The following is a 144,179-nucleotide window of genomic DNA, read 5'->3' on the forward strand; positions in this document are numbered from 1 at the left end:
ACCCCAAACTTGGCACACATGTAGCCCCACTTTTCCTCTACAAGTGTGCAAAGTTTGTGGGGGACCTACAGCCGGGGAGCACCGATTTTTCAAAGCTGGGCACCCCTTCCATAGACTCCCATGTTAAATGGTCATTTCTCTGGGGACTTTGGGGACACTGCCCCTGGACACGGAACTTGGCACACATGTAGCCCCATTTTTCCTCTACAAGTGTGCAAAGTTTGTTGTCTAGGGGACCTAAGCCTGGGGAGCACTGATTTTTCAAAGACAGGCACCCCTTCCATAGACTCCCATGTTAAACGTCAGTCTAGTCATGGACATAGTGAGGCATGGACACAGTGAGGCATGGGCACAGTGAGGCATGGACACAGTGAGGCATGGACACAGTGAGGCAGGCACAGTGAGACCTGGTAACTTGAAAGCTTTTCTGGATTTGGCAGAAGAATTTAGTCTACCAATCCACCACTAATACTTACAGTGCTCTGACTATGCTTAATAATGTTGCTCTGATAAGACCAAAGGATTCTCGCTCTCCCTTATAGATTGTCTAATCCAAAATACACAGCTAAATACACAGTTTGATTTGTATTCTGGCAGTGGCCAATGGTACTCTGAGAGACCCCAGTCCAAGAAAGAGGTACATATTTGTAGGGGTCAATGGACTGTTTTGTATTCCAATTTTTGTATTCAAATTTTACAGATACAAATATAAAATCAGCATTTGCCTTTTTCATGAAAAGTGATTTTACATTAACAAGTCATTGAAGGTTACATGGCTGTTAAGCCATACACTTACTGTAACCCTCCTCTTGTGTTAGGGTCAGAACCGACCCGTTTTCAGGTTTTGAATGTCTATAAGTATCACATGAATTTGTTTATTGCATCAAGATTTTTTTACTTTGTCAGGAACCTCTATTTAAACAATGTAATAGAAAAATAATCCTTTTCACTAAATTATAAAATACTGTGGTGAAAATTAAGACGTTTATGGTGTTAGGGTCAATTCTGACCCAGTTATAATATAGGATTATAGGACACTAATAAGTGCCAAAACTGAAATCATAAACACTCTCTCTGCTTAGTCACTGACAGCCAATCACCTCTCAACCCTGTGAGCTGTAGTTAGGGAGGGGCCTATCTCTTTGCCTGCTTCTCTAAATAAAGTAAAGAAACATAGGACCAATTTATAATATTCTATTGAGGTTTATTTTACCATTTTTAAAATTTGAAAATGAGAGGTATGCTATCAAAAGAAAGGTCTAAGGGGTCACACCAAAAATATTAAAACCAATCTTTTCAAGGATAAAGAAGCCTAAGGCCCCGTACACACGTCCGAGAAACTCGACGGGCAAAACACATCGTTTTGCTCGTCAAGTTCCTTGTAAAAGCCGCCGAGGATCTCGGCGATCAAAGGTTCCTCACTGGCTAACGAGGAAATAGAGAACATGTTCTCTATTTGGCCCGACGAGATCCTCGTCGGTTTCCTTGGCCAAAAGTGTACACACGACCGGGTTTCTCGGCAGAATACGGCTCCGATCGAGTTTCTGGCTGAATTCTGCCGAGAAACTTGGTCGTGTGTACGGGGCCTAACAAGGTAACCAAGATGTAAAAAACAAATTGGATGATAAATAATTGTTCAGAGGGTATTTTATGGCTGATTTAAGACACGGGTCAAAACCGACCTGTTAACATCATGGATAGTAACAGAAAGCTAACATAAGAGGAGGGTTAAGTCTTAATAGAGCATTATTCACCCATTAGGGTTGAATCTAAACTGAACTTACAACCAACTAACTTAAAGGAACACTAAAGGTTCGTTTTTTATTAGATCAATTGATTGCTGTAAGCTAGAGCATTTAAATATCACTTACCTCATTTCCTGTCTCTCGTCTTCTTGCTTTCCACCAGCATCTGAGCCGTTTTGCATGGTGGAAAGCAGAATGTGCTCACCCCCTCCCTATGACTACAGCCCTACGTGAAGATGCTCTCTTATCCCTCACAGGCACGGAGGCTAAGCCTAATGGGAACTGTAGTTCCCATTAGGCCATGATGTAGCAAGAATGAATGCGCACCGCAAACCAGGAAGTCAGTGAGAATAATGATTCAGGAGTGACGGAGGTGAATAAAACGGCTCGATTTCAACAGGTATCAAACTAGTTATAATGCAAAACATTACTTTTTACTTTATCAGCTACTGTCAGACTTTAATTTAAGAGGAAAATATTTTTGTCTTTACAACCCCTTCAACTTCCACGCAGTCACAAGGACCAAACATGGTTCAAGGATCCATTTAAGGGCAAATCCAGATAGAAAGAGAAAAGAGGGAGAAACAGGGATAGCAAAATGAAGAATAAAGGGAAGGGAAAGAGGGTGCACTCCAGTCCCGGAGGAAGACCCCCCGGAGCCGATCGCATCTCATTATGTAGTTGTGAGATAGTTGATCCAGGGGTCCCATATTTTATTGAACCATGTAACCTTATCATTTAGAACTATCCATTATTCATGATAATTTAGCTTTCAGCAGGTAAAAAGGGATCGTAGGGGATCTCCAAGATTTGGCTATAGATATTCTTGCAGCGACAAAAATTAAAGCTACAGTATGAGTCTTTTCATTTGTTTTGATGTCACCTCCACTGGGTCAATGGACTGTTTTAATATTGGGGGTACCAGCAGACCTAAAGTCAAGTTTTGGTTATAGGTTAATTTTAACAGTATTGATGGCATGGCACCGTGTGGATCATGCTTCTGTAAAGATAAATTTTTTTCTTATTCTATTTTTATTTTTTATAATCATGTTCTAGTGTAATATGTGGTAAAATATACGATATCAGACAACTAGACTGCCGGTCCCTATAATTACTTTTTAATATGTCAGTGCACCCAAATCCCTCACAATCTTGTCATCGGTCAGTAAAAATTTGGGGTTTTGGAATTTCTTGTGTTTGGAAATACTGTATGATTGGATTTAACTCCCCCAGAGTAGATCAGAAAGATGACAGACAGATGTTTTTGTTTGTTTTTTTCATTCATATATATTATTAGTGCTGGGAACGCAGCAAGTTTAGCACCAAAAGACCCGTCTAAAGGTCACCCTTGCGACTATGGCTTCTACCCTTGATGGATTGTCATAGCCTTCTCAGAATGAAAAGCAAGACTCCTGATAAGGTGACTCATTGGAGGATATCTATTACACAACGCACAGATGTTTGTTTGTTTTTATTGCTGTCTTTATTTTGCTGAGCCTGGGAACAATTCGGCTACTTATGGTAACCATCGAGTCATTGATACAAAGCTATGAGAATGAACTGCAGCCACTGAACAGGCTAAAGGGAAATACTAAAGATATTTTTAAAATTAAGCGAACGAATAGGTGCAAAGGTCATGGGGGGAACATCTTCATCTAAATACATCAGTAACCAAGAATCTACTCAAACCAGGGGCGGACTGACCATTCAGGCATTCGGGCACTGCCCGAGGGCCCCATGCCACTAGGGGGCCCCATCAGGGTTGCCAGCCTTAGTAAAACCAGGGACAGTATCTAAAAAGCTGTGTTTTATAGCCTTTTCAGTACCTTTGTATTGTGTGTATGTGTATTCTGTGTGTATGCATACTGTGTGTGTATATTGTGTGTGTGTATACTGTGTATGTATACTGTATGTGTGTGTATGTATACTGTGTGGCCCCATAATCTATTGCCTGGGGGCCCCATAATCTCCTATTGCCCGGGGGCCCCATAATCTCCTATTGCCCGGGGGCCCCATTAGTTGTCAGTCCGTCCCTGACTCAAACTATGTATCTGGGGTGGTTCAACTAGTTTTTAATCTGAACTCCAGACAAACAGTTTAATGTACAATTGAAATACATACATGAGAACTTTTTATCTTCCATGGGATTTGTAATATTGTCCATCCACCCAATATTTACACAGCCCTGCCAGATAATACAGTCAGGTTTGTTACTTTTTTTACTTTTGCAGTTAAATTGGAATTTTGGAATACAACTATATGATCCCAAAACTGTCCCCACCCCCTCTAATACCTATACTAACTACCCTATAGAAGAAATATGCCTATACTTACCTATTCTCAAGCTGTTCCGGTCCTGTCACATGATCTTCTCTGTGTCAGCCAAAGCCAGCTGCAGGGGAGAGCATAGAGCACTTTAACAATGGCTGGAATGCCTGAGGGGTGATGTCACCCATAGGCTTACTATGGGCCATGTGTTGTTGGCACTTCTTCTTCTACCTTGAAGCCAACACTAGTTGACAAAGGGGAGCCAATTCTATGACTGGACCATAGCCACCTGAGAATCCTTCTACAAGATAGTTAGTATAGGTGTTAGAAGGGGGTGAGAGAAGTTTTAAGTTTAGACAGTTTTACCCCAGAATTCTACTTTAAGCAACAAAGCTAGTCAACTTCATTGCCCCAGAGGTAGTAGTGGAAGGACAGTGAACACAGATTTTCACAGGTTATCAAAATGCAGATAAATTCATTACTTGAGCCCAACTGGCCTGTGTCCGTAGCTTACCACAAAGACTGGGACCCCTTAGGACAAAACATTCACCAGATGAAGCTGACTGATGGTCCGTCGCGCCTACACACCATCGATTAAAAAAACTATCGTGTCAGAACGCGGTGACGTAAAACACAACGACGTGCTGAAAAAAACAAAGTTAAATGCTTCCAAGCATGCGTCGACTTGTTTCTGAGCATGCGTGGATTTTTAACCGATGGTTGTGCCTACTAACGATCGTTTTTTTCCCATCGGTTAGGAATCCATCCTTTAAATTTAAAGCAAGTTGGCTTTTTTTTAAACCAATGGTTAAATAACCTCTTTGGCCCACACACGATCGGTTTTAATCGATGACAACGGTCCATCAGACCGTTGTCCTCTGGTTAACCTATCGTGTGTACGAGGCCTAACTGTGCAGCCTTTATTGTTTAACTTGTTAAAGCATGCAGTAATGAAGACAGACAAACATTTTATGGGGCAAACACTGTCCCCCTTCTTAAAGTGGATGTAAACCCTCCATACACACAGTGCAGTGAACAGCCTCAGATGATACACAGGGATGAACCAAATCTCCCTACATAATTTTTACATGTATATCTGCTGTCTTCACATTTATATACTGTTTAGAAAGTTCAGATCGTGTTAGGAAATGTTCTCTTCCTGGTTAACACAGAGTGTGATGTCTGGGCATACAGCCAAGATAGCTAACATTGCTGATTGGAGGAAAGGCACACACCCCCTCTCACCATAGGCAGAGACTCTCAGAGGTGTTTTATAACAGGGCCAGCTCCCTGTTAATCTATTTATAGCAACCTCCCCCGACAGATATGTCAGGCTGCTTTTATCTGATGTGTCTGAGAATTTGTCAGGAGTTATCAGGCTGATAACATAGGAACGGTTCAGGAGAGAGCTACGAGACTCAGGCCTCGTACACACGACCGAGTTTCTCGGCAAAAACCAGCAAGACACTTGCTGGGATTTTTTTTTGCAGAGGAAACCGGTCGTGTGTACATTTTTCGACGAGGAAACTGTTGAGTATCCCGTCAAGCCAAAAAGAGAGCATGTCATCTTTTTCCTCAACGGGAATGGAGAAACTTGCCTTGTCGAGTTCCTCGACAGCCTAACAAGGAACTCGACGAGGAAAACGATGTGTTTCGCCTGTCGAGTTCCTAGGTCGTGTGTACGAGGCTTAATGCTGCGTACACACAGTCAGAATTTCTGATGAAAAATTCCGACGGACTTAGAAAGAGAACATGTTCTCTTTTTTTCTGATGGAAGAAATCTCTATCGGAAATTCTGTTCGTCTGTATGTTATTCCAACGGTGAAAAAAACATGCATGCTCAGAAACAATTTGACGCATGCTCGGAAGCATTGAACTTCATTGAGACACTTCCCTCTCAATCACCATAGCTCTGTTTCCACCGTTTGGCATCACCCCATTCCCATCCACAGTCCCTTTATAAATTCAGAACTTACCAGACCTAAGAAGGTCAGTATATAGACCTTTGGTTTATATACTGACCTTCTGCTTCATTTCATCGATACTTGTTTTGTTATAAGTTATAGAAAATTATTTTCAACAAGTAAGTTATGGCAATTTACAATTACATTTTCTCTCTTCAATTCTTCTATACTGGTTGCAGTGTGAATGTACAATTTATATTTACAGTGTTCTGTGATGATAAAGCTGACCTATATCTAGCTAATAGAGCCGTGACATGACAATGACCTGTATGAATATGTACTGTTTATAACATAAATTCTGACAATTTCTACTGATATAGCTGGGAATAAAAACAAATATATAGTTAGAGTTTTACTTTAGGCAGGATGTGATGTCCCCAATCAACAGCTTCTACATGTAACCTTATGTGTTCTGAGAATGCTGTTATGCAAACTGAAAGCTGATCCCACAGGACTCGATGAGAATATGTGAATTACCGGCTGGGAAGAGCAGTGGCGCTGCGGCAGCAGTTACAGGATGTGTCATATGCTGCAGATTTAGACCAGTTATGAAGAACAACTTCCTTTTTGTTGACACATGGGAAGTCATTTGTCATGACACAGGCAAGTCTGGAAGCACCGATGTTTATGTGAGCCGGGGGAAATGAGCACTTGTCCACTCCGGGTAGGAACGTTTCATGAGCTTAATTTGGGAAATGATAAATAAAGCAATGATCCAGGTCTGGATTATACCTGCGTTTTGTCTTCCGATCCCGTTTAATCACAATGTTTGCTTGTGCAATCTCTGTCATATCCTCACTTGGTAGCTTTCTCATGCGTCGCTGCCAAATACAGACAACCGCTGACACTGAACCAGCAGGCAATCAGTTACAACTCGTATAGGTTAAAGGGACAGCATAGTGTCATTTTCAGTTAAATGGATAGTTCACCTTTACCACAAAACTGCCTATGCAGATAAGGGGCATCTGTAGAGAAAAACAAACTATGTAGCTCTAACTAAAGTTGAATAAAGCCCTTGCTATCATGGGCGTCCGCTGAAATTTTTTCAGGGGCGGGGGGGCGCTTCCGCAGCGGCAATACTTATTTAACCCTTTCTTCAAATGCTAGCAGGGGTTAAAAGCACCCTGCTATCGGCCAAAAAGCGCAGCTAAAATTATGGTAAAGCGGCGCTTTACCGATAACGCAGCCAGCTGGCAGTGTGAAATAGCTCTTGAGATAATTCAGCTTCACTCCATGCCCATATGAATATAGCCTAGAGAATGTACAGAACCCCCTTCAGCACAGATGGACCCCACTTCAGCACAGACCCCTCCTTCAGCACAGACCCCTCCATTCAGCACAGAACCCCCATTCTGCACAGACCCCTCCATTCAGCACAAATGGACCCCCCCTTCAGCACAGCCCCCCCATTAAGCACAGACCACCCCTTCAACACAGATGGACCCCCATTCAGCACAAACATCCCCTTCAGCACAGACGGACCCCCCCATCCCATTCAGTACCTCAGATCAGCCATCAGCACGGCATGGGCACAGCAGGTTCCCCTGTGTACACATAAACACTGGAGGGGGAGGTGGCTTCACTCTGCTGGCTGTGTCTGTGTGAAATCCGGGCCGGGACTGCTCAGACAGCCCACAGCCGCGAGACTCTTCAACACCTTCTCGATCTTCCAGGGGGGGGTCAATTGCCCCCCCTTGCCCTATGGAGCGGACGCCCATGCTTGCTATAGGTGTAGGCCATTTAAATTAGGAAAGGAGTCACCGCTCCAGGTGGATCTTGTAGGCAATTAGGAACCTCTCAGAAAACCAAGGTGCAGACAATGCACAAGGCAAATGAAGAAGATTCGAGAAAATGGACAGCCGCACTCCAGATGAACTTCGGAAAGTTGTCTTTATTTGATAAAAGTAGGCGTACACAGCAAGACACAGCCACAGAATGGGACAGCCGACATGTTTCTCACTACATTAGTGCTTAATCGTGGCTCGATTACTAATTACTACTAATGTAGTGCGAAACATGTCGGCTGTCCCATTCTGTGGCTGTGTCTTGCTGTGTATGCCTACTTTTATCAAATAAAGACAACTTTCCGAAGTTCATCTGGAGTGCGGCTGTCCATTTTCTCTCGAATCTTCTTCATTTGCCATTTAAATTAGGGTGACCAGACATCCCCAGTTTCAGGGGACAGTCACCTGATTGAGGAGACTGTCCCCCGAAACCAAGTCTGTCCCCGGTTTTGTCCTCAGATTGGATTTAATAGGGGGCAGGGGCAATTTCAAAGACAGTCAGTGCAGAATTAAAATAAAAAAATTAGAATTACACACCCCCGCTCCGCCGTGCCTACTAGCATAGGGGGGTTGTATTTCACCCATTATCTGTACCCCTTTCTGATGATCATGTGCTGGTCGGAGCGGAGGGAATATTTCTTCAGTTTCGGGCACATGCCCATTTAGCTCCGTTTGCGGCAGGTTGGCTCGGCTGGGTCGAAATAATATAACATGATTTCGCCATGATTTTGCCCTGTGGACACTAGGGGCACGCGCGCTGCCAGAGCACCCGGTGGGTGCCCGATGACCACTGGTCACCCGCAGGTAAACACACAGCTCCCGGTTCTTTTGGGGGGGGGGGGGGGAATTACTGATCATATGTTCATACAAAATATGAACAGTGATCTTTCATTTCCCCTAGTCAGTCCCATCACCCCTTCAGTTAGAACACACTTTAGGGAACATAATTAACCCCTTGATCGCCCCCTGGTGTTTACCCCTTCACTGCCAGTGACATTTTTACAGTAATCAGTGCATTTTTATAGCACTGATCGCTGTAAAAATGCCAATGGTTCAAAAAATAAGTCAAAAGTGTCCGATATGTCTGTCATAATATCGCAGTGCTGATAAAAATCACAGATCACCGCAATTACTAGTAAAAAAAAAAAAAAATAATCCTATAGAACTATCCCCTATTTTGTAGGCACTAAAACTTTTGCGCAAACCAATCAATATACGCTTATTGCGATTTTTTTACCAAAAATATGTAGAAGAATACGTATCGGCCTAAACTTTTAAATAATTTTGGGATATTTATTATAGCAAAAAGTTAAAGATATTGGGGGTTATTTACGAAAGGCAAATTCACTTTGCACTTGAAAGTGCAGTCGCTGTAAATCTGAGGGATAGATCTGAAATGAGGGGAAGCTCTGCTGATTTTATCATCCAATCATGTGCAAGCTAAAATGCTGTTTTTTATTTTCCTTGCATGTCCCCCTCAGATCTATAGCGACTGCACTCCCAAGTGCACTTTCAAGTGGATTTTCCTTTAGTAAATAACTCCCATTGTGTTTTTTTTTTCAAAATTGGTGATCAAATACCACCAAAAGAAAGCTCTATTTGTGGGTAAAAAATGATGCAATTTTTTTTTCGCTGCTGTGTTACACGACAGCGCAATTGTCAGTTAAAGCGATGCAGCGCCAAATTGTAAAAAGTGCTCTGGTCAGGAAGGGGGTAAATCCTTCCGGGGCTGAAGCGGTTAAATGTGGAGTGGGACCTCAATTGTTTTACTAATAACAGTTGAGGATTTCCCCCCAAAAATACCTTAAGGTTCCACCCATAAAGTACATTAAGTTTCTCTTCATGATTATAGATTTGAAAACTGACATTTTTTTTATTTATTTTTAACATTTTCTATTTTTATAATTTTTTTATTCAGTAGTAAAGTAGTTGTATTTGTATGTATATTTATTCAGTTAAATATAGTGTTGGTATCTTGGTAAACATTTCGTGCTCTGTGTGATATTCTGATGTAAGATCACTAGAGGGAGCCTGGATGTAGGTCTTGATTAGGAAACTAAGAGAAATATCTTTAGCGTTTTTAAACTATTTTGTTTTTTAATCATTTGACTTTTGGAACGTTTTACCCCCTTCAAGACCAGGCTATTTTTTGCTTTGCATCACTGCATTAAGTTAACTAAAAAGTGTGTGGTCATGCACAAATGAAAACAATATAATTTTTCCCCCACAATTAGAGCTTTCTTTTGGTGGTATTTGATCACCACTGGGGTTTTAATTTTTTTGCGCTATAAACAAAGAATGACCAACATTTAAAAAAAATTAAAAAATAATATTTGTATCTTTCTGCTATAAAACATATCCAATTCAAACATGTAAAAAATCGAATTTCTTCATAAATTTAGGCCAATGTGTATTCTACATATTTTTGGTAAAAAAATTGTAGTAGTGGGTCACGATAATGGAAAGCACGTTTTTCTTTAATCATAAAAAAAAAAAATGAATCAGGAGATATCAATTAACAGTTGAAGACAAAACTTGTCTTAAATAAAACAAGCAATTCACCTGGGGACACTATGGGATCTATTTATACAAAATAGAGGACTCCGCTATCTATAGGGAGGTGGGGGGTGATACTGCTAATCTAAACATTTGTTGACCCTAGAATGGAGCTCAGCTTACAGTGCCGGGCTTGTCTCAGAGTGCCAGGATGTAGGCCGAGGTCACCCCCCTCCGGCCAATGAAGAGACCTGAAGACCGAAACTCAGAAGAAGATGCTGACGCCAGGACAGGAAGGTTGGACAGGTAAGTATCAGGGGCGGACTGACCATTCCGGCAATTGGGCACTGCCCGAGGGCCCCATGCCACTATGGGGCCATATCAGGGTTGCCAGCCTCAGTAAAACAAGGGACAGCATAAAAAAAAATCTGTGTTTTTTAAAAATAATCACAAGATTATAGCTGCCCCGCCTCTCCAGTACCTTTCCGGTGTGTATATGTGTATTCTGTGTGTATGTATACTGTGTGTATATATTGTGTGTCTGTGTGTGTATACTGTGTATGTATACTGTATGTGTATACTGTGTGGCCCCATAATCTATTGCCTGGGGGCCCCATAATCTCCTATTGCCCTGGGGCCCCATAATCTCCTATTGCCCAGGGGCCCCATGAGTTGTCAGTCCGCCCCTGGTAAGTATGGATACTTTAGTTCTGCTTAAATGCAGGGGAAAAAATGTTTACGCTTTACAACCACTTTAAAAATTAGTCTTTGTGTGAAATCAGAGTTTTTCAGTGATGAAAAAAAAAAAAGGAACTTTGTATATTTTCAGCCTTTATGTGTTCATGTAAAAATATTTGTATTTCATTGGGGCCCTCGACACTCTGCAGCTATTTTTATTCCTCTCTGCAAGCCGCCTAATTAGCTGCACAGCTCTGGTCTTACAACGCCATCTGCTGGCTGCAAAGATATTAACATGCAGACTAGAAATTTGCTGAGTAACTGCAGTCCAATGCTTTTCATAGTAAAGGCCCCATTTACACCTAAGCATTATTTTGGCTTAGCCATTTCAATACCGGGCATTTTCACCCCCTTCCTGCCCAGGCCAATTTCCAGCTTTCAGCGCTGTCAAGCTTTGAATGACAATTGCGCGGTGATACAACGATGTACCGCAATGAAATGTTGATAATTTTTTTCCCACAAATAGAGCTTTCTTTTGGTGGTATTTGATCACCTCTGCGGTTTTTATTTTTTTTGCGCTATAAACCAAAAAAGACTGTAAATTTTGAAAAAAACACAATGGGCCAGATTCACAGAATAAATACGCCGGAGTATCTACTGATACTCCGGCGTATTTTCAAATTTGCCGCGTCGTATCTTTATTTGTAATTCACAAACAAGATACGACGGCATTTGGCTAAGATCCGACAGGCGTACGTCTTCGTACGCCTTCGGATCTTAGGCTGCAATACTTCGGCCGCCGCTGGGTGGAGTTCGCGTCGTTTTCCAGCGTCGGGTATGCAAATTAGCTTTTACGGCGATCCAGGAAGCTACTCGTCGTTTTTTCCCGTCGCAAAGTTAAGCCATCTTTTTCATGGCTTAACTTTACACCAGCCATGTTAAAGTATGGCCGTCGTTCCCACGTCGAATTTTAATTATTTTTTTTTCAACGTAAAACGGCGCCGTAATTTCGCGCAAAGCACGTTGGGAAATTTACTAACGGAGCATGCGCAGAACGTTCGGCGCGGGAGCGCGCCTAATTTAAATGGTACACGCCCCATTTGAATTAGGCGGGCTTGCGCCGGATGTCTTTACGTTACTCCGCCGCAAGTTTATACTCAAGTGCTTTGTGAATCAAGCACTTACGAGAAAAACTTGCGGCGGTGTAACGTAAAGACGATACGTTACGCAACCGCATTTGTACCTGAATCTGGCCCAATATTTTTTACTTTTTGCTATCATAAATATCCCAATTAAAAAAAAACAAAAAAACTTTTTTTTCCATCAGTTTCACATATATATACTTCTACATATTTCTGGTAAAAAAAATCGCAATAAGCTTATATTGATTGGTTTGCGCAAAAGTTATAGCACCTACAAAAAAGGAGATAGATTTATGACTTTTTTTTGTCTAAGATTTTTGTCTTTTTTTTGTCTACGATTTTTGTCAGGACTGCAAAATTGCGGCGGACAGATCAGACAGTTATGACACTATTTTGGGACCATTCACATTTATACAGCGAACAGTGCTATAAAAATGCACTGATTACTGTGTAAATGTGACTGGCAGGGAAGGGGTTAACACTAGGGGGTCATCAAGGGGTGAAATGTGTTACCTAGGGAGTGATTCTAACTGTGTGGGGAGGGGACTGACTGGGGGAGGTGACCGATCGGTGTCCCTATGTACAAGGAAGACACGATCGGTCTCCTCTCCCCTGACAGGATGTGGATTTGTGTGTTTACACACACAGATCCACGTCCCTGCTCTGTGACCGGCAATCGCGGGTGCCTGGCGGAGATCGCGGCTACTAGACACGCGCATATTGTGTGGAACTGCGTAGTGAGCACCTTGTCTCTGTCTTCCATGTGTTATTTGTTACTTCTGTTTATCCCCCAAAAAATTGTCCCACCTTCATTGGTTTCAGTGTAACTTATCTTGGGTACCAATCAACTGACCCCACCCACACATGGGCACATGGACTTTTTTTCACCTAGTGACACAACCAACACAGGGACTTTTTGTAACTGAAATGACACCATTGATGCAGGGACATTTTTTCCTTAAACAGATGCAAGGGCACCCCAGATATCCCCCCAGCACTCTGACCCCTCTACACCCTAGATATCCCCCCCAGCACTGTAACCATATACCATAAGATATCCCTTGTATTGTGACCCCACTACATCCCTGATACCCCCTACACTGTGGCCTCTCTACATCCCTTCCTTCGAGTCCCGAACATTCAAGATGCATGGTGCGGGGTCAGAGCATCACTGGCGCTCCAGCCCTGCTCCTCCCTGCTGGCTGTGAAATAATGTGTATCATTCTGCACAGCACGGCGCACCGCTGCCAGCCTGCCTCCCCTGTGTATCTATCACTCTCAGTGCCATCATGGGGCCCCCAATTTCGGGGCAGCATGGGCTCAAGGACCAGCTGCTTTGGGGAAAGTGCAAAGGGTCCTCCCCTGGATCTCCTCAGCTTGGCTCGGCTTCTTCCACTCAGGCAAGACAGCCTAGGAGCACCTCAGGATTAGTAGGCCCTAGACAGGCTTCTGGGCCTACTTGCAGAGCTTGCAGAACCCTGGAAGGCCATGAAGTAAAGACTGACTAGAGCACATGGCGTCTGCTCCATAAATACCCTCTCCCAGAATGCACAGCGGCCAGGAACCTCCTACTGGGCTGTTTCTGGAAAAATAATATTCATTACAGCTCAGCTTGTTGTAATTATCATACTGGCCTGTGGTACCAGTGATACATACTGGCAACAGTGAGAAATGCACAACTAGCCAAGTTCAAGACAGAAACCAAATAAACTATATAGAATCAATCAGCCAAAAACTAAATTTACATTATAGCCCCATTTCGTTTGGAACAGGGGGCTACACAGGTTCTTGAGATGTGCACAAGTAGCAGCTTTACCAATAAGGTAAGGCACATGTGGGTCATATCAGATTATGATTTTTGCTTGAAGTCCTTCTGTAAAACAATGATGAATGAAGTACCCCAACACAATGTATTAAAGAAATAAGGACTGTAGGTCTCTAGAGGTCATTGAACTACAGGGAACACCACAGTTCTGACTAAAGCTTTGGCAATGTAAAATGATCAATGATGCTGCATGAGTACATGAGCAAAGTGTACACAAGCATTAGTTACCTGTGGCTGGTGAGTCAGCAGAATGTTTAAACTAGCGGAAATCCAAACTTCCTTTTATGCAACTCACATGACACAAGGCACAAAAATGCTTTGATCATTTAAATGCATCATTCCCCTCCCCAGAAGTCCATATCTTTCCTTTCATGACACTCCCTTCAGCTGCCAGAAATGAAAAAAATACGCAAAACTTTGGGCATGGGGGAGCATGTGACAGCATTGATGCTTGGTGATTTGTCTTGTACTCACATGGGCACAGGAGAGAGTCCTTATGCCGCGTACACACGATCGGTCAAACTGATGAGAACGGTCCGATGGACCGTTTTCATCGGACCAAACCGATCGTGTGTGGGCCCCATCGGTTATTTATCCATAGGTTAAAAAAAATCAATCTTGTTTTAAAAAATTTACGCATGCTCAGAATCAAGTCGATGCATGCTTGGAAGCATTGAATTTCTTTTTTTTAGCACGTCGTTGTGTTTTACGTCACCGCGTTCTGACACGATCGTTTTTTTAACCGATGGTGTGTAGGCACGACTGACCATCAGTCAGCTTCATCGGTTAACCGATGAAAACGGTTCATCAGACCGTTCTCATCGGATGGACCGATCGTGTGTACAGGTCTTTAGCCTTGTGTACGTTTTTACTATAATGAGTTGGAGCTCCATTGCTGGGGAGAGTGGATTTAAAGCAGGGTAGCCTAACTTTTTGAAGAGCGAAGGCCAAATGACTTGGTAATCGGTCACGGGCCACACTGAGTTGAGCAGCTGTATAATAGGTCCGTGTCCACTCCACATATGCTGAGAGGACACGGACACAGCCTGCTCTACTCTATGGGTCCTCCAATCCACCCAGACAGAAGGGGATGAATCCCCTTCTGTTTATTTAGCTGCACGTTGCCATAGATTTCTATTATATCTATTATATCATGCAGGTGAAGAGCACTTTCCGAAAGCGCACCAAACATACAGGTAATAACATAAGTCTACGGATCAGTGCAGGTAACCCGCAGGCACACTGCACTGCACCTGTGAATCAGTTTGAAAGCAGCCCAGTAACCACTGCAGAACAGATATGCCCATACATACACTGTGATTTCAGTAATAAATGTACCTTTAATAACTGTCTTCCATTCAGGTATCGTCAGCTGTTCCTGTCCCAAGTGGAAGGTGCATTTGGTATCACTCCACCTCTGACAGGAGCCTGGCGCTGTACAGGAAACATCGGATTATGCAGCTCTACTCCGCAGCCACTTGCTTCCTCTACCGCCATCCCAGAACAGGAGGTCGCGGGCCACATCAGAGGGCTCCGTGGGCCACTGGTTGGGCACCCCTGATTTAAAGTGTATCTCTATGCAAAACCTTTTATTTTAGCTGGGGCTGATAACCTAAGAGTTCTCACTTGGGGTCTAAGGGTTCCCACTCGTCCCACCCTTACTCCCGCTTGCTCGTTACTCAATGATCAATCCAGGGTATTTGTGTTTTTGTATTTTATTTTGGAACTTAAATGGGAGAAGGGATTAGTGGGATACTTCTACTGGAACTATTCACAATGTATAAGGACAACTCTCACTTGGCCTCACCAGATTATTTGTGGAAGTAGTTCCACTGCGTTAACCATACAGCCAACGGTATAGGGGAATTAAGTCTTCTTGCTCTCACTAGCAGCAGATTTGATGCACTACATTATCTTCAGGATACTCTCTAGCATCCCCTTTACTGACACCTGTCCACTGACTCTTCTATCCGAAGGGATGGCCCTCACTTGATAGGCCCCAAAGACACAGATCTGTACTCACAGTAGGCAGAATCAGATCCTTGTTGGTCTCTCACTTCCAGTCAGCTCGGCAGGACCTCTGGGTTCAGTTTCTCTTTTTCTCTCTCTAGGCCCCCGAGTCGACCACCCAGGGCCATACGACAGCCTCCGCGGAGGAGAAGACAGCCGTCCCTCTCCCTCCTGGACTCCATTCTCCAACTAACTTCGAGCACATGTGCTCTGGGCTTTTATACAGTATCCCAGCATGCAATGCAGTACTTTTCCTCTGCCAATTGTTAGGACTGTATTAAAGCCTGTGCATTCACTTGTCAGGTCCCCTCCAACTATCCAATATGCCTCCCTATTGGACCAGTGGGGGGCAGTCAAACAAGGTGAACTGCACCTGAGCACAATGAGCAGACCTAACCAATAGATCCTGCTCCCTGGTAGGCAGAGAGCACTCTAAGTTTTACCTGACCATCTTCCTGGTAAGCAGAAAGATTAAAACTATACTCTCTCTTCTAGCACCTACCTAGGAGGATGCTACATAGACGCTATAACTTTCAAACTAAACAATTAATATACACTTATTGTGACTTTTTACTAAAGACCTAGCAGAATAGGTTTGCCCTAAATTTATGAAGACATTTTATTTTATTTTTAATTTATATAGCAAAATAAAAAACCCAGTGGTGATCGAATGCCACCAAAAGAAAGCTCTGTTTGTGTGAAAATAATTCTATAAATGTAATTTGCATACAGTGTTGCATAACTGAGAGATTACCAGTTAAAGCAGCTCGGTGCTGAATAGCAAAAGATGGCCTGATCATTAAAGCGGAGTTCCAGGCCATTTTTAGTTTATTAAAAGTCAGCAGCTACAAATGTATAGCTGCTGACTTTTAAAAAAAAGCCACTCACCTGTCCCCATGGTCAGCGATGCGCCTGCATAGGGGCCCGCTCCTCTCCCCCTCCTCTCCGCTGCACCATCATTAGAACTGTGGGCACCCCGGCCGCGACAGCTTGTGGCTTTACGGCCGGGTGCACAATGCGCATGTGCGAGTTGTGCTGTGATCTCAGAGTGGACAGGCGATCTTCTGGGACCTGTCACTTGTCCCAAAAGATTGCCCAGAGGGAGGGGCCACCTAGGGGGAAGGAGGAGTCGTCTAGGCGGCCAGTAGGCGGAAGGAGGAAGTAGGACAGGAAGTCCCCTTCAAAACGGAGTACTTAAAGCGGAAGTTCCACTTTTGGGTGTAACTCCGCTTTAAGGGCAAGTGGTTAAGCATTAGTCTGTTAACACAACACTAGACAGCATGAAAATTGATGGCCGCATGGCAGTGTTCCTGAGGTCATGAAGTCTCTTAGGAAATGGTGCCCGGGTGCATTGAATGGAAGGCTACTGTCTTAATATCAGGTCTCATTTCATTATCAGTCTGATAAGTATTTAAAAGCAAGCAGTGTTTATGCGATGTCTCACAAAGCTGTAAAGTCATCATTGATTCTGAAGCTTGGCATCCACCATGTAGCAGGCCTGGAATGTCGCCTGGCCTTTATCAATTTGATAGCGGATTATAAAACTACTATTGTACTAGAATTAAGTTGTTGGACAATAATCAGGAGCTCATGATTGTACGAGAAGTACTGCGGCTCCTGACACTGACTCGTGTTACTCACTCATCTTATCAATAATAAACACGCTAAGTGCCATAAACCCATAAAACTGTAACTGGTAGTGAAAGGTTAGAAACAGGTGAGTTGCAGTAATTAGACTTGATACTGATAGACTTTAAAAAAAAATGTTCTCTTATCTTTCAAAATAAAGACTTCTGAGTCCTTTAACACTAAGGCCATTGGCTGGGATATTAAATTGGCCAAACCTAATTGTGACACTTTTATAAGATTGATTGATCCATGACCAGAAGAGGGCCACCATGATTCATGAGGGTTTTCCAGCAGAGACCCCATGGTAAAGTTCAGTCTGTCATGTAAGCATGAGTAATGTTGCATTTAAACATTCAAACCATAGTTGTTCTTTTGCGTCATGTTAGCATAGTTGCATAAAAGGAAGGGTGGATTTTCACAGGTCTAACTGTTCTGCTAATGACTCATCAACCACTGGTAACTAACGCTTGTGTACACTTTGCTCACGTAACATTGGGTCATTGACCCTATTACAAGTGTTTAGTCAGCATTGTGGTGTTCCCTGTAGTTCCCTGACCTCTGAGGACCTATAGTCTTAATATTATTTTACTTGTCATATTGCAGTGTGGAACGAATTATTGTTTTAAAGGAGAAGTCCAAGCAAAAAATCGAAATCCGAGGATCTCAATTATATGCCCCATATATACACTATGCCATACCTGTTACACCTGCAAGTATCCCTTATTTGCACCATTCAACACCCTTCACTTAGTATAAGCGTTGTCACACTGTAGTGAAGATGGCTGTGAAACTTATAAAAAAAAGTGTGGAAACTTTTTTTTAGGACCCTCGAATATACAGTATATACACAGTGGTGATCAAATACCACCAAAAGAAAGCTCTATTTGTGGGAAAAAAAAGGACGTCAATTTTGTTTGGGAACCACGTCGCACATCCTCGTAAATTGTCATTCAAAGCGTGACAGTGCTGAAGGCTGAAATTTCGCCTGGGCAGGAAGGGGGTATATGTGCCCAATGAGCAAGTGGTTAAATATCACTAAATATGTTCCACTTTATCTGTTACAGTGCCTGCTTCAAAACACAAATCATAGGATAACATTTCTGTTTGCTTAACATGGAAGTAAACAGCTAAATATACAGATGAAAAACATATACCGTATATACTCGAGTATAAGCCGACCCGAATATATGCTGAGGCACCTAATTATACCACACAAATCTGGGAAAACTTATTGACTCAGGTATAAGCCTAGGGTGGGAAATGCAGCAGCTACTGTAAGTGGAAAAGAAGGTCAACAATGCCCATCTGCAGACTCACTGTGCCCATTTGCAGCCTCACTGTGCCCATCTGCAGCCTCACTTTGCCAATTTTCAGCATCACTGTGCCCATCTGCAGCCTCACTGTGCCCATTTTCAGCCTCACTGTGCCCATTTGCAGCCTCCAGTGCCTATTTACAGCTTCACTCTGCCCATATGCAGCCTCGCTGTGCCCATCTGCAGCCTCACTGTGCCCATTTGCAGCCTCACTGTGTCCATCTGCAGCTTCACTGTGCCCATTTGCAGCTTCACTGTGCCCATTTGCAGCCTCACTGTGCCCATTTGCAGCTTCCAGTGCCTATTTACAGCTTCACTGTGCCCATTTGCAGCCTCACTGTGTCCATCTGCAGCTTCACTGTGCCCATTTGCAGCTTCACTGTGCCCATTTGCAGCCTCACTGTGCCCATTTGCAGCCTCACTGTGTCCATCTGCAGCCTCACTGTGCCAATTTGCAGCCTCACTGTGCCTCACTTTGTCCATCTGCAGCCTCACTGTGCCCTCACTCATTTACCTTTGATCTCCCGCTGTGTCATGCTGCAGTCGGCGACCGTCCATTGTAACAAAGCCCCGCCTCCTCCTCATCCGTGATAGACTGAACACTGATACAATTCTGGGATCAGTGTTCTGTCTATCACGGACAAGGAGGAGGTGGGGCTTTGTTACAATGGATGGCCGCCGATGCAGCATGACACAGCAGGATACTCGAGTAGAAGCTGAGGAGGGCTTTTTCAGCATCAAAAAATGTGTTGGAAAAGTCGGCTTATACTCGAGTATATATAGTATCTGATATAAAGAAAGGATAAATAATTTCATGTTTTCTGAACTATTAGAAGATTTTAAAGTCCTTTTATTCCCTGCCCCTTCCGGCTCTCTTGCTGAAGTTAAAACGGAACTAAACTCTCTCAATCAACAATAACTAAACAGCATCAGTTCTTCTAGGTACACTTGCACACAGTGTTTAACCACTTGAGATCCGCGCTATAGACAAAATACGTCCGCAGCGCGGCTCTCAAGTGCCAAGTGGCCGTTTAAACACGGCCTTTTATGTGCATTACCCGCGCGCGCCACTGGGTGGCGTGCGGCGGGTAAAAACTGTCCCGGCGCATCGCCGAAGACCCGATGCGTGTACCTGGCGGCCGCGATGTCCGCCGGGTACACGCGATCGTCGGTGACACGGCAGGTGACAGCAGGGACGTGAAGCTCTGTGTGTAAACACAGAGCTCCACGTCCTGTCAGAGGAGAGGAGACCGATCTGTGTCTCTTGTACATAGAGACACAGCATCGGTCACCTCCCCCAGTCACCCCCCTCCCCCCACACAGTTATAACACACCCAGGCTACACAGTTAACCCCTTCCTCACCCCCTAGTGTTAACCCCTTCACTGCCAGTCACATTTATACAGTAATTCGTGCATTTTTATAGCACTGATCGCTGTATAAATGTGAATGGCGCCAAATTTGTGTCAAAAGTGTCCGATACGTCCGCCGCAATATCCCAGTCCCAATAAAAATCGCAGATCGCCGCCATTACTAGTAAAAAAAAAAATAATAAAAAAAATCATAATTCTGTTCCCCATTTTGTAGGCGCTATAACTTTTGCGCAAACCAGTCGCTTATTGCGATTTTTTTTTTTTTTTTTACAAAAATACGTCGAAAAATACGTATCGGCCTTAACTGAGAAAAAAAAGAGTTTTTTTTAAAAAAAATTGGGATATTTATTATAGCAACAAGTAAAAAAATATATATATTTTTTTTAAATTGTCGCTCTTTTTTTGTTTATAGCGCAAAAAATAAAAACCGCAGAGGTGATCAAATACCACCAAAAGAAAGCTCTATTTGTGGGGAAAAAAGGACGCCAATTTTGTTTGGGAGCCACGTCGCACGACCGCGCAATTGTCAGTTAAAGCGACGCAGTGCCGGACGCTGAGATTTCGCCTGGGAACGAAGGGGGTTTATGTGCCCAGTAAGCAAGTGGTTAAAGGAACTTGGCAGGTAAATCGTTCCAAACATCTTGGAGACATACCCACAGATCTTCTGTGGATGTCGGCTGCCTCAAATCCTTCTGTCTCTTCATGTAACCCCAGACAGACTCCATGATGTTGAAATCGAGGATCTGTGTGGGCCAAACCATCACATCTGGGAATCCTTGTTCTATTTTATAATGAAAATAGTTCTTAATAACATTGGCTGTATGTTTGGTGTTGTTGTACTGCTGCAGAATAAATTTGCCAATCACATGCCTCCCTGATGGTATGGCATGATAGATAAGTATCTGGCTGTATTTCTCAGCATTGAGGACACCATTGATCCTGACCAAATCTCCAACTCCATTTGCAGAAATGCAGCCCCAGACTTGCAAGGAACCTCCACCAGGCTTTACTGTTGCCTGCAGACACTCATTATTATATCTTTCTCCAGCACTTTGCCAACAAACTGCCTCCTGCTACAGCCAAATATTTCACATTTTGACTCATCAGTCTAGAGCACCTGCTGCCATTTTTCTGTATATTTTTTTTGTGCATTTCGTGCATTTGTGCGAGTCACTTAGCCTTCTTTCCATGTCGGAGTTATGGCTTTTTGTCCACAATTCTTCCATGAAGTTGACTTCTGGCCAGACATCTCTGGACAGTAGGTGGGTGTACCTGGGTTTCACTGGTTTTCGACAGTTCTGTGTTGATGGCACTGCTGGACAATCATCTGATGTCGAAGGGAATTTAGCATGATGTGTCTTTCATCTTCTGCATTAAGTCTCCTTGTCTGCCCACTGTGTCTATGGTCCTCAATGTTGCCCATATATGTGTGCTTCTTCAAATGAGCTTGAACAGCACATCTTGAAATCCCAGTCTACTGTGACATATTTTCCTGTGAGAGACCTTTCTAAAGCAGTATAACTACCTTGTGTCTTGTTGCTGTTCTCAGTCCTGCCATGCCTTATGACCTGTGATATGAAACTGTCTTCCACAACCTCACCTTAGTAGCACAGTTTGGCTGTTCCACACCCAGTTTTAAGCCTCCCACACAGCTGCTTCTGTTTCAGTTAAAGTGGAACTTCACCCAAAAGCAAAAGTTAAGCTTCTCCTCCTCCTCCCCCTCCCCCATATTTGAACTTTTTTTGTTTTGTTTTTTGAGGGGGGCAGGTAACTGATTTTGACATGTTTTGACATGTTCGGTCCCACTCCCATGTTCGGTCTGATCTCTGCGGCGATCCAAGCAGAAGTTCATTTCCCCACACAGTCTCACATCACATGGACTCTCGCTGTTGTCAATCACAGTCAGTGAGTCAATCAGGAGATGGAGGGGCGGGTTGGAAGCGTGCCTGCTTGGGTGCAGGAAGGAGAAGCCAGGAGTGCCGGCATGGGAACTAAGCAGAGGAGGATCCGGGCTGCTCTGTGCAAAATTACTGCACAGCGCAGGTAAGTATAACATGTTTGTCATTTAAAAAAAAGAAAAAAAACCAAGGCTTTAATATCGTTTTGAGAACCCCTGCACTATTTATTTATTTATTACTATTTGTTTATGAAGCATTTATGAAGAGCACATATACCACCAGTCGGTGCATAAACAGGATATGTTGTTTATCACACATTAAAGTTCATCAGTGCTGTGGGTTAAACAAGACCTGAGTTTATAGCTGTTCCCCAAAAAAAGGCAAGCAGAGGGAAAATGAATAGTCACCAGCATTGTCTGTAGGCTTCCTGCACCTGATATTTTACCCATTACAGTGTTTCTATGTTGAGGTGGATATTTTGGTGGAGGAACAAGACTTTGCTTCCTCGTGTCAGAGCTGGTCCGTTAATGATAGTTGGGGGAATAATTAAGCAGAAGTAGGAGAGGTGGAGGAAGCACACATATACAAAAGAATGAATGAAGCAGAAGCAGGGATGATCATGCACTGCAGGTCCTCAGGTGCAGCTTCCTCACCAGCAAGGACAACAGTGAGCAGCATGGTAAAAACATCACTAAATATCACAAAACATCTTGTGAGACAAGCAGTCAGATGCAGTGACTTAGATCTCAATCTGCAGATGTACAGCTATGAGGCTTAAAGTGTTACTAAACCCACAACAGTAAAATCTGTCTGTATATGCAGAATAGCACGCTTGTTATACTTGCTGTGGAACTTAAGGGGTTAATCTGTGTAAAAAGGCTCTTTGATCCTGTATGGACAGATCCTCCCCTCCTGCAGGGTCTCTCTTGGCAAGGCCAGATATGAAAGAGTCAGAGTAGTAAGGCTGCACATGTTCAGTTTGGTCTCTATTGCTGGAGAGAACATTTCCTGATTGATTAGAGCTATTCAGGTCTCCTCCTACCTGAACACTCAGCACTTGGGCAGACCCTGCAGTTTATCATGTGATTGTGGTATACAGATCAGCCAAAAAGGTATATAGTGGCGGTATTTTAATGTAAAAAGAATAAGCTGTGGGCACTGCGGGGTGGATGAACTATTTTCATATTACTGGGTTTAGTAACACTTAAGGGCACAAGAAGTGCAATGCTATTTTTTTCACGAGGAATCATGCATATGACAAACAACCTTGTCATGGTACAGCCCGGCACCTGGGCAAATTTCATTCAGTTTTATTTTTTACTGGCCTTGCCTTGAAATTGAGGGCATTGTCTTTTATGTTCTGACATGGATTCTTTATGAGGTTACCTAAGTTCTGTCCGACAGTAACCTGCCATCATTTCTAGAGCAAATATGTGATGTCTCATTGGTGATAAATGCATGTAAGAATTTGATGCAGTAATTGAGAAAATCTTTGTAAATAAATAAACCAGACATGAGGAGCCATGTGACTGGAGAGGTGCTGGTGGTACCTGTATGTTCCTGACATTTATGATCAGAGCCCAGTTTACAGCCCGGCAGTGGAGGGTGAATGACATACTTAGATAAGACAGCTGCTCCCCGCTACTTTAATAGGAAGGTAAACTGCTTATGTTTGGGGAAATTAAAGTTTGTTATCCATATTTTATGACACCCTGAGTTTCCCCAATACTCCCTCCCTACCATGGTATTATTAATTTTATATTGCATTATACAGGATAGCCACTTCCTTGACAGCTACTAAGAAAAGGATAAGCTGTACTTCTCTCTGTACGCTCAGATGTCAGAACAACACCAGCTAACAAATCCAAGCAATAAAAAAATGGATACAGAATGCTATGCTAAAGTCTCTTTTTTCTTTATTTTTTTTTATGAAAGAGTGGAAAGAGCTAAACAGATCAGTAGTGAAAGTCTAAAATGTATACTAGCTAAATGCATGCTGTACCCTAAAGCAGTGGTCATCAACCCTGTCCTCGGGGCCCACTAACAGGCCAGGTTTTCAAGATAACTGAAATACATCACAGGAGAGAACAGGGGCGGACTGACCATTGAGGCACTCGGGCACTGCCCGAGGGCCCCATGCCACTAGGGGGCCCCATCAGGGTTGCCAGGCTCAGTAAAACCAGGGACAGTATGTAAAAATCTGTGTTTTTTTTACATCTGTCCGAAAACTGACATGCTTTTGATGTGAAAATCCCAAGATTTTAGCTGCCCCGCCTCTGCACTGCCTCCTGGCATGGTGGCCATCTGTAAGCCCAGGGGCCCCATAATCTTCTATTGCCTGGGGGCCCCATGAGTTGTCAGTCCACCCCTGGGTGATATCATTTGCTGCTCAGTGATTGCAGTATTCTAGTCTGCATCTCCCCAAGGTAATACATAAAATCTGGCCCGTTAGTGGGCCCTGAGGACAGGGTTGATGACCACTGCCCTAAAGTACTTACCTTTTGACTTTCTACTGAAATATAGCAATGTATTTCCTGTGCCTAGACACCTGTGTGCCCACATCACTAAAGCTGTATATACCTGTTGCCGCTGACTTCTAGTCTTGTGAGAAGATTTGGTGATGTCACTACTTGGTTGCTCACTTTTCTTCTTGCTGGAAAGGAAATTGTACCTAAGGATCTGCACTGCATGTATCTCCATGCTTCTGCTTTGGTCCTTCTGTGGACCTGTTCTTGAATCCATCTCTCCTGCTGACTATTTAACATTCCCCACTATTTATTAGAGTAAAAAATGTGCAGCTCTAATATGGGCAAGTGAAGACCCGTCTCTAACAAGGGGCTGTGCCCACACAGGGATACGGTGTAGAACAAGACATGGTAAGTTAGTAAAAAGTAAATGATCAGCTTCAGAGACCACAGGCTATGCAGGTGACTAGTCCTTTGTCCCCTGCCTGCATTTTTAGGCACAGCTTTCATAGTTTAGTTGCTCTTTAGCAAGAGAAAAATCTCTGCACAGTAAATTACATACAGTAGATAAGAGGAAACATCTACATGATTTCACTAAGCTACAATTTTTTTTAAAACTTTAGGTCACTTATCATCCTAAGAGCCTAAGAGTTTTAACAAAAATTGCAACAGCCAGAGATGGGGCACACTTCAATAGAGGTAACTTTTTTTATTGTGGCCATAATTCATATTTCAATATTAATGACCCAGTAAGCGCTTTTTAGGCACTTTCAGAGCACTGGCAAATCATTGCAATGGGCAAGGCATTTTAGGAGCGCTAAATACTGTGCTCCCAACCTGTCCCAAAGATGCTGCTTGCAGGACTTTTCGGAACGTCCGCAGTCGCACCGCCCCAGTGTGAAAAGTCACACTTGAATGAATGGGAGGTGGTTTTTAGACACTTAGCAGAGGCTATTTCCAGCACTAAAGCATGGGAAAACTGCCCCAGTGTGAAGGGTCTAAACAGTACTACTTGATACAAATAAATGATTGATGCCAAAAATATGTTGGGCACCTCAGGCCAGTTTAGAGACAACCATGTGGCTCTCGTGGTACTCTCTGGAGCCCAAGAGATGGAAGGCAAACAAAAATAACATTGCAGAAACCTGCAGCGAGATTCAAAAGGCAGCCTTCAACTACTAAACAGACAAACATCTGGACCCTTCTATAAGGAACTCTATGTTTCTCAGGACAGCTCTCAGGTCGGTGGCATGCAGGATGTTACCAATTTTACAACTGGTACAATATGACAGTGGGTAGTAATTGTCAGAAAGACTAACCTAGGCACGTAGGAAGAATTATCAGGTGCGGCACATGACATGATCGAGCTGCAGAAAAGTACACAGGCTTGGCGGCACTATGACAAATTGATGTCTTTCAGAAAAGGGCACTTAAATCGTTTTTTTGCACATCAGCCAACTCTAATCTGTATTCATCGCTACCCAAGATACAGTTGTGATGTATCTGTGTTTAGTAGACAACCAGAATAAACACTGACTAGTTGTTGTTGTGTTTTTATATTGATTTACTAGAATTGGAAATATTAACCAGGACATTTTCTTAGGAAGAGCTTACAAAAATAGAGAGTCTGCAATGAAAATATGCAGAAATAAGAAAAATATATTTCTTAAAGTGTATCTAATCCCAGCAACAAAAAAAGTAATATATTCAGATTACCAGTTCTTAGATGTAGTTGTTGCATTAGTTTGTCCATCGAAACTGCATGCAAACTCATTCTGTGAGAATGGGGAAAACGGAACGTTCACACATTTTATTCTTTACAGTTCGAGAATTCAGAATGTGTGAATGGGAGAAATACCACATTATAGCCGTTAGATGGCACTTTTATAAGAAATTAGCATGCTTCTCACCTCCATCTAGGGGCAATAATGTGGTATTTCTGCTCCAGATGACGTCAGATATGACAAAATGTGCAGGGAGGAGCATGCTGTGATGTCACCACAATGTTGCTGGAAGTTGTCAGCAAACCATTTTGAGTGTTTATGGAAAAAAGTTTTAACTTATTACATGTGAATGCAATAAAAGTACTTTTATATGGTTTACACTATGAGGAGTTTCCTTTTTTATCTCTGACATATCGCCGTTTGGACGGATTTTCGAGTGAGGTTGCACCTTACTTGTATATGCCTGAGATGACCAGAATACCATACCTATATTGATCACCAAACATATGAAGATGCATATGATGCCACATGCCATGTTTCTTGTATGACTATCGGTATGGATGGTCAAATGTTTCTGGCAAGTCTTGCATGCTGTCACTAGGTGGAGGATTTGATCAACACTCCCTCTGTCATTTAGTGATTGGAGTCACTTATTCACTTGTCTACTGATCACCATTGGACTACACTTTTATTATTTTTATTTTTTGGTGATCATGGGATTTTCATGTATATCATTATTTTTATTTTTTTATATATATATATTCATTTTGACATTATCACTTATTGTATATAGTTGTACTTGTATATTAGAGCAGCATTTTTAGATTTATTGCAGTATTTCTGCATTCCCACTTTCAAACTGTAGAGAATATAGCCTTAGACCAAATCATTTTACCCTTTTTGCACAAACCAAATTTACATGCAGTTTCAATGGACAAACATATATGCAATGTGTTTTTATTATTATTATAAATACAATAAGATCTTGGATTGCGAGGATATTTTTTCCGGAAACAAGCTTGTAATCCAAACCACTTGTATATCAAAGCGAATTTCCCCATAAGAAATAATGGAAACTCAAATGATTCGTTCCACAACCATTTATTCATAAATCTTTCAGTTTATAGTCCACATAAAAAGATTATAGCAATGTGATACTGTGTTTCCCCGAAAATAAGCCTGGGTCTTATATTATTTTGGCAACAAAAAACACAGTAAGGCTTATTTTCGGGGTAGGTCTTACCATGTAATGTGCTGTCTTCTCTCCCTGCCTGACAGCAATCCCCGGTGTGAACTGAGTTAAAATGCTTGTAAAATCCTATAATATCACAGTATTATATGATGTACAATGTGTGCTTCTGTAATATAATTGTGCCAAATACCTTCGTTATAGCCACCATCACCCCCTGCCTCCAATCACCCCCTGCCTCCAATCTCCATGCGCAGTTCCAAGCCGAACCGATCTCGGCTATTTTTACTGGCACATTTACGCAACCACGAACATTTACGAACGGGGGGAAAAAGTGCCCGTTTTTACGAACTGTCCGTAAAAATACAGACAGTTGGCAACACTGGTGTGTGATTATTTTAAAACCAAAAAAGGAATTGTGGGAAAAATACTTCCATGGTATATTTAACAGACCAGAATATAGCAAATAAGAGAAGTGCATTGTTAGGAATAGCATACACCTTAGAGATAAGTCATTCTTTTTTTCTGCATTGAAACAAATAACCCTGAGAAAAAAAAAAAGTTCAAATAAATAAAGTTATCTTGAGCAGTTGATCTGTGACAAAACACAGATAAGGCAAGAAAATAAATAAATGTGCAAAAGCACCCCCCCCCCCAAAAAAAAAATGCACCCTCCCCCAGAAACATCAAAGCCTGGATCCAGCAATAAAATATTAAATACAACAGTAGAAAAATTAAGTACACGGTTCCCACGGCTGCATGGTATCTTCACATCTATAATTCACACGTCCAAACCCTTTTGAACATCCGGCACTGGAGTCATCTGAACTGTCAACATTGCGCAGTTTAGGCTACAGCCATCAATGTTCAGCACACAACCAAAATAACATCACAGCAGGATAACTCACAACATTGGCAGCCAGGGTTCATGGTGGTTTCAAAAAACCGAGCTAACAGTATGGTGTGGACAGTTTTAATAGTGGTCCTTCTTCTTGAAGTTTATGGCATGACAAGGTCATTAACCACTTCAGATTGTAACAAACTTAGCGGCGGCAAAGAGGACTAGAAAACAATAAGTGTCAAAAACGTTGTTTAACATATCCATGACAATCGCCGGGTTAGTGATATGTGTGATTGAGACCATCTACAATTGTGTCAGCATTCCCGCAAGTAAATGTGATTGGGAACAGGTGTGAGTAACCTGTAGGAAAGGGAGTCCCAGAAAGATTTTTCAGGATCTCCCTATTATTAGGCTTGAGAAAAATTTGGAGCTTTAATTTTCTCAAAATGAAAATTATTTGGTGAAAAATGGGAGATTTTGATGACTTTTTTTGCTATTTTGGAGTCAATTTTGGGAATGCATTTGGCTCCTTAGATTTACTGAAGATTTTTTACCTATCCTGGACCCATTTGGGCTCTTTATTAGGCTCCATTCACACTATGTACGACTCCAAAGTTGCGCTGACTTTTGAGTGCAACTATGATGTAACTTTGGATGGGTGCAACTTGGATACGACTTTGGCTTTGACCAGGGATAATGGACAACTGTTGCACAACTTTTTCTTTGTATAAGAGCCCATTCGCACTGCCAGCGCCTGAAAAACGCTGGTAAAGCACCGCTAAATCTAGCAGGGCTTTCCCGACGTTTTTCGGGCGCTTTTAACCCCTGCTAGCGGAGCTTTGCAGGCGCTTCCCACTGATTTTAATGGGAAGGGGGCATTTTAGGAGTGGATGTATTCACTGCTCCTAAGCGCTGCAAAAAAGCTGCTTGCATGACTTTTTTGACTCCCTGCCAGCGCAGGACCCCAGTGTGAAAGCACTCGGGCTTTCACACTGGAATTGCAGATGAGGCTTTTTTCAGGTGCTGTTTTTAGTGCTAAAGTGCCTGAAAAACACCTCCAGTGTGAAAGGGGTCTAACATTCAGGTAGGACTTTTATGCAACTTCTGAGGGTTAACACTGAAGTCTACGGCCCTCAAGTTGCATGAAAGTAGAAACAAAGTAGTGCATGAAATACTTTGAAGTCGCTGCAACTTTAGGGCACGCATACAGTATTTGAGTATTTGAACACCCTGCTATTTTGCAAGTTCTCCCACTTGGAAATCATGGAGGGGTCTGAAATTGTCATCGTAGGTGCATGTCCACTGTGAGAGACATAATCAAAAAAAAAATTCCAGAAATCACAATTTATGATTTTTTAACTATGTATTTGTATGATACAGCTGCAAATAAGTATTTGAACATCTGTCTATCAGCTAGAATTCTGACCCTCAAAGACCTGTTAGTCTGCCTTTAAAATGTCCACCTCCACTCCATTTATTATCCTAAATTAGATGCACCTGTTTGAGGTCATTAGCTGCATAAAGACACCTGTCCACCCCATACAATCAGTAAGAATCCAACTACTAACATGGCCAGACCAAAGAGCTGTCCAAAGACACTAGAGACAAAATTGTAGACCTCCACAAGGCTGGAAAGGGCTACGGGGAAATTGCCAAGCAGCTTGGTGAAAAAAGGTCCACTGTTGGAGCAATCATTAGAAATGGAAGAAGCTAAACATGACTGTCAATCTCCCTCGGACTGGGGCTCCATGCAAAATCTCACCTCGTGGGGTCTCAATGATCCTAAGAAAGGTGAGAAAATCAGCCCAGGACTACACGGGAGGGAGCTGGTCAATGACCTGAAAAGAGCTGGGACCACCGTTTCCAAGGTTACTGTTGGTAATACACTAAGACGTCATGGTTTGAAATCATGCATGGCACGGAAGGTTCCCCTGCTTAAACCAGCACATGTCAAGGCCCGTCTTAAGTTTGCCAATGACCATTTGGATGATCCAGAGGAGTCATGGGAGAAAGTCATGTGGTCAGATGAGACCAAAATAGAACTTTTTGGTCATAATTCCACTAACCGTGTTTGGAGGAAGAAGAATGATGAGTACCATCCCAAGAACACCATCCCTACTGTGAAGCATGGGGGTGGTAGCATCATGCTTTGGGGGTGTTTTTCTGCACATGGGACAGGGCGACTGCACTGTATTAAGGAGAGGATGACCGGGGCCATGTATTGCGAGATTTTTGGGCAACAACCTCCTTCCCTCAGTTAGAGCTTTGAAGATGGGTCGAGGCTGGGTCTTCCAACATGACAATGACCCGAAGCACACAGCCAGGATAACCAAGGAGTGGCTCTGTAAGAAGCATATCAAGGTTCTGGCGTGGCCAAGCCAGTCTCCAGACCTAAACCCAATAGAGAATCTTTGGAGGGAGCTCAAACTCCGTGTTTCTCAGCGACAGCCCAGAAACCTGACTGATCTAGAGAAGATCTGCGTGGAGGAGTGGGCCAAAATCCCTCCTCCAGTGTGTGCAAACCTGGTGAAAAACTACAAGAAACGTTTGACCTCTGTAATTGCAAACAAAGGATACTGTACCAAATATTAACATTTTCTCAGGTGTTCAAATACTTATTTGCAGCTGTATCATACAAATAAATAGTTAAAAAAATCATACATTGTGATTTCTGGATTTTTTTTTTTTGATTATGTCTCTCACAGTGGACATGCACCTACGATAACAATTTCAGACCCCTCCATGATTTCCAAGTGGGAGAACTTGCAAAATAGCAGGGTGTTCAAATACTTATTTTCATCACTGTATATGAATGGTTATCATTGGAAAACATGAGGAACGACGAAGTTATGCAACTTTGATGTCCAGAGTTGCATGACAAGTTGCACAAATGTGAATGGAGCATTAGCCTCATTCACATGACAAAACATGACATACATTTTTATTTGCGTACAGTGTTACGCGATGCCTCAATTGCCAGTTAAATTAGCACAGTGCTGAATAGCAAAAAAATGGCCTGGTCATTAAAGTGGTAAAACCTTCTGGAGTGCAAGCTGTTAATAGAAGAGACTGATCCCATTAGGGGAACCTCATAGAAATAAGGGCATGGCAGAAAGAAACATTGCCATAATAGGCTTTTAAAAGCACATTTACCAAGTTGCTGTAATCAAAGAAGCAGATAAATCAAGAAAAGGTATGAGATGTGGCCAAAATGTGTGTGATGTATTATAATAATCTTGGCAACCAACGCTATTGTGTGGCTGCATGGAGAAAAAAAAAATCAAACCAGCCACAAACACAAACTCTGTACACATATATTTGCATTTAATGTTTGTATTATATATATATATTATATATATATATATATATATATTATATATATACCGTGTATGTATGTATATATATATATATATATATATATATATATATACGTTATATTTATTTTGGTTGCACCAGGTAAACCTATTATTATTTATTCTTATGATCAGTATATAGAAAAAGGATACACATGTACTCCTGCTGAAAGCAAGAAAGAATAAAAAATGCGCTTAGTGTGGAAACACTTCTTTTATACGGGAATATGTTATTGTTAAAATAAATAACTTACTAGACTCTGCAGTGCACTCCTTCAAATTTGCCACAAGGTGGAGCTATTTGTCATCTATGGGATCTCTAAGAGGTTTTGCCTATCACTGTGTGTTTAGTGTACTCCCTGTATGGGAATCAAGGTGAGGTTGATTTACTAAAGGCAAAATGGTTGTGCAGTTGCTCCAGTGCTTAGTAAAGGAGGTAAGGCTTCACTTTGCAAAAAATACCCAATCACATGCAAGGGAAATAAAAAAAAAAAAAATGAATATTTGCTTGCACATGATTGGATAATAAAAGTTTTTTTGCACTTGTAGTGCAGAGTGATTGCCTTTTTGTAACTGTAAAAGTCTTAACAACTTTGTGTAAAAAATACATTTTAATTTTCTTATTTTCTTTCCTGCATTTTCCAAAAACTTGTGGCAAACAATTACTTTTACAAAAACCTTACTATGCCTTTCAGAAAAAAACTGGAGTGTTTGCTTTCCAATATGAGGTCATTTTGTGAGCGTTTCCACTGTCCTGGTGCTCCAGGACATCCAAAAATGTGATAGGTAGTCAGGAAATTAGATGTGTCATTTATGCTCGTTGAAAGGTCAAAAATGTTTCAAGAAATTAGTGGCAGTCAGTACATCAAGATTGATACATTTTGAAATATATAATCCATAGTTTGGAACTCTATAACTTTCACATAGACTAAATAATATACAATGATTTGGGTTATTTTTACCAAAGAAATGTAGCAGAATATATTCTGGCCTAGATTTATGAAGAAAGTTTTTTTAATTGCAACATTCTATAACAGAAACTAAGAAAAACATGTTTTATTTTTTAAATCATAATTTTTTTCGATTATAAAGCAAAATGTTTTTTTTTTTAAAATAGGGGTAATTACATTACTACCAAAATAAAGCCCTATCTGTCTCAAAAATGATAACAATTATTTTGGGTATAGTGTAATTGAGTAATGAGTAATTGTCATTCAATAGTGACTTTGCTGAAATCTCAAAATTGGCCTGGGGTAGGAAGAGGGTGAAAAATCTGTATTTGCGGTGGTTAATCTAGACTGTGGACTTCACATATTCTATCTACCTGTCGACTTAGTATCAGGAAATGTACTGTTTAGTGCAGGCATTTCAAAGTCCGGCCCGCGGACCAATCGCGGCCCGCGTTACGGTTTTGAACGGCCCGCCTGGTTGGTCTGGACATATATATCTTTTGTGGCCCCCAACGATCTCCCAGCACGGAGGTCACAAAAGATATATAACTTGATATCACTAAATGGTGCATCGCGGGCTGATCCTGCCTGCCGCTAACATAATTTATTAAATGGGAGGCGCGGCAGGTCTCTCCCTAAATCATTGCATCACTCCCCTCTTCCTCCCCACACCTCCTTATTCACACAAGCCTGGAAGCCCTGCAGGTCCGGACAAAGGGCAGGATCTTTCAAGTTACAAAGCAGGTGATGGTTGCTAGACAGTGGGGCGGGTCCCAGCAACCAATCACCCACCTTTAACTTGAAAAGTCCCTGTCCCCTTTGTCTGGACCTGCCTTGCGTGCTTCCCGGCTTGTGTGATTAAGGTAGGGCAGTGTGGGAGGGGGAGTGCGTGTGGGATGAAAGGGACAGTCTGACTCCAATATCGAGGGAGGACTGTAATGGGGAGGGAGTCTGTAATGGGGAGGGAGGTCTGAGATGTAGTGGGGTCTATGAAGTGGGCTCTGTAATGGGGGGGAGATCTGTGATGGACTGGGGATTTGGGATGGATTGGAATTCTGTGATGGACTGGGGATGGACTGGGGATCTGTGATGGACTGGGGAATTCTGTGATGGACTGGGGATGGACTGGGGAATTCTGTGATGGCCTGGGGATGGACTGGGGATCTGTGATGGACTTGGGAATTCTGTGATGGACTGGGGAATTCTGTGATGGACTGGGGATCTGTTATGGACTGGGGATCTGTGATGGACTGGGGATCTGTCATAGACTGGGGATGGACTGGATCTGTTATAGACTGGGGATGGACTGGGGATCTGTCATAGACTGGGGATCTGTGAAGGACTGGGGTCTGTGATGGACTGGGGTTCTGTGATGATGGGGTTCTGTGATGGACTGGGGTCTGTGATGGACTGGGGATCTGTGATGGACTGGGGAATTCTTGTGATGGACTGGGGATTCTGTGATGGACTGGGGATCTGTGATGGACTGGGGATCTGGGGGATCTGTGATGAACTGGGGATCTGTGATGGACTGGGGATCTGTTATAGACTGGGGATGGACTGGGGATCTGTCATAGACTGGGGATGGACTGGGGATCTGTGAAGGACTGGGGTTCTGTGATGGACTGGGGTTCTGTGATGTACTGGGGTTCTGTGATGGACTGGGGTTCTGTGATGGACTGGGGTTCTGTGATGGACTGGGGAATTCTGTGATGGACTGGGGATCTGTTATGGACTGGGGAATTCTGTGATGGACTGGGGATCTGTGATGGACTGGGGATCTGTGATGGACTGGGGATCTGTGATGAACTGGGGATCTGTGATGGACTGGGGATCTGTTATAGACTGGGGATGGACTGGGGATCTGTCATGGACTGGGGATCTGTGAAGGACTGGGGTTCTGTGATGGACTGGGGTTCTGTGATGTACTGGGGTTCTGTGATGTACTGGGGTTCTGTGATGGACTGGGGTTCTGTGATGGACTGGGGTTCTGTGATGGACTGGGTAATTCTGTGATGGATCTGGGGATCTGTTATGGACAGATCCCCATGAATGACTCAAAGAGGACTCTCTCCGATCTCTCCTAGCAAGAGATGACAACTTTGGCTGATGCTTTGCAGAGTGGGTGGGTGCATCCTGTACAATAAACAGGCGTGGATAGAAAATCAATGAAATAATATATTATAGTTTTGATTTAGATTTTTAGATTTTTATCAAATTTATTTTAGGTAAATTTCTTTGGAGTAAAAGATAGTTTAAAGATAGTTTTCTATTTTTGATATATTAATATTTTAGTTTATTCAGCATGAATGGAGCTTAGTTATGTAGCATGAGGCTGTATATTTTGCAATATTTAAATTTTTGGTAAACTCATCTAATGAATCGAAGTTCTGCAAGTTGAGATAAACATTGCACTGCATTGATGCATCTCACAATGCCACCGTAACCATGAGATTCAAGTTCAGGAATATTCCTTTATCCCATTGCTTTTCAAATCTATGTACACTACTAACTGTATGATTGAATCGTTCAGATATCGCTGTTTTACTAACCTAACAGCTTATTATTCAAAATAGCAAACCTTCATTTTGTTGCAAATATTAAAGATTCTAAATAACCAGCAAGAATAATTCCTTACATTTAAAGAGCACCTGTCATTTCAGATCCATCATGGCAGCGCCTGTTAGCGGGCATCCACTCAGCTGCTGCTGCCACCACGTCCCTCACCTTGTTGTGTCACTGCCGCATCACCAGCCGTCCTATTAAAGTGAATGAGACCTGTCGGAGAGTCAACAGGAAGGAGCGCTGTGGGACAGAGAAGACAGTTTCTCTTTAAAAATTATGATTTAAATTGAGTTGATTTTTTTTAGCCTTTTTACTAGTGATATAAATAATGATTTAAATAGTGATTTAAATCAAATTGAATACACATTGTTAAAATAAAAAATTCCCAACAAATAATTTTTAATATTGTAAAACATATTTATAAACTGTTTGTAAAAAAAGGTAAACTGTTATAGCTTTTATTGACACGTCTACTTTCAAAGAATAAAAGCATTAAAAGTTATTAGTTAAAATTTGTTAGTATATAAAAATTAGAAAATATCTTCCTGATAATAGGCAATAAAGAAAGGCACCAAACATTTGTTTTCTTCCTGAATCTTTTGACATAATATTTTATTACCAGATGGAAAGTAGCGATATAATGTATAGTATATGTCTAGTATAGCTTATATCAAAGAACAACACATAGAAATATGTACATTTATATGCTTTGGTATGGAAAAACGACTCCAAATCTAAATGCAAAATTTGCTTCTTACACATGAACACATACACTATTTATATACATGCATTGCAAAGAAACGATTACAGAAACAAAAAACAAAAAGAAAACACTCAATGCCGTTTTCAAGCCCATCAAGGGAAGAATAATGGCTGTCCTGCTTTCTTTGTAAAACCTTTGTGCCCTCCTTGGGTGCCAACTTGCTACACAACCACCGACTATAAACACACTTGTGTGCCGAACCTTTATTAGAAGGCTTCGGTCTTTCTCCACTGTCAATCTTTGATCATGATGGTGGGAAAATATCTAACAAAGTGCACATGAATCAGACAGTTCAAAAATGAAGCCTTGTTAGTGTAACATTTGAGTATTCAAGCTTTCTAGAGCCTGCATTATAGCTCCACAAAAGGTATCACACAAATGTAGCATTCCCCAGGATCAACATGGCTTTTTATTACAATGCATATCCCACCAAAAGCTTTTGTAAATTCTTTAAAAAAAAATAAAAAAATCTAACTTCGGGGGAGGTCATCTTTATGCTGTAGCTTGAGGAGTAAAGCAGAGCTTGATTCAAATCCTTAACCAGCTGGAGGATCTAACCCTTTTTTATTGCCAGACCTTTTTGTTTTTCTACAATTCAGGTGGCCTAATACTTTTTTTTTTTCACTTTCTGACGAGTCACTGCCTAACTTACTGCTCGGAGCTGTGCCCTCTAGTGGCTACAATCTAACATATAATCATTAAAATAATGGCATAACAAGTAAGTAAAACCGTAAGACCCGGTTCACACTGGGGCGACACAACAGGCGGCTCAGCCGCCTGACGTGTCGCGTCCCATTCAATGCAATGGGAACCGTTCTAATAGGAGCGACGCAAGTCGCTCCGACTTAGAAAAAGGTTCCTGTACGACTTCGGGGGCGGCTCGGGGTGACCTGCATTGACTTCTATACAGAAGTCATTTTGCAAATCGCCTCTGAAGTCGTCCTCAGGACGACTTGCAGAGTCGCCCCCGAAGTCGTGCCGCTCCTATGTGAACTGACTCTAAATAACCACAAATATAATTTAAGCCTTCTTGCTATGAATCACTGTTTATGTAATGTTCTGATCCTAGTGTAAAATTATTGTTATTGTGTAAAATGGCTAATTTATGCATACCGTGTATGTCAATATTTCAAATAAAATCAGTGTGGCGCAACACCTGTGCACATAATAAATAAATAGTCCGAAGTCCCATCACAGTGTGTGTGTTACCACACACATCCAATACTCTCCATAAATTACGTGATAAACCAATGTATAGATAAATAATACAAAAATTTTTAATTAATAGAAATTTTCGGGGAAAATATTCCTATAGCTCCAAACACCCTGTGTCTCCACTGTTCATACAAAGTGCAAATCCATCACCAGGTGAAGGGCCTGCTCACCTCCATACAATAATATTATACCCCAGGCAGACCTCTCCAGTTATCAATAGTCAGCAAAAGGCTTCTATCCCCTCGCCTCAGCTCCTAGGCCTACTGAGGAAGCCCAATCGTGGGGTGCAACGCGTCTAGGAGGGAGGAGCTGAGCTTGTGACGTCACACTGGAGTCACGCCGCTAGAGGTGGTGAGCCAGATGGTGATATTGCTGTCATAAGCACTTTATATTTTATACTTTTGTAAGTGTATTTTAATGTGGGGTTTTAATAAAGAGTTATACAGAGTACACTATTAGCCAGATTCAGAAAGTGTCAGAACCTGTACTCACCGAGACCGAGATGCTGAGGGCGGCTCACCTTTGCGACCCTGTGCAGACCACTCCCTGGAGTTGGGACAGAGGAGGGACGGCACAAGGAGGCACCGGCGCCGGGAGCTGGCAGGAAGACTTGGTGCAGCTGACAGTAGCAGGGCAGGTGCAGAAGACTGGAAACAAGCGTTGGTCAGGCAGGAACTGGTAGGTGAGTCTGGTAGGGTCCACAGGAGATGAGGGCAAATCCGAGTCACAAGCCGAGGGTCAAGGGCAGGAGAGTTCAGAGGGAGTCCATGAGAGCAAGCCAAGGTCAAGGGGCAGGAGACAACAGCAATCCAGGTAACGTTAGCCAAAGGGTCAGAGGTTCCAGGTGAGAGGAGAGTCGTCAGGAATTCCGGGTCAAAACAGGCAGGTACGGCAACAGGTAAACACATAGGAGCTGAAGACAAACCAGCAACCTGTTCAGGGAAGGCTGCTGGTTTAAATAGGAACGTCCGGCCTCTGATTGGCCCCAGGGTTGCCGCATACGTGCACGTGCGCGCTTCCACGCACACGGCGCGCTGCCGTACCGCACATGCGTGCGCGCAAACCACGCACAGGCATGCGCCGAAATGTCATTCTACTGGGCATGTGCGGGAATCTGTCAGAGATGGAGCTAGTACCCTGACAGTGCCCCCCCCAAGGGGCGGACTCCGGACGCCCAAACTGGTCATTAACTCCGGGTGTTCCAGGTGAAAGGCCCGAATCAGGCGAGGGGCATGGAGATTCCGGGAAGGCTCCCAAGAGTTATCTTCAGGGGGATATCCCTTCCACTTTATAAGGTATTGCAACTGCCTTCCTCTTTTCCTGCAGCTCAAGATAGCCTCCACCTCAAATTCTTTTTCACCCTCAATCTCCACTGGTGGAGGTGGCAGTTCTTCTCTACCGTTGAAGGGGTCAGACACAACGGGCTTAAGCAGAGAGGCGTGAAACACAGGGTGGATCTTGTAGGACCTGGGTAAAGCCAACTCAAAAGCTACTGGGTTGATTTCTCGCCTGATCTCAAATGGCCCGATGAACCTTGGACCCAGCTTCCGAGAGGGAATAGGTAACTTGAGGTTGATGGCGGATAGCCAGACCTTCTCACCCACTTTGAAGACAGGGCAATCCTTCCTCCCCTTGTCATGGAACCTCTTATAGTCCTGCTGAGCTTGCTGCATGCTTTCCTGTAACTTCTGAAAGTTTTGCTGGATGCAGGTCACACGTTCCTGGACCGCTGGCACAGATGTTTCCGGGATCGAGTCCGGCAAAAAGGAAGGGTGGAAACCGAAGTTAGCCCAGAACGGGGTTTGGTTTGTGGAAGAATGTATAGAATTATTGTAAGCGAACTCGGCTGTAGATAACAAGGAGGACCAATCGTCTTGGGAGACTGAGCAAAAGCATCGTAGATACTGTTCTAGCGTTTGATTAGTGCGCTCTGTCTGGCCATTACTTTGAGGGTGATAGGCCGAGGACAGACAGATCTTCACTTCCAAAGCTCTGCAAAGTTCCTTCCAAAATTTGGATGTGAATTGAGTACCTCTGTCAGATACTATGCTTTTGGGCACTCCATGGAGCTTGATAATCTCTTTAAAAAAGATTTTGGCTGTGTCTGCCGCGGAGGGCGTACCCACCATGGGCAAAAAATGCGCCATCTTGGACAGACGGTCCACCACGACTAGGATCGTGGTAAACCCGGCTGAAGGAGGCAAATCGACAATAAAGTCCATGGAGATGTCAATCCAGGGCCGTTCTGGGATAGGAAGGGGTTTCAGCAGCCCCCAGGTCTTCGTGTTTGGCCCCTTACTCCGCTGGCAGCGAATGCAGGAAGAGACATAATCCTTGCAGTCGGACCTCCATTTAGGCCACCAGAAGGAGCGAGAGATCAGTTCGGAAGTTTTACGGGTACCAAAATGGCCAGCCAATTTACGATCATGGAAGGTGCTGAGGATTAACTGTCTTGCCTCTGTTGGAACAAAAATCTTCCCACGAGACCACAGCAGGTCGTCCTTTTTCTCCAAGGAGGAAACCTCATGATCAGGGCACCGTTGGCATGCGGTCTTTAGAGCAGTCAACAAATCTGTTTGAGGGAGAAGCAAAAAATTTTGAGGTGACAGGATCGTGCTGGGCTCGGAAGTATCGGGCGTCTCTGGAAACATCCTGGAGAGGGCATCAGCTTTTCCATTTTTTGCGCCAGGACGATAGGTAATATGGAAATTGAAGCGAGCAAAAAAAAGAGCCCAACGGGCTTGTCTGGGCCTAAGGCGTTTTGCAGACCGTAAGTATTCCAGGTTCCTGTGGTCAGTGAAAATGATAATGGGATGCGCTGCCCCCTCCAGCAGGTACCTCCACTCCTCCAGTGCAAATTTTATGGCCAGTAGTTCTCTATCGCCTACGTCGTAATTGCGCTCAGGAGGACTTAGTTTCCGAGAGGCGTAGGCTACTGGGTGAAGAAGCGACTTCGGTCCCTGTCTCTGGGAAAGAATAGCGCCTGTAGCAGATTCCGAGGCGTCCACTTCTAGAACAAAAGGTAACGTAGAATCCGGATGACAAAGTACAGGTGCCGAGGTAAAGGCCGTTTTGAGTTTGATAAAGGCCTCCTGAGCCTCTTGTGGCCACTGGAAGCGGTGCCCCTGGCGGGTCAACTTGGTGATGGGAGAAACAATTGATGAAAAACCGATGATGAATCGTCTATAAAAATTGGCGAAGCCAATGAAGCGCTGAACGCCCTTTTTGTCTGTTGGAGGTGCCCACTCCTGAATAGCACTGATTTTCTGGGGATCCATGGCTACCCCATGCACAGAAATGATAAATCCTAAAAATTGCACTGATGTCTTTTCGAACTCGCATTTTTCTGATTTGAGATAAAGCCGGTGTTGTCTCAAGATGGTGAGAACCTGCCTGACATGTTGCCGATGTAATTCTTTTGTGGCTGAAAAGATGAGAATATCGTCCAAGTAGACTACGAGGAAGTCATCTAAAAATTGTCGAAAAATGTCATTGACTAGATGCTGGAAGGTGGCGGGCGCATTACAGAGCCCAAAGGGCATGACCAGATACTCGAAGTGCCCGAATCTGGACCTGAACGCAGTCTTCCACTCATCTCCTGCCCTTATTCGGACCAAATTGTAGGCGCCCCGGAGGTCCAATTTAGAAAAAACCTGAGCTGATCGGATCCTTTGAAAGAGCTCGGGGATTAGAGGCAGCGGGTACCGGTTCTTGATGGTAATTTTGTTTAACTCCCTATAATCAATGCAGGGTCTAAGCGATCCATCTTTTTTCTCGACAAAGAAGATCCCCGCCCCCGCTGGCGAGGAGGAGGGACGGATGAACTTCTTACTTAAATTTTCTTCAATATAGACCTTGAGGGTCTTCAACTCAGTCTCTGACAAGGGGAATATGCGCCCAAAGGGAATTTCAGATCCGGGCAAGAGGTCAATGGGGCAGTCATATGACCGATGTGGTGGGAGACAATCGGCTTGTTTTTTGTCAAAGACATCCTTGAAGTCTAGGTAGGCTGGAGGAACATGCTGTAGGTCTTCAGGTGGAGTAGCTAGCGTGGAGCAGGCGACTGGAGCGGGTGCGAGACAGTGCTGGGAACAGTAGGTGGAAGGGAAGCTGACTTCTTTCTTGAGCCAATCAATGCAGGGCAGATGAACTTGTAGCCAAGGGAGACCCAGAATGATAGGGAACATGGGGGACGGGATCAAGTCCAAACAGAGGAGTCCAAGAAGCAGCTGCAGGCCCCGGAATCAATTATCGCCGGCAGACGTGTTGCCCCTTCCGGGAGCTGTAGGGAAAGAAAGAGGATAACATAAGTCTGAGGCAAACTGGTAACAGGGAAATTGATAGCAGATGGAGGTTTCGACTTACAAGGCCTTACTGGGCAAGTGCGCAAAAAGTGTCCGGCGGCTCCGCAGTACAGACAGAGGTTAGATTGACGCCTCCGGAGTCTTTCTTCTGGAGTCAGAGGGGCCCGTACTATACCAAGCTGCATCGGCTCTGGGTCGGGTAATGAGGTGTTTGGTGGAGCTGGGTGAGGCGGAGGTACTGGAGCATATCTTGGTGGAACCCAGTTAGGCCGGTTGGACTGGAACCTCTCCGAACGACGTTCTCGAAGGCGCCTATCCAGCTGAGTGGCGGTTTGGATTAAATCCTCCAGAGAGGCAGGGGGTGCCGACCTTGCAAGCTCATCCTTTAGGTTCTCAGAGAGGCCCTGGCGGTATTGGTACCTGAGGGCCAACTCATTCCAGCCTGTGTCAGCAGACCACTTTCTAAATTCGGCGGTGTAGTCTTCCACCGGCCGTCTCCCTTGATTTAAGCTGTGTAGAGTACCCTCTGCGGTGGCTGCACGTAGGGGGTCGTCGTATAATTTCCCCATGTGGGTGAAGAAGGTGTCCATAGAGTCAAGTATTGGACTGCGTTGTTCCATTAAGGAGTGTGCCCATGCTTGAGGCTCCTCAGAAAGGAGAGAGATTACGAATCCAACCTTAACAGCTTCGGTCGCAAAAGTTCTAGGTTGCAAGGCCAGGTAAAGGGAACAGGCATTCTTGAAAGCCCGATATTTCCGGCGGTCGCCTGAGAATCGCTCGGGCATGGAGACCCGGGGTTCGGGATTACTCCCCATCATGGCAGGGCTTGCAGGAGCTTGGGCAGCAGAAGGTCCGGGTGAAGAGGCTAGGGCCGCAGTGGATGGACCTGGGGAACCGGCCAGTTGTTGGAGGCGGCCATCAATCTGGAGGTAGCCTTCCTGAAGCTTCTGGACTGCCTCTGTTAAGGCGGAGACCTGTTGGCACAGCGTCTCAAAGGGTGAGCGCGCCCTGTCGGTCTCAGACATCTGGCTGGTTTGTACTGTCAGAACCTGTACTCACCGAGACCGAGATGCTGAGGGCGGCTCACCTTTGCGACCCTGTGCAGACCACTCCCTGGAGTTGGGACAGAGGAGGGACGGCACAAGGAGGCACCGGCGCCGGGAGCTGGCAGGAAGACTTGGTGCAGCTGACAGTAGCAGGGCAGGTGCAGAAGACTGGAAACAAGCGTTGGTCAGGCAGGAACTGGTAGGTGAGTCTGGTAGGGTCCACAGGAGATGAGGGCAAATCCGAGTCACAAGCCGAGGGTCAAGGGCAGGAGAGTTCAGAGGGAGTCCATGAGAGCAAGCCAAGGTCAAGGGGCAGGAGACAACAGCAATCCAGGTAACGTTAGCCAAAGGGTCAGAGGTTCCAGGTGAGAGGAGAGTCGTCAGGAATTCCGGGTCAAAACAGGCAGGTACGGCAACAGGTAAACACATAGGAGCTGAAGACAAACCAGCAACCTGTTCAGGGAAGGCTGCTGGTTTAAATAGGAATGTCCGGCCTCTGATTGGCCCCAGGGTTGCCGCATACGTGCACGTGCGCGCTTCCACGCACACGGCGCGCTGCCGTACCGCGCAAACCACGCACAGGCATGCGCCGAAATGTCATTCTACTGGGCATGTGCGGGAATCTGTCAGAGATGGAGCTAGTACCCTGACAGAAAGACTGGCTTAACTTTGAGACGGCGTAGCATATCGCATATACGCTACGCCGCCGTAAGTCAGAGAGGCAAGTGCTGTATTCACAAAGCACTTGCCTCCTAAGTTACGGCGGCGTAGCATAAATGGGCCGGCGTAAGGGCGTCTAATTCAAATAAGGAACAGGGGGGCGTGTTTTATGTTAATGACTCGTGACCCACGACTCGCATGCGCTGTCCGTGGACATATCCCAGTGTGAACGTAAATTACGTCCAGCCCCATTCACGGACGACTTACGCAAACGGCGTAAAAATTTAAAAATTTGACGCGGGAACGACGTCCATACTTAACATTGGCTAGTCCAGCTTTTTGTTGGACTAACTTTACGCCTGAAAACGCCTTACGTAAATGGCGTATCTTTACTGCGACGGGCAAGCGTACGTTAGTGAATAGGCATATCTCGCTGATTTACATATTCTAGGCGTAAATCATCGTTCACGCCCCTAGCGGCCGGCCTAAGTAGAAAGCTAAGCCTGCGCCGTCATATCTTGGCTACATTTAAGTGTATCTCATTTTGAGAATACACTTAAAGATACGACGGCTTAGATTCAGAGTTACGACACCTGTCGGATCTTAGGGATATCTATGCGTAACTGATTCTATGAATCAGTCGCATAGATAGAAACAGGGATACGACGGCGTATCAGGAGAAACGCCGTCGTATCCCTTTTGTGAATCTGGCCCACTGTACCTGCATGGTGTATTTTGGAGTTTCTCAAGTGGTAAATCTAAGATTTAAACAATTGGCAAGCAATCATTGACTGCTGTCTTAACTGATCACATGTGCAGCACCATGGCAACTACAGATCAAACAGAGGATAAGATGGCAGCTTCCTTGGTAGTAAAAGATAGGAGGGTTACTAGTGATTTTGTTGCTGGTCACAGGATCACTTCAAAATATAGAGGAAATACTCACCAGTTGCTCTTATTGGCCAGATGAGCAGGACTTCGCTCATGTGCTGATGGAAGCGCTGTGGAACGTCACTCACCAGGAACAATGCAACACCTTCACTTATCTGGCCAGTAAGAAAGCAATGCATAGAAATGTGAGTTCTTTGCCCTGTATGGCGATCCTGTCAAGATCAAATGTGCCATGATCTTAAGCCTCGGTTTATATATATGCGCTGTCGTGAACCTTGTGTGCTTGGCCATGGCAGCCAGTTCATTTGAATGGTCTGACGTGTCTGTGTTTCCCACAAAAAAAAATTCATGCACCTTTTTTAAAATGCGGCCCGCAGGATAATCTCATAGACATTTTGACCATGCAATTTCCCTGCGGTCCCGGCATCTGCAAATGCGCTGCGTTTTTACATGCATGGGGATGCCATTCAAAATTAATGGCAGCCTCACACGTTTTCTCACAGCAGTGCGTTTTCACTGTGGACGGTTGTGGTTGCGTGAATCGCAGCAATTCCCAAACCCGCCGCCAATTACAAAGATGTGAACTTTGCCTAAGAGTACTTACCTACTACGAGGTAGTTTTGCCTATTCAATGAATACAGTATTTGCACAAAATAGATACATTGTGGGGGAGATTTACTAAAGCTGGTGCAATCAGAATCTGGTGTAGCTGTGCATGGTAACCAATTAGGGCCAGATTCAGGTAGATCGGCGCATCTTTCTGCCGGCGTAGTGCATCTCATATAGGTGTACGGTGGACGGTGGGCGTGATCCATTTAAATGAACCGTGACCACATGCAAATGATGGGCCGAACGAACGGCGCATGCGCTGTCCCGTAGACGCTTCCCAGTGCGCATGCTCAGAATCACGTCGAAACGAATGCCTAAGATACGTCGAATCACTGAACGTAACCTACGCCCAGCCCTATTCACGTAGTCCTACGTAAACAACGTAAAATACGACGGCTGTTCCATGGTCCATACTTTTGCATGGGATGCGCCTCCTTTAGGTGGAATAACTTTACTTACGCCTTACGTAAACGGCGTATATTTCTGCGACGGCCGCAAGTACGTTCGTGAATTGGCGTATCTCACTCATTTGCATATGGGAATCGAATTTCCCATATGCCTCCAGCGTAAATATGCGCCCAAGATACGCCGGCGTAGGCAAGTTACGTCGGTCGGAAGAAGCCTATTTTCAGGCGTATCTAGTTCTGTGGGTACGGCGCACAGATACGACGGTGCTTAGTTACACTTACGCGGCGTATATCGAGATACGTCGGCGTAAGTGCTTTGTGAATCCGGGCCTTAGTGTCTAGGTTGCAGCCTAGATTCATACTGCTGCGGGAATGAAATCGTGCGAGTTTATCAGTTCTAGTAAATCTCTTCCAGTGTCACAATATATGCACCATCAGTAGCAGTTTTGTAAGTTTGCAAATGACCCCAATTGCCCTAAGATTTATGAGCAGCATACCTCAGACTTCCCTTTTATGACTGATAGAACGGCAAACATCATTTTCTGATAAGCTTAGGACAGAATTTCTTCCAAAAAAGGTTTAAATGGGGCTTCTAGACAATAAGGAAATAATGACAATGAGTCAAGTCTAGGGATGAACAATGCTAGCCAGATGAATTTCATAAGTAATAGTATAGAAATTAAACACTATTGATATCATTTAGAAATGTGCTTGTAATTGTATATAACCAATGACAGACGTATTTATAAAGAAGTGAATGTAATTTTTACCAAACATTCACTGGTTATTTAAAACTCACCTGCACTGATGATTGTTCAGTTATTGTCAGATTCACTCCTTTATAAACATACCTCTAGTGTATAGGGGATTACGGTAAATTAATTACATTAATAGCTAATAAAAATATAGAACAGACCGTTTGTTATACATTTTATAAGTGCTGTTTGATGAAACAATCAAACATTTAAAGGAGAATAAAAAACTACAAGTGCAAGTAAACCCACCGATTTAACTGTTTACTAAAATAAGTGTTTTTTGCCCCAAACCCACCCTTTTTTAGAAGCCGAATTGAACCTCTGGGTCTAATCACATGCTTAACACCCCCCCCCCCCATTGGAATACATGGTCCGGTGCCCTGTATGTAGATGTTGGGGCTGGATGGGGCGCCGGCGCCCGTGAGCCTCTAATGAACGAGCCACCACTGCTCAAACGGCTGGTGACATAGTTAATCGCACATGCAGCAACAATGCAGCACCAGCATCAGGTAGCAGCATGTATACTAAGGCCCGGATTCAGATACAATTTACGGCGGCGTATCTCCAGATACGCCGCCGTAATTTAAAAACGTCGCCTTCGTATCCTTACGCCGATTCTCAAAGGCCGATACGCTTAAAAAATAGGCTTCCTCCGCCAACGTAACTTGCATACGCCGGTGTATAATTGTGTGCAATTTTACGCTGGCCGCTAGGGGCGCTTCCGTAGATTTCCGCATAGAATATGCAAATTACCTAGATATGCCGATTCAGAAACGTACGTAAAGTTACCCCTGCTATATGAGGCGTACGCAATGTTAAGTATGGACGTCGGGCCAGCGTCAAATTTTACGTAGATTACGTCGTTTGCGTAAGTCGTTCGTGAATAGGGCTGTGCGTAATTTACGTTCACGTCGAAAGCATTGACTATTGCGGCGTAATTTGGAGCATGCGCACTGGGATATGTTCACGGACGACGCATGCGCCGTTCGTTAGAAACGTCAATTACGTGGGGCCACACATAATTTAAATAAAACACGCCCACATCTTCAATATTTGAATTAGGCGGGCTTACGCCAGCCCTTATACGCTACGCCGCCGTAACTTCGGGCGCAGAATCTTTCTGAATACCATACGCGGCTCACAAAGTTACGGCGGCGTAGCGTATAGGAGATACGCTACGCCCGCATAAAGATACACATTTGTATCTGAATCTGGGCCCAGGTGTTTATACACTATATTACCAAAAGTATTGGGACACCAGACTTTACACGCACATGAACATTAATGGCATCCCAGTTTTCGCCCGTAGGGTTCAATATTGCGTTGACCCACCCTGCTATAACAGCTTTAACTCTTCTGGGAAGGCTGTCCACAATATTTAGGAGTTTGTCTATGGGAATGTTTGACTATTCTTCCAGAAGCGCATTTGTGAGGTCAGGCACTGATGTTGGACAAGAAAGCCTGGCTCATAGTCTCTGCTCTAATTCATCCCAAAGGTGTTCTATCGGGTTGAGGCCAGGACTCTGTACAGACCAGTCAAGTTCCTTCACCCCAAACTCGCTCATACATGCTTTATGGACCTTGCTTTGTGCACTGGTGTGTAGTCATGTTGGAACAGGTAGGGGCCATCCCCAAAACTGTTGTCCCAAAGTTGGGAGCATGAAATTGTCCAAAATATTGTGGTATGCTGACGCCTTAAGAGTTCCCTTCACTGGAGCCAAACCCAACCCCTGAAAAACAACCCCACACCATAATCCACCCTCCAGTAAATGATTTGTACCAGTGCACAAAGAAAGGTCCAAAACCTTGTGGACAGCCTTCCCAGAAGAGTTGAAGCTTTTAGTGTATGTGTGTGTGTATATACACACACACACATACAGTACGTGGCACCCCAATGACACTGATGATAAGGTATTCTTGTAAGGTAAGGCCTATTGTAGCACTGCCTTTACAGCAAAAACTCCTGGCCATGCCCAGCTCCTCCTGCACATGTACACTGTTCTGTTCAACCACTCTAAATTACCGTACACACGATCGAAAATTCCGACAATTGTCAGATGGACGTGTTTTGTCGGATAATCCGACCGTCTGTATGCTCCATCAGATAATTGTTGAAAATCTCCGACAAATGTTGGATGGCCATGCTCTCAAATTGTCTGACAACAAATGTGTTCCATCTGATTTTCTGATTGTGTGTACACAAATCCATTGGACTAAAATCCAAAGTACAAACACGCATGCTCCGAACCAATGCTAAACATCAGACATTAGCAGAAGTTGCCCAAAGGGTGGCGCTAAAGAGCTGAAAAAACACGTAGTTTTGTGAATGTTGGCTGAAAAAGTTTTACCGTGTGTATGCAGAACAAGTTCACGGCCAACGCCCTTCGGACAAAATTCCACGGATTTGTCCGATCGTGTGTAAAAAGGCTTTATGGTTAAACCGGCTTTCCTGGATGGCTATGAACGGAGAAAACCGCACTCATGGCCAGTAGATACTGGATGCTGAGGACAGCCTCTACCTCAAGTGATGGTCCTATAGAATTCTATGTGAAGCTACCGCACTGGAGTAATGTGCTTGTGGGAGGAGGGAGGGTGGGCTAAAAAATATAGGCCCAGATTCACTAAAGAGATACGACGGCGTATCTCCTGATACGCCGTCGTATCTCTTTTTTAGGGTCTTCTTAACTATGCGACTGATTCATAGAATCAGTTGCGCATAGTTAGCCCTAAGATCCGACAGGTGTAATTGTTTTACACTGTCAGATATTAGGATGCAATACCGCGGCCGCCGCTGGGGGGAGTTTGCGTCGTAAACCAGCGTCGGGTATGCAAATAAGGAGTTACGGCGATCCACAACGGTTTTTCGCGTTCGCTACGTCGCTGCTAGTCTAGTTTCCCGTCGCAAAGTTAGTCGTCGTTTTAGGTGCCCTAACTTTACACAGCACACGTATGTGCTGTATAAAGTATGGCCGTCGTTCCCGCGTCAAAATGTAAAAATGTTTCCTTCTTGCGTAAGACGTCCGGGAATACGGAAGTACGCTACGCACGTCGCCGTTCGAAAAAATGACGTCACTTCACACAAAGCACGGCGGGAAATTCAAAAGGGAGCATGCGCAGTAGGTCCAGGGCGGGAGCGCGCCTAATTTAAATGGCACACGCCCCTTTGAATTATGTGGGCTTACGCCGGAGGCCGCCGGCGGAAGTTATCTCGCAAGTGCTTTGTGAATCAGGCACTTGCGATGAAAACTTGCGGCGGTGTAACGTATCTACGATACGTTACGCCGCCGCGATTCTACGTGAATCTGGGCCATAAGTACCAATATTTTTTTTTAATTATTTTAATAAATAATTGACTGAATTTATATTTTTATATTTATACAGAGTTCAGTTTCAAAATAGAAATACCATTGTAGTTCAGACTTATCTTTGTTTATATATGATTCGTTATAACTTCTGAAGATGCCACTTTGCTGGAAGTGCTTTTTAATAGGTTTTAAAATACCAGACTTAGATTAACCTATGTTCCAAAATCTGAACCTTGGCGTGCCTGTTTAGGAAATGATGATTGCTAACGGTGAATTTCCTTGTGTATATGGGTTTGGAAACTGCCTCAGAAATAGTAAGTGCTAATTATCCGCAATTAGCAAGCAGCTGTTTATTGCAAAGAGTGTAATGGAGGTGTCTAAGAAGAGGAGACATTTCTCACATTATTTCCTAGTGGTGAGTGTGCAGTACATACCAATGCTTTTTTTTTATGAGAAACAGGCACATTCATGGTGTTTGAACAAATCTTTGTAAGGATGTAGAATATTTTTCTTGATGGTGACAATGAAAATAAATGTATATGTCCCTTTATATATTGCAGTGCATCTTGGGTGGTCTATTTGATGCCGGTGTTATCTGATTTGCATTGAAAAGACTAAACATGAATTAAGAACCTGTCTTGGTGAGAATATTAAAAATATTTACGTAAATAATAAAAAGTGTTTCTTAGGGTGCTTTCACGCGGGCGATCTGCTGATCCCCACTGAGCAGGCGGATGAGAGGTCTGTCTCCGCTCACTGTGCAGAGACGGACCTGTCAGAGCCCCGCTCTCCTCTATGGAGCAAGAGCCACATAAGCCGATACCTCCTCTGTAGTACCGGCTCCTGTCCCATGAGGAGTGATACCAACTGCACTCCACCTCTTATCCCAGCTAGCGGTCTCCAGAGTGGCGCCAGCAGCAGAAAATAGGAGATCTTCAGGTCAGTGTGAAGCAATACACCGGGCATAATAATATAGTACTACTTTCCCACTGATGTGCTGTGGTTTACCCACACCACAGGTGTAGTGCAGTGTACCTGCGGGTTTGCTGCGCTTAGCCATAGACTTCTATTTTATCCTGCAGGTTTGGTGCACTTTCTGAAAGTGTACCACACCTGTGTAGCACCTGCCAAGCATGACCCATTCAAGCGAATGAGGCCAATCTGCAAATGCCATGCAGCCTTGTGCAGTACAGCAAACAAGGGGTTAAAGCAGGCAACGTTGTGTTGCTTTCTTACCACCTTGTTTAACCCTTTGGACCCCGCAGAAGCATGCAGTTGTGGGGCACTTGCAGAGTGGCCCTATTTACTTGAATGGGTCATGATTGGCAGGGGGTAGCACACACCAAAAGCAACAGGGGCTTAATTACTGCTGTTGCATGTGTACACCTTTGGCGGTTGCCTCAGCATCTAAAGCAGGTAGGGATAGGAGGCAGAAAAACTGCAACTTTACCACCTCCAACTTTACATGTGAATGAGCCCTAAGGGTGCCGCTCCTGAATGCAACTAAGGCCTCGAACACACGACCGGTTTCCTCGGCAGAATCCATCAAGAAACTTGGTGGGAGAGCTTTTTTGCCGAGGAAACCGGGCCTGTGTACATTTTTCATCGAGGAAACTGTCGAGGAACTCGACGAGCAAAAAAGAGAACAAGTTCTCTTTTTCCTCGACGGGAGTCTCAATTTGCTCATCGAGTTCCTCGTCGGGCTGGTTTTCGACGAGAAACTCGAGCGTGTGTATGCTAAGGAACCCGCGCTTGCTCAGAATAAAGTATGAGACGGGAGTAAAAGTTGCATTTGTAATGGAGATAACACATTTTTCAAGCTGTAACTGACTGTAAAGTGCAAATCGTCTCTTATCAAACTTTTACTTAACACGCAAACTCATTAGCAAAAGCAGCCCCAAGAGTTGTGCAAGTGGAATCGAACTTCCCCCGCAGTTGTATGTGTTGTAATTCACCGCGTTTGAGAACGAGGAGATTTTGTCTTGACTGTGTCCTCGACAAGCCTAACAAGGAACTCGACGAGGAAAACGATGTGTTTCGCCCGACGAGTTCCTCGGTCGTGTGTACGAGGCCTTAAGGTTCATTCACAAGTACAGAAGGCACTTCTGCTCCTCTGAAAAGCAAAGTATGTTTAAAAGGTGGCAAGGTGACGATATGTTGCCTCCTTACCACCTGGTTTAAATCCATGATTGGTGTACAATGCACGTGATTGCTACATGGTAGTACGGCAATTAGAGGTTTAAATCAGTGAGGAGACGAAACTGTGCCCAGTGATCTTTGACTTCTCCCATGTTGTTCAGGTGGATCTCCACCTCTTTAAGGTTGCCTAACTCTGATATAAGGAATACAAATGATTAAATGTGACAAACATCTAAACAAAATTGGCAATCATGACTATAGCAAGGGAACAGATAGGCAATTGTGGCATTATGGGTGAGAAATGGGCAAACGATATGTGGGCGACAAGTGTTTAAAACGTACAGTGCCTTGAAAAAGTATTCATACCCCTTAAAAAAATTCATATTTTGTCATGTTACAACAAAAAACAGAAATGTATTTATTGGGATTTTATGTGATGGACCAACACAAAGTGACACATAATTGTGAAGTGGAAGGAAAATGATTAACGGTTTTCAATTTTTTTGTACAAATAAATCTGTGAAAAGTGTTGTGCGCATTTGTATTCAGCCCCCCTAAGTCAATATATGTAGAACAACCTTTCACTGCAATTACAACTGAAAATCCTTTTGGGGATGTCTCTACCAGCTTTGCACATCTAGAGAGAGAGTATTTTTGCTCGTTTTTCTTTGCAAAATAGTTCAAGCTCTGTCAGATTGAATGTAGAGTGTCTGTGAACAGCAATTTTCAAGTCTAGCTACAGATTCTCAATTGGATTTAGGTCTGGACTTTGACTGGGCCATTCTAACACATGAATATGCTTTGATCTAAACCATTCCATTGTAGCTCTGGCTGTATGTTTAGGGTAGTTCTGCTGGAAGGTGAACCTCCGCCCCAGTCTCAAGTCTTTTGCAGGTTTTCTTCTAAGATTGCCCTGTATTTGGCTCCATCCATCTTTGCATCAACTCTGACCAGCTTCCCTGTCCCTGCTGAAGAAACGCATCCCCACAACATGATACTGCCACCAACATGTTTCACAGTGGGGATGGTGTGTTCAGGGTGAACACATATCATTTTGCTTTTAGGCCAAAAAGTAAAATTTGGTCTCATCTGACCAGAACACCTTCTTCCACATGTTTACTGTGTGGCTTGGCTTCTCGCAAACAGCAAATGGGACTTCTTATGTCTTTCTTTTAACAATGACTTTCTTCTTTGTCACTCTTCCATACAGGTCAGATTTGTGGAGAGCACGACTAATATTTGTCCTGTGGACAGATTCTCCCACCTGAGCTGTGGATCTCTGCAGCTCCTCCAGAGTTACCATGGGCCTCTTGGCTGCTTCTCTGATTAATGCTCTCTTTGCCCGACCTGTCAGTTTAGGTGGACGGCCATATTATGGTAGGTTTGCAGTTGTGCCATACTCTTTCTATTTTAGGTTGATGGGTTAAACAGTACTCTGTGAGATGTTCAAAGCTTGGGATATTTTTTTTTATAACCTAACCCTGCGTGCCGCTGAGAGCCTGAGCCAGTCGCTTCCAGCCCCTCCACAGCCCAGCACTTCAATGAGTGAGGAGGGGGCAGAGCAGAGAGCTGTGCCTGACAGTCAGCAGCTCTCTGCTTGGGGAGCTGTGGGAACTGAGTGATTGTCGATGTTCGATTGATCGACTCTCGGTGTAGAGGCGCCGGGAGACCGATGCTGCATCCACCTAGGTAAGTATGATTCAGGAAAAAAAAAACGTACTTCTCTTTTAAAGAACATTTTTTCCCCTTCTCCTCATGTCCTGAACATAAGGGTGAGGTGTTCTGTGTCACAGGCATGGAAAGTCATTAGCTCACTGGATTTCTGTCAGGATCAACAGTTATTTAAAGTTCTCAAAGAGATATAACATAACTTTAAATGGTATAAGTGGAAGGCAAGCCAAAACCTAACTAAGCCAAAATCTACCCCCATCCTGTAAAAGGGAAGACGTCTATATTTACTTATTCTGAAGTCGCTCCAGTCCAGTCACATGATGTCTCCAGCGCCAGCATCAGTGTAGAGTAGAGGAGAGATCGCCGACAGAGCCTGGGCGATGAGTTCACTCGTAGGCTGTGCTATGGGGCATTCATTGTTGGCTGTCCCTCCTCTACACTGAAGACAGCACTGGAAGCCGGTCATGTGACTGGACCAGAGCGACTTCAGAATAGGTAAGTATACATATCTTTCCTTTTACAGGGGTAGATAGATCAGGCTTAGGCCTTGTACACACGACCGGATCTGTCCGCTGATACTTGTCCGCAGACCAGTTTCAGCAGACAAGTTCGGTCGTGTGTACGGCCGACCGGACAAGTTTCCAGCGGACATTTGTCCAGCCGACCGTTTTCCAGCGGACAAAAATTTAGCATGCTAAGAAATATGTCCGCTGGAAGCCTGTCCGTCGGACGTGTTCGGTCGTCTGTACAGACTCACCGGACACGTCCGATCGGCCGCCATCCCTCGCATGCGTCGAAGTGATTCGACGCATGCGTGGAAGCATTGACCTTCCAGGGTCGCGCACGTCGCCGCGTCATCGTCGCGACGCGTCACCACGTTTGTTTTCCGCTGGGATTTTGGTCTGATGGTGTGTACAGCCATCAGACCAAAATCCGGCAACGGACATGTCCGATGAAAACGGTCCGTGGACCGTTTTCATCGGACAGATCCGCTGGTGTGTACGGGGCCTTAGAATGGGGGTGGGAGTAGATTTAAGCTTAGTTAGTTTTTGACTTGCCTTCCACATTAATGGAACAATAGGGACCAAATAAAAAAAAAAAAATGTTGGTTTTACATACACTTTAAATATGATTTTAAATAGTAATGTTACTGTAATAATCAAGTTAAACCCGTATTGTAGGTATATTTAGTTTTCAGCACCAGAAATATCTGCTCTGTTGCCATAAACTTGTGCACAGAAGGATGTGAAGTCATGCACCACTGGTTTAGATCCTTTGGGAAACTGGCTTTTTTTTTTTTTTTACGCATTTTTGTTTATTTTGCGGACTCTTTGACAATGATCAAGCTACAAAGGTCCGTGAAAAGTTAGATAACAAGGAATTCTCATTCTCTTAGAGGTTTTAATTTGTGCAAGTACAAAGTTTCTTTGTAGTTCCTATAAACATTTGTAAGGATTGGAGGATCAGAGATGGGGATGCGATAGAGAAAGCTATGGTCTTTGCTCATGAATGAGCTTCGGATATGTCACAGGTAAGTGTTTTCCCATGGACACCCAGAAGAAGAGGCGATGTGTCTATTCTCCACTACTCTTTCTATGATGCTTTGTCATTGTGAAAGCTTGACGGCATAGCACTGTCAAGCTGTTTGTCTGATCAAAGCCATGATGTTTACAGCCACCTAATAGCCCCTTAGGACTGGAGTCTCCATTTCTCATGTTTACGGAATGTGAATGAGGTATAAACGAATTAGTTAAGAAACCAGCGATATCCATTGGTCACATTGCTTTCTGCTGCTTGGAAAATTACTTCCATTATAGCAGCCATCGTTAACACCATGAAATGAGATGGATCATCCATTATTTGGCAGGTATCTGCACATTGTTGCAAGGGAGGATTCCTCAGCAGTCTATTACCTGTGACATCTTAAGAAACAGAGAACTTCTTCAAAGAAGAAAATGTTTGCAGCTTGCTTCCAAAGGGTCAATTTCTCCACCTTAACACCTTTACTAAATGTTCATAAAAATTGCTAGCACCGACACAACCCATAAAATACCTTGTAATATATATCACCACCAGGGTGCAAGCAGACATCTATTCTAAGGGCTAGATCATTTATGTAAAAGACTAAAGCTGGCCAAACACTAGTGAGCCTGGTACACACAATCAGATTTTTATCGGACAAAGGGTAGGACTTTTGTCCGAAGGGCGTTGGCCAGGAACTTGTATTTAAAAGGTGTTGGTACTGCGCTGGTATAATAATGTGATATAAAAAAAAATTTGAATTTTTTTTTTTTAGTTTACCCCTATAGTGATATAGTGCTAGATCCAGTACAGTGATGTACGTGATGGGTCACTATAGAAACAGCTCTTGTGAACATATGTACTAGCGTGATGCTATGTGCATATGCTGTGCCATCAAAAATAAATAAATGAATAAATAAATAAATAGATAAATATGGCTACCCCAAATGATGGGCTTGTGAAACAATATTCTAAAGTGCTATAAGTGAGTCTATAAACTATTATGAATATACATGCACAAGTGTGCGAACATATAAATAATGAATAATATTATTAATATATAAAAATATTATTATAAGGTGCGTTGGTGCCAAAAATTAGTTTTTCACAATTCATGTGCATTCATGCTGCAACACGTCCCCAAATATGGGTAAGCGCCAGTTCACAAATTCCAGTCCAAACAGAAAGTGTTGCTGAGTTTAAATCCTGGTGCTATATTTCATGCATACAGGGTGCTGTCACTTCTTCCACCCGACAAAGATAAGTGCTACCACCACCAACTGCTGAAATGCAAACTCACCAGACCCCAGCTTGTAATGTGCCTCAAAAACTTATTCCGTTAAAGTTGGTGAGTCCTCTCAGGATGTTCCTCAATGCCTCAAAGAAACCAAGGGGCTCATCATGGTGAAATACGTTTAAAAATATATTTATTTAAAATTCATAATAAAAAACTACTCACAAGAGAGGTGCTTTAAAACCAGCACCTGGTGTCTTTGGCAGTGTCAGTCTTTTAGACAGCCGCTGACCAGCTTATCGTACGGGTGCGTTCCTGGCTCCTGCTGTACCTGTGGTCTCACTGGTTAAAATTACACTCCCCCTTGCGCTGTCCACATAGCTTCTTACGCGTTTCGCAGTTTTGCGTCTTCAGAAAAGCTGGTGGATGATTCTGCTGTCACTGTATTTATCCCCTCTGTCAAATTGCACTTACTGGCCAAATTTTTTTTAAAAAATTTTTTTATATCACATTATTATACCAGCGCAGTACCAACACCTTTTAAATTTTTTCACCTAAACCTCATAGAAGGTTTATACAGCACTGCAGCAGGTCAATATAGTATTATTTAGAACTTATTTTTGCGCCGGTGACAAACACTTTTCCCAGGAACTTGTATTGCATACAATCAGCAAAGAATTGTCGGCCAAAAAAACACAAAACAACCTGTTTTTTTTTTAGCTTTTTAGCACCACCCTTTGGTCAACTTCTGCTAATGTTGTGTTATGGTGAGCATGACTTCTGAGCATGCGTGTTTGTACAATTTTAAACCATGCTATCCCACATTTGTTGGGGGGAAAATCCGACAACAATTGTCCGATGGAGCATACAAACGGTTGGATTTTCCGATAACAGCCTGTCATCACACAATTCCCGTCGGATAATCCGATCGTGTGTACGAGGCTGTAGAATTTTGTTTGGTATTGTTAGGCCTCGTACACACAGACGAACTGTCCACTGAAAACAGTCCGGCGGACCTATTTCAGCGGACAGTTCGTCCGTGTGTACGAGGCCTAACAATACCAAACAAAATGTCCGTCCGGAGATTTCTGTCTGATGGTTGTACACACCATCAGACAGAGATCCGCGCGTACACGATACGCGGTGACGTGGCCGCGCCATCGCCGCGACGATTACACAGCGACATGCGCGGCCCTGGAAGGTCAATGCTTCCACGCATGCGTCGAATCACTTCGACGCATGCGAGGGATGGCGGTGGAGTGGACATGTACGGTGAGTCTGTACAGACGACTGAACATGTCCGACGGACAGGCTTCCAGCGGACATGTTTCTTAGCATGCTAAGAAACATTTGTCCGCTGGAAAACGGTCGGCTGGACAAATGTCCGCTGGAAACCTTTTCGGTCGGCCGTACACACGACCGAACATGTCTGCTGAACATGTCTGCGGACCAGTTTCAGCAGACATGTTCGGTCGTGTGTACGGGGCCTTAGTTTTAGGAACTTCCATTACATTTTCTAATAGTTAGTGGGGTCAAATCAATGTTCATTTTCGATGACAAGAAAATTTGAAAGAGCAGGATGGAAATGTTTCACAGCACATACATTTCTAACAGTGAATGTGTTTTTTGTTCAGAAAAGTCAATTTATACCAAAATCAACTGTTAAACGCAAATTACATTTTGAAGTATTTTTAATGTGCTGAGAATTTTGTTTCAATTTTAAATATGAATTTACATACAAATATACATTTAAAAATCCACTAGTGTATGTTGCAAGTGTAGCCTTTCTGTGGCATGATTACCACAACACGCAATCAGTTATTTCCTCTGTAATTGTAAACCCTTGTTCACGCTGCCGCGACTTGTAATGCACTGTTCTAATCAGTGTGACTCCGTCAGTCACCCCGAATTAGAAAAAGGTTCCTGCACTGCTTTGGGGCGACTTCATCACGACTTGCCTTGACTTCTGTTAATGAAGTCGTATACAAGCCACGATGAAGTCGTGCAGGGATGTTTGCTTTGAAGCCACCCTGGTGTGAACTAGCACTAAAGGGCATAAAATATCTGTAAAATGTTATTGCACTTGTGTATGTCACCATGTAATAAATCTCAGATCACTTGCTTTTAACACTGTATTTTGGGTGCAGTTGGATATCATTGTGGAACTTGTATAATTTTTTATTTATTCTCTGTTTAATTATATATAAGAAAAAGTATAGGCAGATACACATCATAAAAATCACGGGCCAGATTCACGTAGGTGAGCGGCGGCGTAACGTATCGTAGATACGTTACACCGCCGCAAGTTATCATCGCAAGTGCCTGATTCACAAAGCACTTGCGATGAAAACTACGCTGGCAGCCTCCGGCGCAAGGCGGGCCAATTCAAATGGGCGTGTGCCATTTAAATTAGGCGCGCTCCCGCGCCGGACCTACTGCGCATGCTCAGTTTCGCAATTCCCGTCGTGCTTTGCGCGCCGTGACGTCATTTTTTCGAACAGCGACGCGCGTAGCGTACTTCCGTATTCCCGGACGTGTTACGCAAACGACGTTCATTTTTACATTTCGACGCGGGAACAACGGCCATACTTTAGACAGCAATACGTTTGCTGACTAAAGTTAGGGCACCCAAAACGACGACTAACTTTGCGACGGGAAACTAGACGTAGCGAACGCGAAAATCCGTCGTGGATCGCCGTAACTCCTAAATAAAATAAAACAATTACACCTGTCGGATCTTATGGATATCTATGCGTAACTGATTCTATGAATCAGTCGCATAGATAGAAACAGAGATACGTCGTATCCCTTTTGTGAATCTGGCCCCACATTCCTACATCTAAATTCCTTACTACTTCAAATCTATACACATTTTTTTCCACCCCCCCCCCCCTTCTTTTCTCTTTCCTTTCCCTCTTCCCTCCCTTTACCCCTAACCCCAAATAAAAAAAAAAAATATTGAAAACCCACACAAAACCCCCACAATCCTCTCATCTCCCTATGTCCCTACACCTCCATCAGATTCCTCCAACCTCCCTAAACTCTGTCCATTTTCCCCATATATTCTGATAAATCTCCAATGAATGAATTCTTTCCTCTATGGCTCTTATCATTTCAACCCTTACTACCCACTTCTTCATACCCGGCACTTCTTGAGACCTCCATAGACTCGGAATCAAACTTTTAGCTGCGTTTAAAGGGAATGGGGCTAGGCTATTCTTATATTGGAGGACAGTTTTCCTCGTATCATGAAATAAACATTCCCTTCTGAATCCAATCTCCCGTTATTTGGTGAATCACTGTTGGAATTCCCTCCCAGAAGGGTTGTATCTTTGTACATTTCCACCACAGATGTGCAAAGGTCCCCGGGGCATCACAACCCCTGCAACAAGTTGGGGGTCCCTCTGCCCCGAGCCTATGCTCCCTCTGAGGGGTCACGTACCACCTCACCAGGAGTTTATAGCACATTTCCACTGTCTTTATATCTCCTGAGGAGAAACAGGTTGTTCTTAAGATTTTCCTTTTATGTTCTTCATTCCTCAGAAGGCCTATCTCCTCTTCCCATTTCCCAAATATGAAAGGAATTCTGGTTCTATTTCCTTAATTAAAATTGTATACATTTTTGATATACTTTGATTTAAACTAAGTGGGGAGCAGAATAATTTCTCTATTAATCTCATGTGTCCTTTTCCCCGTAGTTGTTGTGGCAATGACTTGTATAATTGAGTGCAGACGGTTCAGGCACAGGTATGGTGCTGTGTGGGTTCAGTCAGCCTTATAAATTAGCTTAGTGTTAAGGGTTTAGTGTTGTGTGTTGGGGAGGAAAAGTGTTAAGCCCCGTACACACAATCGGAATTTCCAATGGAAAAAGTCAGACTGACTTTTTCCATTGGAAATTCCGACCGTGTGTATGCCCCATCTGAAATTCCGATGAATTCCATCGGAGTTTAGATAGAGAACATGTTCTGTTTTACTCCAATGGAATTCCGTCGGAATTCCGATGTGATTTTGGTTGGACAAAGGTCCGATCGTTTGTACAGGGTTTCAGGCATCATTTTAGTGATTCTTTTGAAAGTTAGGATCAATTAAGGTGTTAGGGCTGTTTTTAGGGTTAGGTTTTGGGTTAGGTTCATTACAACCCCATTCTATGAGTTATTTTAAATGGTAAAGGTGAACTATAAGCAAAACTATAAGCAAAACTTTTTTTTTCATTTTTGGATAGAGTAAAGGAGGTTTATAAACCCTGTCAGAATTGTTTTTTCACCATCTGTGTCCCATTTTGGAGACTTACCTTCACTTCCTGTTCCAGAGCCAAACAGGAAGTTTGAGGAAATCCCTGCAAATTAATGGAATCCCTTGGGGACCCCCAAGGCCATCATAACCAGTCTTTACATTGGAAGTTTTCCCCTCTATTACGTTTCTGGGGACAACACAAAACTTGTGATTTTGTTTATTTTCACTGTCAATGATAATGGTAAACAGGACAAACAGAGAGGATGAAATCTCCTGAACAGAAGCACAAAAAGCAATACTTACACGCAGGGCCTCTTTATTGCATTGAGGAGGAATATGCCGCATGCAGATTAGCAGTGGGTGCCAGGCAGTTGAATGCAGAGCTTTCAAGCACCTGTCAATGTACAGTACTCTCCTCTTGCCAACAGTGCTTGTATATGTCATAAATGCCATAAGTGTCATAAGGGACTACATATCCCATGGTACCTTGCTGCCTGCCTGTGATTCTTGTACTGATTCCACCTCTTGAAACTCCTCATCTCAACACCACTATAGTGCAGAAGGCAGGCTTTGTAAAATGTGTGACACAGCAGTGACTAGTGAATACTTGTCAAAGAGTTCAAGTAAATAAATGTGTGGGGTTCGTCACAAAGTAAATTTACATACAACATTGTTCAAATTATTAGGAGTAGGCTAGAAACAATAGAAATACAATGTTGAAATGAATATACAGTATGATCTTAATTATTATTTTTTTATTTAATACAGGTACAGTACTTATATAGCGTTGTCATTGCGATGCATTAAGGTGAAAAAACACAAGGGTTTACAACCCCTTTAATTTCTGCCTAATTTGACAAAAAGAAACTGGAAGTTGATTGGTTTCTATACAGAGCTGTTAACCTGCATTTCACATTGCAAAACATTTTTACTTAACTTAGAAAATGCGGTGAAAAATCACTTTGCAAATAATACCCAAACATGGGCAAGGAAAAATGAGAAAATATGTTATGCTTGCAGATAACAGAGGTCACCCCAGCTTGCCATTCACTAAGATAAGGGAAATTTCTCTTGCCAGGAGAAAATTCACTTTGCTAAGTGTACATGCCTTACTCCTTTAGTAACTCAGCCACAATGTTTGCCATTTATCTGTCATCACTGTATGGGGAACGCAATGAACTCTATAACCTCAACATATTGAAAACTCAATGTGTCACAAAGTTTGTTTATTTTATGGACTCAGCACAGATAACAACTACACAGGAGCTGTAAATTCGGGACATCCGTCACACTTGTCTCAGGACCATCTTAATGAAATAATCTCCTGTCACTCTTATCAGATTCAAAACCTTCTGTGGGCAATCCATGGAAGCTAAATTAAACTTATTTTTTCCATATCTTTTTCTGGGACATTAAATTAAACTTTGGTCTGTTTTTTTTTTTATTGATTTAAGCGCTTCCATACCGGGCACTTTCCCCCATTCCTGCCCAGGACAATTTTTAGCTTTCAGCGCTGTTGCACTTTGAATGACAATTGCGCGGTCATGCTACACTGTACCCAAACAACATTTTTATAATTCTCTTCCCACAAATAGTGCTTTCTTTTGGTGGCACTTGATCACCTCTGCGGTTTTAAATTTTTGCGCTATAAACGAAAAAAGACCGACAATTTAAAGAACAAAAAACTGATGGGCACTGATAGGAGGCACTGATAGGCAGCACTGGTGGCACTGATAGGCGGCACTGACGACACTGATAGGCGGCACTGATGGGCACTGATAGGCGGCACTGATGAGCACTGATGGGCACAAATAGGTGGCAACTGGATAGACAGCATTGATGAGGACCTACTGACAGGCATTACTGAGTGGCACTGATTGACACTTTGATGAGGTACTTACAGGCGTTACTGATAGGGCACTGATTGGCGCTGTTGTGGGCACTGACAGGCATTTATTAGGGGACAGGCTGGCAGGTGTTGGGCACTGATTGGCACCTTTTGATGGGGGCTGTGCTGATAATCAATGTGTTGATTGACAGCACAGAACCCCCCTTTGGCAGGGAGAGCCGCTGATCATCTCTCCCTGTCAGCGTGAACCAAGGAAAGCTGTTTACCAGCACTTCCTGGTTCACAATATGATCAGCTGTGATTTGTCACAGCTGATCGTGTGGTTAGAAGCCTCTGTAAGGCCCCTTTCAGACATGCGGACCGTATGTCCGCTTTTTCACCCATCCGTTTGCGGATGAAAAAGGGACATACATTGATCCCTATGTGATTGCAGGTGTCAGCGGATAAACATCCGCTGACACCCGTAATCACCTGCCTCCGCAAACATCCAATTTTGCAGATGGAAGAATGTCCTATTTTTTCTTCCGTCTGCGGATCGGATGAACACAGACACACGGTCCGTGTTTATCCGATCCCCCCATAGGGGAGAGCGGAGAAAAGACAGGGAGGTCCCTGCACAGTGTGCGGGGACCGCCCTATCAGCTGCCGGCTCAGCAGGGATATACAGAGCGATCCCCGCTGAGCTTACGGACACACGGAGGCAGATCATTACTGATCCGCCCTGTGTGAAAGGGCCCTTAGAGGCTTCATACCACGATTGGAGTTTCTGTGTGTCAGACTGACACACAGCACCTCTGATCGCCGCACTGCGTGCCCCCGCGGGTGTGCGTCGGTTTTTATATCCTCATCACATCATATGACGTCCAGTCATGAAATCACAACCACTTTGCCGCTGTCATTCTGCTATATGGTGGGCGGCAAGTGGTTAAAATGGGGAGTTGATGATAACACAAAAGGACCAAGCACACTATACATAGCATTAACACAAGGAATTTAGAGTTTTAAGGTGTTGCGTTAAAGCAGCTAATTTATGTTGGAGAGGGTCTACAAAAGAAACAAACCAAATAGCTTTATGTTTTGGAAGAATTTAAGCTGAAGGAGAGACCATCAAGGTATGTTTGTTTTAATACAAGTGTTTTGAGTTTTTCTTCAACAGGTTAGGAGGCTCTTTTTATATACAAACAGTGGTTGGCAAAGTTGTTCTTTAATAATTCCATTATTCTGCTGGTGCCTTCTAATTAGTACAAATCAGTCACAAATGCTTCATTGCTGATTTCCATGTGTTTTATATTTGATATGCAGTGCTTAGGCCTCCTCCCACTCAATGCCCTCTGGGCCAATCCTGCACAGAATATTCCTGCTTCCTAGTTTGAATCCTGTGTGTTCCATGGCATATAGTTATGTGGGAGGACAGCTCTCTTTAATCATGTCTATGTGACACCAAATCTATAAATGATACCTAATTAATAGCAAATTCTAGCAAAGCGTTTAGTGCACACTGCAGGCACTTGTAACAACAAAGGCATTTATAAGAAGCTAAAAAACAAGTTGTAGGTAATTTTAGAACTCAAAGTAAGGGCTGTGCTAATCCAGCTGAGCCAAAAATAGAAGTCTTCACTCGCCCACCCACAGGAGACTGGTGACATGGCATTACGGGATTTCTAGGCCCAGAATGGGCTGCATTAGTAAAGCAACAGATACAATACTTGTTATATGCTGAAGCAAGAAGAACTCCAGACACGTTTTCTATGCAGAGATCAATATTCCCCAATTTAAAATATAAATTTAAAGGGATTCTAAAGGATAATCAATTTTTCCTAAAAAAAAAGAAAATATATACTTACCTTCTCTATGCAAATATATTGACCATATATTGAGTGGTCGCTTACCTCCTCGTTGGTGTTCCCCTACCAGCACAGTCTGCTCCTTCTTCCTACAAGTGGCCCACAGCAAGCCGGGCACTAAGGGTCACCCGTGCGGGAGTGCTCCCAATCTGCACTGTGTGCATCCATAGACACACACAATGGGGCAGATTCAGATAGAGATACGACGGCGTATCTCCTGATACGCCGTCGTATCTCTGAGATCCGACGGTCAGATCTATGCGGCTGATTCATAGAATCAGGTTCCGCATAGATCTCCCTAAGATCCGACAGGTGTAAGTGACTTACACCGTCGGATCTTAGGCTGCAATCTCCCGCTGGCCACCAGGTGGCGCTTCCATTTGTATACGCGACGAATATGCAAATGAGGAGATCCGCCAATTCAGAAACGAACGCCCGCCCGTCGCTTTTTTTTTACGTCGCTTGCGTTCACCTTTCCTCACAGGAGTGTGACTGACAGGAGCCTATGGTTCCACTTGCTCTCAGGGGGGATGATTTACTAAAACTGGAGAGTGCAAAATCTGGTGCAGCTGTACATATTAGCCAATCGGCTTCTGACTTCAGCTTGCTCAACTAAAGCATAACTCCACTTTTGTTGAGAAAAATAAAATTTGGGTTGAGGGGAAATATTCCAACGAGGATACTGGTTCTGATGGCCTGAGGGTCCCCAAGGGATTCCCTTAATATACAGGGATTTCCTGCAGGGGCAGACTGACAACTCATGGGGCCCCCGGACAATAGGAGATTATGGGGCCCCCAGGCAATAGGAGATCATGGGGCCACACAGTATACACACACATACAGTATACATACACAGTATACACACACAGACACACAATATACACACACAGTATACATACACACACTGAAAAGGTACTGGAGAGGCGGGGCAGCTATAATCTTGTGATTTTTTTAAAAACACAGATTTTTACATACTGTCCCTGGTTTTACTGAGGCTGGCAACCCTGGTGGGGCCCCTTAGTGGCATGGGGCCCTCGGGCAGTGCCCGAGTGCCCGAATGGTCAGTCCGCCCCTGATTTCCTCTAATTTCCAACTTTGGCTATGGGACAGGAATTAAAGGTAAATCATATGGCAAAAAAATCCCCGACAGGGGTTATAACCCTCCTTACTAAAAAAAGTTTTGACTATAGTTCTACTTTAATGCAGATAAGGCATTAAAGTAAGAAAAAAAAACATTTTGGGTTTACAACTATTTTAAAGTTATGTGGTATAACCCTTGACTTTTCCTGGCTCCTGGCTTTTCCTAACATTCACCATATTTCAAAGTAGAAGCTGAAAGGATGGACAGCCGCACCTCCAAAGAAAACCTTAGGTTGTTTTTATTTTAAAAAAACAGTGGGTGGAAAATGCACTACAAATAACAGCAAAGGGTGGGAGACAGCCTACGCGTTTCGCACTGCGATCAGTTCTTAGTCATGACTAAGCACTGATCGCAGTGCGAAACGTGTAGGCTGTCTCCCACCCTTTGCTGTTATTTGTAGTGCATTTTCCACCCACTGTTTTTAAAAAAATAAAGACGACCTTAGGTTTTTTTTGGAGGTGCGGCTGTCCATCCTTTCAGCTTCTACATTGTGCCTCGTGCATTGCCGGCACTCTTGGCCTCCTGAGCAGCTACTGATTGTCCAGCATACCCACCTGGAGCGGTAATCTTTCTTTTCTCATATTTCAAAGTAGTTGACCATTGGATCATGGATAAGAAGTTCATTCTGGCAGATCAGCTGGTATTTTAAAAGGGTAAAAAATAAGAAGGAAAATGCGAATGTGTTGCAGATTTGTACTGCAAATGTTTTTTTGTCATGACATACATTTTAACATACCTTATTTTGTTCAATAATGTGTAGTGTGTTAAGGTAGTCCATTCATTATGAATAGGCTACCCGCCACAATGCACACACGATTCCCTTCTCTGCATTGTGCTTTGCTAACACGCACATGCCTTTAGCAGGATCGCGTGTGATAGGGTGACAATGCAGGAAGAAAACTAAGAGACAGTTGTCACCCTATACCAGTAAGCACCTAAACATGGAAAATTATTTAGAAATGACCTTAACTTGTTAAAGCTTACATGAGCTTTTAGTAAACTGGTTTACAAATACTAAGTTTAAATATTAATGAATATACACGCGTGACGAGCAGTTAACAGCATTGGAAGTAGAATGAGCAACCCCTTGTTGTATCCATTGTTGTGCATAGTTCCCATTCATGATAAACCTAACAACCCATTTCCACCTTCATGCTTTAAGCTTTTCTGCACCTGGGAATTGGAGCTAAAATACATGAAGAGTTCTGTACATCTGTTTTCAATGTACGGATACTATCTAGGTATGTTAATGTAATGTGTTTTTAAAGTGTGCTACTTTCTGCCGTTTGCAGTAAGTGCATCTTTCATAGGAAAGATGCTGTGCAGCAAATCGGATAAGGTAAAGGTATATTAAATTTACTAGGGCTACAACAATGCAGAAATTGCCTAGTGTGCTGAAAAAACTTCTAATAAACTGGATACATGATAGTCAGCTGAGAATGGGTATTTGTCTTACATTTTTTTCATGTCTGAAAATATTTAGTTTTGCAATGTTATCCAATTTTTCTCTGACATAGTGACCAAAAATGTATGTTGTGATATAAAATAAAATTACCATATATACTTGAGTATAAGCCGACCCCAATATAAGCCTCACTGTGCCCATTTGCAGCCTCACTGTGCCCATTTTCAGCCTCACTGTGCCCATTTGCAGCCTCACTGTGTGCATGTGCAGCCTCACTGTGTCCATTTGCATCTTCACTGTGCCCATTTGCAGCCTTACTGTGCCCATTTTCAGCCTCTCTGTGCCCATTTGCAGCCTCACTGTGTCCATTTGCAGCTTCACTGTGCCCATTTGCAGCCTCACTGTGCCCATTTGCAGCCTCTCTGTGCCCATCTGCATGCCTCACTGTGCCCATCTGCAGCCTCATGTACCCGATCTCGAGCTGTGACATGCAGTCTTAACTGCAGTCGGCGGCCGTCCATTGTAACAAAGCCCAGCCTCCTGCTCATCCTTGTCCGTGATGGAACACTGATTCAGTTTCCCAGCAGTGAGTCAGTTTTCCGTCTATCACGGACATGTTACACTGCATGGAGACTGAGTTAAGACTGTATGTCACACCTCAAGATCAGGTACATGAGGCTGCAGATGGGCACAATGAGGCAGCGAGATTTGAGTATAAGCCAAGGGGGGCTTTTTCAGCAAAAAAAAAGGCCAGAAAAACTTGGCTTATATTGGAGTATATACGGTAAATGGAACAAAAGTTTGATCTATATGTAATTAAAATCTCAAATTATTATTAATATTATTATACAGGATTTTTACAGCGCTAACAGTTTGATTACCGCTTTACTCCATGAGGGCAGACAGAACAGTTACAATACATGTCAATACAGAAGGCGGGCCCTGCTCGTTAGAGCTTACAATCTAAAATATGCTAAAGAGCTGAGTAAAAGGTTAAAAAAAAGTTTTAGGAATTTTCCTTTAACTCACCACCCCCCATTGCCCCAAAGGCTTACACCATATGGGACATGCTTCTGCAAACGCCACATTGAGTGACCGATGGGGAGCCATACAGCCACCCCTGCAAACTCTGTGAGTGGTCCGATGCTTCTCCTACATGTACACAAAGTCCCATTTATTCCTAAGGAAAGGTGTTCTATTATGGGTATTTTCACTGCGCATGCACAGGCAAGGTGAGGGACCTGCCAATGATTTTGCAGCTGTAGCTGTGTGGTTTCCCATGGGCCACACGGCATTGATCTCACAGGGTTGTGGACAGGTGATTTGGAGGGGGTAAATTATATATATTATATTATCCTTTACGTATTCTAAATAACCTGTAAACAATGTTACTTTTATCTGTATGTTTAACAATCAGTTTTTTTGTGAAAATGTTTTGCAGTCAACCCCTTTGTTAAGTAAAAACAATTTGTGCAGTCAGGTTTTTATGTGATTTATGATTAATAACATTCATTATACATTGCTATACTAAATGACTACTAGTATGCATACCACTGGCTAAGAAATGATGATATATATATATATATATATATATATATATATATATATATATATGTACAGTATCTCACAAAATTGAGTACACCCCTCACATTTTTATAAATATTTTATTATAACTTTTTATGTGACAACACTGAAGAAATAACACTTTGCTGCAATGTAAAGTAGTGTCAGTATCAGTGCTCAGACCATATGCCACACGCTGCATCAAATTGGTCTGTATGGCTGTCATCCCAGAAGGAAGCCTCTTCTAAAAATGATGCACAAGAAAGGCTGCAAACAGTTGCTGAAGACACGCAGACTAAGGACATGGATTACTGGAACCATGTCCTGTGGTCTGATGAGACCAAGATAAACTTATTTGGTTCAGATGGTGTCAAGCGTGTGTGGCGGCAACCAGGTGAGTAGTACAAAGACAAGTGTGTCTTGTCTACAGTCAAGCATGGTATTGGGAGTGTCATGGTCTGGGGCTGCATGAGTGCCAAGAATGGCTCCAGACCTAAACCCTATTGAGCATCTATGGGGCATCCTCAAACGGAAGGTGGAGGAGCGCAAGGTCTCTAACATCCACCAGCTCTGTGATGTCGTCATGGAGGAGTGGAAGAGGACTCCAGTGGCAACCTGTGAAGCTCTGGTGAACTCCATGCCCAAGAGGGTTAAGGCAGTGCTGGAAAATAATGGTGGTCACACAAAATATTGACACTTTGGGCCCAATTTGGAAATGTTCACTGTTATACAAGCTGTACACTCACTACTTTACATTGTAGCAAAGTTTAATTTCTTCAGTGTTTTCACATGAAAAGATAGAATAAAATATTTCCAAAAATGTTAGTTAGGGGTGTAATCACTTTTGTGAGATACTGTGTGTATATATATATATATATATATATATATATATATATATATATATATATTACAGCCAAAGCTCATTTGGCGGTTCTCCAGTGAATCACAGGAGTGCAGTTCTTTCCACTGTGACCCATTTTCAGCCTCTCAGCGAGTCACTCTCTACATTCCAGTGCTGCAGAGAGCTGGAGACTGACAGTCACAGCTCTCTGCTTACGAAGCCGTGAGAACCAAGCGATCAGCAGTGTTTGAACGCTCAGTTCTCAGTGTTAGAGCTGGGGGGGTAGAATCCAGGTAGGTAAGAATGATAAAAAAAAACAAAAAACAGCTGGGACTCAATTATATTGTTGCATGATGGTAACATGCATTAAAGTATGGTGGTGCCATTCATTTTCAAAGGCACCTCAATGCATTGCATCGCATCGCATCACAGTTCATAATAACACACAACCGTGCATTGTGCTGCACTGAGTTGCACAAAAATAGTTCATGTCTGATTTTTTTGGACTAATCAGTACGTTGGTGTATTGGCAGCCCATTAATTTTAATGGGCTGCTTTAATGCAACCTACGTTTAGTGTGCTCAAATACCTTACCACATGTACATTCATGTGAATTGGTCCTTACTGAAGAGATGCATTGTGGGAATATTGAGGCAGCATGGACTGTAAAGTGGGAGGATCTTTGTGTATGTCCCAAATCTTTTGGTGATAAGTGTTATAATAAAAAAAAAGCATGCGCTATTTAAAAAAAAAAATGAACATCTAGGTTTTCGTCATATCTGTTACCTAACAATAGTTGTTGAATAATTGAATTAATAAAGTAAGAGGTCAGGGGATAGCCTACATGCCTACATAGCCACATAACTGGTTTGGATATCATATGTCAGACATAGCTGCTGAGAATGAATGCAGCCAACACTTCAGAGAAACTGGCCCCCACCTGTCTCCTTGTGGTTTGGACAGCAGCTGAGAAAAATCATTATGTAGTAACTTATTATGTAGAACAGAAGGGCAGCCTGTCCATTAGCACATCATGTAGATGTGTTCTGTTCCTCTTCCCAATTTATTTAAGGATGAAATTCAATCTGATTTTTTTGCAATTTGTCCCACGTGCATTCTTTTTTTTTTTTTTTAAATAAATAAAATAAAAAAATAACAGTTAAAAATGCTTCGGCTCCCCCTTTATTAACTGTTTAATGGGAAGTATTACATTGCCTTTTTCTGAGCCTGTAAATAAAATGAACTATGTATTATGTAGCATTAAAATACGATGTGTAATACAACCCCCTAGGTTCAATAAGGAATACCAAAGTGTATTAGCAGGAATAACTAGCGGATATTGCTACGCAAATGCCAGGAACTCAAATTTTCCCACAATTTGTGCCAAGAGCGCTTAGCATATTTCTCTTGCAAATTGCTCTATCCCAGCTGACCAAGTAGCATGTATTTAGGTGAGGTATCCTTGGATTATAGTCTTAATGGGGGGGTGACAAGAACCTTTAACAAGCTGGCAAACGATTATACCATATTAGGGTCCACCATAAAGTAAATAAACTGAATTATTTATTTTTAGGTGGACATTCCTTTTAAAATGTATGTAAATAATGAAAAATAAGTTCTGGTTTTACATAGGGTGAAGGAATAGGTCCCCAATTTTTGGTTGTTGAACTGGATGGACTTGTGTCTTTTTTCAACCAGAATAACTATGTAACTATAAGGTGCGAAAAATAGTATTATAACCATGGGCTAACCAACTTATTATTAGCACTACATCCCTTGATAAGATAGATACAAGAGAATGAATTGGTATTTTTAAGGTGCAAAATAAGATAGAATAATATCAGCTATAATATGTAAGAAAAAAATATATTTAAAGAGCAAATAAAAAATAGTTGTTAAAAGATAACAATTGGCAAGTACAGTACATATCAATGAGGTTTTATGGATACAGCACTGTAGAATGGAGTTCTCAACAACATGTTTCGCCCATATGCCAGGCTTCTTTATTTAAATAAAGAACTATGTATGTGATATATAATTCTAAATTGACTGCTGATATATATATCTATAAATATATATATATATATATATATATATATATATATATATATATATATATATATATTCTCAATAGAAGGCTTGTACCTTTAATTGGACAGCATCCCCTGAAGAAGTCCGACATATGGGTGAAACATGTTGGGAATTCCATTTTACAGTGCTGTATCCATAAAACCTTATTGATATGTACTTGCCAATTGTTATCTTTTAACAACATTTTTTTATTTGCTCTTTAAATATTATTTTTTTCATATTATAGCTGATATTATTCTATCTTATTTTGCACCTTAAAAATCCCAATTCATTCTCTTGTATCTATGTAACAATAGTTTTTTTTATTGCAACTCTGGGCCTTTTTTAGAGAGATTTACCCTCATACCCTGTTGAATCCTCAACAGCAGTGGTCATCAACCCTGTCCTGCAGGGCCCACTAACAGGCCAGGTTTGCAAGATAACTGAAATACATCACAGCTGATATCATTTGCTCCTCAGTGATTGCAGTATTCTAGACTGCATCTCCCCAAGGTAATACATAAAACCTGGCCTGTTAGTGGGCCCTGCAGGACAGGGTTGATGACCACTGTTTAACAGGGATACAGACAGCAATAATACATGGCAAGGATTGTATCCTTGCCATGTATTAAAAAAGTAAAGCTTTATTATTCCTGTCTTGTTTTGGAAAGTTTCTCTAACAGCAGAAGGAAGTAAGAGTAGATCTCATACTCTTACTGGATAGTAGTCAAAATCCAAACAAGAGCCCATTTTCCACTTTTCCTGAAACTGAGAAGAAACATTTTGCCTGGACAGACGTGGAAACACTAGGCCTCATTTAGACCTGGGTTGTGCTGCCCATTGGAGTCATTCATTTTGAAGAGCACCCCAAAGTACCTAAGCTGGAATACACTGTGGTCTGTGGACAGCCCATTTAAAATAAATGGGATGTCTTATGACAATACACATTAGCAAGCATGTGGTAAAGCAATGCAACACAACAAAGACACATATGAATACAGGCTAGACCTTGTTCACCCAGGGGTAGGATGTAAAAGTTCATCAAGCGGTTTCATGGCCTTGGACATCATTCTTCAAGATTTCCAAATTCTCTCAGAGGATAGGCCACTGATGAAGGAAAAGGGAACATCTGAAACTAGTCAGATTTTGCAACAATGCTCTAACAGTATGAAACAACCCAAATAACTGGTTATAACAGCACTTATGCCTGATGAGCCATAAAGCCAAATATAGCCTAGCTTCCTTATAGTCAGGAGAGCTCCAGGTGAGCATTAGGAATGAGCAGAAAGTGTCCTCTTCAGCTTTCTTTTTTTAAGGAACAAGTACTAGGAAGATGATATATTAGGACTTCACTGACAACTTTATATGAACCCTAAGTTTTCTAAAAAAAAAACATGTTATATTAAAACTACTTTCTTTTTCAATGCGTACATACAGATGCCTACACATAGAACATTATGGATGGTTATGTTTTATGGTTTGGGCAGTAAGGCTTGGTTCACACTGGATGCCGATGCGGCTCCCAGCAGAGTTCCTGTTCATCCTGGTTCACCATTTCAGGTCAGATTTCAGCCCCAATTTTGGGCTGAATTTGGACCGGAGCCGCATAAGAGATATGTGAACTGACTCCATAGAGAGCCAGTCACATTCTCCTGCTATTGAAAATTGGATGCAGAGATCCAATTCTCAATAGGGTGAACCAAGCCTAAGGGTTTTGTGGCATTGTAATGATTGTGGCTTATAGACTATAAGTTATAGATGTATAAAATATTGCCAAATTAGTTCTTAAAGCGTAACTAAACTTTTGTTGAGAAAAAAAACATTCCCCTCTGGGTGTTCTATGGCCATGGCCAAAATTTTTGAGAATGACAGAAATAATAACTTTCACAAAGTCTGCTGATCAAACGAATTGCAATTAATTGCAAAGTTCCTCTTTGCCATGAAAATTAACTTAATCCCATAAAATGAATTTCCACTGCATTTGTGAAGAAGGCTTCAGGGTGCCCAAGAAAGTCCAGCAAGCGCCAGGACCGTCTCCTAAAGAGGATTCAGCTGCGGGATCGGAGTGCCACCAGTGCAGAGCTTGCTCAGGAATGGCAGCAGGCAGGTGTGAGCGCATCGGCACGCACAGTGAGGCGAAGACTTTTGGAAGATGGCCTGGTGTCAAGAAGGGCAGCACCACTTCTCTCCAAAAAAAAACATCAGGGATAGATTGATCTTCTGCAGAAAATATGGTGAATGGACTGCTGAGGACTGGGGCAAAGTCATATTCTCCGATGAAGCCTCTTTCCGATTGTTTGGGGCATCAGGAAAAAGGCTTGTCCGGAGAAGAAAAGGTGAGTGCTACCATCAGTCCTCTGTCATGCCAACAGTAAAGCATCCTGAGACCATTCATGTGTGGGGTTGCTTCTCATCCAAGGGAGTGGGGGGCTCACTCATAATTTTGCCCAAAAACACAGCCATGAATAAAGAATGGTACCAAAACACCGTCCAACAGCAAATTCTTCCAACAATCCAACAACAGTTTGGTGAAGAACAATGCATTTTCCTGCACATTGGAGCACCGTGCCATAAGGCAAAAGTGATAACTAAGTGGCTCGGGGACCAAAACATTGACATTTTGGGTCCATGGCCTGGAAACTCCCCAGATCTTAATCCCATTGAGAACTTGTTGCCAATCCTCAAGAGGCGGGTGGACAAACAAAAACCCACTAATTCTGACAAACTCCAAGAAGTGATTATGAAAGAATGGGTTGCTATCAGTCGGGAATTGGCCCAGAAGTTGATTGAGAGCCTGCCCAGTCAAATTGCAGAGGTCCTGAAAAAGAAGGGCCAACACTGCAAATACTGACTCTTTGCATAAATGTCATGTAATTGTCGATAAAAGCCTTTGAAACGTATGAAGTGCGTGTAATTATATTTCACTACATCACAGAAACAACTGAAACAAAGATCTAAAAGAAGTTTAGCAGAAAACTTTGTGAAAACCAATATTTGTGTGATTCTCAAACCTTTTGGCCACAACTGTACATTCCAAGGATGATAACAAACTTTGTTGCTGATTCCTACCTTTTGTTATACTGAGGAAATCCCTGTTTGCTCCTCTGTGCTGAGTGGGTCTAATGGGAGTGGTTTCATAGGAAAAGAGTACCGCTCCAAGCCCTGCGACCTATGCTGTGCTCCCGCCCTGTAGTACTGACAGGTGCAGACTGTGCGCTGATCCGTGGAAAAAAGAAATGTTCCTGGACTGCCGCACTCTGATAGGCGATTTATTGAAACAAAATAAACAAAGGATAAAATCCAAAGCAGTATAACATCCAAAAATTCATGCAACACTGCAATCAATGGTAGAAAGTGGATATAGGGGACACAAAAGCTAACATGTTTCACATCATGGATAGATGATTAGTCATAGTCATAGTCATAGGGAGTGGTTTTATAATTATCAATCAGCTGTGCAGCTGCAGAGCACTAATGAGTAAATCTGCTGGGCCTGAATCCCTTTAGAAGTGTTCCTATTGGTAGTATCTCACCAAAAATGTAATTTTTGTTGCAGGAGATGCCTGAAATCTGACTTGTATCTTAGTGCAGACTTCTGGGAAAATCAGTGAGCCAATCACACAAGAAGGAAATCATGTTTCTGGGGGGTGGTCAGTACACATTCTGTGTACAGAACAACTTCAGGTAGCCATATTGCATTGCATTTTTCAGAATATTACAGCGGCTGCAGATTGAAAAGGAAAGGTAATTTTTATTAACATTCAATATGACTTACAATATGACTTGTGTACGCTATATTATTTTTTCTTTGCTCCCGGCCCCCCCACCCCCGAAAGGGGATTTACCCTTTACATACAAATGCTTAAGTTAAAATGCAAACATATAATTTAGCAATATGAATAAAAACAGACATAATAAATGTGTGTAACATTATTTTTAATATGACAATAGGGATGAAACATCTCAATCTGCAATTTAAGTATTAAGATAATCTTAATGTCACTTCCAAAACATTAAATCTTTTTATTTTGTTATTTCCCCTTCCTAAGTGTATGCAACAGTAATAGAGGACAAGTTTCTGCTCTCTGACCTTCTTAAGCCCTCCGGTCAGGACCTTGAAACATATGCTGAGTAGAGCTATACAAAGCTTCAGAATAAAGAGAAAGTACAAAACGGTCCAAAATACAGATATACCAACCTAAAGATCAGGTAAGAACAAGTCCCTCAAATCAGGGCCTGATGCCAAAATTAGTAGCAAACTCAAGAGAAATATAGTTTTTGGTTGCTAAGTTTGCTTGATATTCAGAATGTGTTCGGGTAAGTGTATGCTTTCTACGTGTTCCTACTACAAGATATGTATTGAACCTAAAGCATATTTAAACCCATAACCAGAAAATGAATATATTGCAGCTTACAAATCCTTGGATGTCATGGCTGCATTCGTTTTTTGTTTCTATTTTCCTTTATTTTCACCTAGTGATCTGGCAGGTCCTTTATCTATGGTGGAGCAATTGGGACACCCTTGGACAGCAGCACTGTCGGTAGAGAGTAGCGCTACATGAACTAGTAGATTTAGATGGACTTTACATAAATGACTAGAAAATTAGGGCCAGATTCACAGCGGAGATACGACGGAGTATCTCAGATAGACTTCTATTATATTTTGAAGGTTTGGTGCACTTTCAGAAAGCTCACCAAACTCGCAGGTAATAACAGAAGTCTATGGCTCAATGCAGGTAACCTGCAGGAAAACTAATCTGCACTGATCAGTTTTAAAGCAGCCCAGTAACCACTTCAGAAAAGATTTGCCCATATATACACTGATTTTAGTAATAAACTGAACTTTAACCTCCCTGGCGGTATGATTATGTCTGGAATTTTGTACCAAAAGCGGTATAATTTTTTGCATGGAAATTTGGCGTTTTATATTGTTGGCCTGCAATTCTTAGGAATAACTCATTTAAATCTGTCCAAACAAGAGTCTAGTAGACATCCCGGGTATGATAAAGTTTGAAAAACAAAATCATAAATTATAATATAATAAATAACTATAAATAATTATAACAAATAATAATGTAATTATAATAAAAATTATTCAATAATGTAATCAAATCAAAAACACTGAAATTTGCTCAGTTGCAGAATTGTCGCTGTCATTATTTTTATTGTTTGATGATGAATTTCCCCACAAATCGCTATCGCTCAATTCTGCAAGTAATTCTAATTTATTATCGCTGTTTTTCTAGCTGGTCTAAAAGCACTTTTGATGTAAAGGGACACTTTTTGGTTGCTATGGACAATCCACAGTTTGCAGGCAGAAAGAACAGTTTTTATTATATAAAAGTACATGTAGGACACTGGACAGACCACGAGGGACAAAGGGGGTGTGTATTTTTTACATACAGTACTGTAATCTATAAGATTACAGTAGACTGTATGGCCCAGATTCTGAAAGGGCTTACGACGGCGCAACGCCATGTGTGCCATCGTAAGTCCTAATCTGGGCCGTCGTATCTATGCGACTGATTCTTAGAATCAGTTACGCATAGATAACCATTAGATCCGACAGGCGTAAGGCTCTTACGCCTTCGGATCTTAAATGCATTTTTTTTTCGCCGCTAGGTGTCCCCTCTGTCGTTTTCCCGATCGAGTATGCAAATTAGGAAAATACGCGAAATCCCGAACGTACGCGCGGTCGACGCAGTGAAGATACAACGTTTACGTTAGATTTGTGACGCGTAAAGTTGCCCCTGCTATATGAAGGGCAACCAATGTTAAGTATGGCCGTTGTTCCCGCGTCGAAATTTCAAAATTTACGCCGTTTGCGTAAGTCATCCGTGAATGGGGCTGGACGCCATTTACGTTCACATCGAAACCAATGACGTCCTTGCGACGTCATTTAGCGCAATGCACTTCGGGAAATATTAGGGACGGCGCATGCGCAGTACGTTTGGCGCGGGAACTCGCCCAATTTAAATGATCCACGCCCCCTACCCGGATCATTTGAATTAGGCGGGCTTGCGCCGGGAGATTTACGCTACGCCGCCGCAACTTTACAGGCAAGTTCTTTGTGAATAAAGCACTTGCCCGTAAAACTTGCGGCAGCTTAACGTAAATGAGATACGTTACACCCGCATAGTTTTACGCCGAGATACGAGAATCTGGGCTTAAGTGTATTGTGTTTTTCACTTTTTGAATTTGGCGCCGAACTCCGTCTACGTGCATCGCAACGACGCAGGGAACGGAGCTCGGCGGCACTGTGAATCGAGCGAGGAGACACAGCGGAGGAGCCCGCACACACATCGGGGACACATCGCAGGATCTAGGGACAAGGTAAGTAACTTCCCCCTGTATCCTGCAATGCGATCTTGAGTCTGGCTCGGGGATACCGCTTTTGGTATAAAAAATTCACCCAGAGCCTGACTCGGGATTACCACTAAGGAGGTTAATAACAGTATTCTATTCCATCCCAGAGCAGGAGGTCGTGGGCCACATCAGAGGGCTCCGCGGGCCACTGGCTGGGCACCCCTGATTTATGGGCTTTGGAATTCATGCGTCTAGTTAAGTGGTTTTGTAAACCACTGACAGTTATCCAACCAGTTAATACTGAAAGCCATTTTATTCCCCAAATTTGTGCTCTTATTCAATTTAGGAAAATTTTGTGATATGTTATTTATTTCAAGTAGTACACCAGTTAAATTTAGATATATATACCTTACTTTGTGAAGTATTCCAAACTGTTACTTCAAATAAGAATGCATCACAAAACTCAAGGTATCCAAATAGCACTGGACACTTAAATGACAACAGGTAATGAATGCATCTTAGAATACAGAGATTGAACGTAACTGGTACTATATGGCCCACTACCAGAAATACGATCTTTCATGCTTGGCCTAAAAATGCCCTCATCCCTCACATTAGAGGCTTTTAAGAAGATGTTTCTAGTTATTTGATGTAGTGGTCTTGAGAAGACTAAACAAGCCTTTGAATCATCGCACAATTTGTGAGAATGGTCACTTCAAACACCCATTCATGTGTTGCAGTTACAAATCAGTTTACTTTGCACAAGCTGCTCTTTATCCTCATCATTGACAGACATGATATCCTATTTGTTTCTCCCACAAAGCAGAAGCACTTAACAGAAGCCAAAGTTAAAACATTTGTATACACAACAAAATAAATAAATTCGATTTTAGAAATTCATATATATTAAATTAAATTTGCATTGTTTGTATTAAACAGGAAAGGTGATTATACGATACAGGGGTCATTTATGAATAAATTCGTTTTATAAGGTGCTCGAGTGAAATCTTAATTTTTTTCCCAATAAGAAGGCCAGGAGAGGTCCCATCATTGCCTGAGTGGCAGATGTGATCCCTGAAGGAATAAGCCGGCCTTTGGGCAGCTGCAGAAAATTCATATTCACCAGCCTGGAAGGCCACGATGGGTTTTAGGACTCATTCGTCCTCTCAAATTTCATATAGAACTATTGAATGCAACGTAAGGGATCACAGGGATTGCTCTTATTTCACCAAATGTAATCCCTGCTTTAAAAATTTGCTTTTAAAATGTATGTATAACTCAGCCCTCTCTTTTTTCATTTTGGGAAGAGAAGGGAATAGTTGGAACCCCTGTCCAGATGTAATTTTTCCTGTGTCCCCATATGGGATATTTACCGTCTCTCCATTATCCCTGGAGCAAAAAGTCACAGGAAAACCTAAAGTTTGCAGTTGTGTCAGGAAGGACATGTCAGTAGTTAAAGCGGGAGTTCACCCAATTAGTTTTTTTTTTCTCTTTTCCCCTTAGGTGGATGCTCGTTTTGTCTAGGGGAATCGGCTAGTTGTTTTAAAATATGATCCGTACTTACAGTTTACGAGATGCATCTTCTCCGTCGCTTCCGGGTATGGGTCTTCGGGAGCGGGCGTTCCTTCTTGATTGACAGTCTTCCGAGAGGCTTCCGATGGTCGCATCATCGCGTCACTCGTAGCCGAAAGAAGCCGAACGTCGGTGCGGCTCTATACTGCGCCTGCGCACCGACGTTCGGCTTCTTTCGGAAAATCGTGACGCGATGTATGCGACCGTCGGAAGCCTCTCGGAAGACTGTCAATCAAAATACGAACGCCCAGTCCCGCAGCCCATACCCGGAAGCGGCGGAGAAGATGCATCTCGTAAACGGTAAGTACGGATCATATTTTAAAACAACCTGCCGATTCCCCTAGTTTACCCTAGTCCCCTAGTCCACTGTTTACTATGCTTCAGTTATGAATGGACACAGTGAGCAAGTGTGTTCATTTAGAGATGCAAGAGGCCTGTAAATTGCATGTTTCCTCCTCCAACCCCCCCCCCCCCCCACACACACACACCTGTGCTCTCCATCCTGAAGCATCCCTGCAGCAGCTGGGGGGAGAGGAGGGAAGCCAGCAGGACAACGGGGGGGGGGCAGGGTAGTTGGGGGAATCAGCACTGCACATAGTGATTAGGGTGTGCCCAGGCACCCTCTGCACATGCCATGTTCTCCGCATTTATGTGCAAGCTATATTTGTCCAGCAAAATTTACATTTAAAGGGGTTGGGACAAACCATACACTACAGAGGTTGCTTACAATTGTCAGCTTTTATTCATATGGTCCAAGTCTTTTGTCCAAAACATGTTGCTGTAACTGCTTACAAAGTGTTAGCTGTGGTTAGACTTTCCTTTTTCACTTACCGTATATACTCGAGTATAAGCCGACCCGAATATAAGCCGAGGCGTATATTCGGGTCGGAGTATAAGCCGACCCGAATATAAGCTGAGGCACCTAAATTTACTACAAGAAAATGGGAAAACTTATTGACTCGAGTATAAGCCTAAGGTGTCCATCTGCATGCCTCACTGTGTCTCACTTTGCCTCACTGTGTCCATGTGCATGCCTCACTGTGTCCATGCCTCACTGTGCCCATACCTCACTGTGCCCATACCTCACTGTGCTCATGCCTCACTGTGCCCATGCCTCACTGTGCTCATGCCTCACTGTGCCCATGCCTCACTATGCCCATGCCCCACTGTGTCCATGACTAGACTGACGTTTAACATGGGAGTCTTTGGAAGGGGTGCCCTGGTTTGAAAAATCGGTGCTCCCCGGCCGTAGGTCTCCTGGACAAAAAAACTTTGCACACTTGTAGAGGAAGAGTGGGGCTATATGTGTGCTAAGTTTGGGGTCCCCAAAGTCCGGGAGATCAGGTGCAAAAAGGTGACTCGAGTATAAGCCGAGGGGGGAATTTTCAGCACAAAAAAATGTGCTGAAAAACTCGACTTATACTCGAGTAAATACGGTACTTAAAATCCTTTTAAAACTAAATGTCAATCTAAAACAAACCTGTCAACACAGTGATAAGGGGAAAAAAACTGCTCCATTAACACCAGTAATAGACTGCAAGATATAATTGATTATTTTAAATTTTGCACATAGTTCCACTTTACGGTAAATAGGAAGTGAGCTGAATTTCCAATTTCCTGTAAAGGGAAATCCAGAACTGGAGCCTTGTAACCTCATATATGTATAAGGCGAACACTGTAACAAAAGAAAGATGTACGGAAACAAAGACAGCCATTTATCAACATACTTCCTCTGGTTACATGGAGCAAGCACGTGTAACATATTGTTATGCCAAAACACCCATACACACTACAGTTACTTTAAACACATATTGTATTACTGAAACACTTTAGATAAGTTGCTGCAAATCAAGACCATAACAGCATTTAAAGGGAAAAAAAGACCGAAACCACATGTTCAAACCAATAACAAAACAATAATTTATTACACAAATGTTTTAAAAATACTTTCATGGTTAATCCGATTATATTGTTTCTCTTTGAAACTGAAGGCCTCATAGTTAAAGTGTTTGTTAACCCCCAAAAAATAAAATTAATAGACATCCTGTGCTTTTGCTGTGTAATCTGCCCCCTCTAAACTGGATCCCCCTCTCTGCGCTGACCAAGAAATTCAGGGCTGTGGTCAGCGTACTTACTTTTGTCACCCGCAACCCTGCTCTGCTCTCCTCTCTCCCACTTACCCCCTCCTCCCTGCCTGTCAGCTCTGTGTTCTGTCTCTCTGTCTTCGCCCATCCCTAACGCTATTAGTACAAATAGAAAAAATCTAAATGGTCCCTGCCAGCCCCTTTATTATAGATTGCCATACCACACTGTATTAGTCTTTTATAAAAATGAGACATGTAAATATCTTTTTAGAGTGCTCTTCAGGCCGGTCACGTGACCCTCGGCCAATTTCCAGGGCTACTGCAGGAGAGGCTGAGTGGCCATGTGACCTCCCCAGCTGACATCAGAGGGAGATATCGGTCCCTTCTGCTGAAGCAATGTATCGGAGGTATAGAGCGGCCACGAGTCACTTGACCGGCCTGAAGATCACTCTAAATCGGTATTTAAAACCTTGTTTTTATAAAAGACATATACAGTGTGATATGCCTGCCTATAATAGAGGGTCTGTCAGTGTTTTTATGTATGGGTTAACAAACACTTTAAGTACACGATTAGCACCAAAGGTGTAACTAAAGCTTGGTACACACTATGGGCCAGCTTCTCAAAAGCGATACACCGTCGTATCTCTGTTTCTGAGCCCGGGTATCTATGCAAGTGATTCTTAGAATCATTTACGCATAGATACGGCGTAGATCCGACTGGCGTAAGTCACTTACACCGTTGGATCTTAGATGTAATTCCACGCTGGCCGCTAGATGGTGTTTACGACGATCTCTCATTTGTCTATGCAAATGAGCCTGATACGCCGATTCCCGAACGTTTTTGCGCCGCCTCATCGTCATTTACGTCGTTTCCATAAGCGCAAGGTTACCCCTGCTATATGAGGGGTAACCTTACGTCGGTCCGCCGTATGCTCGTCGCGAATAGGGCTGTTCGTTAATTACGTTCACGTGGCAACCAATGTATTTGCGGCATACTACGGAGCATGCGCAGTGGCCTACGTTTAAGGCCGGCGCATGTGCAGTTCGTTCGGCACGGGGGCGCGCTTAATTTAAATACAAACCACCCCCTTTGATTTACGCAGGGATACGCCGGGCCATTTTGACTACGCCGCCGCAAATTACGGAGCAAGTGCTTTGAGAATATGGCACTTGCTCCAGTAAGTTGCGGCGGCGTAGTGTTAATGGCATACGCTCGTAGATACGCGGATCTACGAGAATCTGGCCCTAATAGTTTTTTATTTCGTTCATCCCAGCTCCGGTCGGAGCCACTGTACTAATGATCTGAAGTAAGACTCCTTTCTCACTGAGCCGCCCATAGCGTCGGCAGTAAAACTCCGCTATTTTTACCGCCGGCGCTATTGGGCGCATTTGCGGTGCATTTCGGCCGCTAGCGGAGCGGTTTTACCCCCCGCTACCAGCCGAGAAAGGGTTAAAACCGCTAAAGCAGCGCATTGCGGATGGTATAGCCACAATGTCCCATTGATTTCAATAGGCAGCAGCGTTGGAGGAGCGGTATACACACCACTCCTTCACCGCTCCAACGATGCAGCTAGCAGGACTTTTTTTACCGTCCTGCTAGCACAACGCTCCAGTGTGAAAGCCCTCGGGCTTTCACACTGGAGACAATGGAGCAGCTGTTTGAGGGCGGATTGCAGGCGCTATTTTTAACGCTATAGCGCCTGCAATATGCCCTCGGTGTGAAAGGGGTCTTAGTGCAGCGTTCTCCCGTGCTTAGCTGTTCTGTTTTGACAGGGCGACACCCCAAACCCCCCCACCCCCACCTGGAACACTCCGATTAGCGCTCTCCGCCATTGGCAGAGAGCGCTGAGTGGGAGCCAGTCGGCTACTGGTTTTCCAGCATGCTCGTCCGACAGAAGCTGGCCAAACACCTGACTTCTGTCAGACCGGCTGTCGGCTAACATACACACGGCTGAATGTGAGCTGTTTTTTGTTTTTTATTGAACAGGTTGATGTCTCCCGTCATTAGGCTTTAGAAATATTTAGACTGTACAGTTTGCGCCACAATTTGTGTGAAAGGCTGTCCAGCTCTACTTTCATATAGTGTTACTAAAGATTATGATACATGCTAAAGACTGTTGTGTTTACTAAGTTTGTAAATGATTTTTTAATAGTCCAATCTTTTCCAAACAAATGATCCATATTAAATATACCGTATATACTCGAGTACAAGCCGACCCGAATATAAGCCGAGGCACCTAATTTTACCACAAACAACTGGGAAAACTTATTGACCCGATTATAAGCCCAGGGTGTCCGTCTGCATGCCTCACTGTGCCTCACTGTGTCCATGCCTCACTGTGTCCATGCCTAACTGTGTCCATGACTAGACTTACATTTAACATGGTAGTATATAGAAGGGGTGCCTGCCTTTGAAAAATCGGTGCTCCCCGGCCATAGGTCCCCCAGACAGCAAACTTTGGACACTCGTAGAGGAGAACTGGGGCTACATGTGAGCCAGGTTTCGGGTCCAGGGGACCTACGACGGGCTGGTACCGGGTTCCCAAATTTACCAGAGAAATTACTGTTTAACATGGGAGTCTATGGAAGGGGACCCCGACTGAAAAATCAGTGCTCTCTGGCCATAGGTTCCCTGGACAACAAACTTTGCACACTTATACAGGAAAAGTGGGGCTATATGTGTGTGGGGTCCAGGGGAGCTACGGACAGCCGGTACCGGGTCCCCAAATTCCGGGAGATCAGGCGCAAACAGGTGACTCGAGGGGGGCATTTTCAGCACAAGTAGGACAATAAGCCATGTTTTTTTCTTTTGCTTATTGGGCAAATGATTTGGACCAGTGCACAAAGCAAGGTCCATAAAGACATGGATGAGTGAGTCTGGGGTGGAAGAACTTGACTGGCCTGCACAGAGTCCTGACCTCCATCCGATAGAACACCTTTGGAATGAATTGGAGCGAAGACTGCGAGCCAGGACTTCTCTTCCACTATAGTGCCTGACCTCACAAATACGCTTCTGGAAGAATGTTCAAACATTCCCATAGACACACTCCTAAACCTTGTGGACAGCCTTCCCAAAAGAGTTGAAGCTGTTATAGCTGCAAAGGGTGGGCCAACTCAATATTGAGCCCTACGGACTAAAACTGGAATGCATTCTCTTGGAACGGATTATGTTCGTAATCCAAGGTTCCACCATACTGTCATCTCTCTGTATGCCAACTCAGAGTTGATCTTTATTACCAAGAGTTCACTTATCTGCAAATGGGTGATAATTATAGCGATAGATTCTTTAAGTGGTGGGCCAGATATTTTACAAATGAGGAGTTGTGTCCATAAACACAGACATAGCTACAATACATCACCTAATTGTAGTAATACCATTAGAAGGCTCATGTACAATACCTACATGGTTCTTGCCAGTAAGAGAAAACATTTCCTTTCACAAAACCTTCTCATATGTCTTTCAATATAAGAACAGGGCACTACATTGTTTTCCGACTTAAAAGCCCCAAACAGAGCTCATCTTCACGGCGTTCTCTACTAGCTCAAGTGATCTGACTTGCACTCTGGTTCATTTCACAGCTTTACAAGTGATTAATAAGCTTATACAAAACTCAAAACATGACCTGTGTGTATGTTTATGGAGAAACACTAAGCTAATGGATCCAATGGAAGGTCTTCTTTGCCTCCCCTAATGCTGAGTAGTGAGATAAGCATGGTACTGAATGACAGCCTACATTATTGATAGGATAGAATTAGGATATCTATTCAAAAGCAAAAGGTTATCTTAAGGCCTACTGGTAAGTATAATTGACTTCTGAGATAAGTCTGGTTTGGGCTCACAGTTTCCATGAGTAGTATTTGGAATGCTGCCAAGGCTGTTATTTCTATACAGCAATTATCCTACCTTGAATACCAGGTTAGCCTGGGCTCTGTATGGGTAAGATCAGTTCAATTTTCGTAGCCAAGGGGAAATCAGAGGACCATACTGATATTTAGAAAAATCAGCAAGTGACCTTTTTCGTCAAAAATACAAGGGGCTAGATTCAGGTAGGGGCGCGCAATCTAACGGCGGCGCAGCGTATCGTATTTACGCTACGCCACCGCAACTTACAGGAGCAAGTGCAGTATTCACAAAGCACTTGCTCCGTAAGTTGCGGAGGTGTAGCGTAAATGGGGCCGGCGTAAGTGCGCGTAATTCAAATGTGTAAGGGGGGGCGTGTTTTATGTCAATGTGTGTTGACCATACGTGATTGACGTTTTGTACGAACGGCGCATGCGCCGTCCGTGTACATATCCCAGTGTGCATTGCTCCAAATGACGTCGCAAGGACGTCATTGGTTTCGACTTGAACGTAAATTACGTCCAGCCCTATTTGCGAACGACTTACGCAAACGACGTAAAAAATTCAAAAATCGAAGCGGGAACGACGTCCATACTTAACATTGAGTACGCCTCATAGAAGCAGGCACGACGTTACGCCGAAAAAGCCTTACGCAAACGACGTAAAAAACGAACGCCGGGCGCACGTACGTTTGTGAATCGACGTAACTAGGTAATTTGCATATTCTACGCCGAAAACAACGGAAGCGCCCCTAGCGGCCAACGTAATATTGCACACAATTATACGCCGCCGCATTCAAGTTACGTTGGCGGAGGAAGCCTGCTTTTTTAGACGTATCTGCCTTGGAGAATCGGCGTAACGATACGCCGACGCAGATTTGAAATTACGGCGGCGTATCTGGAGATACGCCGCCGTAAATGTATGCTGAATCTAGCCCAAGGTCATTTAGACTTCCTTTAGTTTATCTTTATCTTCTAATTATATCTGTGCTGATTTATTTGGTAAGGCAACTTCCTATTCTGAGTGCTTCTATTTCATGTGAAGCACTCTCAGTTATTGATCATATGCACTTTTCTTGTCTCTGATCATGTGGGAAATACTATATGCACTCTTTGGGGAAAAAAAAAATATATAATAGTAAATCATATCTATTTGTAAACAATAAAATAAAATAAAAAAGTTGATTTAACCACTTCCCTACCGCATGCCGTAATATGACGTTGTTGATTTTATCGGGGATATCTGAATGATGCCTGCAGCTACAGGCATCATTCAGATATCATTATTTTGAGGCGGCGATTCTGTACACGATAAAGCAGGAACAAAGATTGTCTCTGGACAGCCGCACTCCTGAACAAAATGTAGCCTTTTATTGAAAGAAGGACAGCACTACAAGTCACAGCAAAATGAGCTATGACTAAGCACTATTTTTAGTGCGAAACGCGTCAGCAGTCAGGTTTTATTTTGCTGTGACTTGTAGTGCTGTCCTTTCAATAAAAGGCTACAATTTGTTCAGAGTGCGGCTGTCCAGAGACAATCTTTGTTCCTGCTTTGCTTAGTGCATTGCCTGCACCTGAGTTGTCTGCAATGGAGGATATTCATCTGGGTTCCCACCTGGAGCGGCTATTTCCTTTCCCTCTGTACACGATAAGAATGATCATAGTGGCAGTTCCGCTACTTAATCATTCTTACAGGCGACGGGAGGGGATACCCCCCCTCTCGCTGCCATCCCGTGCTTCTCCGGGCTCTCCCCATCAGGGACCCGGATGAATCGGCCGCAGCTGGATGACGACCATAGAGATTTCCAGTGACCAGTCATCTCTGTGACCATCGGAGGCCCGGGCGCAACATTATGACGTCACGGCCGACCCCCCAATGTAAACAAAAATGCGATTGCGGCTGCCAGCATGAGATCGGTGGATTTTTTCTCATGCTTTCCAGCCTGGAGGAGAGATGTGGGGTCTTATTGACCCCACATCTCTCCATAAAGAGGATCTGTCATGATAGATTCCTATTACAATGGATGTTTACATTCCTTGCAATAGGAAAAAAAAAAGATCAAAAAAAATAATAAATTTAAAAGACAGTGTAAAATAAAAAAAAATAAAGTAAAATAAAAAAAAATTATAAAAAAAAGTAAACGCCCCTGTCCCCGGTAGCTCGCGCTCAGTAACGAACACACACACACACGTAAGTCCCGCCCACATATGTAAACGCAGTTCAAACCACACATGTGAGGTATCAAGCAACCATTCTAGCACTAGACCTCCTTTGTACCTCTAAACTGGTAACCTGGAAAAAAAATAAAAAATTAAGTGTCGCCTATGGAGATTTTTAAGTAGCAACCTTTAGTGCCATTCCATGAGTGTGCGCAATTTAAAAGCGTGACATGTTGGGGATCTATTTTCTTGGTGTAACATCATCTTTCACATTATACAAAAAATTGGGCTAACTTTATTGGTTTGTTATTTTTGAATTAATTAAATCGTTTAAAAAAAAAAAAAAGCCATTTGAAAAATTGCTGCGCAACTACCGTGCAAGATAAAAAGTTGCAATGGCTGCCATTTTATTCCTTAGGGTGTCTGCTAAAAAAAACCATATATAATGTTTGGGGGTTCTGAGTAATTTTCTAGCAAAAAAATGTAGGAGAGAAGTGCCAGAATTAGCCTGGATGGGAAGTGGTTAAATACGATACATTAGAGCACATCTATGTTTCTTTTTTTCCTTGTACAAAGGGTTTTATTAAAGTTACAGATCAAGAGAATAATACAGAAATATTGGTGGAAACATCGTGGAGTGTCGAGTCATATACATTTAAGCAAGCCCTTAGGAATCGAAGGCTATGTCTCTTTTTTTAAAGGGACAATCTGCTTTAATTTTTTTGTCAGCACTGGAAGGGTTAAGAGATTTAAAATGCACTGCTACCCCCCTCGTGTCCTCAGCCCCTCCCCCATCTGTCTTTGCTGACATTGCACAGATTGATGGCTGTACTGGATTAATCCCCACAGCATAACAAAGCCCTCACAACCTTTGCCTATGTGAATGGGAGATGTAAAAGAAGATATTTCTTCAATATGTATTGGCAATCAGGAAAACAAGAGGAATCAGCAGTAGTAGACAGTTCCAGAGAGTTGCATTCTGCCTCTGACAATAGACAGCTTACTCACGTTGGGTCATTTGCAACATGGGGAAGTCAAGGCGATCAATCACCTGTGATCTGTAGTTGTAGATGAATGACTATCAGATCCCATCACTCTACTTTGTGTACAAACTATCAGACTAATGTGGCAAGGATGTCTCTTCATCAATGTCACAGTGTACAGTGGAGTCTGTAGTGTACTAGGACAGTGCAGGTCCTTAACTCTGCAGGACATAGAGGTGTAAATATTTCAAGTTTCTCGTACACAAGAGCATATTGTTGCATTGAGGTGGCCACACACATTACATTATCATTGTTTTATCAATGCAGTTGTTTGATATTACAATCAAATCTGATTAAAAAAAAAAAGAAGATGCTTTTTGATTTATTCAGACTGAAATTTGGCCATAGATGACGGAAGACACAGGTGCAAGGGCAATCCAAATTCCTGGAAGAATGCCTCAGCCTGCTGTCATTGAGCCCTGGTTCACACTGGGTACGATTTGGAACGATTTGAGATGCGATTTGACATGTCAAATCGCATCTCAAATCGGCGGCAATTGTCGGCAATGGCACTGTCCTAATCAGTGCGACGCCGCATCTGCAATTTCAAAAAGTAGTTCCTGTACTACTTTTTGCGATTTCGGGCCGCGATTTACATTAAATTGTGGCCGAAATCGCAGCAAAATCGCAGCCGCGAAATCGCGGTAAAATCGCGCATTTTACCGCGATTTTGAATTCGCAGCAGTGTGAACCTAGGCTTAAACACAGTATAATTCATATACCCATTACCCAAGTCTACTAAAGCTGGATACACACTATACAATTTTCTGTATATTTTTCCCTTTAGATTTATCAAAACCATATAATATGAGGTCAAACCTTAAAGTGGAGGTTCAGCCGAAAAGTTAATTTTTAACATTAGATTGAGGCTCATTTTGTCAAGGGGAATCGGGTAGTTTTTTTAAAATCGAAGCAGTACTTACCGTTTTAGAGAGCAATCTTCTCCGCCGCTTCCGGGTATGGGCTGCAGGACTTGGCGTTCCTATTTGATTGACAGGCTTCCGACAGGCTTCCGACGGTCGCATACATCGCGTCACGATTTTCCGAAAGTAGCTGAACGTCGGTGCGCTGCATAGAGCCGCACCGACGTTCGGCTTCTTTCGGCTACTCGTGACGCGATGTATGCGACCAACGGAAGCCTGTCGGAAGCCTGTCAATCACATAGGAACGCCCAGTCCCGAAGACCCATACCCGGAAGCGGCGGAGAAGATCGCTCTCTAAAACGGTAAGTACTGCTTCGATTTTAAAAAAACTACCCGATTCCCCTAGACAAAATGAGCCTCAATCTAATGTTAAAAAAAAATAAAAAATTCGGGTGAACTCCCGCTTTAAGGCTGCTTTCACAGGTTTACAGGTGCTATAGCACTAAGGCTATTTTTACTTTTACACTGGTGCACGGGCATGTCGGAGGTAAAGGGCCACTATTTTTAGCAGCGATTTACCGCGGTTCTTGCGGCGCTATTCGGCTTCTTTCTAAATCCCGCCGATAACTCGCGGCAGACCTCCGCAATGTCTCCTGGGAACAATGACAAAAGCTCCCAGGAGACATTGCGGCATTGAGGAAGTGACAGAATACCCGCACCCCACCCCGATAAATCCATATACAGGAAGCGGCCAGTAACATAAAGGATTACTAAGGTACAGTGGATCGAAAAAAAAAAACATGCGGTTTAGTAATTGTGCATATGAGCGTATCATATTTTTTTTTTTTTGGTGGGTGAGTGGATCTTGGGTGGGAGTTCCCACACTTTTTCCCCCAGGACTTGACCCCTGATCACATGCTAGATATGTGGTCCAGCACAGGAGAGCGGCTCTGATGCTGTACTCATATGTGAAGTGGTTGGCAAGCTGTTAAAGTACGGAATCTAATTTAATAACCCTTCCATGACAGCCCTAATGCTTGAATTCAGTTTTGCAACTTTGGCATAGGTTAGTAAAACTGTACATATCATTGGAACTATTTATTTAATGTAGCCAATTAAATTATACCTTGTTTAGTTCATTAACAATTGGGAAAATATTAATGGGTATCTCTTGATTTGTTTTTATCAAAGAAAAACTGAAAAGGTTATTTTTTAAATTAGCTGTATTTTTCTTGCCATTACCATGACTGTCCACCATAGAAGAAAGAAGAAAAAAAATGCACAACTGTGCAAAAAATTAAATTATAAGTATTATTGAATGGGGCACCAAACAACTAAGACCATATCCCATCAAAGCAAGCTAATTAAAATAGTGATTTGCGCTCAACCAAAAATAATCAATAAAGTGACTGTGCATAAAAATAAAATACTAGAAAACATACAGTAAATACAAACTATCATAAAACTAAATAAAGTGACAGTGCTAAAAATAATACACAGTGTGACTGCAATCCAAAATATCATCTTAAAAGGCAATAAGAAAATGGGGAAGTCCACAAATAGTGTGATCCACTTGTGTAATGTCTTAAAAAGTTAGCCTAAGGCCCCATACACACCATAGAATCCATCCGCAGATAAATCCCAGCAAATGGGTTTCAGCGGATAGATCCTATGGTGTGTACACGCCAGCGGATCTTTATCCGCGGATATATCTCCCCTGGGATGGATTCCAGCAGATCGGATATTCGCTGACATGCAGAACAAATCCATCTGCTGGAATCCATCCCAACGGATGGATCCGCTGGTCTGTATAGACTCACCGGATCCATCCGTCCGAAGGGATCCCCCGCATGCGTCGCAATGATTCAACGCATGCGTGGAATTCCTTATATGACAGCGTCGCGCACGTCGCCGCGTCATAATCGCGGCGACGGCGCGACACGTCATCGCCAGAGGATTTCGGCGCGGATTTCAATGCGATGGTGAGTACACTCCATCGCATTAAAATCTGCTGAAATCCTCGAGAGGATTTATCCGCGGAAACGGTCCGCTGGACCGTATCCGCGGATAAATACTCCCGTGTGTATGGGGCCTCAGTTTAAACTTGTGCAGGTGGAAACTGCTGCGGGACCCGCACTTCGTCCTGCAGCTGAAACCACCCGCACACAAAACACGGGACCCACGGGCGGGTGCCATTATCCTAATGGCATGCTGCCCAAATTATTTTTAGCACTTATACTCTGTTTTATGATAAGGTCCTAGGCAGGGGTCAAGTCCTGGGGAAAAAAGTGTGGGAACTCCCACCCAAGATCCCCTCCCCCACCAAAAAAAAAATGATACGCTCATATGCATAATTACTAAACCGCATGTTTTTTTTTTTTTTTCCATCCACTGTGCCTTAGTAATCCTTTATGTTACTGGCCGCTTTAAGCAAGTTCTTTCTAAATCCCGCGATAATTTGCGGCAGACCTCCGCAATGTCTCCTGGGAACAGTGACAGAAGGTCCCAGGAGACATTGCGGCATCGAGGAAGTGACGGAATACCCGCACACTACCCGATGAATCCATATACAGGAAGAGGCCAGTAACAAAGGATTACTAAGGTTCGCCTGCCCCTGACAGTGACTCGAGCTGGGCATCGCCGCTTAGTGAAGGATTGGCTCGGGTGGCTCGGCTGCTCTAGTCCTGCAAAGGGAACTGAGTTCCTGCTGTGAAAAAAGTGCAGGAACTCCGTTCCCACACGTTCCCGCAGGACTTGAGCCCTGCATGTGATCCAGCAGTCCCGGGTAGGGGGGCGCGCACAATGCCGCCATGCTGGCTGCACTGTGATTAGTCACAACAAAAGCCGATCGGCGGGTGTCAGTTTGACTGCCGGTACCCGTTGATTGGCGAAGAGGATGATAAAGCAGAGCTCTGTTAATGTAAATAATACGGAGCTCTGTCCTGTTGGGATGTGCCAGTTTTTGTTTGAGTGCAAAGCAGGGGGAAAAAAACTGTCACGTCCCTTAGTAAAAGCATCACACAGTGAATGCACCAAGCACTATTAGGCACACAGCTAATGCTTTGATCTTCCTAGATGTTAACCCCTTCCCAGCCAGTGTCATTAGTACAGTGACAGTGCATATTTTTAGCACTGAAGACTGTATTAGTGTCTCTGGTTCGCACAAAGTGTCAGAGGTGTCAGTGAAGCCCCATACACACTATCAGTTTTCCTGATGGTTTTCTCTTCAGGTTTACCAAAACCATGTAGTACAAGGACCTGCCTGATTGCATTCAAATTGAAACGCTTAAGGTTTGACCTCATATTAGATGGTTTTGGTAAACCTGAAGAGAAAACCATCAGGAAAACTGATAGTGTGTATGGGGCTTTAGTGTCAGATTGCCTGCCATATTATGCCATATTATGCCATATTATTAAAGTCCCACCTGAACGGTCCGCCCGTGTGAAAGAGCCCTTAATGTTGGTTTTGCTATAAAATAATAAAATATACTGTATGTGTATATGTGTTTCAGTGCGCTCAAAATAAATGTTGCAATAAGTTTTCCTTCGATACCAAAATCAGCATTTGGTGCTTTTACCTTTAAACAGTATAAAAAAAATTCTCTAGACCTTTCTACTAAAATATATTTTTTGTACCTTGCTGTGCAGGCTTAGTTTTATACAACATGTCCAGGAACTTAATAGTGTTCTGTTCTTTGGGTCTAGGATATCTGTAGGTTTTCCTAGAAGTTTGAGACTTACTAAGCAGCAGCTGTTAGAGGAGCTCCTGGCTTTCTGAAAGAGGAAAGCCTCCAAAGTTATTCTATATCATGTTACATGATAACGTCTTATACAGAGTCTAGCTGTAACTCCCTTGGCGTTGGGTAATAAAATTAATGCTGAAGTATTAGACACCAGACTAAACGTATGGTTAGGCTATAATAGGGTATGAATTTGAAGAGTGTGTTTCTAAGAGGTTTAATTTTATCTATGCTACTGAAGGGATCAATATCTGATAAACATTTTGAGGCCCTGTGATGTAGACCTGCTTGCTGTAGGATGAATAGTTTGATTCTTTCAGAATGAATTAGCTGATCAAGGTTGTTGTGCGGGGGAGGGGGGCCACCACCGAGATCGAAGCTGATCGAGGTTGTTGAGCGGGGGGGGGGGGGGGGCCGGGCTGCCACCGATCCTAGTTGTTCAACAGGGGGGGCGCGCCGATTGATCAAATTGATCAAAGTTGTTGAGGGGGGGCCGCCGATCGTAGTTGTTAAGCGGGGGGTGAAGGGGACTTCTTACCTCTTCATCAGCAGCGGCGGCATGGCTCTTCCTGCTTCCTCCTCCGGGGGCCCCCTATTGGGCGGGGGCCCATGGGCTTGAGCCCAGTCAAGCCCAATGGTAAGTCCGGCCCCGAACATCGCCCGTTACATTATTTTACAAAACTCTGGTAGCATATTCATAGAAACATATAGAAAATAGGGGGAGAAAAACAATAAAATCATCAATTTACTCACTCAGGCCTACTCAACGGGCAGAGGTATCAGTCAAATTTCAAGGAGCAGGTGTTATGGTGCTCTCAGAATCAACCCAAGAGCCCCAAACCTTCAAAAAAAATTTTGGACACCCTCTGGCCTTATATGTCAACGTATACAGCGGTATAGCATGATTGATGGTGGTGAGCCAGAAGGCAATGGTAGGTAAGGATGGAGACTTCCAGTGGAAGGTTATAGACTTCTTAGCATAGAACAATACTATCCGCAGGAAGATGTGCGTATTCTTAGATATACTCTCGTCATCAATATAGCCCAGTAAACACCTCAGGGGATTACATATATTGGGTATCTGCGTCAGCGAGCTAATGAAGGCCGTGACCTCCGACCAGAACTTTCTAATCGGAGCACACTCCCACATTAAATGAAAAAACGTGCCATCAGCTGCGCCACATCGGGAACATAGCGCTGAGGGGATTCTGTTCAGTTTAAACAAAAAGCATGGTGTAAAATAGGATCTGTATAACAGTTTGGTCTTTATTACCTTGTCACAGGAAGAAATGACAGAGTGGACCTGGAGGGGCAATACCTCCTGCCAGATCTCCTCCGTCAGCTCAGGGATGTCGGCTCTCCAGCTAGTGTGCAGGAGAGACCCATAATATATGGAGACCAGCTTGGCGTGAGAGGAGTCAGTTAGCAACCGTTCCAGCGGGGAGAGCTGGACAACTATGTTACGAAAGCCAAACTGCGTTGCTGCAGTGTGGCGTATCTGTAGGTAAAGGAAGTAAGCTGTGCGTGTGTAACAGTACTGGTGAACGGAGTGAACCACAACAACGGTTAGCAAGGATTTCAATGCGATTCTGTATGCGACAACTCAGTATTGGACCCCAGGCGTCACTTCCCGCAACAGGAGTTTGGGGGATCTATACATCATTTCTGTGTCACATAATGAAAGGCGTTGAGCTACTAAGCATTGACGCATTACAACATGCGACCAGAGCTTAGCGTTTAATTATAGTTCAAGGTCAATATCCCAATACACCACTACATGCAAGTGATTATCAGTAAGGGACCCCAGGCGTCACTCCTAGCAACAGATTCACGTATTTCCACGTAACTTAGCGGCGGCGTAACGTATCACATTTACGTTACACCGCCACAAGTTTTACGGGCAAGTGCTTGATTCACAAAACACTTGCCTGTAAAGTTGCGGCGGCGTAGCGTAAATCCGCCCGGCGCAAGCCCGACTAATTCAAATCGGGCGGGGACCATTTAAATTAGGCGCGTTCCCGCGCCGAACGTACTGCGCATGCTCCGTCCCTAAAACTTTCCGTTGTGCATTGCGCTAAATGATGTCGCAAGGACGTCATTGGTTTCGACGTAAATGGCGTCCAGCGCCATTCACGGACGACTTACGCAAACGATGTTAAATTTCAAATTTCGACGCGGGAACGACGGCCATACTTAACATTGGCTAGACCACCTAGAGGGCAGCTTTATCTTTACGCCGCATATCTCTACGGAAACGGCGTTCATTTACTGCGACGGGCAAAGCGTACGTTCGTGAATCGGCGTAACTAGTCATTTGCATATTCTACGCCGACCGCAATGGAATCGCCACCTAGCGGCCGGCCTAGAATTGCAGCCTAAGATCCGACGGTGTTAGTCACTTACACCTGTCGGAATCTTAGGGAGATCTATGCGTAACCTGATTCTATGAATCAGGCGCATAGATACGACCTTCGTATCTCAGAGATACGACGGCGTATCAGGAGATACGCCGTCGTATCTCTTTTACGAATCTGGCCCAGGGTTCTCTACATTATATCAAACTTAGCATGTAGGGATGTATTAGGCCACTAGGGGAGATGCTCTGATAGCTCTGCATAGAGAGATCAGCCGTCTCTCTTGTCATTTCTCCCCATTATTGTCTTATAGCGAAAATTCACATACATCAGTTAATTGTCTTCTAGTTAAGATAACCAATTAATACTCAAGGCACCAGCTGCCATAAAGTCTCATTGTTAAAGTAGACAACGCTTAACTGTGACCCAGTGACTTTGAGCATTCTTGGAGGGGTTCTGAAAATAGATGTTTTTTTTATTGTGACAATGTTTATGTCTTTTTCATTGCTGTGTATGCCTGGAATTCTGTCTGTTCTGTAACCAAATCCTAAATGCTCCAACTGCAGAATGCAACTTTAAAAACAACAGATGGGTAGTGTCTGGAGACATACAATTGCAGAGTCTATGCACAAGGACAAATAGCAGCATCTTCAGAGATGCAGCCTAATGCACAAGGCTCAGGAGTGTGTGGGTAAAACCCTTGACAATTATTATTTCTGTTCTTGTCCTGTTGGGGAGGTTTTCTGTCTCCAGTAGGGTTGCCACCTGTCCAGAATTCACCCGGACAGTGGTGGAATCATGCGTCCAGGTTTCAGACTGCCTGAAACCCGGACACATTATTTACACTGGCTGCAGAGAGATGCTGGCTGCAGTTGTCTAAGCGGAGAGTGTCTGTTGAACTCTCTTCCACACTGCACTGCCCAAAGCACTAACAACCCCCCCCTCCCCCACAAACACACACACAGATGTGAGAGGAGAGACGGCTCTATCTGCGCCTCTTCACCCCCGCCCTTACCCCTCTGTGTCTGCCCACACTCCAATCCCTGGCGCTGTGCCTCAGAAAAGGAAAGTTGGGGATGGAAAGTCCAGCAGCCTCAGATACATCTGGATGAGAGATACTGACTGCCAAGGGGTAAGTGAGCTCACCATCCATCCCTGTCTGTGACTAATGTCTCCCCCCTTCTCTCTCCTGCCTCTGAGTAAGTACACTAAGGTAATCAGAGTTCTCAAAACACCCCTTACATCAGAGTTCCCCTTTACACCAGAGGCCACAGTGTTTCCCCTTACATCAGAGTCCTCACTATTCATCAGAGTTCTCAGTGTTAAATCTTAAATCAGGCTTCCCAGAGCATCCCTTATGTTAGCGTCCCTGGAGTTCTCCCTTACATTAGAGTCTGCAGAGTCCCCCCATACAATGAAAGGGAACTCTGCAAGTTCAGATGTAAAAGGGGAACTCTGTGGACTCTGATGTAAAGGGGGACTCTTGTTCTTAACTTCCTATGATTAAAAATGTTATTTAATAGCAAAATATATGTATAGATTATACTAGAAAAAAAAAAATGTGTAGATCTACAATCCTGTCCCTGACATCCTTGGTCAGCTCTTTGGACTTGGCCATGGAGGAGAGATCGGAATCTGATTGATTGCTTCTGTGGACAGGTGTCTTTCATACAGGTACCCTTTGGCTAGGTTCACACTGCTGCGAATTCAAAATCGCGGTAAAACCGCGATTTTACCGTGATTTCGCGGCTGCGATTTCGCCGCGATTTTGCTGCGATTTCGGCCGCGATTTAAGAGACATCTGTGCAGGGTTCAATGTAAATCGCGGCCCGAAAACGCAAAAAGTAGTACAGGAACTACTTTTTGACAGTGCCATTGCCGACAATTAGGACAGTGCCATTGCCGACAATTGCTGGCAAATGCCGCCGATTTGAGATGCGAAATCGCATCTCAAATCGTACCAAATCATACCCAGTGTGAACCTGGGCTTTAAGAGAGTCCTCCTAATCTCAACTTGTTACCTGTATAGAAAACACCTGGGAGATAGAAATATTGCTGATTGATGGGGGATCAAATACTTATTTCACTCATTACTGTAAAATGCAAATCAATTTATAACTTTTTTTAAATTAGTTTTTCTGGATATTTTTGTTATTATTCCGTCTTTCACTGTAAAAATAAACCTACCATTACTGTAAAATGATAGACTGATTATTTCATTATCAGTGGGCAAATGTACAAAATCAGCAGGGGATCAAATACTTTTTTCCCTCACTGTAGTTTACAGTAATTACACCACTGACAAACAGAATGAAAAAACAAATTCAAAGGAGAAAAGTGGAAATAGAAGCAGCCATGCACACTTACTGTAAGGCGGCCATACACGGTTCGAATTTCGAAAAAAAATTCTTTCGAAAATCGTATCAAAGAATTTTCGTACGAATTTCGCACCGTTAGTGGGCTGCAGCAACAGCCGATTTTCGTGCGGCAAACAAATTTGAGGAATCGGACATGTTGGAAATTTTTTGAAAAACAAACTATTTTCTGATCAATGGTGGGAGAATCGTGCGAGAAATGTAATGGAAAAAAAATGTGCATGTGCAAGAAAAGAATATTCCCGGAGAGAAAAGAATATTCCCGGAGAGAAACGAATATTCCCGGAGAGAAACCAATATTCCCGGCAACGTGAAGATTTGGTCGGCCGAATTTCGAAAATCAATGGTGGCATCATCGGATCACAGAAAAACGAACTTTCTGATTTTGAAAAGAAAATTTGTTCGAAATTCGACTGTGTATGGCCTGCTTTATTTAAATGTGAAGTTTAGCTGTCAGAAAATAAACTGAATTCTTATAAACATTACAAACATTTAGTACAGAAATGATCATGGTTAACATTTAGCAAGCAAACTGTCACAGCTATATTTATATTTTTTTTCTAATTCAGCAGCACTTTACCAAAAATATGGAACCATTTATATCAGATATCAGTCCCTGCCCTGCAGTCTACTGGTGCCATCACAGATAGTCAACTTTTGGCAATCAACACACAGATACTTAAAAGTTTCAATGTGACTCATCAAAATTTGGACTTTCAGCTCAACTAGTTTTATCAATTTTACTAATTTAACACGAGAGGCTACCCAACTAGATACAATTTGAGTGAATTGTAAAGGTAATTAGTCAGTGTTGTTGAACTGGCATAAATACATTTAACGGTACATATAGCCATGTTTGACCACTCAGTGTTTGAAATACGTCATGGCTCCTAAATAGCAAATGAACTATTCTCTTGTTAACACTTAAATAAATGCCTACCGATTTACAGATTACTGTCAAACTAGCTGTCTAACTTTATAATAAAATAATTAAGTGCAATTATCTTCCACAGCCATGCACATACTGTGCTAGCAACAATAGCTGAAATTCTATCAAATAGGGCAGTCATTTGTTAGTAATATATGTGTTTGATCTATTGCTTGCTGTATACGACAAGCTAAAAAATCCCAAAACATTTTAATTACTGATACAAATAACATGTGGGTGTAGTGGAAACATTGCATGAAACTGAACTTTGATATACATTTCAGCCGATGGATGGTCTTGTCATGTTAAAAAATAATAGGTGCTGGTACTGAGAGTCTCTAAAGAACTCCCAATAAATTCATTGTTCCTTTGAAGTAAGGTCTGAGCTGTGGATCAAGCAGTCATTCAGGAGGTAGCACTACATGCGACTACATGTTTAGGGAAACAAAAAAGGTTATGAGCCACTTAAAACAAGTAAAAAAAGGTAAATAAGGATCGATTCACACCAAGTACGCTAGCTATTCCCAACACACAGACAAGGCAAATTGTCTCATGTCCCATTTGAGTCAGTGGAGCTCCACATGAGCAGAGAGGAGGAGAAAAAGAGGGATAAAAAGGCGCAGGAAAGATCCTTCTAAAGCCTCGTACACATGATCAGATTTTCGGTCAACCGAGTGTCTGATTTTTGACAAAAGGGCGTGTGCCTGGATCTTGTCTTGCATACTAACGGTCCACAATTGTCGTCCAACAAAAACACGAACATAGTGACGTACTATGAGGAATTTCAGCTCTTGAGCGCCACCCTTTGGGCCCCTTCTGCTAATTTCATGTTTGGTGAGCATTGATTCCAAGCATTTGTACTTTCTGGGCCAGATTCAGGTAGGACTTACGCCGACGTATCTTCTTATACGCCGCGTAAGTCCACGGATGCGCCGTCGTATCTATGCGCCGTATTCTTGAAACCAGATACGCCTAAATTCTGGCTCCATCCGACCGACGTAAGTCTCCTACGCCGTCGTATCTTGGGTGCATATTTACGCTGGCCGCTAGGGGCGCTTCCATTGATTTACGCGTCGAATATGTAAATGACCTAGATACACCGATTCACGAACGTACTTGCGCCCGTCACAGTAAGCTACGCCGTTTACGTAAGGCTTACGTCCGGCGTATAGTTATCCCTCATAAAGCAGGGGTAAGTCATGTTAGGGTATGGACGTTGTTTACGTAAGTCGTACGTGAATGGGGCTGGGCGCAGGTTACGTTCACGTCGTACGCATTGAGCCGTCGTTTCTTAGGGAGTATATGCAACGTGATTCTGAGCATGCGCGCGCATGCTCCGTTCGTTCGGCCATTCATTTACATGGGGTCACGGTTAATTTTAATACAACACGCCCACTACCTTCCAAATTTGAGGGGAGTTGAGGGGAGTTGCCCAGCTGCCATGGGAGAGACCTGTCAAAGTGGGCCAGTCTGGATGAAGTCCAGGGCCAAATTTCTGTCCCAGTCCAGCCCTGGAAGTGAGGATTTCTCAGAAGAAATAAGGACATTTAAAAGCAAAATGGAAGGATGAGGTAAGTGAAGGAGGACTGCACTAAGGTAAAGGAAGCTATTTAGGGAAAAAATAATTCCTTTACAACCCCTTTAAGGCCCCATACAGACGAGCGGACTGTCCGATGAAAACGGTCCGCCTGACACGTCCGCTGCCGGATTTTGGTCTGATGGTTGTACACACAATCAAACCAAAATCCCCGCGTACAGGATACGCGGTGACGTGGCCGCGCCGTCGCCGCGACGTGCGCGACCCTGGAAGGTCAATGCTTCCACGCATGCGTCAAATCACTTCGACGCATGCGAGGGATGTCGGCCCAGCGGACATGTCCGGTAAGTCTGTACAGACGACCGAACACGTCCGACGGACAGGCTTCCAGCGGACATGTTTCTTAGCATGCTAAGAAACATTTGTCCGCGGGAAAACTGTCCGATCCGCCGGAAAATTGTCTGGTTGGACGTACAGACGACCGAACATGTCTGCTGAAACTGGTCAGCGGACCAGTTTCAGCAGACATGTTCGGTCGTGTGTAGAAGGCCTCAGAGTAGTATTCAGTTGTACGTATGGGAAAAGTATGGCAAAAAGTGCAGTAAGTGTATACTCACATAAATAATGTTGCTGGATACCCATTCCAGAGTCAATAACCTATTTTAGCACATGTGGAAAATATGATTGCCTCCACGCACAGTGTGGACAGTTGCATTTGATGCTCAATGTTTTTTTTCTCTGGGAATTCATGCACTGCAATAGATTGCAATTGGATCCAGTGAACAATGGCAAAAAGGATAAGACCCCAAAAAGGGACCAATGTCTGGTCAGCAGAGGCGCCCGTTAAATAAAAATGTGTTTCCAATTGGATACAGTACTATAGTCTGAGCTAAAGAAATGCACAGAGATCCCACCCATTAAAATGTATTGGACACCCTTTCCTGATAAAGTGGTCACTAAAGAGCCACGAAATGTATTGATGGTGTTAAAACTAATGTTTTTATGATCAATTAATACCAACCTTCCTGACGAATACTTGGATGCACTTTTTTTATTTCATAGGCACCTCTGCTGACCACACATTGGTTCCATTTTGGGGCCTCATCCTTTTATGTGCTCAGCTCATACCACTATGCTGCAGTGGAGTGTGCGGTAAAAAAGTAGACGACACTTTTTTTTACTGCAGCCAGTTGCAACTCACTATTCAACACGCTGCTGTGAAAAACATAAATGGAATGTCATATTGTGACATTCCAACAAAGGTGAAAAAAAAAGTAAACTGTGATGTGTTGTAAGCAGTGCATCAGCAAGCACTGTGTACGCCACAGCACACAACACAGCTGATGGTGCGAGCAAGCTCTAAAGGTAGTCACAGACATAGAAAAACAATCGTTCATTCAGATCATATTTAATGATGGATACACAAGAAGCGTGAATTTCAAGGTCGTCATAAACATGCAAATGCTTGAAGCACTGAGTCTAACCCTTCTGTATTTTGCATTATTCTTTGCATGTCTATCTTAAACGAAACTTATACAGCTGTTACTGCTCACTTCCATCAAAACTTTTCAAGTTGCTTGGCTGCCTGTGACTTCAGTACTTTGTGTCCCTATTCATAATGCAAACAAAGTCAGAAAAAAGGCAGAATTCTTGATCTTTATACACTATGGCCCAGATTCTCAAAGGGCTTACGACGGCGCAACGCCATGTGCGCCGTCGTAAGTCCTAATCTGGGCTGTCGTATCTACTGTATGCGACTGATTCCTAGAATCAGTTATGCATAGATATCCATTAGATCCGACAGGCGTAAGGCTCTTACGCTGTCAGATCTTAAATGCAATATTTTTTTCCACCGTTAGGTGTCGCCTCCGTCGTTTTCCCGCTCGAGTATGCAAATTAGCTAAATACACAAATTCCCGAACGTACGCGCCGTCGACACAGTGAAGTTACGACGTTTCCGTATGTTTTGCGACGCGTAAAGTTGACCCTGCTATATGAGGGGCAACCAATGTTAAGTATGGCTGTCGTTCCCGCGTCAAAATGTAAAAATTTACGTCATTTGCGTAAGTCGTCCGTGAATGGCGCTGGACGCTATTTACGTTAACGTCGAAACCAATGACGTCCTTGCGACGTCATTTAGCGCAATGCACGTCGGGAAATTTTAGGGACGGCGCATGCGCAGTACGATCGGCGCGGGAACGCGCCTAATTTAAATGATCCACGCCCCCTACCCGGATCATTTGAATTAGGCGGGCTTGCGCCGGAGGATTTACAATACGCCGCCGCAACTTTACAGGCAAGTGCTTTTTGAATCAAGCACTTGCCCGTAAAACTTGCGGCGGCCTAATGTAAATGAGATACGTTACGCCGCCGCAGAGATGCAGCGATCTACGAGAATCTGGGCCACTATTACCAAAAGTATTGAGACACCTGCCTTTACACACTCATGAACTTTAATATTAAAGCGGTGTTCTGGCCATAAAAAAAATGTAACCACTTAAGGACCGCCTCCTGCACATATACGTCGGCAGAATGGCACGGCTGGGCACAAGCACGTACCTGTATGTCCTCTTTAAGTGCCCAGCCGTGGGTCGCGGGCGCGCGCCCATGACCCGGTCCAAAGCTCGATGACCGCGGCCGTGGGATCCCCGGACCCGATTGCGGCAGGAGTCCCGCGATCGGTCCCGGGAGCTGAAGAACGGGGAGAGCTGTGTGTAAACACACCTTCCCCGTTCTTCACTGTGGCGCTGTCATTGATCGTCTGTTCCCTGACATAGGGAAAGACAATCAGTGACGTCACACGTCCAGCCCCGCCCCCCTACAGTTAGAAACACATATGAGGTCACACTTAACCCATTCAGCGCCCCCTAGTGGTTAACTCCCAAACTACAATTGTCATTTTCACAGTAATCAGTGCATTTTTATAGCATTTTTTGCTGTGAAAATGACAATGGTCCCAAAAATTTGTCAAAATTGTCCGAAGTGTCCGCCATAATGCCGCAGTCACGAAAAAAAAATCGCTAATCGCCGCCATTAGTAGTAAAAAAAAAAATATTAATAAAAATGCAATAAAACTATCCCCTATTTTGTAAACGCTATAAATTTTGCGCAAACCAATCGATAAACGCTTATTGTGATTTTTTTTACCAAAAATATGTACAAGAATACGTATCGGCCTAAACTGAGAAAAAAATATGTTTTTTTATATCTTTTTTGGGGGTATTTATCACAGCAAAAAGTAAAAAATATTGATTTTTTTTCAAAATTGTCGCTCTATTTTTGTTTATAGCGCAAAAAATAAATACCGCAGAGGTGATCAAATACCACCAAAAGAAAGCTCTATTTGTGGGAAAAAAAGGACGCCAATTTTGTTTGGGAGCCACATCGCACGACCGTGCAATTGTCAGTTAAAGCGACGCAGTGCCGAATCGCAAAAACTGGGCAGGTCCTTTACCTGCGTAATGGTCCGGGTCTTAAGTGGTTAAAAGTCAGCAGCTACAAACACCGTAGCTGCTGAATTTTAATAAGGACACATGCCTGTCCAGGGAGCCTGCGATGTCAGCCCCCCAAGGCCGATCCACCAACTTGCAGTGCACTTGAAGGGCAAAGTGGATTTGCCTTTCGTAAATAACCCCCAGTGTCACTGATACTAAAGAAATAAAAATCCCATAAAAAAAAACTGACCCTGACCTTTGACCCTGACTTTTGATCCTGACTTTGACCCAAACACTAACCCTGGCACTGACCTAGATCAAACCTCAATCTAGGTTTTTTTATTTAATTAATTATCATTATTTATTATTTCTGTTTTACACAAAATCTCTCTCTGCTCCATTCACAGAGAAAGAAGACACAGGGGTGGGCTTCACAGTGACTGATCACTGTGATAGACAATCAGAGGCTATCACAGCGATCAGATGACCGAGAATCAGGAGTTCCAGCTTCCAATCATTAATACGAGTCCCCAGTCTCTGTGTGGTAATATGGCATTTTTTGCCATGATGCAGGGAATGGTAAAAAAAATAAAAAAAATAATAATAACTTTAGAACCACTTATCAGGGTGAAATGATGGTCAGGGTTATTCAGCCCACTCCCTCCAATCTCTGGCTGTCAATTGTGAATGGCTTTGTATGTTATTGGAATTGTTTTGAATTGTATTCATTGGGCAATGGGAAGCCAGTGGAGGGATTGGCAGAGAGGAGTGGCAGCCACTGAACGGTTGGTAAGGTGGATGAGTCTGGCAGCGGCATTTATGATAGACTGAAGAGGGGATAGTTTGTGAAGAGGTAGGCCAGTAAGGAGGAAGTTACAATAGTCAAGGCGAGAGATAACAAGGGAGTGAATACGTTGCTTAGTGGTCTCAATGGTTAGAAAGGGGCGTATTTTGGAGATGTTTCGGAGGTGAAGTCTGGATGATTTGGATAGTGATTGGATTTGGGGATGAAAGGACAGGTCAGAGACTAGGATTACACCTAGTACCCTGGCATGAGGGGAGGGACCAGGGCCAGGACAAGGGGTGGGCAGGAGGGACAGCTGCCCCTGGAGCAATGGTTTATTGCAGGGATAGGGGCACCCTGACCCTAACACTAAGGGAAAGAGGGGCGCAATTTGGCATTTTTGCCCTGGGCACTGCATGACCTTGTCCTGCCACTGGGAGGGACTGATGGTTGTAATATTGATCTTGATGGAGAAGTCAGGGGGAGGGGCACGGGCTGGAGGAAAAATTATGAGCTTGGTTTTAGAAAGATTGAGTTTGAGGAAATGGTGTGAAATCCATGTTGATATGTCAGTTACTAAGGGACAGATTCAGGTAGAATTGCGGCGGCGTAACGTATCGTAGATACGTTACACCGCCGCAAGTTTTCATCGCAAGTGCCTGATTCACAGAGCACTTGGAATGAAAACCTACGCTGGCGGCCTCCGGCGTAAGCCCGCGTAATTAAAATGGGTGTGTGCCATTTAAATTAGGCGCGTTCCTGCGCCGGACGTACTGCGCATGCTCCGTTAGGAAATTCCCGCCGTGCTTTGCGCGATATGACGTCATTTTTTTGAACGGCGACGTGCGTAACGTACTTTCGTATTCCAGGACTTCTTACACAAAATTTTTTTTTTTTAAATTCGAAGCGGGAACGACGGCCATACTTTAACATGGCTCGTGTAAAGTTAAGGCATGTAAAACGAGGCTTAACTTTGCGACGGGAAAAAATTACTAGCGACGACGTAACGAACGTGAAAACCGTCGTGGATCGCCGTAAATGCTCATTAGCATACCCGACGCAGGAAAACTACGCGAACTCCACCCAGCGGCGGCCGAAGTATTGCATCCTAAGATCCGACGGTGTAAGTCAATTACACCTGTCGGATCTTAGGGCTATCTATGCGGAACTGATTCTATGAATCAGCCGCATAGATACGACAAGAGATACGACGGTGTATCAGGAGATACGCCGTCGTATCTCTTCTGTGAATCTGGCCCTATGTTAGTAATGCAAGTAAATTAACTCATCCAGTGGTATAACTACTGTATATCAACCAATAAACCATAATTTCCATTTAAATTTATAGCACACCAATGTGATGCTTTTGAGTGGCAGTTATACATCCCACAATCAAAACACGGATAAAAACAGTTATAAAAAGGTGACAGCAGGTACACCACAATGAAGCCTTCAGACTACAGGCCAAAATAAGGGTGCACACTACATGGTATCTTACGAAAAGGTTCACATCGTGTAAGTAAAGCACAAGCCACATCAAAGTTATTTCAATGTCTTTTTCTTACAGGCAATTTAAAAAAAAAACAGAACGATTACTAAGCATTATAGGATTAGTGTTCATAGGGGCAGCCTTAAAGTGTCAAGTTAAGAAGTCCTTAGCTGCTGAATATGCGGGACTGAGTAGATGTTAGGTATGATAAACATGTTCAAAAAGCCTGGTTTATCCCAACAGATGGCACTTGTAACACATGATTAGCGATAAAAGAGCTATCAGTCTGTAAAAACAAGGTGAGTCAAATGATAAAACTTATCTGGTACAGAGCACCTTTAATGTTTCTTCTTCTTAACACCTGATGCCCCATGTATGAGACACACAGGTGGAGTCCCATGATCACAACAAACTGGGACTTTCATGATCCTTTTATGAATGAGATCTAAGAGCAGCCTGGTCTTATGCCCCAAATATTCACGTGCCTCTTATCATTTAGAGGGATTATGAGGAATCCCTGCATCACTTCTTTCAAACAACACAAGGTGAAATAAACTATTATTTCACATCCCATTCAAGGCTTCTGTTTGCCGACTTCAATAGGAAACACGATGGAAATGTCAGGGTAGATGAAAGCTTTTCTTCCACAAATCTGGAGTGTTACATTGTTGTTCTGTCGTTCCCCTTACACATGACACAAATCTATTTGTTTTTATGTGTCTTCTTTAGCTAAACACTCTATATGGTAAGAAATGTGTCATCTTCTCTTTACATAATATATTGAGCAATACAAATTTTGTTCTAAGGTGTGACCAATATATCAGAAAGTATGCTACTGAGTCAAGTGCCAACAATTATTCTTTCGCACTTTTTTTTCACAGGCTCCGATTGCATGGAACAAGCGAACAAAACATTTTAATTCCACACTAGAATCATCAAAGGCCTTTTCATGGTGCTACCAGTGTAACTGAACCAGAATATTGCATGCTCTATCACTTTCCCTTTTTTACCTTCATCCCAAACTGTACAGAAATACTACAGTTATTCTCTGTAGAGATGCAGAGATGTAACTACAAAAAATATTATTATACAAAGCTAAACACTGATTATAGTAGGTAAACCAACCTACACCGAGTACTAATTGAGAATTTAATATCTGTCTGAATGAAAAATTATAAATCAACTAGTTTACAACTCCAATATCCTGGCAAGATTTGGACAGTGATAGGACGTGGGGCTTAAAGGAGAGTTCAGAGTCCAGGACTACGCCTAGCACCTTGGCATGCGGGGATGGGCTGATAGTTGTGCCATGGATTTTGACAGAGAGATCAGGAGAAGGTGCATGTGGTGGAGGAAAATGTATAAATTTGGTTTTGGATAGATTGAGTTTGAGGAATTGGTGTGACATCCAGATTGATATATCTGTTAGTAAATTAGTGATACGTGAGGAGACAGAGGGAGTGAGCTGAGGGGTAGAGAAAAAGATTTGGGTGTCGTCAGCGTAGAGATTGTATTGGAAGCTGTGGGAGGCTATCAGCTGACCCAGGGAGGAGGTGTAGATTGAAAATAGAAGAACAGAACCTTGGGGGACCCCAACAGAGAAAGGAAGAGAAGAGGAGGAAGCAGAGTTGTAAGTAACGCTAAAGGTGCGGTTGGATAAGTAGGAAGAGAACCAGCGAAGAGTACAGTCATGGAGACAAACAGTGTGGAGTTTTTGGAGGGGGGGTGGTCAACCATATCAAAGGCAGCAGAAAGGTCCAAGAGTAGGAGGACAGAATAGTGTCCATCGGTTTTGGACGTTAGTAGAGCGTTTCTTAGTTTTAGGAGTGTAGTTTCTGTGGAATGTTGAGGACAAAATGCAGACTGAAGGGACTCAAGAAGGCTATTCTTGGCAAGGTGGTTGCTCAGTCAATTGTAGACCAGACGTTCAAGGAGTTTGGATAAAAAGGGGAGAAGGGAGCTGGGGCAAAGGTTGTTAAGATTGGTTGGGTCCAGTGAGGCTTTTTAAGTATGGGGCTGACTAGTGCGTGTTTTAACCACTTAAGCCCCGGACCAATATGCAGCCTAAAGACCCAAGGGGTTTTTACAGTTCGGGACTGCGTCGCTTTAACAGACAATTGCGTGGTCGTGCGACGTGGCTCCCAAACAAAATTGGCGTCCTTTTTTCCCCACAAATAGAGCTTTCTTTTGGTGGTATTTGATCACATCTGCGGTTTTTAGTTTTTGCGCTATAAACAAAAATAGAGCGACAATTTTGAAAAAAAAGCAATATTTTTTACTTTTTGCTGTAATAAATATCCCCCAAAAACATATATAAAAACATTTTTTTTCCTCAGTTTAGGCCGATACGTATTCTTCTACCTATTTTTAGTAAAAAAAATCGCAATAAGCGTTTATCGATTGGTTTGCGCAAAATTTATAGTGTTTACAAAATAGGGGATAGTTTTATTGCATTTTTATTTTTTATTTTTTTTTTACTACTAATGGCGGCGATCAGCAATTTTTTTCGTGACTGCGACATTATGGCGGACACTTCGGACAATTTCGACACATTTTTGGGACCATTGTCATTTTCACAGCAAAAAATGCATTTAAATTGCATTCTTTATTGTGAAAATGACAGTTGCAGTTTGGGAGTTAACCACAGGTGGCACTGTAGGAGTTAGGGTGCACCTAGTATGTGTTTACAACTGTTTGGGGGTGTGGCTGTAGGAATGACGTCATCGATCGTGTCTTCCCTATAAAGGGAATGACGCGATCGATGCGCCGCCATAGTGAAGGACGGGGAAGCCGTGTTTACACACGGCTCTCCTCGTTCTTCAGCTCCGGGGAGCGATCGCGACGGAGCGGCTATAAACAAATAGCCGCGCCGTGGTCCCGGATCGCTCCCCGAGCGGACCCGACCTCCGCATGTAGCGGGGGGGGTCCCGATCGGACCCCCCACCCGCTAATAGGCGAGGACGTACGTGTACGCCCATGTGCCTGTACGTGCCATATTGTGGACGTATATGTACATGCGGGGGTCGGGAAGTGGTTAAAGGGTTGGGGAAGATGCCAGAAGAGAGGGAGAGATTAAAAAAGTGTGGGTTAGAGAGTGTAGTGTAGAATAGAGTCAGAGGGTGAACGTAGCATTTGCGAGGAAACAGGATCCAGAGGGCAGGTGGTTAGTTGGATATTAGCAAGTAGTTAAGCAATCTCGTCTATAGTGGTTGGGTTCAATGAGGGAAGTTATGATTGCACCTGTGGGCATGAAGTGTAAAGGGTGGAAGATAACTGAACAGCAGGGATTTTCTCACAAATTGTTTCAAATTAGTTTGAATTGATAGGCGATTTCCTGGAAGTGAGTTGGTTAGTGGGTGGAGGCAGTGGAGGACGAAGTAGAGAGTTGAAGGTAGAGAAGAGCTGATGGGGACAGGGTGATAATGTGTTAATGAGAGTGATAAAGTAGGTCTGCTTGGCAGTGAGAAGGCAGGAATTGTATTTTTGGAGGGCAGATTTACACTGGTTGAAATCTTTCTGAGACTTAGGCCGAGTACTCACGAGCAAACATGTCCGTTCGAAATGTCCGACGGGCTGTTTCCGGCGTACAAGGCTGTTTTTTCATTTGGCCCGCTGGCTTGTACACACCAGCGGACGATATTTCCCTGCGGACCTGAACGCGTGCACGTAATCCACGTTTGACGTCACTATAAAGGGAAAGGCCAAAGTCAATGGCGACGCCCTCTGTTCCGCTTTTGCTAGTTACGGCTTTGCTCGTGTTAGTGAAGGTTTGGTTAGAGCTGATTCGCGCTTCTCGGTCTCCAGGCTTTAGCAGGTAGTATTTTCTCGTTCAGTGCGTGTGCTTGTGGGTACGTAGTTGGCATTCGGGTACAGGCGTGCAGTTCGTTCTGCTTTGCAGATTCGTACTGTGCGTTCGTATCTGTGTGTCGTGCGTTCTTTGCAGGTACCGCTGGATTTGATTGTGCTTTCTGTTGGAGTGTGTTCTTGACTGACCAGCCGGCCGGTTTGAAGCCATGATGGAGCAGCAGCGTCAATTTTCGCGAGTTGGTGCTGTTTATGGGATGGCTGCTGGATATGTTCATTATTCCAGTACTTTGGCCAGAAACAGGGGGCGGAGGCGTTTCTGGACCAAGAATTGGTTGCGCCAGCGTGACCAGTTCTCTCATATGCCTCTGCTTAGGGAAATCCAGGAGAATAATCCTAATGACTATAGGAATTTTCTCCGCATGACGGACCCCGTATTCAACAGTCTGCTGGATCTTCTGTCCCCCTATATCACGAGGCAGGACACTGTGATGCGCCAAGCCATCACGGCCGAGCAGAGGCTTATTGCCACGTTGCGGTACCTGGCGACTGGGAGGAGCCTGCAGGACCTCAAGTTCTCGACAGGCATCTCTCCGCAGGCGCTTGGGGTCATCATACCGGACACGTGTGCTGCCATCATTAAAGTTATGCACGAGGAGTATATGAAGGTAAGTTTCCTCATTTTAACCTCACAATGTGTCTTTAATAATGTGGCAAACTAACTTTTTATTTTATTTCCCAGATATGCTGTGTGTTTAACTAACGTTCCCTTTTCTCACTATGCATGTTGATATCAGCTTTTACATGTTCTTTTTATTTTGGCCTACCTGCATATTTTGATCTTACCCAATATTAACCTGTCCAGCATGCTATCTTCGGGCCAACCCCCACCATGCCACTTTATTTTAATTTTTTTGGTTTTCTAAAAACAGTTTAAACACCCCCCACCCCCCCTTCAAAGTGTTTTTGTCCCCATCAGAGGGCTGTGGAGTCTGTTATTAATTAAGTGGCCCTATATATTTGTGCCCCGAAATTCTCCCTTCAAAATTTGCAAATGCTATTTAAAAATTGTAAAGTTGCACAAGGATGCTTGTAGGATTATGTTTGCAATGTTTATGTGCCAAAGTACTAAATCTCTTTTTTTGTTTGTCCCCACAGCTACCCTCCACACCACAGGAATGGCAGTCTGTGGCTTCCCAATTTGCCGAGCGGTGGGATTTTCCTAACTGCGGTGGAGCAATAGATGGGAAACACGTCCGCATTGTGCCCCCACCCCACTCGGGGTCCTACTATTATAATTACAAGGGTTATCATAGTATAGTGTTGATGGCGGTGGTGTCGGCACAGTATGAGTTTCTCTATGTGGACGTGGGGAAGAACGGCCGGATGTCAGATGGGGGAGTGTTCGCACGGACTGATTTCTATGATCGTCTCCAAACTGGTGGTCTGGCATTGCCACCAGATGAAGATAATGTGGAAGGACTTCCGTTTGTGTTCCTAGCGGACGAGGCTTTTGGCCTTGGACCTCACCTAATGCGGCCTTTTCCCCAGAGGACCCTCACCTCAGAGAGGAGTGTGTTTAATTTTCGGTTGTCCAGGGCTCGGAGGGTAGTCGAGAATGCCTTTGGGATCCTCAGCAACCGGTTCCGCCTGTTCCTGACATCGATACATTTGGCGGAATATAAATTGAACACCGTTATATTTGCCTGCTGCATTTTGCACAATTTTCTACGCAGGCACTCCCAGACGTACCTAGCCCCCATGGGCTCTGAGGCAGGACTACCCTCAGAGAACATTCCTGGCCTGGACACTGGTCGCGCTGGCTTGGCCCCCCAATCTGCTCGTGAGGTACGCGACAAATATGTTGAGTACTTCATGGGTCGGGGGGCCATTGCTATGCCAGATCATATTTCTTTCTAATTCGGCCCCCAAAAGAAAGGAATATTCTCACAACTAATAAATAATTAGACCATTGGACTTTATACAGTTGTTTGTCATTACTGCTTTTTCTCTATTTTTCTGTCTTCCAGGTTATCTCCAAAAATAGTGCACTTCTAGTGCCACATTTACTTACTCAGATGTATTAACTAACCACATTTGCACATTATTCACTCATCTACAAACTGGGTATTCAGTCTATAAATAAGAAGCCACTCTTTTTTCTGCTTTTGATGTCTCATTTTTTTTTTTTATTTTAGTCATTTTTTAACAAGAAATGTGTATTTTTAGGCAGAACACATTTCCTGCAAATTCTGGAGACAAAATATTGGCTTTTAATTATTTATTTTTTGGTCTTTATTGACAGTGATTATCAATAATAATGATCGAAACACAATGTAACAATAATTTCACTGAAACTATACGCAAGAATTTTTGGGCTTGTCATTTGTTTGTGTCTAATTTTTTAAACAAGATTTTAACACAACACAAAAATTTTTTTGTTTTTTTCTAAAATTAGTTAACTTCTTTCTTTAGGTGAGATTTATTGTTCGTTTTGTGATCTGAAACTGGAAACATTTACAAACCAAAAAAGATCAACACCAAACAAAAATTTAAAAAAAGAACAGCAGTCAGTCATATGGATGGTGTGCTTTCACACTGGAACACGCCAAAATTTCTAAATGCACACATTCAGTGAAAACTCGCCAAATGTCATTGGTTAAACAGACAAATGGCCACATGTGCTATCTGACATCATGGGTGATCAATGTCTGTGTTTTGTGGGAGCAAACCCTTCCTCTCAACTACTTGAGGATCGAGGAGGGGTTTGTACCCACAAAGCACAGACAATAGATAGTCTGTGATGGCAGATAGCACATATTGGCACACTGTGTGTGCATGTAGAAATTTTGGCGTATTATAAAGTACAAAAATTAAAAAGGGTTTTGTGGGCGGGGGATGGGCGGGGGATGGGCTTCTGTGGTTCAGTCTTTGACACGGCCCATCATGTCCATGATATTTTTGTAATTTTGGTTGATGACTAGCATCCTTTGTCGCATGTTCTCCATTTCCGTGCTACACTCAGAAATGACATTTCGCACATTCTGCTCCATGACTAGCATCCTTTCCTGCATAATGTCCATTTCCGTGCTGCACTCCATTAGTTGCTGTACAATGATAGAAGCACTTGCACGTGAAAAATGTGCTACTCCATCTTGATCCCCTAAAAAGAAACAAATTGGCATTCAAAATATGTAAATAATTTCCAGCCTATCTGCATATGTTTGGCCCTATTAATATAGGGGTGACACTGACCTGATGGCCTGATAATTTCCACATCCCCAATTTCTTCATCTTCTATCACTCCTCCTTCTTCCACCACCTCCCCATCATCTTCTATCACTCCTCCTTCTTCCACCACCTCCCCATCATCTTCGACTCCTCCTTCATCCATCAATCCACCTTCTTGCAATTCGCCAAATTGTTCTTCCGCCACTTGCCCTTCATCTGATATAAATTCTAAGTCCAAAATAACTTCTTCCTCCTCTCTTCCTTCCTCCTTTCTTCCTTCCTCTTCTCCTTCCACATCCTCTTCTCCTTCCACATCCTCTTCTCCTTCCACATCCTCTTCTCCTTCCACATCCTCCTCTCTTCCTTCCCCAGCCTCCTCCTGCTCAACATGTGGAGGTGTTTGATTTTCCGGGTGTCTGGCCCTCTCTGCCTCCTCCAATTGCTGGCGTCTTCTTTCCCCTATAAGAAATAATAAAAAACAAAAGGGATACTCATCAGCACACAGATATTGGATATCATAAATCGCACACATTGCATAGACGATACATTTATGATGATTTTTGGTTGTTTTTTTCTTTCAGCAATCCTCCATTTTTGGCGTAGTTCTAGGCCAAGCTCTGATGCTGCCCCTTTTTTGCAAAGAAGTGACACAAATGGATGTCCCCCCAAAACATTAATTCTCGTCGACCCTCCAAATAAATATACTTTGATTTTTGAGACACAGGTGCTTTGCATTTCAAGATGTTAAAACATCAGCTTTATTTGCATTTTGGAGAATGAATCTTGTTTGCCTGTCACATTCACTCAATTTAATTTCTGTGATTTTGCTAGTCAACAATGTTGGAAAACCAAGTTTGGGGCCAGTCAGCCATGTCCAGGTGTGTTGTTCCTGGAGTAACGTCACATTTTTGCGAAACAATGTCATATTACGCGTGTTTACTATTTCACCAAATTTGTTTAAGGTTGTTATTTGACATAAACACAATACAGTATCTACACATGTTCAAAAGTAAAAGCAGGCCAAGGAGGCAGATGTGAAAAAATACATGTCAACACATTATTGCAGACATTCCCCCCCCCCTTAAATAATATGGACTTACTTTTACGCAGAATTTTGAGGATCTTCTTCATGTGATGTGGCTCCCTCAATTTTAAATCGGACCAACGCTTCCGTAGTTGCTCCTTTGACCTGGTGACACCAAACATTCTCCTCATTCTCCTTGCCACCTTGTCCATTATGTGTGACTTCCTACGGTTCGGTGTTTTGTAGGGCCCACATTCACCATCATAATCCTTCCTCCTCATGATGTAAACCAACTCCACCATTTCTTCGAACGCCATATTAGTGGCTTTATATCTTTTAGGCCTGGATCGGGACGGTCCAGCCTCTGTCCCTTCACTTGCGCCATGAGAGCTCCGTGCCCGCTCGTGTGACATCGCCATCTTTCCTTCCCACAGAGATTAGGGGCGTGGAAACGAGGAAATGTCCCGTCAGGGGCGGAGATGAGGGCGGGGATTATTGCATATGCGGAGTGTCGCGAATGCCAACAACGTATTGACGTAGGTTACGCGGAGAATATTCGCGCGATTCCAGAACCTACACAGTTAACGCCATATTTACTTTTTCAATTGATTAGGGGCATGGCAAAGGTGACGAGGGCGGCGTTTCATACATACGCGGAGTGTATAAAAGGCGCTTGACGTGATTACGTAGGTTACGTGTTAATTCAGCGAGCGGAAGAAACGAGGATTGTGAGAGAGGCAGGTAAGAAATTTAAACATGGGATCAGCAGCGGGCTCTAAAATGTAGAGCAATGGGATGGGGGTTTGGTCTGTTGGTTGCACAGTTTTATTAAGCTATTATGTCTCTTGGATACCAGAATGTGATTTTCGTACCCAAATGCTTTTGTAGACATCACAAAATAGAGAGATCAAAAATGCTGTGACTCATTAGTAATTATGTAGGGTGTATTCAGATCAGGCCAAGTATTGTTCTGTGTTGGTTGGACAGAGGTCATTAGGAAGTTTCTTTCATGTAATCAATGCTGAGGGGCAGGATATCTACACATGCAATAGTGCCTTGATGAATGCTGTCATTTGTAATAATTGTGTATGGTTGTAGATTTATATTATTTCCTGCAATGTAACCAAAGGGGCGGCATGTTAAAAAAAAATGTTAGCTAAAACCAACCAATGGGGCAGAGCTGGCCAGCATTTTCTAAACAAGAGACACTGTGTTTGTATTTCTATATAGGTACTACTTTTTTAACAACATATTCTATCAATGTAAATGCTGAGGCTTTTTTTAATTGTGTTTTTGGTTTGTTTTCATTTTTTCAATCTAGAATAAAAAAAAAAAAAAATTTATTTCACAATGGATCTCCTGCAGAGCCAAGACATTATCCAGCATTTGCTGGATAAATTTCGGGAAATGCCCATCCTGTGGGATTCAAAGCAGGACCATTACCACAATAAGGACGTACGAGCGGCAGCACTTGAACAGCTAGCAGCATACATGAGGACATGGGTGCCAGAATGCAGTGCCAACATGGTGAAGGATAAACTTGCCAACCTCAGGGGCACATATAGGAGAGCGTACAAAGCTCACCAAAAACAGCTAAGATCTGGAGCAGCAGCAAGACCACCAAAGGAACCCAAGCTGTGGTATTACAACCAGATGTCATTTTTGCGGGATCAACTGGAAGGCAGGCCATCAATGTCGAGTCTGAATCCCAACCTTTCCTCCACGCTACCTCCCAGCGGGACTTCCCAAGATCACCACAGCCCTGCAGAGTCAGATGAAGAGGGCCTGGCTGACAGAGAGGCAGATCTGCGCCTCTACGATGATGAGGTATAGTAGTTTCATAACTATTTATGTAATAATATTAATTATTGTTTGATTCTTGACTTGATATTGGTTAATAAAATACAAGCTGGGAAGTAAAAATCTAAAATCGTGGGCAAACAAATAGGTGTCAGGGATGACAACTGCAGGGGTCAGAGGGTGAGTCTGTTTTCAAGTTTAAATTCAAGGCAAAAAATAAGATTCAAGCATGAAAATGTGAGTGAGTATATTCCTAAATATATTACAACATGTCCCTTTTTTTTACACAGGAAGAAGAGACCAGCCAGGAGGTGGCAGATCCTCTCCTCACTGACAGCCAGGCCGAAGGGGTCAGTGGCAGCCAGGAGGAGGCCGGGCCCAGTGGCGTTCAGCAGCTCCCCAGGACAAGCACCACCAGCCAGGCTCCTCCCCTTTATATTAGGCCACCAGGCCGTAAGAAGAAATTGGGGGCAGTGGAGGAAGCCAGCCTCCAAATGATTAGGGAGGCGAGTGCCATCATGAGGGCCCCCCTCAACCCCACTGAGGCCTACAGTGCCTCCGTGGCACATGACCTGAATCAAGGCACGGAGGAGCAGAGGCAACTGGCAAAGGGCGTGATCAACCAGGCCCTTTGGTGGATGCAGAGGGAGCTGCTGACCCCAGACACTGGGCTATGTGACCCGGCCCGGCTTGCTGAACACCATTCTCCTGCTGCCACATCATCCCCACCTGCAAGGGCCCAGGGAAGACCCGCTGGAAGGCAGCCTGGAAGGAAGGTTTCAAGGAAGAGGAGACGTTGATGCCCTGCCTTCCATTTGATCCCCCACAAATGGCATCTTGTTTGGACTACCACAGCTTGGGTTCCTTTGGTTATGTGCTGCTGCTTCAGATTTTATTTAGTGTGCTTCCTGAGGTTGGCTAGTTTATCCTTCACCATGTTTCAAATGCAAGTTTGCATGTATGTTGCTAGCTGTTCAAGTGCTGCCATTCTGTTTTTGATCCTTTTTATAATTTGCTCAAATAAAAGCCTTTTTGTTGATTTGAAAAACTTGCCTATTGTTTGTAATACTGTGGGTATTATTTTAGGCATCAAACATTACAAACAAATAAAATGATTAATCTAAAATATTCACTAACTCATGTGGGGGGGGGGGGGGGGTCATTTGGTGTGCCAACATGGTAGACAATTTAAACAACCTTCAACAAAATCATGTTAAATATACAAACAAAAGCTAAATCAAAAATATTTCCTATTAAAATATTCTAAATGGTGACATAACTATAAACACCTAAAGAAAGTGGGAAAGATAACCATTAAACATTAAAAGCAAAAAATTTGAAATGTGGAGGACCACTAAAAATATGATACGTCGGGCCAATAAAAGTTTGCAAAAATCTTACTACATCACAGCTAACAAATGTCACTTTTCAGTATGGAACAACTCAGTTGAAATAACATGAGCTAAATAACTGATTAGTTATAGCAAGAGAAGAATGAATAAAACGACGGCATCAAGCATTGGTTATTGTGTGTTTTGCTTCAGTGTTCTATTGCTAGAATTAATCTTTCTATTGACGAATGTGCCATATCCCAAAGAAACGTGAGTTTTACCTGAACGAGCGCTCCCGTGGCCTCATTTAGTCTGAGCATGCGCGGGGTTTTTGTACGTTGGTTTTGTGTACTCACCACCAAACATGTACGTTCGGACAGGATTTGAGCGGACGGTTTTAAAACAAGTTTGGAAATAAATGTCTGCTGGAAAACGGCCCGGCGGGCAAATGTACGGTGAAATTCTGTACGCTCGTAACTACACACGACCAAACATGTATGCTGAAACTGGTCCGCGGGCCAGTTTCAGCAAACATGTTTGGTCGTGAGTATGGGGCCTAAGTCTTATGCCACAGGCGCACAAGAGCACGGCTATGTTTTTTTAGAATTTTAGTGTCATCTGTTTGCCAAGGTTGAAGAGGATGGAGCCTGATTTTGCGTGTAGTGGGGGGGGGGGGGGGTGGGGTGGCAGTGTGTCCAAGGAGGCTAAAAGTGAAGTGTTGACTTTAGGTTAAAATAGGTGGTCAATAGCAGAGTAGAGAAGAGAAGGATGGAGATGGCGTAGGTTTCTATGGTTAGCTGTTAGGTGGTTAGAAGGGAGAGGAGGTGGAGGAGAGGGAGAGAGTGAAACTAATAAAGTAGTGATCAGAGAGAGGGAAAGGATAGTTAGAGAGATTGCATGGAGTGCATAGGTGGAAGAAAACAAGGTCAAGGAAATTGCCTTCAGAGTGTGTAGAAGCATATATCCATTGCTTCAGGTCAAAGGAGGAGGTCCACTGAGAAGTTTGGAAGTAGCAGGAGTGTTAGTTTTAGTAGGGATGTTGAAGTCCCTGAGAATGATTGCGGGGATTTCAGAAGAGAGAAAGTAAGGTAGTTAGGCAGAGAAATAATCTAGAAAGGTTAATAACAGTCCATGGGGCCGGTAGATCACAGCTAGCCTTAGAGAAACTGGGGAGAAAAGATGAATGCAGTGCGCCTCAAATGAGGAGAGTGACAGAGAGGGAGGTGGGTGAAGTACCTGAAAGGTGCTATGTGGGGCTAAAAGGATTCCAACACCCCCTCCCTTGCGTCCACTGGGTCTGGGAGAGTGAGTCCAGGGAAGACCACCATTGGATAGGGCAGCAGAAGACGCAGTGTCGGATTCATGAAGCCAGGTTTTGGTAATGGTAAGTAGGGATAAACCGAAAACCCCCCCGTTCGGTTTGCACCAGAACCTTCGAACGGACCGACCGTTCGCGCGAACATTTAGAACCCCATTGACGTCTATGGGACTTGAACGTTCGAATTCAAAAGTGCTCATTTTAAAGCCTAATATGCAAGTTTTTGTCGTAAAACGTCTTTAAGAACCCAGGTCTTGCCCCAGGGAACATGTATCAATGGAAAAAAGTTTTAAAAACTGTCGTTTTTTCTGGAGCAGTGATTTTAATGATGCTTAAAGTGAAAAAAAATGAAAAAATCATTTAAATATCGTACCTGCTGGGTGTCTATAGTATGCCTGTGAAGTGGCACGTGTTTAGAACTGTCTCTGCGCAAAATTAGATTACTATAAGAAAAAAGTAATTTAAAACTGCTGGTGGCTTTAATGTAATGTCTGGTCCTTGCAATATGGATGAAAATCATTCAGAAAAATAGCACAGACACAGACAGTACACACACCATGTAGCTTTAGGTGCACACTGCAGAGGACATGGGCAGTACACACACCACGCAGCTTTAGGTGCACACTGCAGAGTACACAGGCAGTACACACCACGTAGCTTTAGGTGCACACTGCAGAGGACACAGGCAGTATACACCACATAGCTTTAGGTGCACACTGCAGAGGACACAGGCAGTTCACACCATGTAGCTTTAGGTGCACATTGCAGAGGACACGGGCAGTACACACCAAGTAGCTTTAGGTGCACACTGCAGAGGACACAGACAGTACACACCACGTAGCTTTAGGTGCACACTGCAGAGGACACGGGCAGTACACACACCACGTAGCTTTAGGTGCACACTGCAGAGGACACAGGCAGTACACACCACGTAGCTTTAGGTGCACACTGCAGAGGACACAGGCGGTACACCACGTGAGAATACTGCAGCTAGCACAATGACCTGCCTGCCAGTAAATTAGGAAGTGTGGATCTAGCTAAACTATACAGTGTATAAATATATATATACAACACCTGGGATGCATATATAGCCTCTACACACTGTAACTTTAACTGACTAGCCTGCCTGCCTGCCTGCTCTATCTACCTACTAAAAATTACACTCTCTCTCTCTCTCTGTCTTCTCTCTTTTAACCACGCAACACACTACACAAGGCTGACCTGCAGGCGGCCTTTTATAGTGTGGGGCGTGTACTAAACCCCCTGAGCCATAATTGGCCAAAGCCACCCTGGCTTTGGCCAATTATGGCTCTCCGTTTTTTGCAAGCTGTGATTGGCCAAGCATGCGGGTCATAGTGCATGCTTGGCCAATTACGTACGTAATTCGACAAACGATCGAACATACGATGTTTGAGTCGAACAAGAGTTTGACTCGAATACGAAGCTCATCCCTAATGGTAAGTAGATTAAATGAGTTAGCTATAATGAGATCATGGAGGGAGGTGAGTTTGTTACAGACAGAGTGGGCATTACAAAGGGTGCAAGGGAAAGGGAGGCTGGTCTTGGGAAGAAGAGAAATGGGAACTAGATTGTGTGTATTGCGTTTGATGGCATGGCACAGTGGTGACAATTGATGGCACAGTGGCTGCGTTTGATGTCATGGCATAGTGACTGCATTTGATGGCATGGAACAGTGGTGACAATTGATGGCACAGTGGCTGCGTTTGATGGCATGGCACAGTGGCTGCGTTTGATGGCATGGCACAGTGGTGCGAATTGATGGCACAGTGACTGCGTTTGATGGCATCGCACAGTGACTGCATTTGATGGCATGGCACAGTGGTGACAATTGATGGCACAGTGGCTGCATTTGATGGGCACAGTGAGGCTGCAATTTTTTTTTCTTTTTCGTTTGCGCCCCCCCCCCCAAAACTTTGAGCACCAGCCACCACTGCATGCGAATTATCATGTGACAACCTAAATGTACCCTCTATTCAAGCTTGGTATAAGTGAAGATCTATTTACAGTATTCATTTTATTTTTTCATTACTTTAATTGAATGTTTTATAGTTCTAAAGAAATATATATAAAAAAAACTATTAATACTATGCACAAGATGCTTGGTCGTGTCTTCTTTAAATGGGATATACCATATCACACCTGAACTGTGTCTAAAATTACAAGCACCACACAGCCTATTATTTGTGTGTAACAAACAGATTCCATGGTAATATCTAAATAATTTAGTGAATTCTCAGTTAACAGAGAAGGAACAGGAAGGAGACAAAAGAGGTGTGATAGTTTAAAGAAACCTTGTATTAAAAGCGCTTTTGTTTGTTATGAGTGACAAAAGTAAGTTCCAGATCAATGGGTTCTGTAGATACGCGCTGAAGATGACGGGAAGATGGAGTGAAAATGCAGTCTCATGGTTCTTCTATATAGATACTTCATACTTTGCTTGTTAAACAAGCAGAATTTTAACTCTAAAAAGTTTTTCTTAACACATTATTTATCTCATAAATAAGGCTTCTTTTCTTTAAAGCAAGATATACTGTACTGTAGGCGATAGGTTAATATGATCATGCTTTACTTAAAAGGATCTCTATCTTTGACACTTCCTATCAAAGTGAACAAGCTTATCCAGTTCCAGTCCAGGCCAATTCTGACAACTCTGTCATACTGTACATCTAAAAATCTGCATTTTATTTAGCTGGAAAATGACTTATATTAACATTATATTGTTTTATAAGCAGAGATCCTGGAGAATAAAATGGTTGTTGTTGCAATTTTTAATGTTACACAATACTTGTGCAGCGGTTTATCAAATGCAGAGTTTCAGGGGAAAAAATAAACTTTAATGAGTTTTAGTGAAAACAAACACAATATAATATCCAATTTTTGGGGTAAAACATAAAAGATGACATTACACTGAGTAAATAGATACCTAACATGTCATGCTTTAACATTGCGTACGCCTGCAGAACAGCTATAAATTACAGTACTGAAAAATCTCCATAGGTGACACTTTAAAAGCCTTTACAGGTTACGGGGCAGATCCTCAAAGAAATTACGCCGGCGTATCTGTTGATACGCCGCGTAATTTCAAATTTTGCGCGTCGTATCTTTGTTTTGGTATCCACCAAACAAGATACAACGGCATCTGTGTTAGATCCAACAGGCGTACGCCTTAGTACGCCGTCGGATCTAAGATTTCTGGTGGCCGCTGGGTGGCGCTCACGTCGTAATCCGCGGCGAGTATGCAAATTAGCTATTTCCGACGATCCACGAACGTACGAGCGGCCGTCGCATTCTTTTACGTTGTTTCCGTCCGGCTTTTTCCGGCGTATAGTTAAAGTTGCTATCTGGTGGCGTACTCAATGTTAAGTATGGGCGTCGTTCCCGCGTAAAATTTTGAAAATTTTTCTTTGTTTGCGTAAGTCGTCCGTGAATGGGGCTGGACGCCATTTACGTTCACGCCGAAAACAATGACGTCCTTGCGACGTCATTTGGGGCAATGCACCCTGGGAGTTTTGACGGACGGGGCATGCGCAGTTCGTTCCGTGCGGGGACGCGCTTCATTTAAATGAAACACGCCCCCTACTCTCCGCATTTGAATTCCGCGCCCTTACGCCGCAAGAGATACACTACGCCACCGTAACTTACGGCGCAAATTCTTTCTGGATTCAAACCAAAGCCAGGTAAGTTACGGCGGCATAGCGTATCTCAGATATTCTGCGCCGGTGCAGATCTTTGAGGATCTGCTCCTACCAGTTTATAGTTACACAGGAGGTCTAGCACAAGAATTGTTGCTTTCACTTTGACGTCCGTGGAGATACTGTACCTCACTTGTGTGTTGATTTACTAAAGACAAATCCACTTTGCACTACAAGTGCACTGCAAGTTCACTTGGAAGTTCATTTGGAAGTGCACTTGGAAGTGCAGTTGCTGTAGATGTGAGGGGAAGATCTTTAATGAGGGGAAGCATGCTGATTTTATCATCCAATCATGTACAAGCAAAAATTCTGCTTTTTTTTTCTTTGCATGACCCCCTCAGATCTACAGCGACTGCACTTCTAAGTGCACTTGTAATGCAAAGTGGCTTTGTCCTTAGTAAATAAGCCCCCCTCCCCCTGTCCACCACAGAATGAATATACCTAAACACAGGTGTTGGGGATAATGTCCAATCAGTGGCCAATCCCTGAGCACAAACAGCATGTCTGAGCTGCCAGTGGTAGAATTGCATCCCGGAGGGGAGGTGGAAGGTGGTCTGCAGATCTTCAAATGAGCAAAAATTGACATTCCTAAAGACCTGCCATAAATGAGTGATACCCCATCTCTTCCACATCCCTGCGCAGGGCAGTTTCTTCAACTCTCCATACACAAAATTTCCTAATATTGGACTGTATTCTGTAAAACTTGTGACATCCTGCATGGAGCGCACTTTTAACCAGATCTTTTGGATCAGAGAGTAAGTAGGATAGATCCTATTCGAGGTGGCAAAGCAGGAGGCTTCCAAGCCCCCGTGTATGTCTTGAACCTTCATATGATGTCTCATGATGGAGTGCGCAGAGTGGGACAATGAGCTAGTGGAGATTGATCTAATCGTAAAGGCCCCAATGAGGAATATCCTACAGTTTTATTACCACTCTCATCTCTTTGACTCTTACCCCTTACCAGTCCATAATCCAATGCTTTCCTTATCTCACCAACAATCCAAGTTTAATTACCATTGCTACGTATGTTTGTTTATGTTCTTAGTTTGTCCCTCAAAGATTGTTGTATTTAACATTCTACTAAAACTTTGTGTATAAGTCCTGGTTCACACTGTACACCGCATGTGAATCACACCACGTTCCTGTGCAAATCATATTCGATTTTGTGTGGAGCGATTTGAGCCCATTCATTTTGAATGGCTCAAATCACACCGCACCCGGATGAAAAACGTGTGGGCAGCTTTTTTTGCTCTCACTGGAACCAGATTGCTTGGGTGTTTACACTTATGGGATCTGGTTTAGGCAAACCCACTGTATTTTGCAGGAACAGGTGCATCCAAGCTACTACCTTCTGTGCAATGTCTGGTGAGCCTCAAGAACACAACACCCAGCCTGTGAAGTCTTTGTAAATCCCCATGTAATCCATGCAAAAAAGGGAGAAAGGTTGGTGCAATGGAAGTTGTCTGAAGCCCCATACACACTATCAGTTTTCCTGATGGTTTTCTCTTCAGGTTTACCAAAACCATCTACTATGAGATCAAACCTTAAGCATTTCAATTTGAATGCAATCAGGCAGGTCCTTGTACTACATGGTTTTGGTAAACCTGAAGAGAAAACCAGCAGGAAAACTGATAGTGTGTATGGTGCTTAAGGCTCCACGTACACGGGACACTTTTACAACTGCTCCTAAATGATTAAACTTTACAGATAGTAACCCATGTTGAAAAAACCTCCGTTTTGCGGCGTTTAGCCACGTTTTGCCGCATTTGCGATTAGAAGCGTTTCAATAAAAAAAAAAACATGTATATTTTAAATGATCAAAAACAAAAAACGGCTTTAAACTAAATGCTGCCAAACGCGGTTTGGCGTCTGAAACGTAAAAATCTTCTGCGTCGGAACCCAATTTTTTTGCTTTCACACAAACGTTATTAAACGCAACTGCCTAAAAACGTCAATAAATGAGACTGTGTACATGGTCACATAGGATAACATTGAATGAGTTCAGGGGCAGTTGAAAAAAGCGTCTAACTACCTCTGAACGTACGTTTAGCAGCGTCCCGTGTAAATGGGGCCTTAAACATAATTTTATTATGCTGTTCACATGCCATAATAAAATGATGTTTTAGCCGACTTCCATGGCACCAGCCCTCCTCCCTTTTTCACTGTGTTTTGCAACCTGCTTTTGGAGTGTTGTTAACTTTAAAGTGATATTAAAGGTTCATGTTTTTTTTTTAAATAACAAACATATCATACTTACCTCCACGGTGCAGTTCGTTTTGCACAGAGTGGCCCCGATCATCCTCTTTTGGGATCACATGGTGGCTCTCGCAGCTCCTCCTCGCATTAGATAACCCCCTCTGGGAAGCTCTCTCCTGAGAGGGTTACCTTGTGGGCACGCTTCTATGTCATACACTCGGTGTCCATTTCATTGACAGCAGTGCTGCTATCAATCTATCCAATGAAGAGCCGAGAAGCCATAGAGAGAGCGACGCGGGATCGCGCCTATGGAAATTCGGGGCTCAGGTAAGTAAAACAGGGGGGGCTGGGGGGCCGGACATTGCAAGGAGTTTTTTCAACTTAATGCATAAAACACAAGGGTTTACAACCCCTTTGAATACCCCTTTAATACCTGCAGAGGAGCGCATGAACACAGTGTGATTGCTATGCTGTGAGTGAGAACCAGGGCTTAGTATCGCTTGGACATTCAAGAAGAGGGCACACCCTGAAAGTCTGCCCTGAAAATGTGGATGTTAGCGCAAATAAAAAAGTAACACAGACAGTACTCAATTGTGTTTGTTGCTCCCCAAAAGTTTGTTTGCGGTATGCTGAGTAAATGGCCATTTGTCCAATACTATTGTTAGGATTTATGTCGAACAACTTGCAAAATTCTAACCATCATAGACATATTATATTGTGCAAGGCTAAATACTGCGGGTGGTGCTGATTTTGGGGAGCCTAGCTCAATAGGCTACCTACAGAGTTAATTGGAGCTACTTCACTCTACAATGTAGTAAAAGCAAACTAACAATGCTTTAAATCTCGAACACCTGCTCTGCATAAGAATGTCAAGCCAATGAGCCATCATCACACAAGCATCCATTTACATTTACCTGGAACTCCACAAAGTAGGAACCTACTTACAATCATGCTAAGTTTTGTAGTTTATTTTTTTTATTAAATGGAAGATCCCTCAAGGGTTTTTTTAGCATCGAAAGTATTTGAAAAGGAAAGCAATGAAAGCAATGAAAGCAATGAATTACGTAAAACTTTATATTTATTTATTTGTTGGATGGTATCAAAAACATTTTTCCATAAACACATAGAAGTCGTAAAAAGCAGTTCTGGCCTTAACACAAGTGACATAACTCATCAAAAAATAGGAAAATTGTTGTATAAACTCTTTGTGCTTATATAGTTTCACATGATATCTCTACGCGTTTCCACCTTTTAAATTATTGGTCTTCTTCAGGGAAAGTTTTGTAGTTTATTGCACATTGGAAGGCACTTATTAAAACCTTTGCAGGCTGAAAAGGGCTATATTTTTAATTGTGCATATTTTTCTGGAAAGTGTATTTTTTCTGGAGTGTGTCCGATTCAACACACAGGAAAGTAAATTATTTATATATATATATATGTATATATATATATATATATATAAATTTTTTTACAAAAATTGGGACTTGTCTTGTTTCTTGCTGCACATGTCTTAATAATGCCTATTTAACAGTTAATAGCAAGAAGAGACAAGAGACCCTGCTTCACTGTATTTTATAGAAACCAGAATGCATTTTTTGCTGTTTGTAAAATTAAAAATTAATTGTTTGTTTTGTGGAAGTAATCATTCAACCATTAATATAAAGCCCCACAAACTACCTAACAGCACCTTATTGGTCAGTGAAAAAAAAAAAGGGAAGCATTATTGGAAACTCTGAGGAAAAACACTTGGAGGCTGCCAAGAATTGAATATGTAGCTGTCACTCACGAGGCCCCCTCCTATGAACAAATCACGGGGGGATCTGTGTTGAAAAGACACTCTTCAGGCATCACCCTAATTAGTATCATGAGTCCATGACCCTTTTTGAAAGTAAAAGACAAACATTTTTCTAACTGCTGCACTGCAGGGAGGTCCCAGACCCCCAAGAGCGAAGGGCTCATAGAGCTGTCACAGTCAGGTTTATTAGGACAAGAGAACACAACATTGTTTGATGTGATGCCTCTTACTGGATTAGTATAGAGCTCATTGGGGGATGTTTTACATGACACTACACATTACTTTCTAAAGCATTCTTTTAATGCCACAATGGGAAATAAACAATTCAGCTTTTTATTTCAATAAGGCAGGTTAGTTTTATATGACCCATAATAAGAGATGTTTTCCGCACAAATTCTGGAAAGGGGAACATCTACTCTACAAAATAGCATTTCAGTAGCATCCAAGGAATCTCAGTGTGGAGCAGGTGCTGAGTTTGGTGCAGCTCACATTTTTTTCTGTTGATGCTCTTGTTTACCGGCTCTGTCACTTTAGCAAAAAAAGCTGCTGATAGGTATAAAGTAGGTAGAGATATCTGCACATACCAGCAGCAGTTTAACATGCCCACACTCTGGTCTGATCAGGTAAAGTGTTACCCACCCCACACATTTTCGGCCAGTTAAACAGCACAACATGGCGATGGGCCAGTGGTTATGTTTGTTGTTAAGATGGACTTGGCACGTTTTGACACTACCAGGAAGTGTCAGAGCTTTGTCTGATCAGAGCAGCCCTGAACATGAAAAGCACATAGTGGAGGAGAGTGAAAAATCCCAAGAACTTATTTAAGTATATAAACAGTAAGAAAGGGAGGCCAGAACTTATTGGCCCCATAGGGGATGCTGAAGGAAATTTGGTTACAAAAGACGGAGAGATGGAGAAGGTTTTGAATATATTCTTCTCCTCAGTCTTCACAAGGGAAACGGGGGATACACTAACCAAGACTGGAATCGTAATCTTCATAACACATCACAGGAAGCACCCTCATGGCTAACGGAGGACAGAATTAGAAATAGACTTGAAAAACGTAACATAAATAAGCCACCGGGACCAGAGATGGCTTGCACCGAGGGTCCTTAAGGAACTCAATCAAGTGATAGCCAGACCATTGTTCCTAATTTTTATGGACAGTTTACTGACTGGAATGGTACCAGCTGATTGGAGAAAAGCCAACATAGCACCAGTATTTAAAAAGGGTCAGAGATACATCCCTGGGAACTACAGACCAGTTAGCCTAACATCAATAGTATGCAAGCTCTTGGAGGGGATGATAATGGACTATATACAAGATTTCAGTAATGAAAACGGTATCATTAGCAGTAATCAGAATGGATTCATGAAGAGTCGTTCTTGCCAGACCAATCTATTAATCTTCTATTAAGAAGTGAGCTGCCATCCAGATAAAGGAAGGGCTGTGGATGTGGTGTATCTGGATTTTGCAAAGGCATTCGTTACAGTTCCTCACAAATGTTTACTGTACAAACTAAGGTCTGTCGGCATGGACCATAGGGTGAGTACCTGGATTGTAAACTGGCTACAAAAGGGCGATTCCAAAGCACAGTGATAAATGGGGAGTACTCGGAATGATCTGGTGTGGAAAGTAGGGTTCTGTCCTGGGACCAATCCTTTTTTAATTTATTCATAAACAAACTGGAAGATGGGATAAACAGCTCAATCTCAGTATTTGTGGGAAATAACTTCTATGCAGGATGTGGAAACCTTCCAAGAAGATCTAAACAAATAATTGGGGTGGGCAACTACACGGCAAATGAGGTTTAGCCCAGGTTCACACTGGGCTGCGGGAGTGAAGCCGTGGGAGTGCAGCTGAACTCGCACAATTTCACTCCCGCTGGCAGTCCCGATTTCGGCCGCGATTTCAGAGACATCTGTGCAGGTTTCTGCACAGATGTCAATGTAAATCGCGGCCCGAAATCGCAAAAAGTAGTACAGGAACTACTTTTTGAAATCGGTGCAGCGCCGCAGATGCAGAGTTGCACCGATTAGGACGGTGCCATTGCCGGAAAATGCCGCCGATTTGAGAAGCGGTTTGACATCTCAAATCGCATCTCAAATCGTACCAGTGTGAACCAGGCCTAAATGTTGAAAAATGTAAAGTAATGCATTTGGGTGCCAAAAATATGAATGCAATTTACTGGCTAGGGGAAGAACCTCTAGGGGAATCTAGGATTGAAAAGGACCTGGGGGTCCTAGTAGATGACAAGCTGCTGAAAACAAGGCCAACAGAATAGTAGCATGCATTAAAAAGTGGATTCACTCCAGAGATAAAACAATAATTCTCCCACTCTACAAGACTCTGGTCCGGCCACACCTGGAGTAGGCTGTCTAGTTCTAGGCACCAGCCCTCAAGAGGGAGGTGCTGGAGCTGGAGAGAGTCCAGAGAAGGGCAACAAAGCTCATTAAGGGGCTGGAGGATCTCAGCTATGGGAAAGACTACAAGCATTGAACTTATTCTCTCTGGAGAAGAGATGCTTGAGAGGGGTTATGATATCAATGTACAAACAGCGTACTGGTGACCCTAGCATAGGGAAAAAACGTTTCATTGGTCATTCACTAAAATTAGAAGAGAAGCGGTTTAACCTTAAACTGCGTAGAGGGTTCTTTACTGTAAGAGCAGTAAGGATATGGAATTCTCTTCCACAAGCAGTGGTATCAGCGGGGAGCATCGATAATTTCAAAAAACTATTAAACTAACCACAACATGCAGGGGTATACAATGTACTATTGACATATAAGTGCACACACAGGTTGGACTGGATGCACTTGTGTCTTTTTTTCAACCTCACCAACTATGTAAACTAGTATTTGAACTGTTCTACTTTTTACTATCGGCAGCTTTTTTCGTTAAACAGTAGCTCCATTTTGTTGAGAAAAAAACATCTCGCCCCCGGGTAATCTAAGTACATTACAAGGATTTTAACAAACTTTGTTGCAGATTCCTTCCTTTTGTTATTCTGAAAAAAATCCTGTATGTTTGTCTGTATTCATGTGGGAAAGTGAGTCTAATGGGAGTGGTTTTCTAATTATCAATCAGTTGTGCACCTGCAGAGCACAAATGAGGAAATATGCAGGGTCTGCATCCCTTTAGATGTGATTTCCTATTGGAAGTACAAAACAGATTATATTCAAAAATACTATATGACCATATAGTGTGGCCAAACCCCCGCATTTTTAAATATGTTCAGGTGTTTTTAACTAGCCTTGCAGGATAAATGTCATTTTTGCATGTGTGCGCTATAATCTGTTTTGTACTGTCTTTGGTCTTATAGCAGCATATAGCAGCACCATCTTAGATGTATAGCATTTTTTAGGGTGTGCCCCCCAAGTATGTTTTTGTATTTCCTATTGGAAGTATCTCACCAAAAAAAAATTATTTGCTGGGATGCCTCTTAGTGCAGACTTCTGGTAAAATCAGTGAGTCAATCACACAAGCAGGAAAGTGGCGTTACCCTTTAAGACAGACTCACTACATTTTGGAGCAAATACTTTATTATACAGAATGGGTGATAGGAAATATAAATACTGCCCTATAAGTACGGCACATCTTCTCTTTTGATTAGTACAGCTAAGATTATATTTATTCCTGTGAGAAAATCTTAGTCATAGAACAATTACGTGTCATATTCTATGCCTCTTGCCTGTCTAAATGATAAATATGCCTAATGAGATGAAAATAAATTATCTTTAAGAATAAAGGCATAATGATATGGAGTTTACAAAGAAGAATGGCAACTATTTCTTCTATGCAAAGACATATACAAAAGAGTACACACACAGAAGCAACCAGATCTTGCAGCGGTCCCAGGCTCTTAACCTAGGATGATGAGATGATATGTGTATATCAGGGTGCCTGAGGATTCAGAACACCTGAAGAACTGAATAACAAGCTTGCCCTGCAGGCAAATGAAATTGCCTGCTATGAGCTATCAGCGTAGATTATGTATTTATTTTTTACTTCAGGTTTACTACTTCATAGTAAAAAGACCTACTAAAAAAATGATTCATGATGCATATACACAATATACTATATACAGTTCACCTGGAAAGTATTCACAGTGCTTCACTTTTTTCCACATTGTGTTATGTTACTGCCTTATTCCAAAATGTATTTAAGTCAATATTTTCTTCAAAATGGCTGTTTCCACTGATCATACTTGAGCTGTTTCTACAACGTGATTGGAGTCCACCTGTGGTAAATTGAGTTTATTGGACATGATTTGGAAAAGCACACACCTGTCTATATAAGGTCCAACAGTGCTATATAAGGTCCACACACAAACCAAGCCATTAAGTCCAAGGAATTGTCTTTAGACCTCTGAGACATGATTGTATGGAGGCACAGATGGGAAGGGTACAGAAAAAATTGAAGGTCTCAACGAGCACAGTGGCCTCCATTATCCATAAATAGAAGAAGTTTTGAACCACCAGGACTCTTCCTAGAGCGGGCCGCCCAGCCGAAATCTTATGTACATAAGTATTTACAGTCTTTGCTCAATACTTTGTTGAAGCACCTTTGGCATCAATTACAGCCTCAAGGATTTCTGAGTATGATGCTACAAGCTTGGCACATCTATTTTTGGGCAGTTTCTGTCATTCTTCTTTGCATGACCTCTCAAGCTCCATCAGGTTGGATGGGGATACAGCCATTTCAGATCTCTCCAGAGATATTCAATCGGGTTCAAGTCTGGACTATGGTTGGGCCACTCAGACATTCACAGAGTTGTCCCGTGTGCTTAGGGTTGTTGTCCTGTTGGAAGATGAACCTTCACCCCAGTCTGAGGTCAAGAGCGCTCTGGAGAAGGTTTTCATCAAGGATGTCGCAGTACATTGCTGCATTTATCTTTCCCTCGATCCTGATTGGTCTCCAGGTTCCAAAAAACATCACCACAGCATGATGCTATCACCACCATGCTTCACTGTAAGGATGGTATTGGACAGGTGATAAGCGGTGCCTGATTTCCTCCAGACATGATGATTGCCATTTAGGCCAAAGAGATCTTGTTTCAATCTCTTTGGCCTTGGTACTGGCGGAAGGAATGGTTTTGAGGAGGGGATCTTGTTGTAAGATATTCCAATGTTTACTGAGCATGTTTTCCATTTTTTTATATTGAAAGTGGAATGTGGTAATGAATCACGCGGAGTGATCCATATTTTCTTTCTTTGTCTGTTTGCCTTTAGAGTAATAGTCACAGGCTTGGTCCACCAATGCTTTGGATTATTCTTTGTCAGCAAATTTTGTTTTCAAGGGAATACTTAATGCGTCATAGTCAGTGTCCAGGGTACAGTTTTGCTGTAACCGACGAAACTGTCCTTTCGGTATATTTTGTGTCCATTTTGGGTAATGGCAACTCTTATAGTGCAGGAAAGAGTTGCCAGTCGTGGGTTTTGTGTAATTTTTTGCAATAATGGTCTCATCAGCGTGGCCTAATTCTGATGCCGCGTACACACGATCATTTTCCGGCATGAAAGAAAACGTTGTTTTTTAAAACGTCATTTAAAATGATCGTGTGTGGGCTGCACATCGTTTTTCAGTTTCTGAAAAACGACAAAAAAAATTCGAACATGCAGCATTTTTTAACGTCGTTTTAAAAAATGTAGTTTTTCGGGTTGTAAAAAATGATCGTGTGTGGGCTAAAACAACGTTTTAAACCCGCGCATGCTCAGAAGCAAGTTATGAGATGGGAGTGCTCGTTCTGGTAAAACTACCTTCATAATGGAGTAAGCACATTCATCACGCTGTAACAGACAAAAAAGCGCAAATCGTCTTTTACTAACAAGGAATCAGCTAAAGCAGCCCAAAGGCGAATAGAACTTCCCCTTTAGAGTGCCGTTGTACGTGTTGTACGTCACCGCGCTTTGTTCATAATTTTTTTTAAACGATGGTGTGTGGGCAACGTCGTTTTTAATGATGAAGTTGGAAAAACATTGTTTTTTGGACATGCTGAAAAACAACGTTTTCTTTCATGCCGAAAAATGATCGTGTGTACGCGGCATAAAGTCTATAAAAGTTAGGCTGGTAGGGTCAGAAATGTGGGTAAAAGTTAAGCCGTAGGGAATGGGATTGTGGTTACAATGAGTCACAAAAGAGGTGATCAGATCGGGGGAGCCATCCCAGATCACAATTAGGTCATCGATATAGCGACCAAAAAAGACAATGTTAGCAGAATAGGGGTTGTTTTGCAAAATATAATTCTTTTCCCAGTAGCCCATGGCTAGGTTTGCATAAGATGGGGCAAAATTGGCTCCCATGGCGGTCCCTTGTAACCCATACCCATGCCATATGGACCACTGCTGACCCCACCTGACTGTGGTATGCCAAACCTGGGCCCCTGAAGGAGACTGCTGTGCTCAGTCATTCCACCCCTTCCTGCCAAGGATCTGATGTGGTGCCAGCCAAAGCGAACCTGCTGTGACTTGCAGTCCCATCTCATCTCTTCAGCCTAGTTACGGATTCTGAACTCAACTCTGAATTCCTTCATGTTAGTGGATATTGTTGTTTATTAAATGTTTTTTATGATACATACTCAGAGGTGCCCCTCTTTTTGTTTTATTTTAGCTCACTGGAACCTGCTTCTGGTCTTCTTGGTGGCTGCCCTGACCGACCCATTGATTTATATGAACACGAGTGTATATACACATCCTTATACATCTCTTTTATCCCTGTCCTTGGACTATTTGGTAATCTACTGAACTATATTATTGAGTTACCTGTGCACTGCGCCTTTTTTCTTGTTTTAGGGATAAACAGAGCTCAGTAGATATCTGAGGGTCAATAAGCAGCTGATAAATGATGAAAGGTTGATTAGGGTCAACTAATTTTTGGGAGGTTCTGTAGAGCTCTGTGCCAGTCACTAGAACTGAAGGTGAGGTGGCTAGTGGTGAGACAGTGTTACCCAGGTTTGGGACATCAGCTGCCAGCAGAGTGACCTTGAGTTTTTCCTATCAGCTGTGTGTTATTACCTGTCCTGTTAACCAGCATGCTTTGTATTGTGTGGCTGTGACCTTATTATTATTTGCAGTTCTATTAGTTGAGATCTTTTTTATGAAATTATATTTAGAGTAAAACCTTGGATTGAGAGTAACTTGGTTTGACAGTGTTTTGCAAGACAAGCAATTTTTATAAATGTTGACTTGATATGCAAGTAGTGTCATGTCACAACTGAGTATAATAGAGAAGAGAGGCGCCTCCAAGTGTAGCAATATGATTACATTTAATGAAGGTACAACATTTAGCAGCTCACATGGTTGATAATTAAAAGAGGCACATTCAAGTATGCCGTCATCCGGGGTAAAGCTGTCCACATAGACAGTCCTCCACACTGCCACTTAAGCCTCACTTTCAGATCGCTCTACTGCAGGGTAGTCTTCCCGGTTTACGATGGCAGACTGACAGCTGTTAGAGCCGCCGGCGGTGCAGAGGACAGTCTATGTGAACAGCTTTATCCCGGATCCCTGAATACTTAGATGTGCCTGTTTAAATCATCAACCATGTGAGCTGCTAAATGTTGTACCTTAATTTAATGTAACCATATTGCTACACTTAGAGGAACCTCTTTTCTCTTTTATACTCAGTAGCTCCTGCTAGATTTTGCTTCTAATCCCCTTGGTGAGGCTGCCATTTGTGGATGGACGTTTTATGGTTACACAACCTAACTCAGATTGCTATAATCTTTTTATATGGACTATAAACTGAAGGAGATGAATAAATGGTTGTGGAACGAATCATCTGAGTTTTCATTATTTCTTATGGGGAAATTCGCTTTGATATAAGAGTGCTTTGGATTACAAGCATGTTTCTGGAACAAATTATGCTTGTAATCCAAGGTTTTACTGTATTTAAAAAATGTTTGGGGGTTGATGAACAATCTGAAACTTTATGAATGGGTTGATGAGCTGCAGAGTTTGGGGATCCCTGTTTTAATACAACAGGCTCATGATTTTGTGTTTCGTTTTTCCTTATTTGTTTAGAAAAAAATGTGATGTTTAGTTAAGAGCGGGTACATGCTTAGCCAACAAACACAGCCTCTACCTGTGTCACCGAGTGATATCTGCACTCGTCTGATAGTGTTACATCCAGTACAAAGATTTTACTGTAGGCACTGCCTTCGAAAAAGGTATTTGAAATTGAAGTTGCGAATCAAAGAGAGCCGAATGTGTAAGAACACCTATCCAGTTTCATTTCAGAGAGAGGTCTTCTTTTCACAGACGACTTTAAAAGGGAACATTTCTAACCAACTATTTCATACACAAGTTCAATCACAAAGGCGACCTGAACACTTGTATGTTGCAGGCATTGTGTGTGGGACCTTCCTTTCTCTTCAGCTACTTCACCACTGGAAAAAAAAATCTTCTGGAAGGATATGGGTTAAGAGGATTTAGAATACCAGACTTCATTATGTAACAACTATGATTAACAGAGATGTAAGCAAATAAAAATAAAAATAAACTTACATGGGCATATTTTTTTTTATAAAACAGTAGCTTTACAATCAAACAAAAATTTTGATAGGTAAAGGTGTAATGATGAAAAAGGTTCATAAAAGATATTCTGAAACGGATTGGGTTTGCATAATTAAATTATAGCTGCAAACCTATTTTACCGTTAAAGAGGAAGCAAACCCTGATGGGTTTTACTTCCTCTTTATTTCTCTGCAAAGGTAAAGCATAATGGGCTATTATGCATCGCATAGTAGCCCATTATGTGTCACTTACCTGAAACCTGCAAGGTCACCGCTGTCCCCACTAGCAGCGAGCATCCATCTTCACCCCTCTTCCTTGCGGGGCTGCGAACTCTGGCTCTGTGACTGGCCAGAGTCGCATGATGTCACATATGAGCAGGAGCCACCAGTCACAGCATGACCCCCTTTAGAAATGGCACGGTCATTTCTAAAGTGTGCCTGCGCCGTTGTCTACAGCGCATGCGGCGTAGACATTGGCGCATGGCTCTATTGTAAATATCTCTTAAACCGTGGAGGTTTAGGAGATATTTCCAGCACCTACAGGCAAGCCTTAATCTAGGCTTACCTGTAGGTAAAAGTGGTTGTACAGGTTGTACAACCACTTAAAAGCTTGCATAAACTAATCATATAGAAAGCATATTTGAAAAATGATGCTATGTGCCAAACAGTAGTCAATAATAAAAAAAAGAAAGAAAGCTGTGTACTTAAATTCTCAATTTAATGCAGCAGTCATATGACCACACAGCTATCTTCCCATTTCTTCTCCCAAGTGAGAGAGGCATAGTTATTTAGTCTGGATGCCTACTAGTAAAGGAGAAGTCTACGTTCTGCACTACTGTGACCCATTTTCAGCTGACAGCGGGCTAAAGCCTGCTGTCAGCCAACATCACAGAGCTGGTCCAGACTCTGAAAAGATTCCGCCCAGATGCCTGGACCAGCAGCTGGCTCAGGCTCTCAGCAAGCGACTGAGAGCCTGAGCCAGCCGCTCCCACCCCCTCCACAGCTCAGCGCGCCAGTGAGCATTTGAGGGGCAGAGCAGAGAGCTGGGGAATAACAGTCCCCGGCTCTTTGCTCACTGAAGACTTTGTGGCTGAAATTCCTCCATGAAGACAACTTCTGGCCAGACCTCTCTGGACAGTAGATGGGTGTACCTGGGTCCAGTGGCAGAATTACCAGGGTCGCAGCACTTGCACTTGCGACCGGGCCCTTGCATTCCACCACTGTCGGTGGCCCCAGCGGGGTTGCTAGTGCCATGGCTCTGAGTGGAAAGTGTCTCTCATACAGCTCAGAGCCGACAGTTCTCTCTCCTCCCTCTGTCCTTCCTGAGAACCGAGCAATCAGTGGTCTTTGAGCACCAGGTACTAAGTCTGAGAGTCAGATGAAGCATTGAATCGATGCTGCATCCATCTAGGTGAGTATAACTTTTTGTTTGTTTTTAGAAGCCCAAACTTCTCTTAAATTGAATTTAAACCAAGATTAATCTCCCTGAGCCCTGGATAGTAGAAACAAATTTGAGTTGTAATTCTTTCCCCCTCTTTCCAAAACTAGAAAAAAGTTTATGGGTTGACACACACTTAAAAGAAAGACTGACAAGCTGAATGAGTTAACCGTGGGTGTTCCGTAGCATCCAAGCATGGCTAAGTTTAACGCACCTATTTCATTATTACTCAGATATGCTAAAGTTGCCCCCTCTTCAGCCTCCCCTGTAAGCTGCCCTATTGCCAATTTGTTTGCAATGCTTTTGCCTGTACGGAGCTCTCGTTTTTTCCCCTGACAGGCAGGTGAGATCAAAGCGACATAGGACAAAAGGGGCTCCACAGTGATTTGTCAGGGGACGAAAGGCAGCGCTGTCTGGGAAATCAGCTGCAGCCCAGAAATGGGCCCTCAGCTCACTAGCACTAAAGAAATTGTGGCATGAGAAAAAGTACAGCAGAAAAGGTTCAAAGGTCAGGTTGATTTGGTTTGGATTATGGGAGCCTCCTTTTAAACCTGAGAAAGAACAGGATAATAACCTTTGTTAATGTCCGGGGGAGGGTATTAAAAAAAAAAAAAGAATCTTTTGTGCACAATTGCGCAGGGATTGCCTGCAATTAAAATGTCGTTGTTAGGCCAATGCTAGTTTGGAAGGTCTCTTTATTTAAGACATACTCTTATGAACACTCAGTCCTTAACCCTTTGTACCCACAAACTGCAAGCATAGCTCATTTATAACCATAAGATATATTGTAGGAGCTGATGAAAGCAGAAATAAAGAGATTTCTAATGATACTGCTGGCCAACCTGATAGGTTAAGAAAGCAAGTTTTTAAAATACCTAAAGTCAAAGGGGCCGGTAAAGAAACAACGGTTATAAAAGTTTGTATCACAAATGTATTGATTAAGCTAAAGAATGAGATTGTTTTGAAGCCCCCCTGTGGTACATACTAGCTGCTGAGAGTGTTTTCTGAACTTTTGGCTGCTGTATGTGATTGGTGTTGGTGAACTTCTGTACCCACCAAGTGCTCCAACTCACTGTCAATGGGAGTGGAACACCCGTCTAGCCAGAGCAAGGAATGACAGAAACCAGGGTTGTGAACATCCAAGGTCACGCTTACTTTATATATATAATTGTGAACCATTTATTATAAGTTCCTAAAACCTAAAGTGATTTTAACCACTTGACATCTGAAAGATTTACCCCCTTCATGACCAGGCTATTGTTTGCTATTTAGCACTGCACTACATTAACTGATAATTGCGCGGTCATGCAACAATGTACCCAAATGAAATCTATATTATTTTTTTCACACAAATAGAGTATTCTTTTGGTTAATCACCACTAGTTTTTGTATTAAATTTTTTTGTGATATAAATGAAAAAACATAAAAAATATATATAAATATTTTTTACTTTCTGCTACAAAACACATCCAATAAAAAAATAGAATTTCTTCATAAATGTTGTCCAAAATGTATTCTGCTACATGTCTCTGATAAAAAAAAAATCTCAATAAGTGTTTATTGATTGGTTTGCATTAAAGTTATAGGGCCAAATCCACAAAAGGGATACGACGGCGTAATTGCTGTAACGCCGTCGTATCCCTGTTCCTAACTATGGAACTGATCCACAGAATCAGTTTTCCATAGTTAGGCAGAAGATCCGGCATGTGTAAGGGACTTACACTGCCGGATCTTAGGATGCAGTACCGCATCCGTCATTGGGGGCATTTTGTGTCGAAATGCCGCCTCGGGTATGCAAATTAGCACTTACGGAGATCCACAAAGCTTTTCAGCTTCGTTTTTTCTCCGTAAGTATTAAGTTGCATACGCAAAATTAGGGCTGCTTTTACATGGTGTAAAGTTAGTACACCATGTAAAAGCAGACCTTTCTGTCCAGCGACGCGATTTTTTTTAAATTTTGAATTTTTTTTTTCCCGACGCAACTTTATTGACCCATCGCAATCCACAAAGCTCGGCGTAACGTAATTTTGCGCTATGCACGTCGGGAAAATGACGTCACGAGCATGCGCAGTACGGCCAGCGTGGGAGCGCGCCTAATTTAAATGGGAATTGCCCCCATTTGAATAGGAACGCCTTGCGACGGCGGAATTTAAGTTAAACAGCCCAAAATTTCTATGTAAGTGCTTTGTGGATCGGGCACTTAGGTAGAAATTTTAGGGCAGTGTAACTTAAATGGAAAAAATTAAGTTAGGCACGCTCTTTGTGGATTTGGCCCATAGCGCCTACAAACTGTGGTATATATACTGGATTTTTTTTATATATATATGCATACTACTAATGGCAGTGATCAGTGACTTATAATGGGACTGCGAAAGTGCGGTGGGAAATCTGACACTAACCAATGCTGGGGGAAATTCTGAATAACTGCCACTGACATCACCAGTGACATTAAAGTGGTTGATAATCCATTTTTATTAAATGCTGCCATCCTCTCTGCAGCATTATAATAATTGTCCCTGTGTGTTCTGTAAAAAAAAAAATGGCACGATTGTACCTGTATGAGTTCCGCTCCCGGAGCTTAGCTGATTCCTCTACTCCCTTGTCTCTCCAGCTCCCAGCTGCTGTGGGCGGGGCCGAGCCCTCCCACTGGCATCAGCCGGGGAGAAGGGGGAGAGAGGAGAGAGAGAGCGCTGAGCTGCCGACATTCAGCTGAGCGACAGGAGCGGAGCTCATACAGGTACAATGGTGCAGTTTATATTAACAGAACACAGGCACAGGGACCATTATTATAATGGAGTAGAGAGGATGGAGCATTTAAAAGCTGAAATGAGAGCAGGAGGAGCGGGGGGAGCAGGCACTGGTAGAGCAGAGACAGGCAGAGAGGGGAGGGGGGAAGGACACAGGAGACACACAGCAGGGCTGCTGCTGCTGATGGAATCACGCAAACGGACCACAATGTCAGGGCTCAGCAGCCATGATTTTTGTGGTTTGTTTGCAGAGGTGAGGGTATAGCCAGGCAGGGTCAGCCAGGTATTTCAGGTGATACAAGGGTCCAAATAACACAACACAAGCACTGTGCTGTATAACATGCTTTAAGGGAACAGGATCTTTATTTTATTTTTTGGGGTTAACAAATGCTTTAATAAAGTGATCAGTGATAATATTATACACTGTCACTATACTAATGAGACTGGTTGGGAAGGGGTTAACATCAAGGTGCAATCAATGGGTTAAATGTGTGCCAAACTATGTGTAAAGTGTGCTGCTTTTATTACTTGATCTCTATGTACAGGAGCTCTTTGTTAACTGTCAACACAGAGCTCTGAGCTGTGATTGTGCATAGTCAATCAGCAGGTCCCGGCAGGCTCCCGCTGTGTACAATCACAATGGGTGCTGGTGGGGGTGGCACACATAAGTGCGTCCTAAACCCATAGCAGGTAGCGGCATATGGGTACATCGCTTTCCTGTGCTGCCCATTAACAGTACATTTTGGGCAGGTGGTCTGCAAGTGGTTAAATCTTAATATTTTTAAAATAACAAACATGCCATACTTACCTAATCTGTGCAATGGTAAGTGGCTTTTTTTCTTGTAGCGATCAATTTGTTTCTGACCCTATGGTATTGTGGAACGCCCATAAGGCATACATGAAGGGGGTTCTGATAAAGGTGGGCGCTGGGATTAAGAGGAAGAGGGGGCAGCGCATTTGAGACCTCATATCCAAAATTCATGCCTTAGAAGCCCAAAATAAAAGGAGTGCCTCTCCGGTGCTATCAGATCAGCTGTCGCATCTTAGGTATGACCTACGCTTGATCCTGATGGATAACTTTGAAATAGCCTCCAAGCATCTTAAAATGGCAAATTATTTCAGTGGCAATAAAGCTGGCAAACTGTTGGCCAACCGTCTCAAGGGGCAGAGACATAAAACTAAAATCCCATATATTTTACACCCTACTACTGGAGAGAAGCTATACCATCCGCAAGCTATAGCGGATGCGTGTAGTTGTTACTATAGCTCCCTTTACAATCTAAAAGAGGACGATTCTACGATCCAACCCACGGAATCCATGATATCGAACTTTCTCAACAAATTAAATCTCCCCCCAGGTATCGCCTACCCAGCTGGACTATTTATACTCCCCTTTCACAGAATCTGAGATAAATAAAGCCATTGACTCCCTTCCCAATAATAAATCTCCGGGACCTGATGGGTTTATAGGGGAGTATTATAAGACATTTAAAGAGATATTGACCCCGTATTTGACAAAGGTTTACAATAAGGCTGCCTCCTTCTCCTCTTTCCCATCGGAAATGCTCGGGGCACTGATTGTGGCTTTACCAAAGCCGGGGAAGGACCCCACTACCCTGCAGAGTTTCAGACCCATTTCTTTGTTGAACAATGACTGGTGGTGTGTCCAACCATCCACGCGTCTATTATCAGATGGAAATTATTAACGGTACAGGCTTTTCCTATGTGTTAACTCACCCCACTGAAAGTTCCTTTGTCAGCCCTGTCTCTCTTTATCCCTGATATCTCTCTCGCTAATTGGGAATGCGATAAGGAGCTAGAGCTGGAGGACCTATATGTAGTCCCAGCCCTTAAGACTTTTAGAGCCCTTCAGTTGGAATTGTCCTTGCCAATGACCGAGTACTATAGATACATGCAAATTTCCCACCTTCTACGCCAGCCCACTAAGGTTGCTATCTCCCTACCGTGGCAAATTACTCAGTATTACCTCTCGAGAGCTGTTGGTTCTAGGGGCATTTTGTTATTCCATTCTACCCTCCAAAACAAATGGCTATTTTTGAAATCGGCTCCTATGCTGGCATGGGAGAGGGATCTCATTAGAACGTACTCAGAGGAGCAGTGGCAAACAGCTCTGAGGGTAACATACTCCTCCACCAAATGTGTCAACCTCTGGAAACTATTTCAAAAGATTATGTTACGTTGGTACCTCACCCCTTACCAACTATCCAAATTTACTCCTGGGGGTTCCCCCCAATGTTGGAGACTCTGTGGGGGTACAGGTACTCTATCCCACCTGTTGTGGGCATGCCCCAAAATATCACGGTACTGGAGTTTGATCTTCGATATTAGAGCACAAGTTCTTAATCTTTATCTGAGCCCAGAGCCGGGAATGGCGCTACTTTCTCTAGGGATAGATCTAGTCCCTTATCACTTGAGAACTTTGTTATCTCATATCCTCTTAGCAGCTAGATTAGCATTGGTTAGGCATTGGAGGGACGTGATACCTCCAAATATGTCTGAAATTGTACAAATAATACACACACATGGTACGTATGAACAACTTTTTGCCTTAGGCTCTGGAAACCATCTGGTAATCAATAAAGTTTGGGAACCTTGGAACAGTTGGTATCACTCCAAATCCCGCTCTACCCCTTATTGAACTATCGAACACCCTTTTAGAGGGCTCTCTTTACACTGGATAAATACCTACAGCATCTAACTGCAATTTTCCTTCTTTTTTTTGTTTACTTTTACCTGCCATTTTTTGATTGTTTCCTCTGGATGTTTTCGTTCCTTTTATCCTTGCTTATGTTATTTCCTTGTTTCTTTGATCATTGCCAATTTATTGACATACTACAGTGTTGGTTATTATGCAAGATTAGGTTTTCTAGACTCCAATGGAACCCGACTGGTATTCTTGGTATGTATTTTTTACCTCAGGACATTTTTCAGTGTTGTCCATGTATTTGATGTTGGCAAGTTGTAATATGGAGTTTGCCAGTTACTGCATCAATGAAGAACCGTGTATGTACCCATATGCTCTACTATTGCAAAATTGTTATACTAGTGAAATTCCAATAAAAAACTATTGAAACTAAAATATGGATGAAATTGGATCAACTGGTAGCACCATAGAGAGGGATATTGAAATGGCTTGCAATGCCCATTATAGGTCCATCTCAATGAGCCGACAGAGATCATCAAATGCTCCCAGGGTGGAGAGAAAAATAGGGGAAAGAAAAGTGGAAACAGGATCACCCAAATGAGGCTACAATTCCTGGAAAGTCCTCCTGCAAAAAATCGTATAACAAGCTCACTTTCCCCCAATTGGACCAGACCATTTGTTTTATTATATTTTTCTAAAGTTTCCTAGTCTCAGCCAACATTTGTGAAATCTTTTGACCCACTATGAACCAATAATATCACTGAAGAAAAAGGCTTTTGTAGGGATGACAGGTGCACACAATGACTTACCAATTCCTCCTGAGAACCACTTGTTTAAGGGCAAACAATGGAGATGGAGGGATTAAGGTTGTAAGACATCAAATTCTATCACTGAGCCATAGAGATGCCAGTTTGTCACTGAATCCAGCATATATACTTAAGAAACATCTTTTTAAAAAGTTTACCATGTATTTAGTAGCATTGTGAATTAAGGAAGTGTAGTACCTCAAATGGTTAGCATCAGATTACCAAAACCAACACCAAGAAGACACAATAGAGGTTGGTCATTTCATGCTAAGATTTAATCATTCCACTTCAGAACGGCAGACAATAGAGGAGGGTATCACACTTAAATCCCCCAAAAAAGAACCCCATCGTAATGTGTGAATTTGGTTGTACTGCCTTTTCAATAAGTAAAGTTTGATCCCACTTACATGGACACTTCATAATTACTTAGAGGATGTTCTCTTTGAGGACAAAATAGGTACACGTTTGAAGTAGTAATTACTATTTAATTGGGCAGGGTGGCTATATTTCTACAGGAAGATCCCTCTCCATCACCCTCTGTAGTTTTTATTGTTGTACAAATTGTAGTTTCCTTTTTCCATTAGTGCACAGCCTAACCTGTAAATGATTTCCACAACCTAGCTGTTTTGTAGCAGTGGATTCCAGCTAATCACTGTCACATTCCAGGCTGAATTGCTGCCATGAGGGATTCATGCAGGGGATCCTGGATTCATCTTCCCATGTGCTGCAATGTAGTTAGAGGAACTACAGATTCAGAACACAGGAGTGTGTAGATTACTATATTTCTCCATCATTGTAATTAACCACTTCAGCCCTGGAAGAATTGGCTGCCCAATGACCGGGCTATTTTTTGCAATTCGGCACTGCGTCGCTTTAACTGACAATTGCAGGGCCGTGCGACGTTGTACCCAAACAACATTGACGTCTTTTTTTTTCTCACAAATAGATCTTTCATTTGGGGATACTTGATCACCTCTGCGGTTTTAATTTTTTGAGCTATAAACAAAAGAAGAACAACAATTTTGAAAAAAAACACAATATTTTGTACTTTTTGTTATAATAAATATCCCAATAAAAAAATAAAAACTATTTTTTTCTTGAGTTTAGCCTGATACGTATTCTTCTACATATTTTTGGTAAAAATAAATCGCAATAAGTGTTTATTGATTGCTTTGCGCAAAAGTTATAGTGTTTACAAAATAGGGGATAGATTTTGCATTTTTATTATTATTATTGTTATTTTTTTTCACAAGAAATATTATTATTTTTTTACTAGTAATGACGCGATCCGCGATTTTTATCAGGACTGCGACATTATGGTGGACACATAGGACACTTTTGACACATTTTTGGGACCATGGGCATTTATACAGAGATCAGTGCTATAAAGATGCACTGATTACTGTAAAATTGTCACTGGAAGGGAAGGGGTTAACACTAGGTGGCAATCAAGGGGTTAACTGTGTTCCCTAATGTGTGTTCTAACTGAAGGGGGATGGGACTTACAATGGGAAATTACAGATTGTGGTTCCTAGCTATTAAAATCTCACAATCTGCATTTCCTCAGCCCACAGAACAGGGATGTGTGTGTTCACACACACCCACGTCCCTGTTCTGCCTCTCGTGCCTGGAGATTGCTCGTGGCCAGCGGAGCCAACTTGCCGCAGTATAACTGCGGCGGCTGGTCCGCAAGCGGTTAAACTACCTAAGGTTACACAGGAAATATTGTGTGGGTAGAGTGAAGAATTGATCCTGAAGAGTAATTTGCCACAGTTTGTAAAGAAACAAAAACTGAAAAATCCAATCATACATTGCTCAACTAAACCAAAGAGTAAAACATATCTAAACCCAACAACAAAAATGTAATATGTTACACTTTACCAGTCCTTCGGTGTGATGGTTGCATTTATTTTCTTTTTTCCCAGACTTTTTTCCCTTTATTTTCATTTAGTGATTCTGTCTGTAACAAATTCCCCATTCTAGGGTGACAACACTCACCCATCTACAACTGTACCTATGGAGAAGCAGCATTGTCACCCTGGGCTGCTCTCCTAATTTAGACTCCCACATCTCCCCCTCTCCTCTTGCATTGGTACAAGGGGTTGTGTAGTTCACAGAACGTAGCTCAAAAAGCTCAGTGAATTGTTTTTAAAACACAATGCACTGCGTGGCATTTGAGCAATTTCCAGAAGGCTTAGAAGGGCTGCTTAGGGGGCTTTTGGACAAGCCAACCCCCACTATAACAGGGTGGGCACCGGGCAGCCGTTGTGTCCGTTTAGTTGAAGCAGTTGTAAAAAGAGAATAGCGAAAGCTCACAAAGTGCATAGCAGTGGCAGTGCGTCCATTAAGGGCGCACTGGCGCCACCCCCTCTCTCCAGCCACCCCCCTCTGTGTAGAATGGATAGATTCTAGGCTTACCTAGAGTGCAGAAAAAGGCAACCAAACTGATAAGAGGCGTGGAGGAGGAAAAGATTAGAGGAACTGATATTATTCTCTCTTGAGAAGAGGAGATTAAGGGGGGATATGATCAACATGTACAAATACATAAGTGGTCCATATAGTGAACTTGGTGTTGAGTTTTTCACTTTACGGTCAACACAGAGGACACGGGG

This window comes from Rana temporaria, chromosome 11, assembly GCF_905171775.1.
Source record: "Rana temporaria chromosome 11, aRanTem1.1, whole genome shotgun sequence".
In the NCBI taxonomy this organism is placed as follows: Eukaryota; Metazoa; Chordata; class Amphibia; order Anura; family Ranidae; genus Rana; species Rana temporaria.